General features: G+C 43.3%; 4 protein-coding genes across 17 annotated transcripts in view; 2 read left to right on the top strand and 2 right to left on the bottom strand.

The window, feature by feature from the left end:
- Nucleotides 1–1,241: 1,241 nt before the first annotated feature.
- Nucleotides 1,242–5,803, bottom strand: ZBTB26 (zinc finger and BTB domain containing 26). The gene is made up of 3 exons (XM_040083505.2): nt 5,786–5,803; nt 5,506–5,568; nt 1,242–3,649 (listed from the first exon to the last, which is right to left on the bottom strand). The coding sequence occupies exon 3, from the start codon at nt 3,637–3,639 to the stop codon at nt 2,323–2,325; it is 1,317 nt and encodes a 438-aa protein (XP_039939439.1). The 5' UTR covers nt 3,640–3,649; nt 5,506–5,568; nt 5,786–5,803; the 3' UTR covers nt 1,242–2,322.
- Nucleotides 5,804–5,895: 92 nt separating this feature from the next.
- On the top strand, nt 5,896–67,322 carry RABGAP1 (RAB GTPase activating protein 1). 2 transcript variants are annotated; one of them, XM_040082893.2, is made up of 26 exons: nt 5,896–5,949; nt 12,282–12,483; nt 17,652–17,886; nt 18,311–18,515; nt 19,121–19,295; nt 19,567–19,724; nt 20,582–20,692; nt 21,351–21,417; nt 22,372–22,474; nt 23,691–23,860; nt 26,424–26,598; nt 27,206–27,299; nt 30,078–30,228; nt 51,340–51,453; nt 52,164–52,238; nt 54,391–54,516; nt 54,962–55,105; nt 56,662–56,703; nt 57,033–57,161; nt 58,714–58,806; nt 59,765–59,875; nt 62,554–62,658; nt 63,138–63,221; nt 64,029–64,100; nt 64,582–64,779; nt 65,593–67,322. In XM_040082893.2, exons 2-26 carry the CDS (start codon nt 12,334–12,336, stop codon nt 65,713–65,715), a joined length of 3,210 nt encoding a protein of 1,069 aa, XP_039938827.1. In that variant the 5' UTR covers nt 5,896–5,949; nt 12,282–12,333; the 3' UTR covers nt 65,716–67,322. The 2 variants fall into 2 exon arrangements, with proteins under 2 accessions (XP_039938827.1, XP_058279045.1); XM_058423062.1 differs by lacking the exon at nt 5,896–5,949 and adding an exon at nt 6,413–6,431.
- Nucleotides 36,344–39,066, top strand: GPR21 (G protein-coupled receptor 21). The gene is made up of 2 exons (XM_040082895.2): nt 36,344–36,442; nt 36,789–39,066. The coding sequence occupies exon 2, from the start codon at nt 37,157–37,159 to the stop codon at nt 38,201–38,203; it is 1,047 nt and encodes a 348-aa protein (XP_039938829.1). The 5' UTR covers nt 36,344–36,442; nt 36,789–37,156; the 3' UTR covers nt 38,204–39,066.
- A 7,424-nt stretch (nt 67,323–74,746) lies between the features above and the next one.
- The window catches only part of STRBP (spermatid perinuclear RNA binding protein), a 58,878-nt gene continuing 11,728 nt past the window's right edge, over nt 74,747–121,896 (bottom strand). For 3 of the 13 annotated variants that reach the window (XM_040083555.2, XM_040083558.2, XM_040083557.2), the window contains exons 2-18: nt 111,401–111,576; nt 109,502–109,591; nt 109,023–109,240; nt 108,143–108,308; nt 106,283–106,427; nt 100,945–101,039; nt 100,435–100,530; nt 99,628–99,739; nt 98,960–99,057; nt 98,385–98,496; nt 97,591–97,683; nt 96,536–96,735; nt 94,414–94,575; nt 93,497–93,631; nt 92,835–92,975; nt 92,240–92,363; nt 89,392–90,344 (exon numbers count right to left, since the gene is read on the bottom strand). In XM_040083555.2, the coding sequence (XP_039939489.1) occupies nt 90,163–90,344; nt 92,240–92,363; nt 92,835–92,975; nt 93,497–93,631; nt 94,414–94,575; nt 96,536–96,735; nt 97,591–97,683; nt 98,385–98,496; nt 98,960–99,057; nt 99,628–99,739; nt 100,435–100,530; nt 100,945–101,039; nt 106,283–106,427; nt 108,143–108,308; nt 109,023–109,240; nt 109,502–109,591; nt 111,401–111,403 (2,172 nt within the window). In that variant the 5' untranslated portion in view covers nt 111,404–111,576 and the 3' untranslated portion in view covers nt 89,392–90,162. Of the gene's footprint in view, nt 83,823–84,102; nt 84,168–84,215; nt 85,168–87,342; nt 87,787–89,391; nt 90,345–92,239; nt 92,364–92,834; nt 92,976–93,496; nt 93,632–94,413; nt 94,576–96,535; nt 96,736–97,590; nt 97,684–98,384; nt 98,497–98,959; nt 99,058–99,627; nt 99,740–100,434; nt 100,531–100,944; nt 101,040–106,282; nt 106,428–108,142; nt 108,309–109,022; nt 109,241–109,501; nt 109,592–111,400; nt 111,577–121,896 lie in introns of those variants that run through there. The other 10 variants (XM_058423180.1, XM_058423182.1, XM_058423175.1 and 7 more) reach the window with 10 other exon arrangements.

Genomic DNA, 121,896 nt, shown 5'->3' with positions numbered 1-121,896 from the left:
TATTCCTTTCTGTGGCAGAAGATCATTTTCTTTTTTGTGTCCATATTCATATTGCCTTGGATTGTTCACTAGCACCTTACAGCACGTTGACCTGGCTCTGCAAGCTCTTGTTCTCCACATCTATCTTCATTTTGACATAGCACTATAACTTATTTCCATTCAGTGAATAATGGATTATCAAAATGTTTGAACAATAGAGAGGATTCTGCCTGAAGACAGAATGCAAGTGTCAGATGCAACTGTCACGGTCAAATTAGTTCAAAACAACTCTGAAAGTGGGTGGCTTCAAGAGGAAAAACAGTTCTTCCCACGCAAACCTATCTTCTACCCCAGCAACCTGAACAATAATTTAAAAAGTTTCAAATAGTTAGACTTTAGGCCTAAATATATTTGCTACAACTTGCAAGATGAATGCCCTGATGTGATTTCCATTGCTTACTTCATAGCTGTCCATGTAAGAGTTCATGTAACAGTCAAGTACAGTAGTTCAAGAACTCAATTGCAAAAACTGATTCACAGAATCACCTTCTTTTTCTACTTCAAAGTACGTGGATTTCTGAAAACATTCTGCAACATTAACATGTTTTATCGTCCATCAGTGTAACGTCTGCGTAAGGAAATCCTGACTTCTACACACACAGAACCGAAGAGCAAGACCAACTTTTGATAATGACATACACAACACTTTTTGCTCTAACACACCTTTGGTCATACCTGTTTAACATTTTTAACCATACAATAGCAGCCTTTCACCCCCAGCCCTCATTCAAACACACCAACAGTACTACGTTTAGGTAGGAAGCATAATCTCAGCCTCACGGCAAACCTTGTGGAAAAGAGCTGCATTGGAAGAAATCCTTACTCCAAACACAAACAGCAGTCCTCTGCCAAAGATCAGCCATTTGATTATTTGTCTTTGCTACACTTCAGTACTAAGAGTGCTGTTCTACTGGGAATGGTGTGCCTCAGATAAATTAAGCTTCCTTCAGCCTGCCTGGGATGCGGGTAATTCCACAGCACTTTTGAGAAGCAGTGTGGTATAATCCCAGAATCCCAATTAACATGCCATTCCCGCTACATTTGATGTTTAAGGCGGTATACAAGAGGTATTGCTGAGTACAGTCAATAGCTGATATATTAACCTATAGAAATTGTGCTACCTATACCTCATCCTAGGATCTGTAAAACACTAATGGTCACTTCAAAAAAGTTCAGGAAATCAAAAAAAGTTTATGTTAAGCTCTTATAGCAGGTATTTTTGTTTAAAGTTAAGTGACATGTGGCCCTTATTAGACATCAAGGAGAGACATACAAGAACTAAGGGGGGGGAAAAAGTAAAAAAAAAAAAAAAAAAAAAAAAAAAAAGGTAATGGAGTTGTTACACATTGCAGCTTTAAAAAGATTCTTTTCACAGTGTCAAAAAGCAGTATTTCTCCACTCCAGCTTTGCTCTAAACCCAACAACTGTTGTGGTGTGTAATGCAAAACTTATGGAAGATGGAGGATAACTTTTAGCTTTGAAGTGTTTAGCTTGTCTCAGTACGTGCACTGGTAAGTGCCCTTTAAAAATCCCAGGTATGCCAGCGTAAGAACAGGTCACATTTGCACTCCAGGCACCAGCCTCTCACATTCCAGAGCTGCAATTTATCCTCAGTTTGAACAGCTCTGTGCAATGATCAGCTAACCCTGCCAAATCATTTAGGGTTTCATCTTTTCATAATGCATGTTGAGGTTAAAAACCCTGAGAATTTTTAAGAGAGCATTGATTGGCAACAGAAGTTTCTTGAAATAAGTTTAAAAAGGGCAAAAAAGTGACACAAAAATACTTCATTTGAACTGCAGGAGTCTAGGGGTAAGATCAGAGAAAGGTAATTTAAAGAGGTAAGTTTAAACTTAAGTATATGGAGTGTTTTCAGTTATCCAGTGCTTTTAAAAAAAAATACCGGGTTATCTCACACACTTGTCCTCTTTGCTTTCCTCCATCTGCCCAGACACAGAGAGGCCTCTAACTGCACAGCAGATGGTTTACTTGCAGCCCACAGCAACAGTCTTTCAAAAGGTGTTAGTCTAGAGTCTCCTAATCAGAGAGAAATGAAACAATTAACCCCTTAATCCACAGTAGAGACATAGACAGAAACCTGAAGGAGGATTGCTATTCACAGAAAATATCAAGTAAGACTAACAGCGATGGCTGAAGACCTGCCAGGTTTTGCAATCCAACCATCTGTAGCCTTTCGGGGTACACCACTAGTTTAGGGAAGAAGCCAACTCAACGGTTTGCTCCTCTCAGTCACGATCCCTACACAGGGTGAGTTTTAATTGCTTAATTGACGCAGGTACTATCATTTCTTAAACTGAGCACAGCCTGAGGCAGCTTCCCTGCATCCAGTACCTGGCTGGCATCAGCCTGCTGGCAGACCTTACTGTCTGTAGCAGCGCTACACGTGAACGAATCGAAGTCCACTGTTATGTCTTGCACGTTTCTTTCATTGGCATTGTCAAAGCTATTTTTACCGTGCAGCTGTTTCAGATGTTTCCTCAGAACGGGCTTATGCGCAAAGACCATGTCACAGTAGTTACACTTGTGGGGCTTGTCCCCACTGTGCAGGTTGAGGTGGTCCTGTAGGGAACATTTCTGAGAGAACGTTTTCCCACAGATCTTACATTGGAATGGTTTGATGCCTGCGTGCACTCTCATGTGCCGGTGGAGATTGCCCTTCTGAGTGAACGTCTTGCCACAGAGCAGACACATAAATAGTTTATGCATCTTTAAGTGGTTAGCATAGTTTTCCAGATGCCGAAATACTCTTGTGCATTTTGGGCACTGATGGTGCCACTGGAGGCCTTTGTCTATCCCTCTGTTGTTAGGCCCAAACATATCTTTAGAGGCCAGAATGATGTTATCGCTGCCGGCGTATGAAAGGGCATAGTTGTGGAGGTGGTTTTGTTCTATTTCACTTGCTCTGTTCTCAACAGTGGAGTTGATAAGAAAGTGTTGAGGCTCTGAGGAATGCAGTGCAGTTTGCTCAGAAGAAATAAACTGGTTCTGATCCTTCTTGTTCCTAACTTCTGTTACCTCCCCAATGGACTCCACCTTGATGATCTGAATATCACTATCCTCCATGTCCATGCTGTCTTCTGAAGGCTGAATACAAGGCGAGTCTTGCTGCAGAGAGTCATCGTCTCCCTGATGTTCCTTCAGCTCAGAAGAGTCGCTTTGCTGTTCACATTCTTTGCTCTCCAGCGGCTGCTTGGGTTTGATGAACTTCCACAGGGCCTGAGTGCACCGTTCCACGATGTGGCTCATCTGCAGAAAGCTCGCAGCAGTCAGGTAGTTCACCAGCTCCATTTCAGGGAACTCCAGAGTGCCACTGTAACAGGAGAGAAGCAGCTGCCTCCCCACTTCCGAACTCTGCAGGATCGAGATTTTTACATCCCTGGAGTCATTCAGTAAGAACTGATCTCTTAAAAAAGGAGAGCCAGCAGCAAAGACAATTTTATGCCCGTGAACTTCAACATCATCTATATGGACCACGACATCACAAAATTTGTTTTCTTCCCTCAGTTTGTTCATTTTCTGTAACATGGAATCTCCATAGTTGTCAAACTTGAAATGAAGAATATCTGATCTTTCTGACATTTTGGCACACCTAAGGAAAAGCAGCAGGAAAAAAAAACAAACAATGAGTACTTTTTGTTTTCTAAAAGGCAGGTTAGAAAGATTTAAAGTAATAATGTAAAATGGATGTTTATCAGTCGTTACGCTTTTTATCCTAGGTACACATTGAAGTCCATTACAAGTAAAAACAAATTCAAGTTTACATCTCACATTCCAATAACTTTTATATTAATTTTAATGTAATGAAGCCTGAATATTAAGTAGAGGTGCTATGACAGAAATCCTCCTGAAGCAATATCCTGAAGAGTTAGGATGTAAAAGGAAAGTGCATTTTTAGCAAGCTTTGGGTTTTGCAGCACTGGCTTTAATGCATTAGATCGTCTCTCAAGTTTTTCTGCAGGAGTTGGTTTGCTGTGTGTTGTTTTGGCTTTTCGTAAGATTACAGAAAAAAAATCTTCATAATGGCCTCCACTAGGCTCCCTGTTTTGAATACCTGGGAAATGAAAGAAGCTTTGGTTCTTGTCTTGTTCTTTGGAAGATCACTTCTCTAGGAAGTTTGTTCTTGTTTTGATAGGATTTGGAATGAAGAACAGTGGATCTTCCATAAACCAAGTACCATTCTTTTGTCTTTCAACAGTTGCTTTAAGAATTTATAAGACTACACTGATTCTGGATGAAATACAGCTCACACCATCATGACAAAGCACTGGGATTGCAGGAAGTGAAGAAATAACAGGAGACTAAATGATGCAAGATTTGGTTAGATAAAATTACAAAATAAAGCAAAACTTACACCTCCCAACTATTACAAACACCACATAAAGCTCGAAAGGAAGCTTTGAAGTTTACAGATAAAAGCAGATACTGCTCTCTTGGGGCACGAAGTGTCAGCTGGGTGTACACACAGGAATGGCATCGTGCCCAGTGAAACGAATGAACACACAAGTCAACAGTTCAAAGCATATTTTTGGAAGCATCTGTCAATAATCAGGGTGTTTTCAGTTTGCAGTTCAGACAGCATTTGGAGACATGACCTCCTCACTGATCACACTCATCTTCCAGTGTATGGCATGCAAAAACTAGGAAAGGATTTCAGAAGCCCTCAAAAACCAGGCACCGGGGAAAGTTTGGAAGCAGGGTGGGCATCATTCTGCAGTACAACCAGTTCTGCTGAATCTGCAGATCATCTGTCACCTTTCAGCCTGACTAACCCCGTTTCTAAGGCTGAAAGTTTAGTTTTAAGAGGCAACAGCCTTTGGCAAATATAAACAACAGGAACAGCTCATCCTGATATATCTTCTGAATTACAGACATTATCGAACTGTTTCTTTTTGTGTTTTCACTGGACAGTGATGAGAGAAGTCCAGTAGTGAGTCTGTTTTTTCCACCTCGGAAATTGATACAATATGAATGCAGTTAAAGCACTCACTCTAAAGTTACATTGTTAGCCACAGCTATTCCAGCCATTCAGCCTGTCTCTGGCGGACTACAAGAGCCACACCGTGAGAAACTGTAGACTGAAAAGTTGTGACTTGCCTCGGCACACCTTCAGTCTCAACTACTACTGATCCCCAAGAGAAAAGAGCATCAAATGAACCCCAAACCCTCTATCTCGGGAGGGTGGCAAACCAAGGCAAGCTCCCTTCGGACGTGCAGGGCTCCCCGCTGGAAACACGTGCTTCCTCGGCCTTTACCGACCGCGAGTCGCCCCGGCCCCTCACATCTACTTCCCGGGATCCGGGAAAAGAATATTCCAGCACAGCTCAGCGGGGAGCCCGCGCGGCATCCCAAAACAATGTACACGCGGAGCCCTTTGCGAGAGCGGGGGAAGCCGCTGTCCGCGCCAGGCCCGGCCCCGCGGGAGGGAGAGAGAGAAGGGGCAGGTACCTGTAGCGTCGGGCCGCGTCCCCGCGCTGGCACCCGCGGCCGCTCCTGCCACCGGCTACGGACCTAGAGAGGGGAGGAGACCCGCCGTGAGCCGCCGCCCCGGCGCCGGGCCGGGCCCGGCCGCCCGCCGCGCCCCCCGGGCGGCCCCGCGCCCCGCCGCGCCCCCGGCCGGGCCGGGCCGCCCTCCGAGCGCGGCCCGCGGGGGCAGCGGGAGCCGCGGGCCGCTCCGCGCCGCGCTCCGGGGCCGCCGCCCGCGCCCCGCCGGCCCGCCGGGACCTACAGGCGCCACCGCAGCCCAGCACCGCGACTCGGAACCGCATTGTCCGCCCGCCGGAAGAGCCGCGCCCGGAAGGACCGGCGGGGCCGCCCCTCCGCCCGGTCACGTGGGGCGGCGGCGGCGGCGGCCCAGGCCCGGCACCGGGAGCGGCGGCGGCGGCGGCCGGGGTAGGTGCGGCTCGCGCTGCCGCGGGGGCGCGCCCGCCCCGTCCCCGCCGCGCTCCCTCCCGGTGTGCGGGAGCTGGGGGCCGTCCTGCGCTCCGCCACCGCCGGGTCCCTCCCTCGCCCCCGGGGCCGTGTCTCCCACCCGGCGCGGTGCCTCCCCGTCCCCTCTGCCCGCGAGGGCCGCGGGACTCGGCTGGAGCGGGGCCGCGAGACCGCCCCGGGTCCCGCAGGGCCGGGCCGAGTCCTGGGACAGGCGGGGGGCGCCGGGCCGGGCCCGTCCTCTCCAGCTGCGGGTGTAGGGGACGGGGACGACCCGCTTCGAGCCGCGTCAGTGTTCCCGGGACCCCTCCGAGCGCGTTCCGGAGCCGCCGGCTTTACCCCCGCTTCCCATCCCGGGCGGTGCGGGACTGACGCGGAGGGACCGGTCGGGCACCCGCTTTCCTTCTCCGTGTCGCGGGGTGTCGGTTGTTGCCTGTCGCTTCCAGGTGGATCCTAAAATGTGGCATTTCGTTGTGTGCAGGCATCTTTTCTTGGTTCATGTACCGTAGTCGCTGTGGGTTTTGCGGGTTTTATCGTTCTTGTTGTCAGGGAGGTATTCCTTTCAGTTAAAACGTCCCCAGCAGGCAATTTTTAAGGACTGGTTGTGTGTGTTGGGGATAAAAATGAAGTATAAACAGGTTGTGCTAAGTTGGTTTAAAATCACTTTTCAGCAAAAATTAAGTGGAAATCGAGCTGCTGGAAGTAAACTTGGTGGTTTATCTCTGTGTAGATTTGCCTGATCATTTTGGGGGAGAGAAGGAGAAGTAGAAAAGTATTCAGGAGGGGTTTGGAGAGAAGGAAAGGGTCATGAGAGGCTTGCAGAGGAAAAAGGTTGTGTTTATTTCTTGAATACAGGTTGCAGAACAGGTAGGGCATACAGGTAGGGCTTGATTTGTATTCCAATTTTGTTTTACTTGCAGGTTTTGTTAAAGCCCAACTCAGTAGAATTTCTGAGACTTTTGGCTGCTTAGAAAATGTGTTATTACAGGAGCTGCCCGCTGCTGATTAACTTGTAGAAATACTGTATTCTTTTTAAAGGCCTCTACTTAAAAGGTCAAGGACCTGAGCAAACTTACTTTTGTGTACACAGTAAACAAATTAACAAGTGGAGCTTGCCATAGGGGCTACCTTCCAATTTCCAGCCCTAAGTGCAGACAATGTTTAGTAGCACACACCAAATGTAACTCGTTTTTTCTCGGTTCTTCCACAGCGTATTTTTAAAGCGCTCTGGTTGTCTGGTGAGCGTGGCTCCCTCTTTGTGTTTGAATCCTAATGAGAGAGCAGCTCCAGCAGCATGCAGAGCATCATCCCCAGAGTTTGTTTAGCTGCTGGCTGCACTGCCTTCTTCCCAGGCTCCAGCCCGTGCTGTGTCCTGCCCGTCCTGGCTGCACGGCGCTGAGCTGGGGCTGGTGCTGGGGGAGCGTCAGCTGCGGCGCGTGGATCAACCAACTGTTCATAGTTAATTCATCCAGCAGCATTCCTGTGCTGGGCTGGCTAAGGCAGCGTCAGCATTTCTTTTATAAACTGCAGTTTCCCAGGACGGGCTGCTTGTTTCTGGGATGGGGAATTTACTGATTACAAGAGCCTAAAATTAAAGTTTTGTTCTCTGAGCAGATTCAAATTCGGATTAAAAGCAAAATGATGTTGACAATAGCTATCTACCTGTTAAGGATTGTTAACAAAGATTACATTAGCTTAACTCTTATGTTTTGTCTGATGCCTGGGTTTGCATACAGTGTCTCGTGATTCACTCCTCTTCCCGAGGGCTGTGAGGAGAGGGGTGGAATTAGAGACACCATTATCTCCCAATAACAATATCTTTTTTCTTTCTGGCTCTTGAAATTAGTGGGAACATCTGTGGCTGTCAACGTGTTGTGAAATGAACAGAAAAGTTAGACTTGTGAATGTTATTTTTTATCAATTACTCTTTAGTCATCCTAAATCTGTATTTTCACATGCAGTATTCCTCTGGCTTTCCTGCTTCATTTTGAGTGCCAAGGACTTCTTGTTGCATTTGAAAGTATGTGTTGCACAGGGAAGGTGGGTAAAGATCAGACATGATTAAGCAGACTAATCATGTGATACGTGAGAAGAAAAAAGATTGCTACTGATTGCTTGTATGCTGTTTGGTGTTTTATTCCCAGAGCTGTGATAAAACACAGGCATTGACCTGGAGCATTTTCCAGGCTTCTTTCAGGACTTGCAATGTATTTTAAAACAAGTGTACTCTAGGTGAATTGTACAGGTAGAAAGCCCCACAGCTGTCCAAGGCTGTGGGAGCTCAGAATCTTACAGAATGCTGTGTTCTTTGTCATCACACAGCTCTGCAAAGTGCACTGAACTCTGCCACAAATTCCACTCTTCACCCACACTAAGATGCTAATGATGAATACTCGGAAAGCAGAATTTGTATCTTTAAATTGAGCCATACTGGATCTGTTGTTAAGCTGTGCATAGAGCCAGAGGAATAGAAACAGAAAATACATTATATTTAGGTATTTCAGCCACCTCAGTGTCTTTTCTGCATGTCACCTTCTCGTTTTCCATGTTTTTTAACCTTGTACTTAGTGGTTTCATATTTTGGACGGTAGAGGATATAAGTTCATTTTGCATGCCAAGCTCTCTGACTTTGCTTTTTAAAGGCAAATGAATTACTGTTTTTCAGTAATTTAGTTAACACTGCTGTATTGTTCTTTATCTGGTGCAGTATGCACCAAATATATTGGAACTTTGTGGCATCACTTTAGGAGCTGCAGCTGAGGTACAAAAGCTGGGAAGGGTATGAGTGTGGAAAAATGTCTCTTTTCCTCTCTGGCTTGCATACCTTTCTCATGCTTATTCTCTTTTCTGCCCTGGAAACCCTGAACTTATTTTTGTGTAGTATTTCTCTGTAAATTCCATGCTAAGGATGCTACATCTGCTGTTGACTCTCAGGTTGAAGAAGTTCATGCCTGAAATATTGATTTTTCCATTCACCCTCTGTCTTTTTGTGTGGTTATGGATGTTCTAAGCACCAGAAAATGGGTATTGCTTGGAAATGGAGTGAGAGCAGCCATAGTTATGAGTGCCTTGCTTCACTTGTTGCACGTGTCTCAAGGTGGCATTCAAGCCTCAGCCTCTTCCAGTAATGTAAAATGGAAGGTTTTCTGGTTTTCTTTTTTCTATATACTGTTTGCTTTAAGCTCTTTTAAATTCATTCTGGCAGAACTTAGAAGGAAAACTTTGATCACAGGTTGCGGGTCAGGTGTCAAATATTTGGGAAAGGGAGGGAAAGTTAAAGATAAATGTTTTATGAGTGTGTGTAATTAAGCTGAACTTTTGGTAGGTTTGCTTTGCAGTTGTTTAAGATTTTAGCGTGGTGATTGGGGTCTCTGCTGTTCGTCTGCACATTATCTTGAGTAGAGAGTAAGGTGTAACAGCAATGAAGGGGACTTTAACAAAGAACCAGAATTTTTAGTAAAATTGAAAGCAGTGATCCAAGAGCCAGCCACACTGACTTTCTCATTTTGCAACTTTCTCCAGTAGTTTGTTGTGTGAGGAGAGGCCAGAACACCGATTTAATTACACAGATGAGCAAGGAAAGAGGTTGGTAGAAATTTGCCTCTTCGTATGTGTTTTACCCAGACACTCTGGCTCCCGTGGAGGTGTAAAGACACCTTCAGGCAAACACTACATTATTGTGGTGTAGTTTTGTGTCAGGAGCTAAACTGCTGAATTCAAAAGTTTGTATCTTATTTATGCTGAAACAAACTAAAGCCTCTTTTCCTGTAAGGGATGAGACACTGGCTTTCTGAGGAACATCAAAACTTGAGCTCCGTGCTTGGCTGAGGTCTTTGGTCCTCAGCTGTGAGAGCAGAAAGCTTTGGGTCTGAGACCAGCTGCAGGTATTGCTAAAGAGCACTGTCACTGCTGCTCTTTGTTCTTGGGGTTTGATTCCAGAGCAGTCCTAAGCCACATGTAATTGCTCTGCTGGTCTTTGATGTATGCCCTTCTAGGCTGGCCCATATTTTAACGGGCTTGGAGGCTTTCTGGTGGTGATTCTGCCACTGTGAGCTTTCTGATTTGGGTAAAAGGATCCATGTGGTAGCTATATGGAACAAAGTGATAGCAAGGAACGGAGGAAATTAAATCCATGCAATGCAAAGTGTGGGGATATAGAAATTTCTGTTAACTTCAGGCAATATTTTAATATTTGAAGACTACTTTTGCACCTCAGTGTTTGAGCATTAATCCAACAAAACTGTGGCTGATTCCAGCACATTTGGGTATCTGAGCTTTGCTTGCTGCTACATCAAAAGCTTCTCTCAATTGCCTGCTCCACTGTCCCCTTTCCTGTGCTCTCCTATCTTGTGTAATTTCATGAGGCTTCTGCTCACTGTTAGACTGGCAAAGTTGGGCTGGTTGGGATGTCCTGGTGTTGCAATCCTGTGTTGTGACACTGCTGTGGGGTTAGGCTGGGCTGGCTGTGTCCCACGATCCGCGTGGGGTTTGTTTACACCACACCAAGCCAGACACGGGGCGTGGAAAAGCACAGGAAGCTTGTTACTGAATTGAAGGTAATGCTGGGGAAAGGTGTCGGATTGAAACACTTGTGAAATAGGAGAAATTAGCACTTCAAGACACACACACTATACCAAAATAAAGTGCTAAACTGATCCTTGCCTGGATGATCTTTACAGCTGCTTGTGATCAAAGCCTGCTCCTCTACTCCTGCTGTCAGTGTGGAAGATGGGTTTGCTCTGTTTAAATGAAAACAGTAAAGCCAAAGGGGTATTTAGTGTTTGATGCTTATTTTTAGTCTGTGTTTCAAGATCTTTGATTTAGGTATTTTCAGAGATCTGTGTGTTATATAGATGGTACAATACAGAACTTCTATAGAAATGTTTTAATGTGAATACTTAAAACAAAAGCATCTTTAATAATAAGAACTCTGCCCTACCTTTAAGACACGTGAGTAATACCAGATAGACACATACAGTGTGCAGAACTTCTCAAAATGCCTACATTTCCCAGCCAGTAATTCCCACTGAAAGTCAGTGGATCTTAAAATGGTTTTGAAAAGGGTATGTAAGTACCACAGATGATTTTGAAAATGAAATCAAATAACCACAGGCGTGTTGTCATTCATGAACAAACCACAGCCATTCTTCCTCTTACACTGTGCTTCGGTTGTTCTCTGAAGCATGTTCCAGGACCATGAAGTGACTTGATGGGTAATTGGTTAGAAGTTGTCGTCCTGGCAGACTTCATGTTGTATTGGTGGCTGTGGGGAGGGCATTGATAGGAATGACAGCAGGCTTTGCTGTTTCTGGTGCTTTGTTCCTGGTTCAGGCAGGAATGCTGTGAGCTGTGCCTGTGGCTGTGCCAGGGCTCTGTTGTTTGGCTGCACTGTTGGAAGCCAGGTTGGGATGGTGCTTCCAGCTTGGAAGGCAGAACTGGAGGCTGAAAAAGCATTTGAGTTTGGTTATGCTTGGGAGTTTGTAAAGACCCAAGCCTTTGAGATAAGGGTATATTTGGATTTCTGGGAAATTTAATCGCCCATATTTGTCGTGGCACTCTGTTTTGAGCCATGAATTCGGGGAATCTGTGCTGTAGAGTTCAAGGTGTGCAGCTGAACTTCACCTTTTGTTCCTTTCTTCAAATGCCTCTCAGTGCCAGTTCCAGCTTTTTAAAATCCTCTGTTGGCTCTGCTTCTCAGTACTGATCCAGCCTACGCTGTTCTTCCTGCTTCTTGGGAGTCTTTGCTTTTACTGCTCCTTATAGTACAGAAGATTCAGCACAGATTCATAAAATGCTCTGTTGTCCCAAGGTTTCAGAGCAAAATATCAAGAATTAGGTCAAACTCTTGTTTGGGGGAAAAGAATGTGACTGCAGGACACAGTGAGCTCTGATAGATAAAAATAATTTTTGCATCAACATAGGTGAAGGCAGGTATTAACTGAAGGAAGTAAATAGACTTTATTGTGCTGGCCTTAATTGTCAGCAAGTGGAGTGTATGTTCCAGGGCCCTGTTTTGTGTGATGTGTAGAAAGTGGTGACTGACATAACCATGAAACACTGCGCAGAGTTTTATTAACTTCCCTTTTGTGGGCTGTGGAAATCAGTGCTGTAATAGCATGTGCTGCTTAGCAAAATGAAGGCAGGACTTTGAGTGTGCACTGTGAGAGGAGTTGGAGCTTGGTTGTGCTGTCAGATGAGTTAGTTTTTATAATTAGTCAGCAGGTTTCTGAGAAGAAACGTTTGAGCATTTTAGCATGAAGTTTTATATAAGTATTTTTATGATTTTTGTTTTTCAGGAGTTTATAACATATTTAATCTCATTCATGAATCGAACTTCCTTTTTAAGTCATGGATGACAAGGCTTCTGTTGGAAAAATCAGTGTCTCTTCAGACTCGGTATCCACTCTTAACAGTGAAGATTTTGTCTTGGTTTCCAGGCAAGGGGATGAAACACCATCTACAAATAATGGTAGTGATGATGAAAAAACAGGACTGAAGGTAAGAACCAATAACCTGAGTTTGTTCCCTGTTCTTCTAAATCAAACTAACCATAGATAGCTTAAAGAGGGACTTCTTTATTGTGGAAAACTTGACAGAAGGGAGAACTTATTCGAGAACCAGTTTTGTCAGTAGTTTCTTCACTGCTGATGTCTGAGATGGTAATTAGGTTTTGAGTAAGAGTTCTCTCCATCACTACCTGTGGGGTTTTTCCCACTTTGCAGAATCCTTCCTGAAGTGCTTAGGGTAAAACAGACTGATTGTCAAGAACGTGGAACTGTGATTTTATCACAGCTTTCAGCTGGAAAGCAATGTTAGCATACGTGGATTTGACCGTATCTGTTAATTCAGAGATACGTTGAAGTTTTCCCCAATGTGAAATGTTCTCTTTAAGAAACGTAGAAGAGTAGTTATAACTAACAACTTGGCATGAATCAGAGAACACGAGCTCTGTGTGAAAGGCTTGTGAGAGCTGGGAGGGCACTGACATCTTCTCACTTGTAAAAGTGCTGTTCTGAAAAGAGACTCTTGTCACCCTCTATTTTTTTGTTTTTGGCTACTTAAAGCAACATTCATCCCAATTTGTATTTCAGCAGATTTTAACAAAAGTGGCACAAATAAGGTAATCACTCCAAATTCCATCACTTATTGTGTTGAAAACTGGATCTTCCCTAGAGTGAGTTGAGTTACTGTGTTCTTTGTGGGAGATGGAAAGAGATATTCCACCATTGGAAGAAACTGATGTCTGTCTACAGCTGCATCTATGTCTTCAAAGATGATAAGAAATCCTGTATTCTGCCTGTTGGACTGGATGCTCCTCTTTTCCTTTGAAGTAGTTGTAACATAGACTTTATTGAACATTTCTTGATGCTTTTGCTCCTCTTGCTTTTACCTCCCAACTGCTTTGTTTGTTTTTCTTGTGTTCCTTTGAGTCCTGGGCAAGACATGCTGTTGTAGTGGCCCTTTTCTTTTACACAAGACTTCAAATAAATTCTGTCAGTTAAGAGTCTCAAGACTGATCTTTTGCTTAATCTGGCAAAAAAGTTCACTTATGTTTTATGGTCGTTGCAGAAGATGTCACTTCTCATCACAGACTAGTCTAAAAAACGTGAACACTTCTTGAGCAGGGAGCCTGGTGATCTGTGAAACCTGCTGAAAGGCTGTAGCCTCATGCTTGTCTTTCTCGATACTGCAGATCGCAGCAAGCTTCGAGATCAGTATCAGCATCAATACGTAGGAATTCAGAGTAGTCTCATAGTGGTGCTTACCTTGAGGATGCCTTTGTGGCAGTGTCTAATTAGCTCCTGAAGCATCATTTGAGATCCCAGGAGACAGACACTGTCAGCCAGATTCTCCGTTCCATCCTGTTATCTCCAACAAAAATTTTGAGGCATGAAATGTCATAGTCTGCAACACTTCTTGCTCCACATGGGAGCTATTTGTATCACTGTTTGCTTCCAAAGTGGTTTATGAGATGCTGGCTACAGGTGTGCTGTTTCTCTTGATGAGGAAGGAAGAACACGAGCTCTGCTGCCTCCTGATCATCAGCTGTAAAATAGTTACAGCTGTTCTGTGATTTGGCTCTGAATGCCACAGAGCTTTGCAGCTCTTAAGCTTCTTTATGAGTTTGGTGCCAGGACTGAGCACAAGCCTTGAACTAAGTGATTCACCTTGAGCTTTTCAGTGTTCCAGCATGGAGAGCATGTGCTGTTGGTTACTGGCTGCAGTCTGAGTGATTAATGGGAATTTTCTACCTTAAACAAGCACTCAGTGTGCAGTCTAAATTCTCCCATAGAGGGACCTGCCTGTTAACCTTCCTTCTGCTTAAGGAGGAGACTTTTAGCAGAGGAAATGGGAAGACTTTCTAGCTGTTCGTAGGGAAAAAAATTGGGGTATTTTGGTATTGTTCTACAAGAAAACAGACATTCTGTCATAGCCTATGGCTTTGTTCTTGGCATTTTTTTCCTCAGCTTGTAATAGCCATTCAGTTGCCAGTGAAATGGAGTACTGGAGGTTGTCAGAGGTGTGTTAAAAGTGTTGTCACTGTGATATCTGCAGTGTTACAGTAGCGCATGAAAAATTAATGTTAACAGTACATCATGAGAGCTGAGGTTATGTATTTCATAGAAAAAAAAGAGATTATTTTTTCAAACAGAAGCAATTGCTTTGGTACTTTTAACTCAGTTAATCAGTATGTGTCAAATCCCATTTTCTTTCACGTGCCCCATAAGAAAAGCAAAAACTGTGTTCAGGTTTTTGTTGGAGCAGGTGTCTCTCTCTGGTGTTCTGTTTCTTTAGGAAAGCAGTTTGAGGATATTTCATTTGCTAATCCACAGTCTGAGGATGGTGCTGAAAGTTCAGGTTTGTGTTTGCTGAATGTGGCAGGCTCTGAAATTTGTACGTCGGGCCTAAGGCTCTCTTTTCAAATTTACTGGTAATGCTGTAGCTCTAAGTAATAGTGCTGTGGACTGAGTTAATGTATGTTTTTGTCTGGCAATTCTTTTCTTCCTCAAGTCCAGACAGAGAAATATCTCTTTTGAATATAATTAGGAATCATATTTTTCTTCAGGTGATTGTAATTCATTAATGTGTTTTTGCTTTTTGTCAGTGCTGACTTGGTTCAGTTTAAAATTCTTGGTTCAGGTTGTCAGTGAATGTTTTCCTGAAACACACTTTGCCAGCTGTCTCTGCTCTCCAGCATTGTTCCTGTGTCTGCTCGTGCCCACTGGCAATGGGGCAGGACTGGATTTAGGAGAGCTTTGCTCCTGGAGCAGAGTGTGGAGCAGGAGTTCTGAACTCCCCAGCACAGGGAGACCTCTCCCAGCAGAGGCTGGCAGCACATGCGTCAGGAGAAGGGAATAAATCACAGCTCTGATAATCCCCTGGTGTGCTAAAGGAAGTTTGCTACCTCCTAGTTAAAGGTTAAGTAAAATCAGTTTGGAGTTTTGTGAGAAATGGAGAAAGCCGTGATTAGGGTAATGGTTCCTTTGCTCAGCCTCCAGCGTTTATCGGGTGCACCTGTTTATTGTTCCCTCCTGCCCTTGGTTGTGCCCCGTGCCGGCAGGCTGGCTCTGCTCTTGGGGCTGCAGCAGGGTTTCAGGCACGTTTACACCTTCGTGTGCCCTGTTCCCATGATGTGTGGAATCCATACGGTTGTGTAAGAAACTTTGGGTGACGTGAAATTAACCTTGGGTTGTGTTTTAGGCCTGGGTTTGCAGGCAGCTGGTTTGTTGCACTTGATTTTTGGGGCTACGAGAACGGCAGGGCTCCTCTAGCCCAGAAGTGTGGTTATTGTGCCTTTTAAAATTCTTTTTGAGGGTAGTCTGGGTTGAAGGAAAGCTTTCTTGGAGAAATAAGTTTAAATTGCTTTTTAAATAGGGTTTTTATCGTGATGTTTTAGAATATCTATGAGATGGGGGTTTTTTAATTTATTTTTACATGCTTATTTTCTGTAAACAACTTGAATTTGTATTTTACCTGTCACTACTATTTTTGGGAGATTTTATTTTCAAGATCATGTTTTATAGATGTAACATCTAGATATGTTATTCATACTGATGATTTTACCAAATAGAGTAGATCAACGTTGAGATTTTGTTTGCTTTTAATCTTGATAGAATAGAACCTTTTTCATGTGCATTTTATATTAATACCATTACAACATGTGCTTCACACTGGATATGAATTTTCCACCTTCCTTCTCCAAACCAAAGTCTGCTGACTATGAGGAAAGGTGTATCAGATACAGTTTTTTAGCAGAATGTATTATAATTTCAAGTTTCATAGAGAACAGGTTCTGTAAACTAGAAGTTACTCTAGGTTTTAATATATGGCCTTTAAAGGGGCTGACAGGACATTATAATTAATTTATTTATTTTGTTGCAAAACATATAAACTCCATACAGTAGAGGAATATGGTGCATCTTCCATCATCATCATCTTTCTGATGAACGCCTGCAAAGACCTGAATAATAAACTTGATGCTTGAAAGCCTTCTGCCTTTGACCCCGTGCTTGTGCAAGATTTTTCCACAATAAATCATGCAAATTAAAACTAAAATTGTTGGGAGGAAAATGGAAATCTGTGGATTTCTGTAACTAGTTGCAGCTTACAGATGCCTCTGTCTGTGGGTGTACAGCTGAGTAAGGCACTTGCCCTGTCCTGCTCCTGGCAGGTGATCACAGCACAGGAGTGTATTTTAATCTGTACAAAAAGTGACATTCTGTTTGTGTCGATTTCAAGAGCATAAATGTCTCTTCTTGTTGGTTAGATTCTGTAGCAAAACAGTCACTAGGTTATTACTTTTTGGGGTAGTTGCGTGATTTGGATTTTATTAGCTGGGGTGTAACATCTTAAATCAGTGGGTTTACAGAGAGGTTAGAATATGGAAGTGCTCCTAGGGTTGAGTTTTGGTGTCAGCAGGAATAACCAGCAGCAGCTGGAGTGATAGAAGCAAGTACCTTATGCCGATTGGTAAATAGTCTGTAAACTGTCACTTCCCTATTAACTGCAGAGGAATGGACAAAGAGTTTCCTTAGAAGCAGTATCTGGGAGTTTCCTGAAATGAGTGCCTTCATTCCTTTTCCACTTTAGGACCTTATTTCACCCTGTTGAGGTGGATTCATGCTTTCATGTTGACTGCAATGAGCTCAAAGTCAGGCTGCAGCTGAGCGTTAGGAAACAAAGCAATGCTGTTACCTCTCCTCAGCACAATGGCATAATCTTGTTCCAGATGCTTCCCTTCCTGTGAAACCTTGCTGTCTTGCCCGTGAACCATGTAACATATTTAATTTTATTTGTCCCTTTCTGGTACTCATCTGAGAATTGTTATAGCCCTTACTGTGGGCATCTGTAAGTTACTCTGTCAAAGGTAGTCTTTGTAGTTGGTGATTAAAGACTAGTTTGAAAGCAATCTCCTCGCTTTTTCTAGTGCTAGAAAATTCCTGCCTTGAGCTTGTAGTTTTGTTAGAGCAGGGAGGATATAATCCAAGCTGGTGAGCATTTGCACCCTGCAGTTTGTGTTTATGGTTGTAAGTGGGTTAAATTTGTTGACTGCTGCTTTGGTTGGTGAATAAAAAGCCATATGAATGACCCCGTGCCTGAGGGGTGGTTTTTGTTGTTTGAACAGTCTTTTCTTCTTTTCTGTGTCCCAACTCTGTGGCTCTCAGATTGTGGGGAATGGAAGCGAACAGCAGCTGCAGCGGGAGCTCGAAGACGTGCTGATGGATCCACCCATGGAAGATCAGTCCAGTGACCGGGACCATGGAGAAGAAGTCAGAACTGATGGAGACGGGGAGGAACCTGTTGTCCTTGAAGCATCAGCATCCTCTACCATTAACCCAGTGTCGGTGGCAGGACTCCAGAAACCAGAAATGAGCTTGCCAGTGAAACCATCGCAAGGAGGTTAGAGGAAAAAAAGGGTGGAAATGCCTGGTAATATCTTATGAACTTGTTTTTTGTGGGGAAAGTGAAGAGAATTTAGGTACAGGTGTGGCCACCAGCCTTTCCCCGTGTCTCACATTATAATCACTTAGTGCAGTAAATTCCATGTTACGTATGTAATGCAAGAGTTAATATCTGCTGACCTGTCCTGTCTTCTGAAAACACTGCTATACCAGCCAGAGATGTGTGCACAAATATTAAGCTTACTTGCCTGGCTGTATAAAGTATAAGTACAGGGCTCTCCTACAGGCCAGTGTTTTGTCCTGGCCTGACTTTTCTCTTCTTAGCCCCTCTTATCTTCTGTTCAGTGGGGAGTCAGTGTCTGACGCTCCCCTTGCGGGTGCCTTGCCTCGTTTCTCACGTTCCCCCTGGTGCGGTGCCCTAGGCTGTGAGGATCTGAGCCCCTTCACGCCCGTGACGGACGAGGACAGCGTGGTGTTCAGCAAGCTGACGTACCTGGGCTGTGCCTCGGTGAACGCCCCGCGCAGCGAGGTGGAGGCGCTGCGCATGATGTCCATCCTGCGCGGCCAGTGCCAGATCCCCCTGGACGTCACCCTGTCGGTGCCCAACGTCTCTGAAGGCACCGTGAGGTACTCTGGGGCTCGGCCTTCGTCTTGGCTCCTTTGGAAAGCAAACGAGCTGATGGTTTACCTGGCAGGAGGCTTGAGCAGCTTGGATTTTCTTTAGTGGGAGAAGGGGGTTTTATAGACGTCTGGGAAAACTGGAACTTTGAATTTGTTTACCAAACACTCTACCAAGAGTGATTATTCAAGATTATCAAGTACCCTGATGATCCAAGCTGTCCCCAAAGCCATAGTGAGATTGGTTAGTGATGAACACTTTAGAAATAGCCTGGAAAGTAGTTTGTAGAGCTAGGAAACGTTTGATACACGAGGCTTAACAGAGGTGGCTCTGTCCACTTCCAGATATTAGTGTAACTTTCTGAAGACTAATCCCTGAAAACCATGGGGAAATGATTGGTGGAAATGTGTGTGGCGTTGTACTTTTTTGTGCTGTTCAATTTAAATATCATTACTGTGAGCATGCTTTGCAGTAAATGACAGGAGCTAGTTTTTGTGGTGTACTTTCTCTAAGGAGGTATGAAATTGTTAAAGCTTGCAAGTTATGTCTGGCTGAAATAATTCTTCTAAAGGTGCAAGCTTGCTTTTTTTCCCCCCCCTCTCTATTTTAACAGACTTTTAGATCCTCAGACAAACACAGAAATAGCAAATTATCCAATCTATAAAATCCTTTTCTGTGTACGAGGGCATGATGGGACCCCTGAAAGTGATTGCTTTGCTTTCACTGAAAGCCACTACAATGCAGAACTCTTCAGGATTCATGTCTTCCGATGTGAAATCCAAGAGGCTGTAAGTGCAAGCTTTTTGTCAAATGGTAATTATGTACATGTAAATGTTATTACTGAAATATAAGTGGAGTTTTTCAGGCACTTCGGAGGCAATGTAATTCATCCATCAACAAACTTAGTTATGGAATAAGAACGCACGGTTAAAGATTACCCTAAAAAGCATAGAAAAACAGTTAATTAGATGCTAAAACTGAATTATTTTCACACAATTTGTTGTGAATTAGTGAAAATCCAGGAAGGTTTCAGCTGATGTTTGTGCACTCTGGCTGCAGGTGAGCCGAATCCTGTACAGCTTTGCCACTGCCTTCCGGCGCTCTGCCAAGCAGACCCCTCTCTCAGCCACTGCCACCCCCCCGACCCCGGACAGTGACATCTTCACCTTCTCCGTGTCCCTGGAAATCAAAGAAGATGATGGGAAAGGTTATTTCAGGTAGAGATTCTTCTTTTGTGCAGCCTGTGGTTCTGTTGGAAAGTGAGTGAATAGAGAGTGTGAGGCTGAGGTGCTCCCTAAATTCCCTTTTTGAAAGTTTCCTATTCTAGTTTAAATGAATCCCAAACATAAATATTTTTGGGAGATAATACAGTGATAACCCTCTGGACTAGGTATTCTTGGTCGTTGAACTGAACATTGGTGCTACCTGCAATGTGCTTTTTCTATTTTGTTTTTTGCTATTGTCTTTAAGTTCTTTGAAATGCCTTTTAAATTGTGCTCAGCAAAATTGCTGCTGAAGCTGAAAGTGCAGCATTGTCACCGTGCTGCTGGGAATATTGTTGCTGAGACTTCAGTGTGTGATTGGCACTGAAGTGTAGTTATATATTTCCCCCTTCTTTTTGCAGCATTTAGAAGGGAAAAAAGAAAGGGAATGAAAATGAAAAAGAAGGGAAATAGTCTGAGGGTTGGTCACTCCTTGGCTGGTTGGTGTTGTGTGCCCCAGCAGCCACACCCCTTGTGATAGTAAGCAACATGCAGTTTCTTATAGGTAATACTGTATGTTACCATAGGAATCAATATTTAAAAACTGTTGAAATTAGCTGGAGGTCTTCCAATACTGACTGCCACAGTGTAAGTCCCCAGTTTGTATTTTGTAAACCATGTTCTTGGTTTTCACCTAAATCTTTTGCTATTTCTTTCATGTTACTGATCATAGCATGCAAGGAAGAAAGATTTTTGAGTGCTTTGGTGTAAGGAGCTGCGCCAGTGTCTGATGCTGAGTTTGGTATATGCAATGAATGCAGATAAATGATCCCCTGAGATTTTTTTTTTTTTCCTTTCCTGATGAATAACAGTGCAGTTCCCAAAGACAAGGACAGGCAATGCTTCAAACTCCGCCAGGGGATTGATAAGAAGATAGTGATTTATGTGCAACAGACAACCAATAAAGAGCTTGCTATTGAAAGGTAATGTCATCAATTTTTAAAAGGTTCCTTATCTGTTTAATATTGGTATTTTGCCTCTGAGGGAGTGGGTTAGTAATTATTCTGTGGATGCTCCATTTGTGTGATTTAGTGCCACACTTCTCTTGAGTGTGGTAAACCAGAGGATGAAGTGGGACATACCTGTGTGGGCCAGAAGTCCTTGTGAAAAGGCCAAAATGAAATCATAAAAGAGGTCCTTGCATTTCATCTGATCCTTGTCTCTATTGAAGGGTAAATTCTATGCAAATATGTCTAAAAAAATTTAAAAAATCCACCAAAGGCAGGGCAGAAGACAGCAGGCCAAGTGTTGTGGTGTAAGGAACCCTTGTTAGCAGTGACTTTATTACACTGTTCTTTAAAACAAAGGTAATGGAACAATTTCCAGGCTGCTGTGAACAGGGTAAAACCATATTATAAATATGCTTCTGAAATCTTGCTCGACATTTTTGATGTTGGCTTGACATTGTTTTGCTGGACATGTTTGATGCTGCTTTCAAATGTCAGGATTTGTTGATGTTTGTCAGTGGATTCATGGGCTGTTTGTGATGTATGACAGCAAATACTTAGATAAGAAATGTTAATGGTTTGTTTATGAGCATGTCTAATTTTTGCAGTTACATTTTTTTGCCTGGCTTTGCAGATGTTTTGGCCTTCTCCTTAGCCGTGGGAAGGACGTTCGGAGTGGCGACATGCACCTTTTGGATTTGGTAAGGATCCTTCCGAACAGAACTCAGTCAGGAGTTTGGTGATGATTGTGCACGATCTCAGGATGGACAGAGGGCACTTCTGCAGTGGTTGATGGGAATTGATGCTGGAGGTTCCACTGTTGAGGGTGAGGCTCTGGGCAGTTGGGTTGAACCCCTGCCTCTGCTGCTCAGAACATGACCTGGTGCCTGGTCAAGGGACTTGCCCAGTTTTACAGTCAGTCATGACAGTTCTCATTCAGGGGCCTGAAATAAGAAACATGGAACCTTATTTTTAGACATGCTGAATATTAAAGTGCTGTGCTTGGAACATGGAAGGTTTTACAGCATAGTTATCAGTGTGAGAATCGGGGCCTGAGTGGCTTCAGATGTAACACTGAGAACTAGTGGGCGCTTTGTTCTCGTGACTCACTTTTCTCTATAGGGTAATGATAGAGATCACTTGACTTCACAAGTGTGAAGTGACAACAAATTTGCTAGTGTTTATGCAGTACAAAGTGAGTACTCAAAAAGGTTTAATACTACATGAATAATTTTGCTTTCTACCAGGCTTTGGATTGCCCAGAAAATAAGATTGTTGGGAAGACAGAAAAGCTGAACGTTAAATAAAATATTGGTTTGGTTCTTTATGACTGAATAATGTGTTGTGTTCTCATCTACACCTCTGTGAGCTGAAAGATGCTGTCAAACGGTCACCTCCAAAACTACTGGTCATGCCATGTACTAATAGCATAATTAGTATTAATTGGCCTTTCTGTGTTACCAGCAGGGACACCAGGGGTTGCAGGGGAACTCTGTTGTTTCCTTCAGAGGTCATCTCTGCTACAGACTCTGTCACAGGGATTTGCTCTTTCCTTGCCCATGCAGTTGCTCTTCATGGGGCTGGCACTACATAATGTAGAAGCTTTTTTAATTAAAAAAAAAAAAAATACCAACATAAACTTACCTTGTTTCCAGGAGTCCATGGGTAAAAGTTCTGATGGGAAATCATACGTGATCACTGGGAGCTGGAATCAAAAGTCTCCACACTTCCAGTTTGTAAATGAAGAAACACCAAAAGGTATGAATGTTGCCAGGTGTTATCCTTAGGGAGGGAAATGACTTCTATAGTGGGCATTGGATCAATTCTCTTTTCTCTTCAGAAGAATCCCACAGACGACTTTCACAGGATGGGATATAGACTCAGAAAGTAGGGTGCTAAATGCCACATAAAATTAAAAAAAAAAAAAAAAAAAGACCAATACAAGCAAACTGTGTTCAGTTTGAGAGTATTTCAATATTGAAATAGTTGTAGGAACTGTGTCCTAGTAGGAGGCTCTGCAGGTGTGGGACAGGATGCAGGTGCTCTGTGCACCACTGAAGCTTTTTAAGAATCCTGTTGAGAATTGCATTAAATGACTTTTGCAGGCACTTGCTTTGCTCAGAGTCCTGTGGTCATTTCAGATTTTTCCAAACCCAAGTTTTTAATTAAACAGAAGGATTCCTGTACCTGTGAAAATGAAAGTAAACACTCCAACTGTCATCCAAAAATAGCTGATATTGCATTGCTCTCTGGGGTCATGAAAGAAGCTGTCATTACTTCTTTTAAGATGTCAGCTGAATTATCATCTTTTCAATCTCTTGTCGCTGTTGTGTGCCAAAGGTTGGGAAGTTAATGGGAATTGACTGGGCAAAGTCATAAAAGTCAGCTGCTGGGCACAGTCTGGTGCTGGAGTGGATGCCATCCTGCCTGAAGGACACAATTTATCATTCCCTGCCAGAGAGATCTCATAGGTCTCTGAGCCCTGTTACCTCCTGTTGGAGCTTCAGAGTGTGTAGTCAATGTTTGGAATGTCACGGCTGAGATGGTCTTAAATGCCTTTAATATCATGGTATCAAACACTTAAATAACTTCTAAACCCAAAAAGAATTGAAGTGTAATTAGGCTGGATGGCAAGAGATCTGCACTGTGCAGTTAAGTGCACAGATCTCCGTAATGTTTAATGAAGGCTTTGGGTAGATTTCAGTGGGATTTGAAAAAGCAGAATTTTTATTCTCTTTAACAGGATCATTTTCTTGGCTGGAGGCTGCAGTTTCCTTACTCTCTAGTGGATAGTACATAGTGATCCAATTTCCCTATTTTGAAACTTGGAGGGTTTTGAGTTGTTAAATTAGGGGGAAAATCGATTCTGAAAAGGGAAGTTTCCTTTGCTCTTCCGTCTCACTGGGAAAGGGGCTGTGGAATATTTTATTTGAAATATTTATTTTCATATTGTGGCTTCATTTCCTCTCTCTAGATAAAGTGTTGTTCATGACCACTGCTGTGGATTTGGTGATAACTGAGGTGCAGGAGCCCGTTCGATTCATTCTGGAGACTAAAGTCAGAGTTTGCTCACCTAATGAGAGGCTGTTCTGGCCCTTCAGCAAACGGAGCTCAACTGAAAATTTTTTCTTAAAATTGAAACAGGTAATGTGTTAAAAAAAATAAAGGAAATAAAATTGACAATTAATAGGCTGTTTCTCCCTATGATGCCTAAAACCTGTACTAATATAATGTTCGTAATGCAACATTTTCCTCCTGAATCAAAGAGGTAAAATAAATGCTCTTCACTTTTAGAAAAGCTCCCCTTTATTGTGCTGATTGTTGCTGGCCATCTGCAGTTCCCATAAAGAGCCTGAAATAGCTTTTTTGATAGCTTTGAGTCTGTGAAGTTACAGAGAAGCTTATGGATTTTCCAGCCAAACCACAGCAAGAAAAGGAACAGAGGATTTATCTGCAAACTGAGGCTGTGCTGAGACTTGCTGTCATAAGGGAATAGAGGTGTAATTGTGTAAAATTAAGGGTTAAGAGAAAAAAAAAAAAGTCCTTACTGTAATCCTGGTGACATGGTATCTGATATATCACTAAACTTACTTTGTCATACAAATTGAGCATTTACATGAAATTCCAAAGGAAATTATTTTTTGTCAAAGTCTGTTTTCCCCTTCTGCACGGTTGGAAACAGATTTCACACATACCCCAAATTTGCCCTCGGGGAAAAAAATCCAAGCAACCACCAAAAATCCCTAGAACTTGTTAAAAAATGTTACTGTTTTTTCCAAATTACTTTTTTACCCATCTCCTAAAAATGGAAGCATTATTTCTGTCCAGAATATTCCTAATAACAGTAGAAGGCAATAACTTAGTCTCAAAATAAGGCTGGTAAGTTGGAGGTCCAAGTCACTGAAGAGATCATGCACTTGAAGTAGCTGCTGTTCTTCTGCTCTAGAAATTAATTGTTCTGAAATGAAAGTCCTTTTTAAAGAACTGGAAATGTATAAAAGCAAATAGCAATGCGGATGTACGTGCTCTCTTGAGGCTGAGCAATTCTGGGTGCAGCCCAAAAAGAAAGCAATGTTGGAGTCCTGATTTCTTGATAAGTGTTCTTATTTAAACAGGTTTTGAATTAAGCAAGAGGCTTTTCTTCATTCTTTTTGCCTTGCCTTTAAGTGCTAACAAAGAATGGCATCTGGGTAGTAACAAAGATGAAGTTTACTAAGGATTCTTTTTCTATCTTAAAGAAAAACGCTTTCCTTCAAAATATGAGGTGGAAAAATTCTTCATGGTTGAGCTCAGCCTTTTTATATAGAATATTTTTGAGGTAGAACATGGAGATGTTGAAGAGTAGAGGCTGTTGGGCTATAAATATTCCACAGCCTCCAAAAGGTGCCTTTTCTCTTTGGCAGTTTAAAGGAAGCTTATCTTACTGAGCTAAATCTGGATCTTTTGTCTTACCCAATTCACAGACATTGTGACTTATCTTGGCCAATTCTCTTTTTCCACAGACACTGTCGGGTTATCCAGCTTCCAGTGTTTACTAATGGGAGATTATCAAAACTCGTAGTGGAAGCAACAAATATAGAATGTACTGCCTGATAAGGCTGGAAGGGAAACCTGTTTCTGTGGAGTCATGATTAGCCTATTAAAAATACAGCTGTGTAGAATTGGCTTATCTTACTTTGGCAGTGTTTCTTTATTCGGAAGTAGTGAAAGCAGAGGGATTTTATGTGCTCCGATTACATTTAGTGATTTAGTCATTTCTAGTTTTGATTCATTTCTCTTCATTTTTAATGCTCCAAAGAATAAAATTCAGCACTGGGAGCTTAATGTAGAATATAATTATAAATCTTATTTCCCTCTTTTCTTCACCTGCTCGTATCTGCTCTCTATTTTTATTCATTTAGGAAAAAGGATTCTAAGTCCTTAAAATGTATTAGAATTTTAGAACCACTTTGCAAAGAAAATCCTTCTTTAAAGGGAAGGAAGATACCAAAGCATTGAAAATTATGGAGAAACAGGGCCAGAATAGACTTTGGGGCTCAGCAGTTTGTGTTTCTGCAGCAATGTGTACACAGAGTTGGAAGCTTTGTCAAAGCCCATTGCTGTGGAAAATCATGGAATCCCAGAGTGGTTTGGTTTGGAAGGGACCATAAAGCTCATCTCATCTCGTTCAAATAAATATGAACAAAATTTTTAAGACTACTTTTGCCACCATCATTATCCCCAAAAGCCTTTTCTGTTTTGGCTCATTTTATAAATTCTCTTTGAAGAATAATTTGACCTAATTTTAAAGGTTTTGCTTTCAATTTTCCACTACTGTTTAAATAAAGGCAAAGTTGCTGCATGTTGAGGAACCTTCATCTCTTAGACCACAGATGCATTTATAGCTTTAAAATCAGTGCATTTGTGTCCAGTTCTTTTATGGTTGGAAAGATGAGCTGCCCATGGATGGCAGATCCAAGTGCCACTTCTGCCTGGGACAGACACCTCGTGCCCTTGGGTGCAGCACGCTCCCAGCACATTTCATGGCATCAGAAGCACTGACAGCCTGCACCTTGCATTAAGTGTGTTCCAGCGATGAACATTGCTCACTGTAGGATGGGATGGAAGTTGTTCCTCGGCTCTCCTATTCCAGAAAGAGAAGGCAGAGCCTTAGGAAGTGATCTGGCATTTGTGTAGCGTCCTCAGTAAAATGAACCTCGTTTCCTAGATCAAGCAGAAGGACAGGAAGAACAACTCTGACACGTTGTATGAGGTTGTGTGCCTGGAAAGCGAGTCAGAGAGGGAGAGGAGGAAAACCACAGCCAGCCCCTCTCTCCGCCTGCCCCAGTCAGGGTCACAGGGCTCCATGATCCCATCGCCTCCCGAGGATGACGAAGAGGAAGGTAAGAAGCTCCTGTGCTTTGTGGCCTTTGAGAAAGGGCAGGTGGTGAATAACGTGGTTATAGAAGATGTAGTATCCTTTCCAGTCAGAATCTGCCTGACTGATGGGTTCTTTCTTGCTGGAATACTGCAAGATTCAACACCAGTGTCCTGGTCAGCCTCCCCCTCGTCTGGCACTTCAGTGTCCCTGCTTTTCTCAGCCCAGGCCTCCTGTGTGGTGTGTTTGGGACAATGTGAAAAAGTGCTCCTATAAGCGGGATTGTCTGTAGCTTCTGCCCCGCCCCGAGCAGCTGTGAACAGGTTTGAGAGCAGAAAGGAGAAGCAGGTGTTATTTGGAAATGTCAGCAGTGTTTTAGTGGAGAGTCAGAGAGCTGTGAGAGATGAAACTGTACTAGGACCTGCCCAGCTTGAAACTTAATGTGTTTTCAAGAACTTCTTCTTCTTTTAAAAATTTCTTTTAAAGTAAACCATGACCACTTCTGAGTATAGAAACATCTGGCCTTATGGCTCTGAGCTGAAATGGAGATAAATTGGGTTTCTGCTTTTCCACTTTTCCTGCTGGCCTTCCATGTGACCTTGGCTGAAGTGTCCCTTCTGTTCTCTTGGCAGACAATGATGAACCACTCTTGAGTGGTTCTGGAGATGTTTCCAAAGAGTGTGCAGAAAAAATTCTTGAAACGTGGGGAGAGCTGCTGTCCAAGTGGTAAGTGGCAAAATCACATTCCCAAAATTACAATTCTGAATATTCTCATTCTCTTTGCTCCTTCTGCTTGGAGTTTTTATTTCCAGAGGCCATTTGGTATAAGATTCGTTTGGATTTAGTTCTCTATACGTCCCCACAACACCCCTTATTCTCTGGCTTGATGTTTTCTGATTTCTTTAGAGGGTGTTCTAAATATTTTAATTTTTGTGTGCATGCTTAACGTATAGAAATTCACTTGTGCTGTGTCTTTAGTTGGTTCTGTCTTAAAATGATTATTCTACTGATCTTCATGTTCCTTGAGATTTTGTTAAAAGGAAAACCTAAACTAAGTAGTATAAAGGAAATGCAGCTCTTGCTTTGTCTGTTTTGCACAGATCACTTCCATTCCTCTTTGTAATTCTGACTGGGTTCACAGCCAATTTTTCCTGCAGCTGTCACATCTTAGTGACTGTAGCTTAAGAAATGGGAGATTTGGACTTGGATAGAGAAGATGTTTTTCCTCCCTTATCTAAAGGAAGGCTCCAGAGCCTGCCAAGAAGGAAGTACATGAGCTCTGCTGTTTTTTCCCTGGAAAATGTCAGCGTACAAAAAGAGTGTTTCTTGACAGTCCAATTGCTAATGCACCGCAGTCCTCCCTTGATGAGGGGTTTTTAATTCGTCTTGGAGTAGCCTGAGCAGTTCCAAAGTTGATGCTGATTGTTGTAAAATTCAGGGCTTTTGTTAGGTTTACTTTTTTCCCCACAAAGGGGGAGGATGGGCAGCGTGAGCTCGAGCTCAAACAGGCTTCATTTTGACTCTGACTTTAGTTGTGGCCTTTTGCTTCCTGAAGCCAACGAGAGCAGGGCAAGGGCTGTACATACAGCAAGAGGCTGGCTGGGGTATTGGATCTAAGGAGTAGGGCAGCAGAGATTGGAGTCAACTGTGCAGCTTAGATGAGAAAAAGTATTGATGTGACCACTTTGACAGGAATCTCTTTAAATTTAGATTATAACTATTTAGTGTTTCCTGCAGTTATTGTTTATTTGAATAAGTAGCTTTCCTTCCAGTTCGGTTTTGCACTAAGTGGGCACATTTGTAAGAGGGGGAGGCTGTGGTAAAATGATACATGATCCCTTTTCCCTCTCCTAGCTTTGGAGAAGCATCTTTCCCAGATGAGCTCTCTGCATCTGCTGCTGTGAGAAAGTTTCTTTCAACTTGAATTTTTTTGTAACTCTTCCAAGGGCTCAGAGATAATTAAGCCACCTGACTCCCATTGGAAATGTTTTGGCAGCTCTAAGAGGATATGAAATGCTTCTGTGCTAATGCTGGCAACAACTTTAATATGTGTTAAAGGGCTTTCCTTCTTAACTAAAAACGTGTATTTGGAAGCAATGATCCTCCAGCTTTTAACATAAGAGGATTGAAAAATCATAAAAACCAGACTTCAGGTAGTTTCATGCTAGTTTTTTAGAATTGTGTAATTAGATTTGTACAGTAATTAAATATTTGTATAGTAATTAAATATTTGGTATTTTGTGATACCAAAGAATATTTAGCTGATGTTTCATAACTGCTGAGTCACGCAATTTTCTCATTTCAAAAATAGTTTGGAGTAATCCAGTAGTGTGTTGCCTTTAGTCTATGGCCTTCATAACTGTGTTCATTGTACTGTTGTACTTCCTCTCATCTGAGATTAAGGCAAAGCAGTTTTATTGGCCTTTACAAAAACATTATTTTGTATATAGGAAGTATTTAATATAAAAATACTTACATATTATAAAAACATAATAAATGCTCTATAAATATGTCTATAGGTGTGACTATATATTGATATAAATGTTAACTACTACATAAATATTTTTATTTTAGTTGATTTCTTTTAGAGAAAGCACGGTGAAGGAGGACATGATGGTCCTGGGTTCTGTGCAGTAAATACTGATTTCGTTGTCTGCCTTGTTAGTCTCTAGATTGTTGTGTCAGAACACTGTAGACTTGAGAAAGGTGATAGGGAGTCCCAGTCTGTGTAAAATTATCATCCACATATCTGTTAGACTGTTACAAACATTAATAAATGCCAGTTTATCAAGAACATAATGCAGTTGATGTGACACAAGTTCATTTTTCAGCTTGGCTTTGTCTGTCAGTTCTCTTCATCATTTTATCCAGAATTTGTTTTTTAGTAACTGCAGAAAAGTCGTAATTTCTATGATTTAAGGCATGTGTCTTTTGGGGATTTTTATATATGAACCACAAATGAGCTGTTCTGCTTAACGTGCTCCAAGTGCATGAATTATAGGTAGGTTTAGTTTTTACAACTGGCAGTGCTGTAATTTATGAGCTGTCGGTGGTCTCTGGCTGGAAGGAGCTGTTCACTCGGGGCTGCCTGGTGCAGTGGAGGCTGCTCTGATGCAGGGATGCAGTCAGAGAACCAGGAGAGCTGATGTTCAGAGCTCTGTCCCTTCCTCCCTGAGGTCACCTCCTGCTGGGCCGCGGGCAGCTGAGCAGTGCAGGCTTCTGCAAACTACGAATTTTGGGGTGGTTTGAACTTGGAATTTACACACTGTGACCTCTGTCCTTTAGTATTTAATGGAGTGCTTTGGTTTGTTGAATGTTTTATATATATATGTACATTTAATGGGAATCGAGAGAAGAACTGGGCGGTAGCTCTCCTGGTTTTATTTCTTTTTCACGACTTGAATTGGACTGGGGGGCCTGGAGCGCCTGGCGGCGGTGCCGTGTGTGATGTCCCGGGGGTGTTCGTGGCTGGCTGGGGCAGTGACTGAGCGCTCCCCTCTGCAGGCACCTGAACCTGAGCGTGCGGCCCAAGACGCTGTCGGCGCTGGTGCGGAGCGGCGTCCCCGAGGCGCTGCGGGGCGAGGTGTGGCAGCTGCTGGCAGGGTGTCACAACAACGACCACCTCGTGGAGAAGTACAGGATCCTCATCACAAAGGTACCGTGCCTTTTGCAGCTCTTTTTCCTCTCCGTTTCTTAAAGAATACAGTGGCTTCGAGTGTTCTCTTGCCTCAGGGTCCCCGAGTGTTCCTGAATGTATCAAGGAGTGACTGTGATTCAATCCTGCAACAAAAACCCTGACTGAGAGCTGCTGGTGGCATTACACTGCTTTCCTTTTATAGTCCTGTTTCACTCGGCTGAATTCTGAGTTTGTAAAAAAATAAGTGTCCTATTAATTGCTTTCATAATGGACAAATTAATTTTTTTGCTTGTTTTGCTTTTCCGAATGGAAGCTGAATTTTGTTGTGTTGTCTCAGTGTTTATGCTAAAAATCCAGCACTAGTAGAAATTGCAGCTTTTTTCAGTAGAAAGAAAACGGCACGATGTGGGTGTTTTTGCATTAGACAGCAGTTTTGTGACTTCTCATCTTGAATGCTGACCTCAGTAAGGTAGGAAAAGGATATAAGAATTGTACATACAGACATCACTCAGTGGTTCTCAAAGTTCAAGTAACAGATGGGTCACAGAATAAAATGTCACTTTCTTATCCAGAAAGCTGATGTGTTAATTCAGGTTTGACCATTATCTGTATAGCTACATTGGTTTTTATTGCTTTCATCAAACATGCAAGTCTAAAAGGACTGTATTTGAAATTATTAATGATGCAGCTTTAGTACAAATATAACAGAAATTAATTATTCACCAGTTAAAAAGCAAAACAAGTGAAGCAGACTTTGTGTATCTATATTCTGATGGCACAGATTCACAAGGAGCAATTAAAGACCTTATTCTGAGGGCAGGAGGGCTTCTGAAATTAAACTCAATTTCTGCTGGAGTCATGCAGGAAGGATCCTACACCATGTGAATGAATCATGTTAGATCAGCTAAAAATGTTCTGCCATAAGTATTTCCATATACCTGGTGAATATGGAAAAAACTTGATCCAAATTCCTTAATACTGGTTTATGCATTGTAGAGCCGTAACTTGGATTTTATGGTGAATAAATCATATAAGTAACGTGGAGGTTGAGTGCTCTGGCAAGGAGTGATCACAGCTCTCCTGTTGTGTTATTTTAATTGCCTGGTGAGTAGTTGTCAGCCTCACTTGTTTCTCTGTTTCAGTGTTTTGGTATCAAAATGCAAAAGATGATGTCTTTGTGGCACAGTTGGTGACACGTTTTGCTACTATCTTTGTCAGCTGGAAGGGGATAGTGTAACATTTCATTTTTAAACCTGTGAAACCTTTCCACTCCTTTGCTTTTGGCTGAGACAAAGAAAGCAACCTGCATCTGGTGTGCTGGAAGCATCGCAGGAGTCCAGGCAGAGGGACAGTAGGCTGCTCGTGCACTGTGTTCTGCTCAGAAGCACTGGCCATACCTGCAGGGCTCATTCAGCATGGAAACTAATTAAGGAATTAGAAGGAGGGACAGAGGTTGGTGTTTGAGAACAGAAATGAGTGCTTGGTTCACAGGGGAATTGGGATTTCTTCAGTCTGCAGGCAGTGGAAGAAATGCAAGGTTTTAAATAGGGTTATCTCTCAGTGGCTGTGTGGAGGTACTGAAGAGTAAAACAGGCAAAAAATGCAAGGATTGTTTGGGAGGCTGAGGAGAACATGAATTTAAGGCCCAGCAATATAACATTTGCAGACCCTTTGCATGTAGTCTATGCCAAGAATATAGTAATGCTGGGCTGCACTTTGGCCTTAAATTTTTGTTTTCATGCCTTTCTTAGGCAAGAAATGTGATAATTTTGGAGTCCTAATGTGACTAATTCTTACTGCTCTTTAAATAGCAGCTCAATTACAGTCAATATGCAGCAATGCATAGGAGTAAATGTTCCTGGGAAAAAAAAATTGTTAATTATATGAAGATGAGAGTCCATTATATTACATTGCTTTCCCATCTTTGTAATGCTTTGCCATGTTTTGCATGTCACTAATGCCAATTCTTCTCTGGCAACCCTTCAGTTATTTGCATTACCATGCCTTGAAGGGGTTTATGTGAGAATAGCTGCTGTGGAGTAGTGCAGGAGCACAAGGAGTCCATGGAAAACCTGTACCCTGGAATGTGGGCAGGAGATGCAGGGAACCTGTGTGAGTGCTCGTAATGCTCATAATCCCTTCTCTCTTCATGTTGCCTCTATTCCTGTAGCTGCATTTGATTTCTGCCAGGTTCCTCATGACCCCATGCAGCAGCACAGTCCCAAATGAATAAGGATCTGTGTTGGCAGCTGCTTCTGGCCCGTTTCAGGGGCTTTTTCTCTTGTGCACAGGATGTTGGATGCAGCGCCCCAGAATTTCTTCTGGTGGTTGCTTTCCTGGGCAGGCTCAGGTAGTCTCTGGTTTTTGCTTTCCTTTGCAAATTAATTGCTGCAAGGACAGTTTGTTTACTGTTGAGTTGAAGGATTGAAATGTTCCCTCTTGTGCTCTACCACGCAGGAGAGCTGTGTCTAGCTCTCTTCTTGAATATGACTTAAAAATGGCATTGAAACTGTGTTTCAAGGTGTGCTCATTTTGCTTTAGTCATCATGACAGCGTATATTAATTGTTTGTTCTGGTTTTCCTTGCCACACGCTGGCAGGGGTTTCGTTCTCTGTGCTTTTGTTATTGCGGGAAGGTTGAAGTTTCACCATCATGGTGCTTCCACGAATTACTTTTGAGAATTTGCACACCATCTGTGTGCAATAATAAAGCTTTTAGCAGCTCCAGATTGCCACGCTCGTGGTGGGGAGTGTGGATGAAAGCCAGCCCAGTGAATTAAGGTCATGTCCCTACTGGGGACAGAAAGCAAGCTCTAGGTAAAACGATCTAGACAATCCCTGGGAGAGGCATCTGGTCCTGGTAGCGCTTTGGCAATCGCAGTTATGGCTGTAAATCTTCAGCCACTGAAAGTAGCAGAAGACACATGGGGACTCACTCCAGGTATTAAGGACACCTGCAGGAAAAATACTGCATGTTCTTGACAGGCATAGGTGGATGGGAAGTGGTGTTGGGTAGAAAATGTGTAAAGTGAGCCAGACAGGCTAAAAAAAGTAAATTATCATGGTACAAAGCGAAGGAAACAACAGCCACTTCTCAGACCAATTTTAGAAAGGTTTAATACAAATACTGAATCTGTCAGTGGAGAAGTTCTTCATCATATCAACATTAAAAACCTGACATTTACAATATTGAGGAGAAAATAAAAAGCTTGTGGATATAGGTCTGTGTGGGAGGAAGTAATGTTGAAAGGAAAAAACCATGAACTGTTGTACCAGATAAATACACTATATTAAGAAAATTACAACGTGAGAGGGACATCTTGTGGCACAAATAAAATAAAAAATAATAGTCCAGTGTCAGGAGGAGTAACCTGGAATGTTACCCTGGGGTCACCATTTCTGGGAGAAATCCCAGGCCTGGTAAGAGATTAATTTGTTCCAGTCTTTCTTATAGCAGGACTCCTGCTACCCACTTTCTCATCTTCCCACCTCTTTGTCTCCATGAGACGAGGATTATAGAACACAGACGTTCTACCAAATATACTTGTCTGTCTTGGTGCAAATGATGCTAGTTTTTAATGAAGAAATAGATTAAAATGTCACTACCATTATTTGACTGAATGTGTTGTCATCGGTAGCATAAAATGTGACAGAACCTTAGCTGTGGGTGGTTAACACTTATTTTCCACTTGTATCACAATCATATTTCCATATGTTCCTATAAATTAAAGAGAATACATCAAATTTTCAGGAGGACAGAGAGCCACGACTGTGTACAGTCAACTGCAATGGAACTACCCTTCATCTGTGCATCGCAGTGTACGATGGCATAGCCTTGTCGGTGTGCCTGAACCTTGAGATTCCTCGTTTGATTAGTTTTGATCACATGGTGATAAAAGCTTAATTATCTTTTACAAGCAGCAGTTTTCCCAGGAGTTGTCATTGTAACTTTGAATAATTCCTGGAGTACTTTTCATTGCCTCGGACGAGGTGGTGCTGTACCAAGGTGGAGTGGGGGAAGTCTCTGCACCACAGCAGTACTTTCAGACTCACGTTTTGGTGTCTTTAGGAGAGGTTCTCGTGCTGGGCTGGTGGTGCACCCCACCAGAGAGCTGGGGAGCAGGCACTCTACCCCAGGTACCTTCCAGGTGCAGTTTGCTTCGCCTTCTGGGCTGGCTTCTGGTGCAGGGGCAGGAGGAGGTGGAGCTCTTGCTGGTTTGGGTGTTTTTAGCAAGCAGGAGTGAGCTGGCAAGAGCACTGAGTGGAGTCATTGCTCTCAGCTTCGGAGAAACAATAGAATGTCAGTTAAAGGGGAAAACAGATGTGGCTCTTCTACAGAAATACCTCAACTCTAAGGGCGTTAAGCTTTTCATAAAAACCTGAACACTGGGGAGTTTTTGATTTCATGGTGCATCTTCTGTTTAAAAATTTCAGCAACCAGATGTTGTTTTGGTTGGGCTCAGTATTTTCATTGCTACCTTGATTTTATGTATCTGACGTAGAAAGTTCAATGTATCAACATACGTTTTCTTGGGGCTGTTTATAATGTGTCTATTCATGCCCAAGGATCCAAAAATACTATTTGAATCAATCGGTATGTAAATCATTCTCTGCTTTGGAAAGATAGGAGACCATTTCTCCAGCAGTAATTCAATCATAGCTTGTTTTTTGTAAATCCACAATACCCTGGCCTAAATTTAATTCAAAGTTTATGTTTCCTAGCTACAGTTCTAGTACTTCAGTTGCCATGAGTAGAAGCACCATAAATTAAAAAAAAAAAAAAAAAAAAAAAAAAGTGGACAATAGTAAAGGGATCTATTTTGGGTTAAAGATAGGGCAGAACCCCCAATTTTTTCTTTTCAGGCATTTGTACGAGACTAACTAAAAATCTGCCAAGTCATGCTGTTGTCCAGCACAGATTTTTGGCCAACCCAAGTGTATAATGAAATGTTTTTTGTACTTAACTGGTCAGCTAAAAAACCTGAGAGTTGCAGCTCAATTGCTTTGACATCTCTCCCTTTGGCCTCAATTCATTTCCCATTAGGTACTCTGCAGAATGACCAACGTTTAGCTCAGGTTAACCAAAAACCTTGGGTTTGTTGGTGTTGGTTGAATTCAGAGTGTGGACTTAAGCTTGCAGGGATCCCAGTTGTGCACTTTCATGTCTGACTAAATGATTCTGATTGCCAGAGAGCTTCACTCCAGTTTTTACTGGTTTGTTCCGTTCAAATACAAATTCCTGTAGCAAGTGCCTGTCCTAAGTGGTGGCAGTGGAGCAGTCAGGTGTCAGGGTCAGAGAATGAGCTCTCACATACCCAGGAACACGTTTTCCAGCCTGTCAGTTGAAGCTCTTGACAAACAATAAACAAGAGCTGTACCTTGCTATGCCTCTCTGCCTTCAAAGAGGTTTTTCTGGTTAAATAGTGAGATGGTATTAATTTAGGGTGTGAATACAAGTTGAAGTGCTATGCTGTGAATCTCTCGCGTGTTTGCTGGCTGGAATGTCGCTGGGTTTTCTGTTTTGGTGTCCGATGTCCCAGGGACCGTCAGGGGTAGCGATTCCTTTGCGTTTTGTGCCTCTGTGTGTGGAGGGAGGTGCCTGCCTATCTGGAGCAGCATCTGGATCAATGGTGGGACATCGTTCTCGGCTTTGCCCTTGGTTTCAGGAGTCTCCTGAGCAACACACACTACACCTAGGAAAGGCACGTTTATTTCAGAATAGGTATTTCCCCAAAAGGGCTGGGATGGAGAAGCCTTTAAGTGACGAGGAAGCGCGTGAATTCGGGGCGGTGATGGACGGCCGGCGCTCGCCGTGCAGGGTGCAGGAGGAGGAGCGGGCTGCGCTGGGTGTGCGTCCCTGCGGCACCGGCGGCAGGGCAGGGCAGGGCCGGGACCCGCGTGCGCTGCCGGCGGCGGCGGGGTCGCTCCGGGTGAGGCTCCCAGCGCCCCTGGCCGCCCGCGGATCCGCCTCGCCGAGCGCCCCCGGAGCGCGGGGCCGCTTCGCCGAGGCCGCGGCCGGCGCTGCCCGGCTCCCTGCGCGCCGGGGCGGGCGGATGGGGGCCGGGGCTGCGGCCCCGCTCCCCGCCGGGTCCCCGGCGCGCCGCGCCCTCCCCCGCGCTCCCGCCGCCTCCCTCCCCTTCCTCCCGCCTCCCCGCCCCCGGCTCCGCATCGCCGCGGCCGGAGCGCACGCCGCCCGCCCGAGGATGCTCCGCGCTTTTGTTCCCCCGCCGCAGGTAGGGCCGGGGCGGCGGGGCCGGGCCGGGCGAGGGGCGGCGGCGGGGCCGGGGCGGCGGCGGCGGGGCCGGGAGAGGCGGCGAACAAAAGCGCCGTGCAAAATGGAGCCAGCGGAGAAGGGCTGGACCCCCGCCCTCCTCGCCGCGCATCCCCCCGCCCGGCTGCCGGGGCTCCGGGCAGGCGGCATCGCCTCCCGCTGCCGCCGGCGGGGCGTGGGGACGGAGCGGGGCTGGAGCCGGGGCCGGCGGGGAACGCCGAGCAGGGCGTGGGGAAGGAGGGGAGCGGCGGAGGTGGCAGCGCGGGGGAGAGACGGTTCTGTAAAACACTTTCCCTTCTCTCTGTCAGCCTTTGGGAGGACTCTCGTCCTGACTCGGTGGAGGTTCCTCTCCCTCTTCCCCCAGCCCCTCATCCCTCCTCGGCGCGGCAGCCCACCCGGGAGGGCATCGGTATCAGCCCTCTCCGGTGCGCCGGGGAAGTTGGTGACATGCCTGCCGCTGGGTCCCGGTGCACAGGCAGCGGCTGGGAGCCGGATTTAAAGGGGAATTGTGCTGCAGACAATGCACAGCAGCAGCATCTGGAGCAGCCCTGGGGACTGGAACTCCGGTTTTGACATTGCTGCACGCACAGCACCAGCCGCAATGACAGCAGCTGCCTGGAGTGGCTGCAGGCAGCAGGCAGGAGCATGAAGTAGAGAGATCACTGCAGTGCTCAAGATGAACTCCTCTTTGGTTGGCAACCAGAGTGGCCGGCCCTTCTGTCTCCTGGCCATTAGCTATTTGGAGACCATCAATTTTTGCCTCCTGGAAGTGGTTATTATCGTGTTCCTCATGGTGCTGATTATTTCGGGCAACATTATTGTGATATTTGTCTTTCACTGTGCACCTCTGCTGAACCACCACACCACCAGCTACTTCATCCAGACTATGGCGTATGCTGACCTCCTGGTGGGCGTGAGCTGTCTGGTGCCTTCTTTGTCTCTGCTGCACTATCCTATTGTTTTAAGCGAGTCCTTGGTTTGCCAAATCTTTGGTTACGTGGTATCGGTGCTGAAGAGCGTCTCCATGGCCTCCCTGGCCTGCATCAGCATTGACAGATACATCGCCATCACGAAGCCCCTGACCTACAACACGCTGGTCACCCCGTGGAGGCTGCGCATCTGCATATTGACCATTTGGCTCTACTCCTGCCTGGTCTTCTTGCCCTCCTTTCACTGGGGAAAGCCCGGATATCACGGGGACGTGTTCCAGTGGTGCGCCAATTCCTGGAACACCGATCCCTATTTCACCCTCTTCATCGTGGTGATGCTCTACGCCCCGGCCGCCTTCATCGTCTGCTTCACCTACTTCAACATCTTCCGCATCTGCCAGCAGCACACCAAGGAGATCAACGAGCGGCGCGTGCGCTTCAGCTCGCAGGACGGGGAGGCCGGGGACGCGCAGCCCTGCCCGGACAAGCGCTACGCCATGGTCCTCTTCCGCATCACCAGCGTCTTCTACATCCTGTGGCTGCCCTACATCATCTATTTCCTGCTGGAGAGCTCCGATGTCTATAGTAACCGCGTCGCGTCCTTCTTGACCACTTGGCTTGCCATTAGCAACAGTTTCTGCAACTGTGTCATTTACAGTCTCTCCAACAGTGTCTTTCAGAAGGGGCTGAAGCGTCTCTCGGGGGCCATCTGTGCCTCGTGTGCTAGACAGAGGGTAGCTAAGGACTCCTCTACCTCTAGGAGCAAAAGATCTTCCAATGGATGTCATGTCTAGGACGCCCGTCAGCGGGTCTGGGAAGTGCAGGGACAATTGCGCAGATTGCAAAATAACTTAGATACGATTTTAAGATATCCAGATTTGCAAAAAGGTTTCTGAGAAATGCTGCTGACGTAGAAGGATCAGGAGCACATATCGTTGTGGTTTCACTTTAAAAAATGATTGCTGTGGAGGAGGCTGTGGAGTTTCACCTCCACATTCATTTTAAAGAATAAAGCTGTATCTTGACACTTACCTCTCCAGCTGGTGTGACTGAATGGAGTGGGTGTCTGAGAGCTTCAGCAAAATGTAGTCTTTCTTACAGCTTTACTGGGTTCTTTGGAGATTCGTGCTTCACATGTAAATGATAGATCTGAAGTGGAAATGTCACAGTCTATGGTATATTACAGGGATTTTTTTAATATATGCCAAAGTATATTGACACAACGTTCCAGCGTCAGAACAGAAGGGGCCAAACAATTTGTTTTTCAGTGCTACCTAGACAGGACTTGTAGAACAGGAGTGCACAATGTGAACATTTCAGTGTGAACTCTGTCAATGAGCCGTGAGTGCAGCGGTGTGGTCTGGGCAGTCGCACTCTTAGGGCTGATCTGGCCTCCGTGCCCCGTTTCCCTGGCAGGATGCATGTTTGGATCAGAGTGCGGCATCTGTGTTTTCCTGTTTGTTGTGAAGTAAGAAGAAAAACTTGGATCAGACCAAATTTAGCAGTTAAATAAAATGTGTTTTGATAAGCTAAGAGATAATACGTGTTGCTTTATGATACCAGAGTTGTGGCAGCCACTCAAGGATGATGCCAACATGTGAAAATTGTTCTCAAACCAGTGGAGAAATGCCGCGGGTTTGTATGTGGAAATTTTCTCAAGAACAACTTTAAAAATAACATGTCTTTTTTTTTTTTTTTTTTTAATCTAAATTCTTCTGATATTTTACATACTGGAACTTAAGGGGAAAGGAAAGAAAACAATTGTCTTCTAAACAGCTAAGGGAACTATGTTGTAAATTTAACTGTAGTATTTGAGTTATTCATAAGTGCACAGAGCTAAATCAGAGACATTTTTCTTTAGCCTTCAAGGGATTAAAGATGGTTCAAATATAGCAGGAACTAAATCCTGTTGGCAAAAGCATATCTAACTGGTCAGACAAAGGCAATATCTGAGGAACCAAATCTCATTGACCACAGCTTGTTCAAGCTAGCCTAGATTAAATGTTTTGAGTACTGTCATGCTGTTAAGAAGGCAGAATGGCCCTCGAATTGTTGAGTTTTTCCTAAAGAATATCCTTGTCTTTTTACTGATGCCATTTTGGAAATGAAAGTGAAGCAAGTATTCCTGTGGTGGTGGATTGCAGTGGTGCAGGGCTGTCCCTCTGTCTCTCGTGCTCTGAGAGCAGGTTGTGCCCCCGACCATCCCCTCCGTGCTCCTCCTTGTGCTTCCCGTCACTGCCTTGGGCTGCTGACTGGGGAATTCCCTGAGCTCCTCTGGTACAGCTGGTGTGCTCTTAGTCACAGTAGGAATGAAAAGAGGATAGGGAATATAATGTGATATTTTTAGAATTGGGGTAATTCTCTTGGCCAAAGGGAAGGCTCTGTTTTGGTAAATGGTTTCAAGTCTATGTTGTTCTAGATCAAGATCATATTTTTAATACTCTGCCCTATCCCTCCTGCAAACTCCCCCCTCCTCTCTGCTGAGCTGTGAGCCCTGGCCTCTCCTCTCTATGCCTTGCCCTGGAGGATACCAGCTTGTCTGTGCCCCATCACATGCCACGATTGCTACAGCCCGGCCCTGCTGCCCATCCACATTTGCTCCAGTGCAGTCTCCAGTCTCATGGGGCTGCCAGTGAGGAAACGGGGAAGGAGAGAGAGCAGCAGGGTGAAGCATTCCTGGCATGGCGTGTGTTTGTCAGCACTCAGTGCTGGCACACTTGAGTTGCTCTCCTGGGTGTGCGTGTACCTGTTCAGGGGAGGATGGGGCAGAACCCCCTGCTGCTGCTGCCTCCTTCTGTTGGAGGGCCCTCGGGCAAAGCGTTTAAGTGGCATCTTGGTCAGCTTCCAGCGTATTGCATCCACAGCCAGTCCAAACCTCTCAAGATAAACATCCTCTTCGGTTCATCTGAAATTTTATGGGCATGGGTTGTCTAAACCCTGCTGCCTTCACGCCACCATTTCTTGCTCTCGTTGTAGTAAAGAGCAGAGAGGGGCTTGTGCTGGATGCTCGCAGGCAGCCCGGGGTGCTTTGCTCCGGGAGCCCTCGCAGTCGGAGTTTTGGTTAGACACAGACACGGGGGAGCACAGGGCTGCAGTGACTCACTTGGGACAGAGGTGGGATAATAAGCTCGCAGCACATCGTGCCGGAGTGTCTCAGGCGCTCCGTGGGTATGATGGCAAAGGTGGGCTTTGGGGAACAATTCAAGGGCTTTAGTCACTAATATCAAAGCGTGTGTGCGTGGTATTTTTGGAACAGCCTCTCAGGTAAATTCCCCGTAGCCTTTCTCTGATTCTTCACCTTATCTAACGTTTCCAAGTCTTTGAAATGATGCAGTGTATCATTGAAATAGCATTTGATTAAACTTAATAGAAGAGAAGAATCTGCTGGGGCCTAAAACCCCAGAAATGGCAGTTTCAGGTTTAAGTGGAAGCTGGAAAGCAAAGGTTGTTGCTTTTGGGGTTTTTTTATGGCTAAATAGAGGGTTTGAATAGGAGCATTATGTGCTAGTTTTTGAGAATTTTGAAAGTTTTTTAAACTGGTAGGGGTTCTAAATCATAGCATAGCGATTTAACTAGAGCTGAAGCAGTTGCTCCAGCCCTGAGCCTGGAATTGCACTTGGAGCGTGGTGGCTGATCCAGATGCAGATGCATTCTTGCAGCTGTTGCTGCTTCGCAGCAAAGGTTCAGTTCTAACATTCCTGACAGCCAGGCTGTTTTCAGTTGCCTTACTCATCTCCAAGTCTTCCTCAGCTCAGACATTTTCTGTAAGAGGTGAAAATCAGAATTTAGAAGTCTCCAGGAGATAAGGATGGAGAGGACTTGCAGCCAATTGATGCATTCAAGTTTCATCCACTGTACAGACACTTCTGGTGTTGCCTCAGTAGCTTAGTTTTAGTGTCAAATATTTCTCTTTTTGTCTGTGTTAATTTATTGATATTTTAAAAGTTTAAATTACATTTTTTCCGTCTTAATTTAATGTTGATGTCGTATGTGTAGTATGTGTTTAGACGTTTTAAATATTTATAACGTTGGAGTCTGTTGTCCGCAGTGAAATTGCAGGGGGTGAATTCTGTTCACTGTGCCCATGGTGGGAAAAATAATTTTGGCAAACGTGACTTTGTTTCTCAGCAGTGCATTGAACACCTTTTGTCATGCACCCGGCACAGGCACAGGATCCTTCCCGTCGCCATCCGTGCTAGGAGTGGTCGGGCAGTAACATTTCCAGCTGGAGCATTTTCATCCTCCACACGTGAAGTGAATCCACTTCTGGCTCTCTTTGTGTCTGGGTGCTTTGGGAATCAGCGGTGAGAGCACTGCACAGATAAATGCCACACTGAGGAGAGGACAGAAATCAAATTGCATCTTCATAACAATGAGGTGGTGATGTGATTAAATGAACTAATTTTGAAGTTCCATCTCAGACTATAAATTTATTTTTTATTAGAGTTATCTGCCTCACTTTCAAATTAAGCTGCTGGAAGGTTCAATTTGCGAGATGCAATTCGGTGGCTTTTTTTAATGCCATGGGAAGGATTTCTATACTCACAGCTTCTCAGATGATGATCATTTGCTTCATGTAGAAGTCCTTTAATTTTTTTTTTTTTTTTTTAGAGATTACTGGAAGTTTAGGTTGTGATTATGTTGTCATTTTCCAAATATACTGGGAAAATAGCTGTGAAATATTATTTTTTTATGACCTCAATCAAGGGACAGTATTTTTAAACTCAACAGAAATCTTTTGTGTCAAACAAAAGTTTTGCTATTATTTACTGTTAATTTTATTTTATTAAATGTTACCAGTTTCTGTAGTCTTCATTTGTTGTTGGGGAGTTTGTACTTGTTTTTAAGCTTCTTATCACTCAGAAATATGTTTCTACTACTTGGAATTCTGACATGGTTCAGTGTCAGAGTGCCAAGGGGCAGTTTTGGGTATTTGTCACGAGTCTTTGACAGGAGGAAAGGGGTACAAAGTACTGAGGCACAGAGAATTGCAAGAGGCAGAGAATTCCCAACAGCGTTGTCCCTCCTGCTCATATAATGGCTTTATGTGTGAGAACCCTCAATTTCAGTTTGTCTGTTCTGAAAAAAGACACTTCCAAGGCCTGGATGTGATAGGAGGTGGAAACATTCAGTGTGCAAATTCAATATGCAGATTTTTTGCTGTTTATTGTGGTGTTCCCAAGTGCTGTGATGATCAAGGCAACAATTCCATGAGTCAGGAAGTCTGAAATATTTCAGTCTGATCTTACTTCACATCAGGGTTTGAAGTTGATAGAATTTCTAAGTCAGGTTGGTGCTTTAAAAAATATTTCTTAGGAACCAGAATGTGAGCACAGGAATCTGCCTTCAGATTTTAAAAACAAAAGTCCCTTCTAAAATTTTTCTGATTCATCTGATTTAGATATTTTAATAGGAGGAGGTGGAGGTTTTGGAAGGGGGTTTTTTGTTGTTGTTTGAGCACATTTGGTTCTGAGTTTTTGAAGCACTTGCTGAAACTTTTGCCTGACTTGGCCCTTATTTTATTGCTTGATTTAGAAATGTTTCTTCTTCCCTTCCATGACTTTGCAGAACACAACACATCCTTCCCATGGTGTCATTCAAGATAAACTCTGATTTTAATCCAAGTTTATCCAAATGTTATCTTTAATATTCCCTATCCAGCAAATGCTGTTGTGTGTATGTGGCTGTGGTCAGCCTGGGGAGGCTGCAGCTGCTCAGGTTTTCCAGACTGCCTCCATCAAAGCAAAGAGCCCCTCTTTTGGGATGCTCTGAGAATGTCCCGTGTGTTCTCCTGGCTTCTAGACCAATGTCTTACTTCCAGATGGTATTTCCATTATTGCCTGTGCTTTGCAGAGGTACTGCTTCCAAAGATGCTTCTGCATATAAGCAAATGCATTGAATACTAAAGTTACGTTCTTAGAAGGGGGTAGGTGTTCAAAATTAAAATTTAGTAAGTGTAGGACCAGGTGCAGTTGTGTCTAGAGAAAGAAACTGAAAGTTGTGGTGGATGGAAACAAAGAGAGGAAACCTGCTGGAGGGGGTCACAATGGAGTATTTAATGTGGGTCATTTTCTTTACAATACACACTTCTTTTAAGGGAGTTTAACCTTCTTGGTTTTGCCTTGCTCCTCCTTGGAGGCAGCTCCTCTGAGCCTGGGTTCTCCCACAGCCACCCCAGAAGGATTCCCTGCAGACCTGGGGTGACAATCAGCCCCTCGATTGAGTTCAGGTAATGTCAGTCCATGTCACATTTGCCTTTCTGAGGTGTTCCAGCCACTGGGAGTTAATCTGTTATATTTTGTTGGGCCAGCTTTTCAGGTTTTTTTCCTGTGACATTGTTTTCTAGACAGGTGAAATGTTTGTTTATAGAGGCAGCTTTGCTGATGGTTCTCCACACAAAATTGAGCTCTGTCATCTGTCAGTTCTTATCCCGTTGCAGAGTGGAAAACAAGCCCCAGTGTGCCTGCTCTGCAGGCTTTCAGTGGCTGCAGGTGGAGGTGTTTGTGGGTCTCACCCATATCCCACTGGCATCTCCTGAGCTTTAGCAGATAATGAAAACATTAACAGAACTGATGTTCCTGTGTCCTGGTCCACGTTGTTTCTTTACATCTCAGATGTCCTTCAGCAATCTGTGCAGTCAGAACTGATCCTCACGCTGGTGATTCCGTGGTTGTTTCAGCTGAGAAACAGAAGTTGTCAAAGTCATCTTTGTTTTGTCCTGAAGCTTTTTTGGGGGAGTGTTGCAATCCCTGAGCTGATCCCGGGATGTGCGGGCTCTGCTCCGGGGGAGCCCAGGAGGCACCAGGTCCCTGTTGGGGGGTCGGTAACCAGTGGCTTTATTGACTGAGAAGTTTTAAGAAGTGCTGGGTGGATGCACATTCATGAGCTAATATTTAGCGCAGGGGTTCGGGGAGACACCGGTGTTTGGAAGGAAGGGATTGGAAGGCTCCACCTGCCTGTGCCTGAGGCCTGAGGAGCAGCACAGGGGGTTGGAACAGAGCAGGCAGTCCTGGCTTCCTGTGCTGACTTCTAGTTATGAATTTGTGAGAGGACAGCGATTTTGTAATTCAAAGCTTTGGCTTCTTTCTGATGGTTATTACTGGAGATCCTTCCGTTGAAAGGTGAAATAAATTCGAGTGGCTCCTCCTAAAGATGAACTCAAAGCTTGCTGTGCATATGCGAGTCATTCTCAGTGTTACACACACCACCTGAACCAGGCAATCAAATGCTTAATAAACCAAGTCATTACTTTTATGGTAAATTGAAAAAAGTTCTTCTGGGATTTCAGCTGTAAATGAATCCTTGAAAATCAATAATTAGATTAGTAAAGGATGACGTTTTAATATGCTGGCAGGAATATAGAGGGATTTGTCAGGGGAAGCAAAACCAGACTTTGCACTAAAGTGGCTTAGGTATATTTATAGTGCTAGTGATTTTGTGTGTGTGTCGGTTCTTTGGACTATTTTAATATAATGTAAGGCTTTGAGCTTTAGCGAACTCAAGTTGCTCGTTTTATGAAGTTACATTAGTACCACACTGTGAAGTATTTTTAAATATTAGCGTTACTGAGTATTAAAAGTATTTCATAAAACCATTTTTTAAAACGTTTTCTGTAGATGCTGTCAAATGAATTGATGTTTAGTGTACAAAGAAATAAAACCTGAGGGCTGTAAGGTACCCGTATGTTTCTGATCACCTCAGTTTTTGAGGGGTTAGGTATTTCTTGAGGTTAAATTGTCATTAAAACTTACTAAAAATACTGGTGCAGTTAATCCTTTCAGAGAACAGAAAGCAGCATTACCTCCAGCCACGCTTTTGAACTGGCTGAAAGGATTTGCAATCATTGTATTGTCTTGACAGACTCATGTCTTTAGAAATGCTGTACAGCACAGTCTTTTGCAAGTTCCTATGCTGATACGTTTCTCTCCATATGTAACCTTTGAAATCTAGTTTCTATTGTAATTCTAGCATGTAAACACTAGATTCAATTTTGTATTCCTCTAATGAATGCAACAGGATGGAAACACGTTTGCAATTGCTAATGATGAGCTTTTTTACCGTTCTTAATACTCGTGGGTATGTCTTTTCTTCAGGGATTTCAGAATTGTATTCGTACCTTTTTTAATTGTTTTTTTCACATGCTGTTTACAATTAAACCACGAGCATGGGAGGCTGTGCGTGCATGTGCTTTTAGGTTGCTTTGCTGAATGAAATGCAGTGGAGTGATCTTTAAAACCTCTCTGTTGCCCAGAGCAGCTGAGATCCCCTGGATCCCTGGAAGTGCCCAGGGCCAGGCTGGACAGGGCTTGGAGCAACCTGGGAGAGCGGGAGAAGTCCCTGCCCATGGCAGGGGCTGGAACTGGATGATCTTTAAGGTCCATTCCAACCCAAACCACTCCGTGGCTCTGTGATGCTCATTCTTCCTCGTGTCCCGCCTGTCTCCTTGCACCTTTCCCAGTCCCTGGTACAGCAGAAGGCACCAGTGGGGTTATTCTGGTGTGTTCTGTGGAGATCTGACGTTGTCAGAGGTTGTTCTAAGGAGTTTTGTTTGGGAGACAATCCAGCTCCTTACACAAGTAGTGTTCCAACCGATAGTTTTTTCCTGAATGTCAGTGAAAAGGCCAAGAGTAGATGAAATCACGGGTGAGAATGTGTATGTGTGTGTTTGTAGGAACTTTGTGCACCTTTTAATGCTGGAAATTGTTTTGTATTAAAAGATGAGAAAGAGCTGTGAGTGTGGAACCCCTGCTAGGAGGAACTGTGGGGACACCTCCACCAAAGCAGATTAGAAAAGCAAAGAGGTGAGTTAGAGGCAGTCTGACCCTCGAGACTAATTCTGGTTTAGTTCTGACACAGTGGGGACTGTCTGGGTGGGCTCCTCGATGGTCCTTGGCTCTTTACGGGGTCTGCTCTGGCTCAAACAAGGGAAGGGTGTTCTCATGCACAAAGCAGCTGAGGAAGAGTTGATGTTGGGGCTCCAGAATTACCTGTTTTGTGCCAACTCAGAACTGTTGTTAAAATACAGGGGAGAGGGGTTCTTCCACCCCATGATTTTAATAGACACTTCTGTAGCTGATTTTTCAACTAAGACTAATAATGAGAAAAACTACAGTTGAGCCAAAAATGACAAATGTTACTGAGTTAAAATAATACTTGCATATTTTTAACTATTAAATGGAGCTAGAGAAATCGGAAGCATGTAAATATCTGATTCTAAATCTTTGCATAATTATTTCCAAGAGGTAATTTTGCTATGAGCTATTAAAACTCCAAGAAATGTATTATTCCCTTTTGACATGGTGTGTACCCCAGCTGTGTCATACATCTCTTGGCTTGTTTCCTTTTTGCTGTAGATGTACATACATACATATATATATATTCGTGTGCTGTGCAGTTGTACAGCCACTGCCATGTTAAATTGATTGCTCTCAAATTAGTATATCTGTGTCTTTTACATATGTGTGTACATGTATCCCCAAAAAAGCAGTTTAACAGGGCAGTGTTTGTACAGCCACAGAGTTTAGGGCTTTGTACAAAATGTGATTTTAAGAATGTCAATGTGGTTCTTAGCGGATTTTATAAACAATTCTCTGAATCTGTTATCAGCACTTCCCATCCTACCAGAAACTGCACATTTTTCAGTGATTGTTCCACTGGTTACTTTTTTGTCTGCCATTTGTTCTGGATTGATGTAATCTTGATACTACTAAAATTTCAAGGGCTGTTGACGCATTTCACATAGCCTGGGATTGCCTGTTCTCCAAATATATGGATCATGCATCAACAGTACTAAGTAGCCTTACTGTTTTGCCTAAAAGCCTAGCTAATTTATTGAATACTCTCTCTTTAAAGAGAGGTCTCTGGAAGGGGTGGCATATTTTAGGATGCCCCTTCTCTTTAAAGGGAAACTCGGAATTGACTAGCAGTACTTGTTGATCAGTGATATTATTGTAGCCAAAGGATGCATGGGTGGTTTAATAGGAAGTTTTTGCTTCAAGTTTCTTGATAAAATGTAGTGTTCTACAGAGCTGTGTGAAGAGTGTAGTTTTTTATTCTGAAATGCACTTGTACACTTTATTTGAAAGGTCTGAATGGATCATAAATACGTTTAAGAAATAAATGATACATCACATGTTTTCACGGCTTGTCTGGGATGACTTTTCTGTTACTGAGCTGCTGAAGGTGTGTTCCTTGGCGCTGGGTGGGGCTTTTTCCCTTTTCTGGATGGCTCTAAAGAGTCTTGCAGTGAGTGCAGGGGCAGGAGAACCTTCCAGCCTGCCTGGTGTTTATGCTTTATCCATACATGCTGCAGGGCACCGTGGGCAAACTCCTCGCTTTAATTTTCCTGTGGGAAACTTGAGCCCTAAAAGGAAACGAGCAGAGCGAAAGGGCTGCATATCACAAGGGATTCACTTTTATTTTTAGAATTGCACTATATTGCCATATTTGGCCTGAAACTATGCTGTATCAATGCACTATTGTATCCAATTGCAGTGTCTAACCAGTCCAAATTTGTCTAAATTATTCAGGTTTTTTCCACAAATACTCTTTTATCTGTGAATGTTCTAGGCTAGTGCTGACTCCAGGTAACACATTCTGCAGGCAGCGTTCCTTGTGGGAAGTTAACAAGTACATTACTCCGAAAGTGTGGTTTGTGTCACTTCCTTGGGGTCTCAGTAACAGGTGGAATTCCTCCTACCAAAACCTTCTTGTGGTTCGGGCAAAGACAAATGCAGGAAGTGCACTCCGTGTAAAAATGAATGTAAATATTGCTTAATAAAAGTAATTATGGGAATGCCATCAGCCTGCAAAATAGACCTGGCGGCACAGGATCCTACTAACACTGAAAATAGCTGTCAAAAAACCCCATTTAATGTATTTGAATGTACTTAAAATGTGCAGATCTGCTCAAAATAACTTCTCCCCATGATGTAATATTACCCTGCTGCTGCCCGTGAAAGCTGCACAGGATTTTGGCTCTCTCTGCGTGTTGGGTCTGCTGGAATCCGTCCCTGGCGTGGTGCACTCCGGGGTGGCTCATCCATGCCTTGCAGCAACACACCACGTGCTGCTCCCACCCTGGCAAAGCAAGGAAAATTCCAGTGGTGGACTGAGACTCCAGACCCTTCCCACAGTAGCCTCTGACCGTGTGGCAGAATTCTTGCAGTCAGTTATTCCTAAGGAATAACTGGAATGTGGAAATGGATCCATTGTGGCAAGAGTGAGAGTCAGGCGCAGTTTGGGTTGGGTTTGTGTCAGATAACTCACCAGAGAGCAAAATTCCACAGCTGGAACCATTCTGGGGGTTGGGGCAGGGGGTGTGGTGGTTCTGAAGTCAGCCTGGGTCCAGGTCGGGGTTTGTTTTATACCCCCGGGGGATTTTCTCCAGGAGCATGGCTGGACAAGAGCTGATCTTTGGGTGGTGAGCCATTTCCAGCAGGCAGCTTCCTCTGTTCTCTGGAGGTTTCTTACTTCATTCTTCTCATCACAAATCTTGTCCTTTAGCAGTTCTTTGCTGCAGCTTCTTCATCCCCTTGGGTTTATGTAGCAGATTAGGAGGAATAAACCTGAGCTGCTGAAAACTGCAAGTAGATCAGTCCCAGGAAGAGAGAACTCCATCTCTTCCATGTCTTTAATTGTGCCTTAAGCTACAGAAAAAGCTTCTAAAGTAAAACAGTCCCAGTTTGAATATATTGACTGAGGCTGTAACTTCATGGCATATTTTGCAGATCCTAGGATGCTCCCTGCAAGACCATGAAAATACATGGAAAGTATCTTTTAAATGTGTCAGGTTTAGGAAGTGGGAACCAATATGCTTTTATATGCAGCCTGACAGAATAAATGGGCTTTTCCCAGCTGGACTGCATCCCGGTTTCCATAACTGCACACGTAGTTTCTGTTTAAATCAACTGGAGAGGAAGGTTTCAATATAAGTCCTCTAATATTTTAAAGTGCATAAAAGAAGGGGAGGAAGGGCACATTCTGAGTCTGAGCATCTACATTTTCCTGCTTTCCTTCAGAGCAGCAAACTGTTATGAGAATTTTAATCTTCACTACACTTGCCTCAGTTCTCATGGCTAGTTTCCACTCTGTTTTCTTTATTACTTTCTTTTTCTTCCTGTCATTCTTAGCTTTCTATTTTTCAGTCCCAGTTTGTGAAGGGTGTGGGTTCAGAAGGGTTTCCTTCAGTTCCCAGTCCCCTGAAAGCATGAGAAATTGCCCATTGAGCCAATTCTCACAGCAAGGTATAAAAATAGGAGTAAAGAAAAGGTTACACAATGCTTGGATTGCAGCAGTTTGTACTAATGGGGAGATTTCAAAGCCATGGATTGAAAAACATTTTTTAAACCTTATCATTTCCGTTGATTTTTCTCTCCCCAAGCTGTGTTTCAGCTGCAGGAACTCGCATTGGATTGCTTGGGGAATTGTACTGAGACACAGGAGTCAAGAGCTGACCAAGTCACGCAAAGCCAGAGAGGCCACTAATTAGTTCTCTTTAGCCATAGTGAGTGATTTGTTTGAGAATCCTCTCTTAAGAGTTTCCAACCAGATGCTTTGGTCTCTGCTGTTAAATAAGTGGATTAAAAGGCAAGTGGATTTGAGATTATTTTGCCATTGCAGCAGAACACAGGTTCTCAGGAAGGGCACTTGTGAGGTACCACAGATGCTGCTGGCAGTGGCCAGAACCTGTGCTCCTGGGAGTGCTTCACTGGAATTCAGCCTTGCAAACTTGTAAGAAACTAAAAGTTATCACTAAGTCTGTATTCACATGTTTAAAGTTTGCAGAATTGTTTCTGAGCTTTGTCTTTCTTTCTCTGCTTGCAAAATCAGCTGAAGTTGACAGCCAGCCATTAGCATAATTGTCTCTGACTTACGAGGTGTTTATTTATATGAAATTTATTGAGCATTGAATTTTGTTTGTTTCTGATTCCGTTATAATGAGAAAGGGCTCTTTACCATGTTAAATTATTATCAAATTGGAATGCTGAACAGTACTTTTGATATAATTTCCAAAACAATCTGATCTTGATTCTAATAGCAGCATAATGCTTTCCTAATCAAATGTCTGTGTTAAGCCCCAGAGAGGAGCATTAACCTTGGATTAAAATCAGAAGAGAAAATGAAGCACACTGTGGTAATTTTGTTGTTGTTGTTGTTGTTTGAAAAATCATTTTTTGAAGAAAAATAACTACAAGCTGTATTGAATGTTCCTTACACTGATTACATTGTGTACTTTTTTGCCATCTTTCACTTCTAACCTTTTTCCATTTGCCTAGCAGAAACATGGGTTATTTGGGTAGATTAAACCCTTTTTGTTTTTACTGTTCAGCTTTCCAAATGTCCAAGGCATCTGAAACTGCTGGTGTCAGACTGGGGTAGAGAACGAAGCTCCATCTTCCTCACGCTGAAATCCCAGCTCATACAGGACCTGTCCCTGCATTCCCTCGTGTTTTCCTGAATGACACTCCCTAGGGCTCATACTCATCTATTTTGTCTGATTGAGTTCTGAGGAGGGGATGAGGAGTGGTTCCTCAAGCTGGCCCTCGGGGCCAGCATTTTGGACAGCTGCTGCTCACAGCTGACTCCTGCAGTTGTGAGATACCAGGAGTGTGCCTGGGCAGGGCTGGCATCCAGGAATCTCTGAGGGGTGGCTGCATCTGCACTGCCCTGGCCTGGAACACAAATGGGGTGTGTGGGGGTGTGTGAGCTCTCTCTGCCACTCCCTGACCTCCCCAGATGTGCTGAGGTATCCAAATCTATCCCAGTTGTAATCTGCAGCTGCCAGCTCTGCTGGGGTACACTGGGTTTTGTTAAATTTACAACAGTGCACAGAGCCCAGTGCTAATTTCCCAAGTCTCAATCCTAGCATATTGTAATTTATATTCTTTTGATGTGTTTTAATTTGCACGTTATTTTCATTTTCTGATAGGAGTCTCCACAGGACAGTGCCATCACCCGAGACATCAATCGAACGTTCCCTGCTCATGATTATTTTAAAGATACTGGGGGAGATGGCCAGGACTCCCTGTACAAAATATGCAAGGTATTCTTTAAATTCTTCTGGGCTGCTTTTGGTAATTTGTGTTCAACATCATCAGCAGTGTGAGTGCTGGCTGAGAAGAAGGGGGATGTGTTACCACTATGTGCCATGGAGAGACAGCCTCTGGCACCGGGCTCAGCTCTTGGGCTGCTTCTGGTTATTCACCCAGGAGACCTAAAGCCCTTCTGGATTCCTCCACACTGAAGTGCTTGGTGCAAAGGCTTCACATCATTCCTGACCTGTCAGCCTGCGTCAGGCTGGACAAATTATGTAACTGGAGATGACTAAGTACCTCCATAAGGGTTATAAAGCCATAGGCATGCACTGAAGCTGATTATTAGAAGGAAGAAATAAGAAAAATGAGCAGCTCAGTGTATTCAGGTATCTCAGCTGGAACGGTTTAAGCTTCAAGCACTTTCTTTCGAATTCCTAGTGTCTCTCCCTCTTCTAACATCCCTGTGGAACTTGTTTAGAGATAAAAGCACTCAGATAAGTGGTTTAACGGGCTGCAGCCACGTTAGTGCCTCACTGGGACCAGCCACTGCCTCTGTGTATCCCAGTTTGGTTGTCATACGGATTTTCCCTTTGGTAGAATGACAACGGCTGCACCCCGTCCATGGGAATTGTATGGAGCTGTGTTCAATGCGGTGTTTGTTTTATTTGTGGCTGTTAGCTTGAGACAGGTACCAGTAAAGTCTTGATTCCTCTTTTAGGCCTACTCTGTGTATGATGAAGAGATTGGCTACTGCCAAGGCCAGTCATTCCTCGCTGCTGTGCTGCTGTTACATGTAAGTGCTGCCTTCTCCCTCAGCTGTTTTAGACTTCGGAATAAATACTGCTCCACTTGCCTAGAACAGGCTTCTGAGCTAATAGGGGTACAGGGCACACATCCACTTATGTGTTGATCAGTAAGAAAGTGATTTTTGACAGGGAAGAGTACATTGCTTCAAACTTGCTGTGGTATTTGTAAGGACTCAGCGTTCATGCCCTCGTGTTCCTGTACCAGGACCCCTTCCATTCAGGCTTGCACTCAAGAGCAGTAGTAGGCATGGAATTTGTGCATAAGACAACACTGTAAATGTTTTTGTTACAGGGTTTCAAGGTCAGAATGAAGCTTTTTATGAGCTGTTTCTATTGGAATCAGTCAGAAATACAGATGGTGTTTGCCATGTCCTGTGTACACAGAGGAGTATTTAGGACACTGAAGGGATGTCAGTTCATTAGGTCTCAGTGCAGGCTGTGCTGCCTCTGGGCTGTTGTCCTGTAGGTCTTCGTGCTTCTTGGTTTGAGAGGTTAGGGAAGGATACAATAATACCTTTGTATTTTTAAAAGAAACTGTATTATGCTTTTTTAAACTTAATTGCTGTTGATAGAAGTGATCTCATCAGTGTAATATCCTTTAATTGCTGATGTGTTCAGAAGCTAGAGAGAGATTTATGGTTGTCAGGAGCAAAAGTTTCAGATTCGCTCACGCTTGGGAAATACAAGAGCATTAGAAACCTTTATTTGTATTTTTATAGACTCTTCTGTTTCAAAGTAACGTCTGCTTTTTGTCAGTGTTTCTGTTGCGAGGGTACTTGGAACTGCAGAGTTCCTGAGCCCAGCAGTGCTTTGAGGTTTCTTTTCCCCAGCTCTTGCTGCCGTAGAGGGCTGAGCACGAAGGGCTCTCTGCAGTTTCTGGTGGAAGAGGAAGTCTGGCCTTCAGGGGAGGATTTTCCATACTGTTGTAAAGCCAGGGGAGGATGCAGAAGAGATTGTAAACTCCATTCTCGTGAAACAAAAGCCAAGTGATTAATGATACCAACCTTTTAGTTCTTTGTAACTGCAATCTGAAATATTTCCTAGATGAGCAGTTAATTCTGTCTTTCCTCGCTGAATCAGATAGAGAAGGGCAATGTTTCCTGCTAGGAGAACTGAACGCTTTTACTGAAACAGATGTGCCTGCTTGTAGATTTTCATTGTCATGGGTCCCTTGCCTTAGAGAGATTCACTCTCATGACTGAGCCATGTGTTATTCCAGAGGCCTTTCTTTAACAATACTTGTGGCTACTGGGAATAATGTATGCATTTAAAGAAAAGCTAAATTTCAAAAAAGTTTCTTTTTTATTTGATTCTCTTTGAAGTCAGCCTTTGGAGTGTGGCTGCTAGGGAAAATAAATAATAAAAGCAAATGTTGCAGAAAAGGAAATTAAGTTTCTGTGAGTCCTTCACTGCCAGTTTGGAATGTTTCAGCAAAGTTTTCTGTTTTAATAAACTCCATCTGCAGATTAATAATAGAATACTTGAGATGGATGTTCTGTCCTTTATAGAAACCAGCAATTGACCTGAAGTCAAGACTTTTCTACAGAAATATTAAAGCTGAATTTTAAGGGCAGGGAAAAATGTCAAAACACTGATGGGCTTTGAGCTTTCCTTCAGTTTTTGGCAGGAAGAGAACATTGAACTTTCCCAAACCGGCGCTGAGTTGTGAGGTGTGGAAGTTCTGTTAGCAATCAACAGTCTCACTTATTCATGTCATCTAATAAATAAACATCAAATGTAATAATGTCATTGTTAAGAGTAAGGGAAATGTGCTGTTTAACATCCTCTGGTAACACTGACTCCGCCTTATTTTGCGTGGGTGACAAAGGGTTAGGCTGGTCAAAATCTCTAAGATTCAGAGTCTGATGAGTTCAGGAACAAAGACACTGGGAAACTGCTTTGGTCTTCATGTCTGGAAGGTGTATTTTTAGTTGAGTGATTGCAAGGTGGTTTATTCCACTGAAATGCCATTTGCAACACTAAACCTCATTTTGTGTGGTAGTACTCTTGTTTACATTTAAACTGGATTAAAAAGTCATGGCAATTCAGCCTTTCAGAGGGAGGAGGGAGGTTCAGGCAGATTGACCTGCTGTGAAAGGTTTTAATGGTTGGTGCTAAATCTACTTTCCTGTCTCACAGATGCCTGAGGAGCAAGCTTTCAGTGTTCTGGTCAAAATCATGTTTGATTATGGACTCAGGGAACTTTTCAAACAGAACTTTGAAGATTTGCACTGCAAGTTCTATCAGCTGGAGCGCCTCATGCAGGTGGGGCTCACACGGGGAGGGTGGAGAGACCCGAGCCTGCAATTCAGCTCTGGCTGTTTCTCCTGGGATGAATGGTGTTTGTCAGCTGTGAGGAAGGGTGGATGGTGTTTGTAAGCTGTGAGGAAGGGTGGAGAGCGAGGACTGTCCCAGGTGTTCCAGCAGAGCTCTCGGTGTGGTGCTGCTGAAGGCAGAGTGGCTCTGGCGTCAGCACAGCCACTGCTGGGCCCTGCTGAGGCAAATCCCAGGCTCCTGCTGGGCATCCACCCCAGGACAAGCTTTTGGCATCCTTAGGAGGCCCCCGGGCCCGTTCCTGTCACACCTGGTGGGTGCAGGACCCTGCACTGCTGGTCACTCTCCCCAACTTCCTTTTGTAGTTTGAGGGTTCAGCCACAGTTCCAAAATAGCCTGAATTAACTTGGAGTGCTTCTGTGTGTTTTACTCTTAGGAATGCATTCCTGATCTGTATAACCACTTTCTGGACATCAGCCTTGAAGCACACATGTATGCTTCCCAGTGGTTCCTGACCCTGTTCACTGCAAAATTCCCTCTCTACATGGTCTTCCATATTATTGACTTACTCCTGTGTGAGGTATGTGTTATAATTGGAGACTTGCACGGCTCCCAGCTTTTGACAGTTTGTCACTATCTTGGTTCGTGTCCTTGTTACTATCTGTTCTCTCAGAGCAAGGCGTGTGATATTTTTATGTAGAAGTGTTAAATTTCTGCAATGATAAAGGTTCTCAGCATTTTAAAGAAACAATTAAGAATCAATAGCTATATAAAAGATTATAATCTCCTGTTCCCTGTGGCACTGGTGAATCTATGTGAGAAGACTGTACAGTGTGATAAGAGCTGATTCACAAATATGTGGATTCCTCTCTTCTGAAGTCACGTTATACAAAATGTTGACTTTTTTTTCACCTATCATATTATTGCATGGAGGCCGTTGTGTATAAAATAGCCCAGCTAACTCTCATTCATGCTGGTAATCTAACAAGCTTGAAGCTCTTTCTCCTGGAAAACTTGAAGTCTCTCTATATTTCACAACTTATATTTAGAGAGCAAAATTCTTTATATTCAGACGTTGTCTGTAATCACGTTTAGAACAGTGTATGTAGTGGTATGTGGGTCAGCAGTGCAATTACAGTCAGCACTGTTACCATCAGTGAACAAATCCCATTTTGTACTGAAGCATCCTTGAGTTATTTAATGATTTGCTGGGTAACTTTATCCATCCATTCTTCTTGGATCTGCACTTGTTCCTGTGAAGTGGCTGATTTCCTGCCTTTCCTTTACTGAAGGCTTTCAGCATTCACAAACCTCCTGGTCAATGTTTTTGCCCTTTCCCTGTGTCTGCTGCTTGCTTTGTCCATGTGCCAGTGGAATAGAAAGCAGCAGATGGTATGGAGAAAATCACTTCTGTTTGTTTAGAAACACATTTTCAATTCAGAAATAGTAAATGTGCTCACAGAGAAGTTTTAAGGGATTTTTCATCATTTAAAAGTAATAGTGAAAGAATAACTTGGTGGGAAGAAGAAAAGCAGGATCTTGAAACAAGATGAGCAATGTGTCATGATTATGAGTGGGACCCCTGGAGAAGGTGTGAGCTACTCCTGACTACAGAACTGTTTGCATTTAATTTAATTGGACAATATGAATAGAACTCTTCTAAGGAGTAGAGGCAGAATAGATGCTGTGAGACTCTGTCCTAAAGTGAGTCACTTTCCTTTTCATTGCATGAATTATCCCAGTTTGTGAAGATCAGAATTTAATATGTTGGTGTATATATTACTGCATTTGAATCAGTGTTTTTAGAAGTTGCCGTATGAAAGTTAAATTATCTTGAGCTGACCAACTGCTCATTAATAAAATTAAGTGCACAACATCATTTTAGAGTTTCAGACTGCAGTAAAACCAGTGTTAAGTGCTTTGCTCTCTATAATGCCTCTCCAGTAAAGGTATTTTGCCAGTTGTTTGCAAAGTCATTCTTTGTGCCTTTCATTTATATAGCACCAGGTTACACGTGTGTCCTGGTTCTCCATTACACAAAAACTAGACAAACAACAAAACCCACCAAATAAATTCCTATCCAAGCTTCTAAATACCGAGGAATTAAAATATTTTGTCATTATCTTTTCTTTCCAGGGAATAAGCGTTATCTTCAATGTTGCACTGGGATTATTAAAAGTGAGTATAAATGTTACGCTGTGGTTTATGCATCTTCATGTGCCATGTAAAAATTAAGATGCCTGTTACAAAAATACATTGGTTTTTTTTTTGAGAAGCTAACAACTGCCTTGGCACACGTGCTGTAATCTGGCACGTCCCGTGCAGCACAGTGCTTTTTTGGGGGGGTGGAATAGAAGGTTGCAGAAATAGAAACAAACTCTCTTTGCAGAAGGTTAAGAAGCAGCAATGTTAATGCAGCTTTCCAAAGCTGCCGTGGCTTTATTGTCTGTGGGATTCAATAACTGTAAAAAATAGGCTTTTCCTGGTGTTTCTTTCCTTGTCTCCAGACTACCAAGGATGATTTGTTGCTGACTGACTTCGAAGGAGCTTTAAAGTTCTTCCGAGTGCAGCTGCCCAAGCGGTACCGCTCCGAGGAGAACGCCAAGAAGCTGATGGAGCTGGCCTGCAACATGAAGGTGAGCTGGGAGGGGCTGCTGCAGCCTCAGCCTGGGAGCAGCTCCTGGCTCCAGCTCCAAGGGCAAATGCAGGTTCATTGGCTGTGATCATGGAGATTAATATTGTGCCCAAGATTTATGACAAATATCACCCAAAAAAAGCAAAACTGGGTTAATGCACTTGAAAAATAGAAGGTGAAAATACAGTGGTGTGCCTGCCTTCCTTTCCTCTGGCATGGTGGATGCCTCACTTGTCAGGATCTAACTTTACATTGCAGGAGATTCGGCGTGTGAAACCCCAAAGTTTTGGCGCAGTGTTTGAGCAAGGGCAGAGCAGTGAAATAATCTCCTCAAGTCACTGAGCCCATTGTCAGGGAAGGGTTAATTCTCCAGGTGGGTGTCGGGGGTGCAGGAATAACTCCCGCAGTCGTGGTGTGGCTGGACCGGCTCCAGGTGGCGGTTGGCGTCTCCAGGGAAGTGTTCCCCCGAGTGCAGGGAGGTGTTTCTGGTCAGCTCTCACTAGAGGGAGCTTGGCCACCGCTTTCTGCGCCTCCTTCCGAGCAAGGTTGTTAGCGGGAAAACCAGACTGCAGGGAAAACAAACACATTGTCCATTCTGCCTGTCATTTATGCACGTAAAATTCAGCCTGTTTCTTGGAAGAGGGTTTTTAAAGAGGAAATCTTAGCCATAGCTTTTAAATTTGCTTGGTTTACTGGGACAATAATAAACGTTTAGGTGCAACTTCTAATGCTAGAGATTTCATTTAGATGCATAATGTCTTGCATGTGAAATGCTCACAGCGATCTTGGCATGGTCTGTGTTGCTAAACCGTTGTAACCTCTGGCACAGGTGACACCAGGAAAACGGTGGTCAGGATCTGTTACAGCTTCCCTTGTGTTCCCTGTCCCTGCAGGACTTGAACTCTGGGGACAAAATACTGAATTCAGCATCGCCTTCGTGTCCCTTCTCACAGAAGGGGAATCTGGGGGCTGTGAGAGTGGCTTTGCTGGTGCTGTGTGTGTCAGAGCCAGGGACAGAGCACTTGTGTCTCTGCGGTGCTGCTGCCTGCCCAGACACCTCAGCACGGGGCCGTTTTCTGCTGGGCTCGAGTGACACCGGCAGGAATGTCAGCTGAGCCTGCGCTTGCCCTTTCAGCATTTACAGTCTCATGTAAAGTAAACCAAGTGCTTCTGTGTGATGATAAATGTTACAGCTGAAAAAGCAGCTGAAGAAGGCTCAGCATCAGGCCAGTCCAAAAATGAACCGTGTCTGTTCTGCTGAAGCTGTGCAGTGTGTGCAGCACCAGGGAGCTGTGCAGCACCAGGGAGCTGGGGCAGGATGCTCTGGGTGCCTTCTGAAACCTTCCCTGTGTTCCACAGAGTGCTGCTGTCATTATATTGAGTGGAGCAGAGTTTTTGACCACACCTGAGGGTTTCACACTCAGGCCTGGGTGAAGCCATGAGCTGTGCTCTGTAGAAGGCAGGAGTTCCCTGAAGCTCGTTCCATAACCCTGTGTGTGTTGTGTTCTTTTATCAGTGTTCTGGGCAGGAACTAATGGGCTGCTTTAATTTAGATTAGCCAGAAGAAGCTGAAGAAATATGAGAAGGAGTATCATGCCATGAGAGAGCAGCAGGCTCAACAGGAGGATCCTATAGAAAGATTTGAGGTAATGCAGTCTGGTTTAACAAACAGCAAGTTGCTGCTTTGACTCTTTTTTGAGCTGTTTTTATTTTCTGACCAATTTGGATGCAACAAGGAAATCAGCTCCACGAACGTGAAGGGAATGTCTCTCTATTGGCAAGGTTGATCAGGATGGCGTTGTTGTGAGCCCAGCTGTGCAAGAAAAGGAATAGTATGAATTTTTATTTGGGCTTTTAGAACTGGTTCAGTAGAGCCTGTTTGACGTGCTGACTGCACCACAAGACATGAACAGAAAGGAAATGCCTGGCTGATTCTAACTCTACTGTCCATGGTTATGCTCCTGCTTTTACTCCTCTTCCTAATTTCAAGTGATGTATACTGCAGTAAGCATATAATTTTATAAATAGTTTATTTATCAGATAAATGTAATACGGGGTAAATTACACATGTAAAGTTACGTATGCATAATCATACCACAATAACACACACAGAGACATAGATACAACAAATTAATGTATTTTAATCAGAGAAGTTTTATGTAAACTTTCTTTAGTATCCATCTGTGTGCTGGGAGTTGTAACAGGAGAGAGAAAATAGAGTATTCTTCCCAGGATTCTCCTCTCTTATCTGTTTCTAGCATGCAAATTCAATTTTGAGCCAAGAAAAGCAGTACTTGTAGGAAACTCCTGGCAAGGTATCGATGGCACAATGATCTCCCTGCTATTGCAGACTTCAAAACCATTTCTGTAGCTCAACAAGGAATGGCTGAGCAGAGTTATTTATACCTGGTGTCTTCTCAAGGGTAATGGTGTATTTATTTTGCATTTACACTGTGGCTGCAGTTTTGTCCCGGGGATTTCCTGCAGGTAGAGTTGTCTTTGCATGCTGGAGATGCAGGGTGTGCCTTTGTGTGTAGCCCAGGAGCTGTGTGTGTGTGTCAGAGCCTCAGTGGCAGCCCCTGAGAGCCCCTCTGTGCCCCACAGCGTGAGAACCGGCGCCTGCAGGAAGCCAACATGAGGCTGGAGCAGGAGAACGACGACCTCGCCCACGAGCTGGTCACCAGCAAGATCGCACTGAGGAAGGACTTGGACAACGTAAGTCACGTCCTCAGCCCGTCCAGGGCAGACAAGGGCTAGCTCCTTGTTCCTGCTCTCACTGGAGAGCAGACACACGGAGTTCATTTTTGCGTGGGACAGGATTCCTTCCTCCACATCCGTATCACACACAGGCAATGTACAGGCCCGTGACAGAGGTCCGTGGGAAACGGGAGCGCTGACTGAAATACTCATTGCTCTGGAAAGCACTCGCAGTGACTGCAGGGAAAGGAGAGCCTATACTTGAGCAGTTAATTCTTTTCTCTAAGGAAGTCTAGCAGGAGGTGTGTCAAGCCTTTGAACCATCACAGAGATCATAACATGGATGCTGGCTTGTGTTTGGCTGGGGTTTTATGAATACAATTTCACAGCAGACAGGCTTTGCAAAGCACCTGCTAAACTTGAAAGTCTGAGTCTGTCTGGCTCTGCATGGATCAGGTTCTCAGGTACCTCAGGCAACTCTGAAAATGTTGTTGTGGTTTCCATTTGGCTTGTTGGAATCTGCCCATGTGAACTCTTCATCCTGGGCCGTTTCCAGATCAGTAGAGCTCTCAGGAGGAAACTTCAGGTTTGCTTTGTATTACAGGAGGTTTTTTTCAGCTTGCTGTCCCACTCCCTTCTTTACATATTCAATTGTGGGAGATTTTATTAGGATATGCTTTTGCTTTTTTTCCAGGACACGCAGAGACAGAAAGGTACTGGCATTTCTAGCACAGGGGAGGCTACAGCACATTTACTCTGTCTGCTTGGGGAGATGAGGGGAGGAGTTCAAGTGCTCATGTTTTACCATTCTTGTTCTGTACTAAGATAAGTGCATTTCTGAAATCTCAAAGGAAAATGACTTCTGAAAGTTGCACAGTGCAGGAGCTGACAGGCTTCAAAATGTTTCATTGGATCTGCCTCAGACAATTTAAGGTTTCCCACGGTCCCCTGGAAACTTGCTGTTGGAAAACTATTCATAGTAAATGTTGATGCCAGTGGGTGAATGTTGCTTTAATGAGGTTTGCTTCATGACTTTTGGGTTTATTACATCTCCTGTTAGGTGTTAAAATGTGCATCATAGAAGAATGTTCTAGAAGCAGGTTTTTCCCCACACATTGGTATGTTCACCTCCTCTTACCTGGGCTTTTTCCTTTCATTAGTGAAGCTTCCAGAAGCTTCACACTGGTGATAGCCCAGCACTCAGGAGGTGGACTCCAGCAAAATTTGTCCTGAAGAAGCTTTTTCTGTCAGTTTTTAACTGTTGTTTGTGGCTCCTTGAGCCTGCATGAGACATGGTTATACTTATACCTTTTTTTTTTTTTTAATGGAGAGCTGGGAGAGCAATAAAATTAGGCAAAATTGATGTGCTTAATATGATATATATATAATAGTCTTGTATGCAAAGAGGGCAAATGATGTTGGCAGCATTTGGGTTATCCCCTGGGAGGAGATAGGAAGGCTTGATCCTACTTTAGGACATGATTAATTCTTCTAATTGGATCCTGAAGTGATAAGTTTCATTCTGCCAGCCTGAGGTCCTGAAAGTACCAAAGGACATTGTTTAACACACCTTTTCTGATACCTGTGTGGCGGGTCTCAAATCTGCAACCTAAAAGATCAAAACAACGCATTTGGAAATACAAGAATTTCCTTAATATCCTTTCACTAAACCAGAAAATAGGCTTCATTTTTCTACTGTTGTTGGGCTCCTACACCCCAGTGTTCTTTGGCTTTAAAACAGCTTAAACCCCATCTGTATGAAAAGATGTTCTCTTTGCCTTTGCTGTCTGTTTTAAAGGATCAGCAGGACTTTAAGGGCCTGAAATTCACATTTTGATTTTCTTTCTTTGAAGGGAATTGGTACAGATACTTTCTGAAGATTTTATATATCAGTTGAGTTATTGATCTATTTTTATGTAGAATCCATACACCTATTAGGAAGTGCTGTGTTGTGTGTATGAGACAGGAAAAGATGTCTTAACTTTGCAGAGTTTTAGTGGCTTAGAAAGAGCTTGAAATTTTTCAACAGTATATTTTTATACTTTAAAAACTGCAGTAAAAAGGATTGTTAGTTTCTGGTGGGACATTTCTTTCCCTTAAGGAGGAAGCAGGGAGGGGCCTGACATGTATGCTTTGGCAGCTCAGTTTTTTTCATGCAATATTTTCTGGGAAGGTATCACATTCATTGGGAAGTTTCATAGAGTTCTGGGGGCTTTTTAAATGTTCTAGGGGCATTTTTCATTCATTCTGTTTTTATTGAATGTTTGCAAATTAAACTTAGGTCTGAGCTGGTTATAGTCTTTTATTGATCTTGCTCATTGTGAGCTGTTCTGTGCCTTTGGTTGTCTTCAGAATGTATCGATCAACTTCCAGACTAGACAAGAAAATGATACTTATTTCTGGTATTGGATTTCTTTGGAGCAATCCCAACTCCAGTTTTGCTAAAATTAATCACTGAATTCAAGGAGGCATTTGGGAGGGGTGGAGTATAGTGGTACATGTCATTAATTCTGATGTGTTGCTGCTTTGCTATTGCAGATGGGAAGTTTTAGAAAAATAATTTCCAGAATGAAGTTTTATTGTTTTTAATAGCAATGAAGCAAACCTTAGTAAGAGTGGAATGGCTGCACCCTTGGCTCTGTCCTGGTGGAGGCACAGCAGGGAAGCCTCTGCTCAGCCTCCACTCTGTGTTTCAGGCAGAGGAGAAGGCAGATGCCCTCAATAAGGAGCTGCTAATGACCAAACAGAAGCTGATTGATGCAGAAGAAGAAAAGAGGCGCCTAGAGGAAGAATCTGCTCAGGTTGGGGCATTTCTGTCATTCCCACTGTTCTGCACAGTACAGAAATGATAAAAATAAAAAGGGACAACTGTGGGAAGGGCTTAATGTTCTAAGTCATGTTTGTCCCTCTTCTGTGGTGTAAAGGACGTCAGCAAAGCAGAATTTGGCATTTTCCTGCCAGGTGCTTCATAGGGTGGGGAATTTTTAACTTGAAATCACAGAGTCACAGCCTGTGCCAGATGCTGCACCGAGAGGCAGTGCAGGACTTCAGCTGTCAGCGCTTTTTGAATGCTTCCTTTCCTTGGCTAGCCCACTGTTCTGTCAGTGATGGCCAGCAAAGCCTGGCTTTGCCCTGCCTGCATGGAGCTGAGCTGGACTCTGGGTCCCTGGGTAGAGCTGAGCAGTGAGGTTAAGGACAAGGAAGAAATACCACCTGGGTATATTTCAGGCTACAGCTATATAAATCCTTTCTTTTCTTTTTTTTTTTTTTTGCCTTACAGCTGAAGGAAATGTGTCGTAGAGAACTAGATAAGGCAGAGTCAGAGATCAAAAAGAACAGCTCTATTATTGGTGACTACAAACAGGTAAGTACAACTTCTGATGATGCGGTTTGCTATCAAAGTAACAGACTTTCAGGTGTTTTAGGAGATTTCTGGAAGTCAATGTCACCTGGGCCATGCATTTGAGGACACAGTTTAGCTGTTCCAAACGGGAAGCCTGTGGCTGGTTTTGCATTTTCTTTGGCTGAGGTCCTGAAGTGGTCAGTCCTGTTTGCCCCTGGTGTGGGTATTTGTAGATCAGCAGTCACCACAGCCTCAGTTACAGCCGAACCTTGTTCAAATGGGCTCCTGGATATCAAAGGTTCCCCTCATGCCAAAAAAAGCTTCTCTCTCACCTTCTCTTTGTCAATCAAATGCACCTCAGAAATAAAGAAAAAAAGATTCCTTTTTCCTATCAAGGCTTTGCTTTGGTATTCATGCTCCTGATCACAAGATATCAAGGGAGCAAATCCATGTGTCTCTTTAGTAGGCCCATTTCAGGTCTCAGGGAATGAATTAGGGTTTTTTACTACTCTGTCTTGCCTGGTTTTTTCTCCCAAAGGCAACAAAAGGGCCATGCTATTCCTAACCTTTTCTGGCTCCTTTAGCAAGGCCAAACTGTTAATAACTTATGTTGGAACTGCACCTTCTCCTGTGGGGATAGAAGAATATGTAGAGAATGGGAAAATGTACAATGAGAGAGCTTAATGCAGCGTCCTAATTTTTCTAGCTTTCTCAGTGTCCTTAGATTATCCATGTTAATATTGCAGCAGCATTTATTTGTGCTTTAGCATTCATTTGGGAGGGAATTTACATTTATAAATGGTCTGGTAACATAATTTTGCTTGTCAGATTTGTTCCCAGCTGAGTGAGCGACTGGAAAAGCAACAAACAGCAAATAAAGCTGAAATTGAGAAAATACGGGTAAGAGACCAGATAGATCCAGTCTACAATGTTTCAGTCTCTTAGCAAAATCGTAGCAGCAAACACACAATTTATTTCATTGCTAAAAGGGTGGCTGAGAGTCCCCATAGATAAAAGAGAAGATTATAAGGGGGAGATCTGGAAGAAAAGGTGAGCCCTCTCATGCCATAGTGGTTAAATGCTAATGTTCGTGCTGGGGGTTTTTTGAGGGGGTCTTTTTTTTTCTGGAAGAGATTCCCTGACTGTCTTTTGTCTTAAAGTAACAGGGGGGAGGGACAGAGCCCATTATTGTAGCAAAACAACACAGCAGTGTTTCCAAAGCCCTGAGTCTGGGGCTGGCAGGAGCTCCTGCTCGGCTGTGCCTCCCCACAAGTTCCCATTCGTGGTTCCTCTGGTGTTGAGCTGCTGTCCCAGAGCAGAGGCAGGAGCAGGCTTTGATCCTGTCCCCAGCACGTCGCTCACAGCCAGGTGTTTGCTTTAGCAAAAGGTGGATGACTGCGAGCACTGCCGCGAGTTCTTCAATAAGGAGGGCCGTGTGAAGGTCGCCAGCACTGCCAAGGATGGTTCAGACGAGGACACGGATGAGGAGAAGGAAACACTGAAGAACCAGCTGAGGGAAATGGAGCTTGAGCTGGCCCAGACCAAGCTGCAGCTTGTGGAGGCGGAATGTAAAATACAGGTAATGCTCTGGAAGTTTGTTTTGTAGTCTGTACAGCGCGTGTGCATTCCTAGAAAAATGTGTGTGTGAATCGTAGAGGAATTGGAACAGATCCTGTTGGTTGAAACCGTAACCTGCTATTTCCTGCATGGGTTATTTAACCAAACACTGCGTCTGAAACTCGCTGTATGCAGACGATATAATTGAAATTGCATGAACTGTATTTAGCAGCCACTACAGCTTCCAGACATCTGCCTGTCTGCAGTGCAGTGCTGGCTGCCTGATCTCCTGCAACTGCTTGGAAGGAGCCCAAGCTCTGACAGAGTACTGAATCATGCATGCCTTTATCTCACAATCAGTGCTAAATGAAGAAATAACATTGACAAATGTTAGACGTGTTTCTTAAAACACGATTGCAAAGCGCTCCAGTACCTGAGGTATTTCCGTAAAATGTGACGACATTGTGCTTTTAGCCTAAAACTGATATGTCAGTGTTTCTTGTTCACAGAAAGGTAAAAATTAGTTTGTAAAAAATCCATTTCCTGTGGGAGTAGCTCCTCCTCAGATGGAAGAGAATTAAAGAGTTTGGATGTACTGAAGAAAGCGGAATGTTTCACTAAGGGCAATGACACAAGTCTTGCTTTGCTTTTCAAAGCGCTTTTTTTTTTTTTTTCTCTCTTTGTCAGCTTATTGTGCTGCTTTTAATTTATGTAAGACTTAAACTTCTGAAGTGGCCAAGAGTTTGTAGATGTTCTAGAGCCGTCTGGGTTTAACTCCTATAACCTCGTGCTGTGAATATGTAACAAATTAATGAAATTACTCTTCTGTTTGCAGGATTTGGAGCACCATTTGGGTCTGGCACTGAATGAAGTGCAAGCTGCAAAGAAAACATGGTTCAACAGAACAATAAGCTCTATAAAAACAGTGACTGGAGTCCAAGGAAAAGAGACTTGTTGAAAAGCAGTTCTGTCAAACACACCTTCTTAACACAACACCTTTTGTTGCCTTCCTTGGCCAGATGTTTAATTCTGTGACATGAGAGGACCAGAATGTAAATATAATAGAAACACAGCATGTCAGGATTTCAATAGGTCAGTGATAAGGAGGATGGAAACACAAGAGAGGTTTTATTGCTAGACATGGGATGTTCATACTACTGATATTTAACAGGTGATGTAGCTAGATTGAAGCTCTTCAGAGAAACACTCCATTCTGCGTCTGGCTGGAGGCTTTTCACAGACTAGGTACGAGAACTTACCAAACCCTAATTGTTAAGTTTACATATGATAGGTTTTTTTACAGTTATAACCTTTTTTAATATTTTATTTGAAAGGAAAAGTGTCACTAACGAAGTAAAAAAAGAAAAAAGAAAAAAAAAAGGAAAAAATGCAACAAAAAATACAAGTTTATCAAGAACTACATCAGTGCCAGAAAGCAGTCCCCAGAGGTAGGAAATGGAGAGTAGGAGGTGACATGTTTTGCTTTATGAATGGGGATGATTTCAGCATTCCTGTCGAGCAACCCCACTTTGTTTTAGTAGATGCAGCATCCATCTCTCTGTGTTCGGCATTTCTTTCTGTTACTAATCAATTCTATGCAACTCTGGGCTTTTTTGGCATGGGCTGCCAAACAAATTCGCCACCGGAGGCTGGGAGACTTGTCGAAGTGCTAGACAAGAATAATCGAATTGTGGGCAAATTTCCGTTTCACTTGTGTCATATTGTTTGATCCACATATCGACAGCGTTCCAAGCCCCAGCACCAGGAGTGCTGATAATATGAATTATGTGGATGGTCTGACATTCAATGGAGTCTGTCTGGGTTTTGTCAGGTTTCTGTTTCGTTTTTGTTTGTTTGTTTTTACCCGGCTGTAGCAGGCCTTCTGCGGAGCTCGGACAGAGCTCCCAGGTTTTAGTTTTGCACATAGGTATGAATGGGACAAAGAAACAATAAACTGAGATATATATGAGGCAAAAATCACAGCGTGAGTGTAGCTGCGAGCATCTCTAGCTGTCCAACTCGCTTCCCTGGTAGCATTCTGAGGTGGTGTAGGTCATTTTCATGCTCGATGCAGTTGCACTAATAGGTGCTAAACGTGCTTGGAGTTCTCATTCCTCGGGTTGTATTGAGTTCTCACCAGAAAGCTGTAGAATGGAGTTTTGCACCTTGTAATTTTTTTTTTTTAATTTATAATGGTTTGTGTTATGCTGAAGTATCTATTGCATCAGTGGTTAAATTTTGTGTGCAGTGTGAGTATAAGCTGGTAACAATAAGAGGCACTGGTTTGTATATAAAGATATTTGGTTTATTTTGTATTTCTAACTTTTTCTTGTTTACTGTACTAATGCTAGCTAATGTACTCTGTAACTACAGGATAGAACATGCTATGTCCAAGCTTTTTTCCTTAACTGCATACATTATATCTATTGTTTAATACCAAAAAAAAAATTACTGTAACTCCATCAATATTAGATGCGTGGACATTGTGGTAGCATAGTTGCAGTGTGTATACTTTATGAATTGAAATATAAACTAGTAAAATTGTATAACTATTTTGTTGTTTCATTTCATTTGAACAGAAAATTATTAAATATTTTGCAATATAAAGCTAATTCTCTTCTTAAAGTAGAAGCAGTAGCATCCGCAGCCTTCTCCAAGACTGAAACCACAGTCATGCTGCAAAGGGCTTTGCTAAAAAAGACTGCATGTTCTGAGTGCTGCCAACACTGGTTTTATATAATAAAATCTAGGGTTTGCTTTGAAAAAAGAAACTGCAAGAATGACCTTGTGCAGCTTGAAACTTGTGACTCAGTATTTCTCAAACATGTCCAATTTAGAACACTTTTTTTTTCATGGCCCTCCAAATTCTGCTTGAATCTGCAAAATAAATATAGGCTATCGCTGCTTATCACCGTCAGTAACAAATTCTGTGGGGTCGAGTGTGGTTCATGTCATCTTCAGCAGGGTTTTGTAGCCGTGGCTGAGCCTGCACAACTTCAGGGGCTGCACTAATTGGGTCACGGGGCAGCTCCGCTCCCCAGCCCCAGCCAGAACACGGTTCTGCAGAGACAGCCAGGAGAAAAAAGGGATTCTTGTCACCAAAACCACCCAAGGTGGCTCGGAAAGCAGCCCTGCTCTAGGAGGCTGCTGTGGTGTCACTTTTCCAGCCACGTTTTGCTTTAAGAGAATGGCATTATGTGGTTGTGTGGTCTCTGCTGCTTTGTCTTCCCAGAGGTGCATCCCTTGGTAAGGTCAGCTCTGCAGTTTCCTGATGATTGCAACCTTTAGAGAAAGTTTAAAGGTAAGTAGGGGATGGGAGGAAGCAACACAAAAACGCTTCACCCACTTGTCTTCCTCAAAGGGACTGAGAAATAGTGTAATAGTGTACTTTCCTCCAAAAATGAGGTACTTAAAGGAGAGAAAAAGCTGCTTTATTGTTCAGATTTCTTCCACTCTCTAAATAAACATTACCTTCAAATTGCATGCAGCATATATTCCCCTGTTAGTATGAATGCAGAACCTGCATAATTGTTTCACAGTATTTCATCCAAAGCAGTCATGGATTATTTAGATGCCTACCTGAAGGTTTTTTGTGCTCGGAAATAAATATTAACAATGTATTTCACATCCAACTCCATCTAAAATATCCACGGCTAATAAGAATAATGGGTCCAGGGCTAAGATGTGAATCTTTCAAAGCAGAATTAACATGTGAAGACAAGGAAGCAGGTCAGTTTTAAGATGAGGAAATTGAATTTGCAGATGTTCAAAACTATGAATAAAGGAAGGTAGGAAACCACATTGAGTCAGAGCTGCTCTAAGCATCAGTATTTTACAGCCCTGTAAGAGAAAAGGAATGAGTGTGTTTGGTAGCATTTGGGGCATTAATGAGATGATTATTTTCTTGTAGTCAGTCACCTTTCTGTTCACATGTGCCTCAGCTGGGTTTGAGTATTGAACTCCAGCTCAGTGCCAGTCTGCTGATGCTGGGATTAATCTCCTGTGCCCCAGGCTCCAGCTTCCAAATGCTTTGCGTGTTTGTGCTGTATCATTAAGTTCCAATGGTCTCAGTGTGGCAGCTCGAGTGTCACAATCTCATTTGTGTTGCAGAACTTCTTGGCAGCTCAGGGTCCGCAGCTGGAAGTGGATATTCGGGATCTATCGGAAAGTTTTACCTTTAAGAATTGCTGGTAAGCCGACTTGAAATTTATATAACTACCTCCCTGACTTTTTTTAGCTGCCCTTCTTATCTGTGGCAGTGATATAAAGTTCCTGTTATCAAGAGGAGGATTTCACTCCATCTGTTCAACAGCTTGGCTCACATTCATCCAGCCTAACTTTAGACACTTTGGAAGTGCCTAACATAAGAGTTTAATCCAGGGAGGTTTTCCAGCCTCGGCGGGTGCGGGGGCAGCACTGCAGGCAGGCGGCTCACCCAGCCTCGTGCCCAGAGCCCTGGTGGATCAGGGGAGCTCCTGTGAGCCCACAAACTGAACTGAGAGTCCTTAATAAATTAAAAAAAAACAAAACCAAACCACAAAAACCAAAAAAAAAAAAAAAAACACAACAAAAACAGCAAACCCCCCCCCAACAAACTGGAAATGAGCCATCAGTGGACGCTCAGGGGGTTGCGTTCTATTCTAATTTTTCCTCCTTTCCTCATCACTTTATTTTGCAGTATTTTTCCTCTATTGCCAGAGACCATCAAGGTCTCTTCACAGGGATTTTGCTAGAATTTACCACTGCGCATCCTAATGCATTTGAGCAACACAGGCTTGGTTTTGCTGTGTTTTCTGATACTAACGAGCACGACAGTGTAATCTGGCGCTGAGGGCTTTCTCTTGGGATCATCTGGCCACAGGTACAGCAGCAAACTCGGGCTGAGACTAGCAGAGCCCTCCTGCTCGGGAGACGTGTTTGATAACGTTAAAGTCAAGTGTTCCCTCATGGTGGTGTAAGTTCCTACTGAATGGGGGATGAGTGGAGCCGAGCTAACTGAAGTAGAACCGGGCTGTTTGAGGTGGATTTAGCCGAGGAGAGGCTCGAAGAGCACCCCAAACCCTCCGGCTCCTCACACCCCGCCGAGCGCCTCCTCACCGCCCTCACGGTTTCCCGCGCTTTTTGTGGGGGCGGGGCCCCCGGGGCCCGAGTCGAGCTCTGATAGGCTGGCGGGTGATTGGCAGCAGGAGGAGCCCTGCGGGCTGTGGCGCCCGCGGCGCCATTTTGTTTGTTGTGAGGGCCGGGGAAGCCGAGGCGCGGTGCCGGGAGAAGGGGCTTCGGAGCGGGACCCGGGCAGGGGCTGTCCGGCGGAAAGAGGGTGTGGAGTGCGGGCACATCGCTGACCTTGTAGAGAAGGTGAAAATTTTTCGCCTTAATTTGCGTGGGGTTTAAATGGCCTCATCTGTTCTTTTCTCCTTGCGGCACCCCTCAGGCTGAGGCAGGCAGTGCGTTCTTCCTATGCAGCAGCAGCAGCCCTTGAGCAGGAGGTGGGTGATGTTCATAGCAGCCTGTCACAGGCAGGTCTCAGCTGAGGTCTCCTGAGGTAGAAACCTTTGAAATAGGCTGTGAGAGCTAATAAAGTGGAGCTGTTTGATCTGTAATGTGAGGAGTGGCTGCTGTGGGCTGTTCTCCCTCAAGAGAATCTGCATGAGAAGCCAATCACAGCACTGACTGCTGGTTAAGTAATTCATGGGTACCTGCTACAAATCTGATCAGAAAATTGTGTTACGTCCTTGTACAAAAATTATCTGCTAGGAGGAGGTGTAGTAAAATTAAATGTGTCTTGGAAGTAAATCTATGGGATGTGTTTCTAATATACCTTGAACTTAGGGGTAAATCATTCTGATCCTCTGATCCTTTTGCTATAAAGTTTATCACAGAAGTTTTTCAGAATACAAAAAACTTAAAATGTTTATTGGTTAAAAGGTTAGGGCAAAAGTGTTTTTTAATCAGCTTTAGTGGCTTGAGTTACAGCTGAAGGTGATGTGAGTTGGTCTCTCGAGATTTCACCTTATGGGCCCTTGATGTGTGGCTTAACGTGGTGGTCACTGGAGGGGATCAGGAGTCCAAGTAAAGTTGTCTTTAGCTTGTGTGACAAAAGTCATGATTTTTAGGAAAGCGCTGCAGCTTTTAAGATGGGAATCGCAGCCGCACTGGGCTCCTGAGGCTCCAGAAGGTGCAGAAGAGATGAGACTTGCAGGCTGCCAGCTCTGAGCAGAAGCCCTCCTCATGCTGAGCACAGTTAGCATGTGCCATGAAAACATCCAAGCTGTGTGTTTAAACTCCCTGCTGTGAGCGTCTGTTCATGCACAGAACTGGCGGTGTGGTGGGGAAAGGGGCCTTGGAGCCACATTTGAATGTCATTTGGGAGGTGACACTGGAATGACTCCTGATGCAGTTTTCTGATGTGACTGGTCAGTTTATGTCATACAGGGAAAAGAAAAGTGCTGTGCAGATTTTATTCAAGTGCTGTGCCTGAGAAAAGGTAGTAAAGGACTTGCTGAGATGGCAGTGCTGTGTCACTGTCAGCTGTCATGGTGTAAGTGAAACGGGTTTATCAGTTCTTTTAAGAACACCGCAGCAAACCACTGTGGTTTTGGCACAAATCTTGGCTGCCTGGAAGACAAGGGAGTGATCTAATATCTTCCGTGTCCTGGAGGCTCTGCTGGTTTAGAGAAGTGGTTTGATGGTAATTAATACTGGTGCACCAGAGAGAATGGGTGGGAAAGAGGAGGAGGATGAAGGGTGGTTGCTTGCAGAGCAATGTATATCTGAGCTTGCCACCTACTCAGGACATGGCAGAACTGCTGCATAATACCACAGGGAATCACTTGAGGAAGATCTCATCTAGCACAGAAGGGAAGGGATGGTGTTTCCCACGATGACGAGTGTGCGTCTCCCTGAGGTGGTTTATGTGTGGAACGAGGCAGACCCACAGCCAGAGGGGCTGTGGAGGCCTGTGCCAGACTGCTGTGAATTGTGGATGACATGGTTGCTGCTTGTAGACAGCAAACTAGAGCTCCTGTGTGCCCCCAGCTTCAGCATTACAGAGTAGCCTGAACTCTGAATGTCTCTAGAAGCTACAGGTGCTGCACATTCCCATGGTTAGGACAGAGTGAGGAGGCCAGTAATTACTGTAACTGAAAAGTTCTGAATTCTGTTCAAGTTTTTATTCATTTGATCTCAGAGAAAATAGTTTAATGTACAGGCAGAAGTTACATGTCTTCTACATGTAACAGCATCTTCCTCTAAACCGCATAGTGCTTTAAACCCAGGAGGACTGACCTGAGCAGCTCAAACCCCTGTCCATATGCTTGCTTTGTGCTGGATGCAGGAGCCCTGTGGCTACCTCAAGACTTACAGTATTGGCAGTATAGGAGTTTGTGTGGAACTGCTTTTCAGGGCAACATAATTGGAGTTACTGAGCTGTATTTTGTTATCCTGTCCTGGTTTAGCCTTCCCTCTTCTACTGTAATCCAAAGTTACCCAGATTTAAAAAAAAAAAGTCCCTTTGAATGAATCAGAACCAGCAGAGTGCTGAGCCTGCCTTTATTGCAGGCAGGAAATCCCACCTTTGGTGTGTGCCAGCACCTAAGCAAAGGGGAAGAGAAAAGCATTATTTGTGCTGGGTATGTGACCCTTTTTTGGGATCTAAAGGCCTTTTTAGGATTTTGCCTCGTGTTCATGCCTGGAGCAAGAAAGGGCCTTTTGTTGTAACTGTAACAAGAGTACACAGAGGCTTTTTACAGCATTACAAGTAAATGTGCTGGAATATATAGTCCAAAGTGAAGATGAATTTTGGGCCCTGAAAGCAGTGGCAGCTCCAGTTTCTTTCAGTTGATTGTACCAAGGATTGGGGTCACAAAAGAGAAGGATAATTTACAGCTTAGCAAATGGGAAAACCTCTTTCTAGCTGACTTGCTGGAACTCAACCCTGCAGCAAACCACCAAAGTCAGCATTATGTCGTGAGCAATTAAGTGAGGTGACACTTCTTGCAGGAAGAGGGGTGCTGCTTTGGGCAGGTTTATGGATGCAGCAGTTCTTTGCACATGGAAGTTACAGGCTGGCTTGTTAGTTGCTTTACATCAGTCAATCAATATTTTTTTCCTCCTTCCTCTGTAATCAAATACACTTTTCCAAGGTGATGCTGACTGCAGCAAGAGAAACTGGACATCTTGCTTGTTAAGCAGATGGTTCCTTCTGCATGGATCCCTCTTCACTGCTGTGCCAGCAGGGGATGGGGCAGTCAAGCAGTGCTGGGGAGGGCCTGAAATGAAGGAGCTTTCTGCTGCAGATTTCACTGTGCATTCAGCTGCAGATTCATAGTGAGAGGCACTGCAGGTTGCCGAGGAACAGTAGGTGGACTTGGGTATTTCTTGGTTTGCAGGGGGTGTGGGGAGGACAGGGGCCACAAATCACAGCTTCCCTGTTCTCCCAAGTAAGATACCCTGTAACTGCCTGGGCAAGGTTAGCTTAGCTACAGCAGGACGGGAGTGAAACCGAGCGGGAGATGCCAGGCATTTTCACAATGACAAAAGAAGGATGTGCCAACCTCCTTTACCAGTCTAGCCAGTGCTGTGTGGCTTGTCCCATGTCCCACTCCCATACGTGCCCCTCTGCCGTTCCTACAAGGCCACGGAATGCCCGCCAGCTCCTGGAGTGGGCCCAGCTCGCTTGGAGCTGTCACTGCCCAGCAGCTGCCAGGCTGCTGCCGAAGAGCTGTCAGCCTTCTCAGCACCTCAGAGATGATAATCCCGAGGGAGCTTTCGGAATGACTCTTAGTGAGCCAGCTAACATCAGGCATGAGCACAGACAGGCGTTATGCTAATGCGCTAGGTAGGACTGACTTCACTTTCAGTTAAGTGTTAATGATGTTTTCTTAAGCGACTGTTCAATTTTTTGTGGATCTTACTTGCTAAATATTTGATACAGCTCTAAATTTTAATTGATGCATGGTTTTCTTGGGTTTGGTACAGTTGTCCCTGGGGTAGCTCTTTGTGCGTAACTGCCTTGTTTGCAGTACACGAGCAGACTGGGCTGTCGAGGGCAAAGGTCTGACACCAAGTCCTGGTCCCGTTATCATACATTCTAAACTGTGGGATTTCATATATCTCGTTTCATTAAGAGCAGTCTCAATTACAGTCAGCTCCTAACAGTTTCTAATCCCTTTTCAAGTCTCATCTCCTCTGAATTTTATTAATCACCTCTGCACTCAGATTTCAATTCGGCATTTCAAGTTCTAAGAAAAGTAAGACTATGTGTTCACTGACTTTTCTTGTAACTCCAGGCAATTGGACATATGTGTATATTTCAGTAAATCTTAATATGAGTTGCAACCTCAAGCAAACAACACCAGCCATACGATTGTCATGGTGTCCCCAATTCCTGCCCTCAGTGGCTCCGGACAAGGAGATTGCTCAGATTTGCTTTGGACCTCAGAGGACAAACTGGGACCACAGAAATTTAATGTTTAAGAACCACAGTGAAATGAGAGGGGTGGAGAGAACTTGGAAAGAACCATACTTGTTCTTTATGTGTGTAATTTATCTTTTAAGAAAATAAACATCCAGTTTTTCTAATTAGCTAAATACTAGGAATTGTCCAGATTTCTTTTTGGAGTGAAACTTGCCTTCCTGGCTGATCACAGCCTTCTCTGGGCTTTTCTGGTACCGCTTCCAAGGCGAACTCCCGGAGATCCTTGCGTGCAGCAGCCCTCGTTAGTTGCAATCTGATAATGCTCTCTTCACTTTCACCTCTGTGAAGGAATGCATTCTGCTTGTTCCAGCATAAATGTGCTTTATGTTTGCATCTCCGAGTCGTCCCTGCTAACTCTGCAGCCTTCGGGAGCCTGGCTCTCCCTTGTGCTGAGCCTGTTACCTGACTCAGGCACAATGGACCTCTGTGCTTTGGCATCCCAGGCTTCAGGAATCCCGTGAAGGCAGTTTGCTCCCTGTAACCAACACCCCAAGAAATCATTAGGCCATGATTCCTATTTACAGACATAAGTCTTTATTGGAGCTATTGGAAGCAAATGGGACATGGTTCTGGTTTTATATACAGAGAAGTCTGTAGCGTTGGGTTACAACCAGTGGAAATGACCCGAGATTACAGTGCAGATCGTGTTGTGTACAGTCAGTAACAGTGGCTGGCGTACAAACCACAGCACAGAAGCCAAATGAAGCCAAGTGTACGGGGTACAGCAGCACAGGAGGAAGCAACTGAAGGTACAAAGAGCGTTCCCTTTGCATTTGCAGGCTTTTTTGGCCAGTGAGTAGATACAGCTCAGTTTAAAATTCACTGTGCAGTTATTTTTCTTCCCACTCAACTGCTACCAAATTAAGAAAATTTGAATGTTCAAATTACATTTTTAGTGCTATAAATAGCCATGGTTGTTGCCAAATTACTTTATTTGAAATTGCTTTATTTATAGTTGGGAATAGTTCAGTCATCATTGTTCTCTACTGATTACAAATTGGGAGAAAACGGAAGCATTTTGAAAGTAGTCTGTAATTAGACCACAAGAATCTCTTGTACTTCATTTGGAAGTTTAATTCTGGGTAACTTCTTTGAGAGAGATTTATTGGGAAGAAAGATCGAATCGTCCACCACATTACTCATTTGTGGGATTTGTTCACAGTATTTAAGGTTTAGATAGTTTATAGGTCTTACTTCTTTTTATTCAATTCCATATCCAATCTTAGTTCAGAAATAAAACACTCGGTCCTCTGTGGATAAATAAATCCATCTCTTGGCTGCAGGTCAGACCTCTATTGGTAAAAGAGATTTAGAAAAATAGACCTTTTCTTTAACGTTTAATACTCTGACTCACAAAGGAAAAGTGAAATTCATTCAAGTCTAGAAACAAATACAGTACAAGTGATTTATAGAATTGCATTCCTTCCCTCTGCAAACTTGCTGAGCATGAAACACTGCCCCAAAGCACTGCCTCTGTCTTTTCCTTGTCTTGGAGAAGTAATTATCATCAGAAAAGTCACATCAGACTGCACTGCCAGATTTCCTGTCAGAAGGGCTCTGCCTCCTGAGGAGTCTTTGCTTAGGATTTCTTTAGATGCATGGATGGTGGTGGTTTGGGTTACACAAAGGTGATATTTTACCCCAAATTAGCAGCAATTTTAATTGATTTGATTGATGGCGAGTTTTGGTGGGTGAAAATTCAACCAGTAAAAAAAGCCTGTGAGTTGGCCTTGGAAAGCACCAAGCCTTTCCTCAAAATCTCCATTTCTGAGACTTCTTCCCGTTGATGCCCTTCTCAGCAAGGGGCCGGTGCATTTGGCAGTACAGGTTTCATGCTCAGCTTTGTCACTAAGAACTGGACAGGGTTTATAAAAGCATACAGCCCACCGGGACTTGCTCTGCTGTAGTACTTCAGTGCTTTGGAGAGACCCACCCCCAGCAGTGTTGCTCTCTGAGAAGTGCAAGTGTCCCAGCCTGGCTCTGGGACAGCTGGAGGACGGTGACATTCCGCAGTGGAAGCAGTAGTTAAGCACCAGTTACTGGCCCCTGCAGAGGCTCAAGAGAACAGAATTGCTTCGTAGAGAGCTGGTCGGCCTAAAAAGCTTAGTCAGTTTGATCAATAAATATTGACATAGGGTTAGGATGAGAAATAAGACACTGCACCTTGGAACTGGAAGACAGAGTCAACTTCCTCCTTTTTCTGTCCAAAAGGAGACTGGCTCCACAAAACATATGTCCTTAAGGACCTCAGTGTTTCCTGACAGATAACTCATTTTGCGTGTATGAATGTACCTGTCCCCTTTTGCAGGGAGGGTAAGTGTATGACTGGACAAAGCTTGGAGGCTTTTTTCTGTGATTTTTTTTTTCCCACCATCTGCTCTGTGTCATGTTGTCCCTGAAGGCATGGTTACCCACTCCTAAATTATGCAGCATTGCCCAGAGAATGGCTCTGTAGTCGAATATGCTCTCTGCAGTACAGCCCCCCTTTTCTTCCAGTGTGTGTAGATTTCCACACGATAGCTGTTATTAGAAAACTACACTTGTCTTTGTCCTGTTATTTTGAGCAGGGAAACAGTGATACGAGTTTAAAAACACAGGAAAGAATCTGTACTGCAAATTGGAATTTTCATAATTAAATTCATAGGACCACTAGCTTTTCAAAAGCTGTACTGCTCTGCATGCTGTTCCCTAGCCCACCGTTATTCTCCTTGGAGCAGAATGGCTTTCCATCTGCTTAGAAACAGTTCTTTGTGAAAATAATGACAGAAGAATAAATACTGTCTCTCTTACCCTGACTTTGTTACTTTACAGGACACCCTTACAAGGCTCACATTCTGTTGGGAGTGCAGCAATACACACATTTTGGTATGCATAGATCATTAAATTGTAGCAGTGCCAGTAGTAAAGCAAAACTTGCCAAGATGTCCTGTTCCTCTTAATTAAGCTTGATTTATGTGTGCCTGTTGACTTAAGATGCAGTTAGTGTCCGATGCAGTACCCTGAGAAACCTTGTATTGATTACGCTTACGCAAGCTTGTGCTTTTGCAAGAACACAGAAATTAAACTTGAAGAAAATAAAGAAGTACATCAGGTTGTTTCCATGGAACACTGTTAATCTATTCATAGCAGCTTCAAAGTATGAAGTTAAAACTTACCTTCTGCTCTACTCCCTTCGAAACAGATGAGTGCTATGATTAACTCCCCTTTAGCTTAAAGTGGATAGAATGTCAAAATACACTTTGCTGGTAAGATGAACCTACTTTGTCATAAGGAGTTACACTGATATTGGTGACCTGAACTGTGTACATTACACAGGTCATTGTGGGAGCAGTATCTGCTTTCCCTTGTTGCCGTGCTCCTCTGTGCAAAGGCAGCTTGTCTAGAATACTGTGGGCATTGCAGTAATAACTACTGTTCCTTCTGAGGAAATTACTATTATTGCTTTCCCTCCCAAAATTCAACTGCATGCTCTGTACAGTGCCTGAAACTCTCCCTGTTTTGGGTAGGGCTGCATCAGGAAACAAAATGAATCCATTGGATTTCTCACATTCCTCCTCTGGAAAACCAACAATCCTGGACCTGTTTACTGAACAGAAAAAATAAATTCATCTCCTGTAGCAACATCATTAGCAGCTTTTAGCCAGCTGCATGGATAGCTTAAACCTAATAGCTATATTAGAAATCAGCTTATACCTAATTTCTCACTAACTATTGAAAAAGCAGTCCCAGCTCCTCCTGCTCACAAGGCTGCTGCTCTCCCCAGCACATGTAGTTTTACCACAGACTCTCTTAATGGACTTGGAAATGCAACCTTCCCTCCTTCTTCTTCTATCTACGATGCTCTACCTGTAAAACTGGAGAAGGACATTCTATTTCCATTGTTACTTTTTCTCTCTCTTGCCTCAGTGTATCCTGCCAGAACCAGATGCATTCAGAGATCCTGTGTTGAAGCTGTTGCTGCACTACACCTCATGAACTGCAAAGCAGCACAAGGCAGCTGGAGCTTCTAGATCCTAGTTAGAGGTATGAATGAGGCTTAAGTTTCATTAATTAGAAATTAACTGCAGCTTTTACTCATTCCAACTCTCTCGTACTAACCAATGCAGGATTGCCAGTTACATTCAATTAATGCCTTTTAAAATTAAGTGTTATTTAGTCTAGTAGAGATAACAGTCCAGAGGTTTTCACAAACATGCAGTTCTGGCTGGTGAGAAAACATTTTGAAGTTGTTTACTTACACAGCATAGAAGAGACTGCAGCTTTAATTATCCTACTGCCCCAAACCTTTGAAGTTAGAAATCAGATAAATTCAGTCTCAGATAAATTCAGTCTCTGCAGTCAAAATTTTAAATGCTCTTTACATTCTCATAACTCTCACTTCTTGGTGAATTATTAATTAAACATGGAAGAGTACTCCCCCTGAGAAGGCTTCAGTCTGTACAAGAGTTCCTATAGACTAGGCTTAATGGGTTCTTTTCAAGTACACAACTACTAAACTACCTGTGGTACAGTATATATGACCTTAAATTGTACAGAGTTAAGGCACCAAATACGAGATAAAACAACGTCCAAAATAAGAGATATGCTTTAGAACTGCATATCTCCACACACCACTTTTGGACATTCAGCTCCTCAAAAACTTCAAGGTAAACATTGTGGTCTGAATGTTTCATGCAATCTCAGGAACTGGAGAAAAAGCTCCACTTTACTGAATTTAAACCTTACTGTTGATGAACTTTTCTCTCACCTAACTCACAGCACTCACAGTAAAGCATTGCCTTGCCTACACAGACAGGTGCGTGAGGAAGAGCCCCCTTCCTCCTAGGAAACCCCAGAGAGAGGAGTAGACGGAGGAGCAGGCAGATGTGTCCTACTTGTGCTTTTGTATTATCTCACATACCAGTTACAAACCAACAAGTGAATCTCATACCTATGTGCAGAAAAAGCAAGCACCAGAATACCAGGACATAAATAGGTATGGATTCAGATGACACAAATAAAGCTAAGGAGACATAATTCTGGGGTTAAGCAATAAAACAGTTAAGTGATGACAATTCTCTTAATGCTAAATACTTAGCCACTAGTTTAAATGGTTTATGTTCAAAAGAAAGTGCATGTGAAACTGCTGCTGTGGTCCACAGGCACAGGACCTCTGTGCTGGGTTTCTCTGGTGAAGTGCTCTAAAATGACTTTCGCAGAATTTCCACTTCCAGTGGAATGAAACCAACAAGCCATTAGACAAGCTGTCTTCTGTACTAAGACAGCGGATTCAGCTACCCAGTCTCTCTGCTTTGCCTTAAACAAGTCAATAAAATATCTCATTTTACACTGGATTATTCAGCAGGAAGCCCAAGAGGGTCTCTGTGCTGAACATTCGAGCTGAGTTACTGTTTTTTGAGACAGAACAGCCGTTCCTAACAGAGCTCCTCAGTGTGCCCAGCACAGAGCTCATTTTCATTCTTTTGATGCCAGAGAGGCGAGGTCCTAGTCAGCTTCATGACTGAGAACAACAACCTGAATTTCATGTTTACACATCTCATCACGTATCCAAAGGAATCCACAGCAGCAGAGCTCCTGTGCTGTTTTCCCAGAGCCACCGGAAATAGGAGCTGTTTTTGTAAGCTGCTTTGTGACTTGGAACTCAGTGAGGCTGTGACACAGTTTTCCCTTCATTCAGTGACAGGCAACTGTCTTAGAATTTAGCTAAAGGCAAGAAGTCCTAATACTGAGTGAGCATATCTTGGTATACCAAGCACAAGAGGCAGCAGGAAACTTTGTAATTTTGTCTGAGGAAAGACTGAAATACTGTCTTCTTGTTTATACAGATTCGGAGAGATCTTCAGCAATCCCACCTCTAGACTGGCTCAGAAGTACAGATGCAGAATTACAAATGAAGCAAGGGATTTAATTCAGGGAGTTGGTGGCAGGAAAAACAGGGAGTGCCAGGCTCACTCTCCAAGGGACATTGCCAGGACTGGATCAGAGATGGTACGTTAAAGCTGCTCACATTTATTGGGGTCTTGGAGATAAAGAACCGACAAGAGAATGATGTCCCATAGCTGAACAGCCAACAAACAAGATTTTCTTCCTAGACTGCTTGAAAAATCTTCGTGCCCCTCCTCCTGCATTTTCTACATCCTAATAATCTGAGGAACTTGTTGCCAGGGAAATTGTTCTCAACAGCTCAATGAAAGCATAAAGCCTCAAATAATTCTAGATTTGTGCACTTTTCCCCAATTAAGTTCTTCCAGGGCCTTGAGGGCACAGTCTTTATTTAAGACACACTTTAAATCTTTTTTTCCTACCAGAAGGCAAGTGTTCACAAAGAAAGAATCCTTGTCTCCAGAGATGTGAGATACTGGAGCAGTTTTCAGATCTATGTTAATGAGTAGAAATAGTCCTCTGGTGCATGAATAAGTTGAAATATTTGTAGGAAAACTAGTTTCTCTGAAGTGCTTCACAGTCTGATTAAAAGTTTTTAAGAATCTAGATACTTCTATGTAACAGTTTCATAATTTGAGAGAATCAGCTATTTACTGAGATACTAGAAGTTGATCAGAAAAGTCAGGGCAGGAGAACAGAATTCACAGAAGCAAAGGTATTTAATATCAGTGAAAGTCCTGGCAGCAGCATTTACAGCACATTAAGTGGGGAGCCATGACAATTGCTGAATCATCTAATTAGCTCACACTGGCTACAAGACAGCAAATTAGACAGATTAGGAACCACCTACCCAGGCACTAAATTGCCTTTGTGAGGGTTGGATTGTGCACCGTGTCCAACAGAAATTGCTTGGGCAACCGAGGCCTCGTGTTACACGTTCCCTTCAGGAGCATAGGCTGGCCTCCCTCCATCCAACTGGCGAAACGCCCAGGAATAAGGTCACCGTGTTCCAGCTCCTGAATGTGTGCTTAAGGGAGACAGCAAGCACTGGCAGAGAGAGAACACGATGGCAGCAAGCACCACATAGCATGCTTTGAGCTAGCCAAGCCCTCCTAACCAGCTAGGTACTCTGAACCCTTCTCTAGGCAGAGCATGCCTGCAGGAATCTCGTGTGGCTGGCAGAGTAGGACTGAAGCAGACCCCTAAAGCTCACGGGTGTTATTCCAAAGTCACTGGGGATGCCAGTCATTTCCAGTATAGAGAACACATTAAACAGGTCGGTTCTTTATTGTAAATCTCTGGCTTTTAATCCTTTAAGTGCCAGACACCATCTCCCAAAATACCCATGATCATCTGGTTAGCTAAAACTAGCGTTAAGGTGGGTAGTGGATGGGCACAGACTTTCCCTGGTCTGCTATTTATAGTTGTACTAATCGAAAGGAACTTTTTCAGAATTCTTTTCCATGAACCAGAAATTCAAACTGTAAAATACCATTTCTGATCCACTGAAAAGGTACTCCAGAATTGGTAACGCTACTGGCAGCTGCACAGAGCATACAGAACCAGATTTACGTGTTTGGCTCTTAGGTACATGCAGAAGTACAAAGCTCAGAAGCTGTAACACAGACCTCCAACCTCACAGAAAAGGCAAATCAGACCATGCTCTTGTGAGGAGGCTTTTGAAAGGAAACCTGCAACTATTATGCAGAAATGAAATGAGTTTCTAGTTCTGCCTTAGCAAAACCATGCTTGTTGCAACATTGATGAAGCAGATGTTACCCAAATTAGTCATCAGATAATATCCTGATATTAGGTTAAAACCTACTGCTAGAATTGGCTGCTCTCTCGAACACAAATACATCAGGCACTTCAGAGCCTACTCGGTGACCCTTCAATACCATGGGCCTTTTTGCTCAAGTTCCATATCAATGAGAGGGGTTCCCAGGCAATCATGCACCTTATGCTCTTATCTCTGATTCCCACTGGCTGCAGAATCCAGGATTTAAGGGTCTTAGTGTGTTTCACATATCGGAAGATGGTTCTCTCCTACTGAAAAGGGAGGTAGCAAAGGCAAGGGGCCATCTCAGACATAAACACTGCAATGCTTTACTGCATTACAAACAGGGTATTAGAGAAATCCAGAGACAAAAAGACGAAACATAGTTGGGATCATTTTAAAAAACCAGCAGGAGAGTGGAAAGCGTAGGATTTTAAGAGTTAAAAGAGCGATGACATAAAAATAGAGGAAGTCACAGTTAAAGCAATTCTGATGGGAAGAAATACAGATGGATTAAGCTGCCAAGCGCAGTCCGCAAAGAAGCCGATTGAATGAGAGTCAGCAAGATGTTTTACTATCAGTTCTGGAAGTGGACAGTGCTCGTCAGGCTGACAGCAGTTGAGCTTAGGAAAGGAATATTCAGGAGAAGTTCATTATAATGCACCTTGGTGCATATAATACTCTATCTGAAGGAGCAGAGCAGCCTGCTGCTCCAGGATCAGCACTGCCGGGCCTGCCTGGCTTGGAAAGGGACTGAACTGCAGGTGAGCCGCAGATCCAGCCATGAGTTTGCACCTCAGAGATAACAGCAGATGGAAACCTGCCACCTGAACAGGAAGGACATTCTGATTGCTCATCAGTTGTCCTGCAGATATCATGGAAGGGTTATGGGCTTCCAGGGCCAGCCTCTGGAGCACTTCCTCAGTTCATTTCCCAGGTGCAAGTTCCTGCCCACAGGAGCAAAGCTGACACTACTGAACAGCTCTTTTTCTCTTACCGGTCTATGAACTATGTCCAGAAATATCCTGAGGAATGGATAACCTATACTTGCAGTTACTTAGTGAAATTGATGAGTCAGTATTAAAATCAAATATAGTTTATATTTGCTGTTAGTGTTTTGATGCAGACCTTTGGGCTTGATACACCACTACGTATTCTGTACAAGATGGTTTTCTGTTTGACACCAGTGTCAGCTGTTACCAATCAGGGGTTATTCATGTTTTCATCTCCGAATTGAGACCCTAAAATGCTAATAGATCATCATCAGCTTGCTCCCTTTTGCTTTTTTATTTTTTAACCATTTTTCTATAAAAAGAGTTGTTTCCAGCAACTTCAAGTACTGCAAGTACTGCACTTCTGGAGTACAGTACTATGCAACTTTGCATAACGCAAGGTTTAAAAGACAAATAAAAAAATAGTATTTTAAAACTACACAGATCATGTGCACCAATAGGTCATAATCCAAACCCATTTTAATCTAAGTAAAATACTGTTAAAACATTTACTACAGAACTGAAAACAATTATTTATGGATGGCTGTTTCCTAACTGGCAGCTGTAGAAAACCACAGCTAAGCAAAGGATTCACGCAGAGATAAATCCCTGCCTGCCTGCCCTCCTGTCCTGCACTGCACCCGCAGGAGGGAAGCAAACCTGGCTGCTTCCTGAATTCATTTGGCCTAATGTCATTTGATCTCTGCAGATTTGAACTGCAATATCATCAGTGTTTTTCATTCTTCATTTGGAGTTTAGGTTTAATAGCTTAGGGAAATAATTCCTCTCATGATCAGTGTCACCCATCGCACATAGAAATAAGGTGTGGCATGCATTCAGAGCAGGCCATGGCCTGGCTTTGGTACCTACCCAAACGTGTCCACAGGGATGCAAGGAATGCAGTGCCTGACACAGCAGTATCAACACAGCTTTTTATGCTACACAGGAGAAAAATATTTGAAGGAGAACAGTCTGTTGATAAAACCAAACAATTTCTTAAGTGTTAGTTAATATTTTCTTTTTTAACTGAAACTGGAGTATTTGAATTGGCCTTGAGAAATACAAAGTTGGGATTCAGACCTATGTATTACCTCTTTAAACACTGAGTTAACAAGACATAATAAAAACGTGCCATATACAAGATAGTCACAGGTATATGAGATTTTTTAGAAAAAAAGCAATAAAAATATTCTTTAAGCTGAAAATAAAATCTCTTACCTTTTATATCACGATCTCAGCTTACAGTCACTACATTTCTGCTTATTTTATACAAGTGCATATGGCTATGAAGGTCCGGAGAAAATGAGAATAAAGTGGAATTAACCTGCTGAAAACTGCTTAGAAGTCTTAAGCTGCAACATATAGATGTTCCAATACCATTTAAAAAAACATTCACCTTTCAGTTATTGCTGATTGACAATCTCAAAATATCAACATACAAATATTAAAGAGGGAAAAAAACCTCAGTAAATTTAGAGCAGCAAAGGTTTTTGAACCGGGTATTTCCCAAATACTGTGTTTTTCTATGAATTGGTGATGATTTTAAGAGACACAAAAGCAATCCACTTGATTTTCCAGTTCAGGCCTACCAGTTTTGTGCCTCATGTCAATGATGTGGAGAAGAGAGAATATATCATTCAGTTACATTTTGGAAAAAAAAATATACGTTCTGGTTTTTTTTTTCCTTCTGCCATTTTGCTACATTTCATGTCTGCTGACATGCACAATGGTACAAAGCATTGCTGCTTCAGGAGTGACCATTGCACAGCTCTGTAGCAACTTTTATAGGAAACACGCAAATACAGTGTAGTATTAAAATTCTGAAGGACTTCAATATTGAAAGTAAAGGCAGATTTCACTGCTTGAAGCAGCACTCGACCCGGGTTGTGCCTTGGTTTGGCGTTTGGTTTCCCCCCTCAACACACCAGTCCTTCCCCTTCTAGTGTAAAATAACCAGGAGTATATACACATCTATTGCTATGTGCTCAAAGAGAGGACTGTGGCTTGGACTAAGTATTGCTTTTCATTACATGGAGCAAAGTTCAAGAAGTGAGAAAAACACTTTAAAAAAAAAGGAAAAAAAGCTCAGATTCCATGTCTGAAGTTGAGAAACCTCAAAACGAGCCACGTTTTTCTTGCTTTTAAGACATGTACAAAATGCCATTTGGAGCCACACAACCTGATGGTTCTAGAAGTCAGAGAAGAAATCTTGAGGGCCCAAGTGAATAATAAAAGGTGCGATGCTGAGAGGCTGGCAATAGGGACTGTCAATGAAAAAACCACCTACAGTGGGAGAAGAGCAGAGAAGCAAAAACCTCACGTTAATTTCTGAGACTGGCTGAAGCTAAAGCTCCATTTAAATTTCTCTGCTCTTTCAGCTGCAAGTGGAGTTTTCATTGTAAAATGGGCACTTTGAATTCTTTGAAGGTATTGAAACATCTAACACTTCCAAGGTTACCACTTTCTAAACAAAGAACTGACAGGTCATTCATATTTTCAGTAAAGCAGAGAAATGTAAAATATGCAGCAAGGGGGCAAGTTTACAATGTGGTTAGTAACTCCCAACAAATGAAAAAAAAAAAAAATAAAAATGACTTCTATAAATCATCTGAAATGACTGCCATCATGTTGGAAAAGAGCATAGCGCCCTTCTTGTCTTTGAAATAAGAACAAGGTTTTGGCTTACAAGTGTTGATTATACAGAATTGGTTCACAGAATATTTTGTTTGGAATTTTAGAAAACTGGGGGTTCAGGAAAAACAAAAAAAAAGGAAACTACAAACAGTTGCCAATCAGAGGAACTCCAAAAGAGAGGGGGGAAAAAAAAATTGTGTGTGGAGGAAAGATTCCTTTAATGAATATTTGATTAACAAAAATGGGCTCTGATCAGCCATGCTTTTTCTGCTCCGTGATGGCTTCCTTTCATCCATAGGCCAGCAAAACAGATCAGTGATTTCTGAGCACCTCTCAGTTTGGCTCCAGCCCCTGCTCTGTGTTCCGTGGGTGACACCGGGCTCACCCTCCCGGGCCATCATCTACATTTCATTAAAGTACCACCGACACCAAACGGAAGAGAGAGCTACGGCAGAAGGAGAACCATGGAAATGTAAACACATTCCAAAGCACAAATACTTAGCTTAAGAATAACAGCTGCAATTAATTCCAGGGAAAGCAGCTTGTTCTATAAGCCACCCCTTAATTCAGCATTTCTAATATTTCTCTCCCTGTAAGGGGGCTGTGGGGAAGAGGAACTTTATGTTGCTTTAAGCACCCCTCTTTCAACACCCTCAACACAGATACAGCTCCCCTTGCCTCAGCAGCAGCATCTGTTAAGAGAACGGGGGATAAAGGCAAAACTTTGGAAGAGCAGGAACTGAAGCCAGCCTATGGAAAAGCAACGGACAGGGGCTGAGGAGAGAGTGCAACCAACAGTGCTGCTTATTTGCGGGGTGATACCTTAATAAAGACCACTGGAATCCCTTGTTAGAACCCACAGCAGTGCACAATCCATGGAGACTCCAATGCTGGAGCTGGGGCCTGTCCTGGAATTTCAGAGAGGTGCGCACACTCCTCAGCAAAAAGAGGACTCTGGGTTTGAGCACCAGCTCTTGAAAAAGTACTGGCCTATGGCTGAAGTGTGTCACTTTTCACAGCAGCACTCAACAAGAACTGGGACAATTAAATAGCAAGTTTTCATGGGGACCGTGTTGCTGCTTTAGATTCTTATAAATGTAAGGGGGAAAAGGAGAACCTTTGGTTTAATATACAATTGACAAATAAAATGCTTTCTGTAGAAATGGTGGATGGAAAATCAAGGGTGGGCAGACAATCTTAAAAGAAGAAGGCCACAAGAACAAGTGGAATTTTTTTTTCTTTTTTTCTTTTTTTTTTTTTTTTTTTTTTTTGGTAAGAACAAAAGAAAGGAAAACATGTAGCTTTTGAGCTCTAAAGAACCTGATTATAACATTATTGTTGTCCTTTCTCTGGGCAATACGGGTGTAAGGTGTATCCCTGGAATTGTATCCTTCTGTGGGAACTTCCTTTAATATTTGTTTAATACTTGTTTCACAGAATGCAGCCTTATACAGAGACAGACTAATTCCCTTGGTTTCATTTGTTTTTCAGCATTTTCCTCATGGGTGAAAAGTCTTCTCGGATAATTAAGACTGTGTCTAAAATCACAGTTACAGTATGCTGATCTATAAGGAAACTCAGGTACTGATGCTTAACTATAAAAAATAAGATAAAACAATATTTTAACCCATATTTTACTAAGTTTATTACACACCATAATATTTACAAAGTTAAATGTTAACTGTAAAGTTTCTATCATGTGGTTTGTGGGTTTAATTTTTATTTCTGTTTTTTAAAGAACTATGCCCTGCGTTTAATAACCCTACAGCAAATACAGGTCATTAACTGAGTCTGTGTGACTGCATTAGGAAACAGGCAGTACTCTTGTGTTACAACAAAACAGTTTATTTGTGATCAGTGTTTATATTCTATACATCCTTCACAAATTTAATTTTACATAATCGGATACTTCATTTAAAACGTAAGATTTAAGCTTCTAGTTCTTCCCTATAACAGAAGGCTGGTATAAGTTATTTGAAAATGAGGTAACATTTCACAGAACATTTTTTTCAAGTTTTAGAGAACTAAATTTGCATTTTGTTAAAATCAAAAAGTAGGAAAAAGATGTTTCTTTACAAATGACTTTGCTCAAGTATGTGTTCAAAGAAAACAGGATAAAAAGGCTTTTTTCTTCTAACATTCTGTACTGTACTGTGTTGTTCAATCAATAGGAATTAGCTTCTGCCATTTGCTAAAAGAATGAGTAGTGGGGAACGGGGTAAGTTGGGAATTTCATAACTGGTAACAGAACCATTCTCTTGGGTAAACCTACAGAGAGAAGAAAGGGAGAGGACTCCAAATAAGTTCAGCAATCCAATAAAGTCAAATAAGAGCTTACAGCAGTGTTCTCATTAACCTTTTCCAGATCAGTCAGTCAATGTGATATCAGGGTGCAGAGTCCCATAAACAGTAACGCTTCACCACTTTGCACTATTTCAGACAGATGGTTATAGCTTAAAGTCTGCTTTATTTTTGTCCTGGTGTTTGATAAAATTAAAGGAAGTGATATTCTCAAAAGCAGAGTTGTATTTGGTCTTGAAGCTCTATTTCATAATCTTTATGGTAATTAATCTCTACTAGCTTATTCTACGTTGAGGTAATTTCACAGGCCAGTTGCAATTGCATATATTCTAGACAGGCACTGCTGTGCATAAAACACAACTCACAGGGAAACTGTTCAGCAGTTTTGATCAGCATCCAGGTAGGTCAGCCAGAAATCAAGCACCTACAGTAAATTCTGCATCTGCTTTCTTATTCTGCACTTCCTCTCCTGTGTTGAAGTAGTAAATCTGGAAAGATTGACATCTGCCTGATTTCATTATTATTTTAGAGTTCTTGTGGCCTCACAAACTTCTGCACAATTAAACGTTTGTTTGGTTTTTTTAATCTTGCCTATTTAAATTCTAGTATTTAACCTATGTATCCATTTAGAAATCACAAAGCAGCAACAGCAGGTATTCCAGAGCACCAGATGATCAAAGTGAAGTTTCCCAACATGCAACAGCTTACAAAGGCAAAGAGACATGTTTACCTTACAGCCAAAAAGCATTATCCCAGAATTTCGCATCACAATCATAAGACATTAAGAACAGAAACTCTTTATGTGAAAAATGGGGGCATCCAATTCCACAATGCTTTGAAGTCAGTGATATGTCACATATATACAGCTAAGTGCTTAAAATCCAGCTCCCAAAATAGGCATAATGAGAAAAAACCCCCACAAAACAGAAGGAATGAATGAAAAAAGCAAGAAAAGCTGCAAGGATACTTGGTAACAGTAATGTTCCTGCCTTCAGCAGGGAAAAGATTCCTCATGTCACAGTGCGTCACTGCTTGTAAAAACACAGACATGCGGATACCACTAATCCTAGTTATACTCTCGGACTGTTGCTTGAAAAGAACCAAGGGGGAGTTTTTAAAAAATCCATACCCCAAACTAAATTTCCTTTCATTTTTCTCTGAGAAAACATGCTGCTGTTCCTTGCGTGATGCACCACGAAGGACAACACTCCATGGGACAGCCCTGCTGCCAGCTGCCCTTCTGTCAGAGCACAGGGCCAGTCAGCAGGTGTAAAACTAGAGAGGCTTGCTCCAGTTCTGCAGGCAGAATTCCACACTGAGCACAGCCTGTGGGCCCATTCTCCCTCTCAGTACAGAACCGGACCAGCTGGCCCCAGTCAGGCAAAGCAAACATTTGCCATAAAGCAGCAGCATTTTTGCCCTGTTAGAGCTCATACTTCTAGAAAAGTCATGTTATTGACATTTCAAAATATTTTTAACTTTTATAACGATATCAGGGGAGTTGGTATTTCCCAAGTTAGACAGATTTGGGAGGAATGGCTTATCACAAATGCTAAAAAGCAGAAATTTACCATATGAACAACTCCAGGCCTTGAAACATGCCAGTCATTTGAGCAGCAAACTGTGACCAGTCCCTGCCACAGGAGAGGCTGCTGGGACTGGTCCTGGTGGGCTCACGTTGTGTGTGCCAGGACATATCACTGACTCCAAACTGCCCTGCTCCCATTGCCACATAAACCTCATTCAAAGTAACCAAAAGGGCCGGTTAGAGGAATGCATTGTTAGTCCAGCGTAAAACAAGCCAGTGGGGAGGGAGAAGCCGAGTTAAGAAAAACTCTTCCATCACAGCTCTCTGGTTTATCAGCTCATTTTACAATCTCCATGAAACCAGTGCTTTGCCAGCCTAATTGAATATGTTTCATAGTGAAAAGCATTGTGGCAAATGACCGTGTCCTGGCTGCCTCACAGACTGATTGCTACCAGTACCAACTACCCAAAACCCATCCTGGTGTCCCAAGCAGTGTTGTTTTAGCCTGCAGGGGTGGGGGGTATTTGTCAAAGAGTTGACAGCATTAAGGGACCTTTGTCCACAAGTCACTTGCACTTGGGGACAAACATTTCACCAATGTTACTGTAATGCCATTTAGCTAAATCTGGGTCAGAGATGCTGAAATAGGCCCTTCGGTAGTCTTTGAATGGAGCACAGACTGGCTGTAAAAAGTAAGGGAACTACTTTGACTGGGTTCCAGTATGAAGGGAACAGGCAGTTAGAACAAGCAGTCCTTCCACAGACCAGGCAAAGCAGAGGCAAAAAGCTACTCCAACCAAAAAAGAACCACAAGGTTATGGCATAAAAGTGGTGGTGTTGTCATGGTTTAAGAGCTTAAATCTCTTTGAATTTCTCCTTGGACTGCCACATTTGAACTGCCACAACAGTTTCTGCATAATTTCTAAGGTGTTAATTAGAGGGCTGTACGTACCGTAGGCTGGTGCTGCTGTGCTGTATCCGTATGGTGCTCCATAGCCTGCAGGGAAACAGGGGGGAGGGGGTCATTCTCTGCACTGCCTGTCAGTGTTTGCACACCTGCACATGGGCAGGGACCTGTGCCTGAAGCAGGAGCACAGCAAAACCAAACTCACACCAATACATACAAATATTGCTGAAAACTGAAATTTCTATGTGGTGGCCTGAAGAACAAGCTACCAGGGGCTTTCTCAAGCCTCAGCATCAAAGAGTTAAATTCCCTATTTTGTTTCCTTATCATTTTCTTTTCCACCAAATCCCTCAAGTCTGCGCTGTCAGAGCATAGATTTAGCATGACACAGACATCCCTTACTTGCTTATGTTCTTCTTAAAACACAAATACAGTCTATGCAGAGAACAGTCATTTTCCTAAATTTCCTTTAAAAAGAGAATGCTGGATGCCCGTGGCAGGCAGATGTCACGTCCCCCTCAGTAAAGCTCCTGTGAATTCTGCTTTCTCTGCCATTTCTAACAGGCTGAGTTCCATAGAAGACATGTGAACACCTCCACACAAACAGATCCTTTTTCTCCAGAGAGCAGAGTTTGACTCTGAAGTACTTGAGAGAAAAAGCAACACAGGTAACACCAGTATTGGTTTCTACGTGTCAGTAGTTCATGAAGGCTTTATAGGTTTGGTTTTGGTTTTTTGTTTTTTTTTTTTTTCTGGTGAGACTGCTAGTGTCACTCCAAAAAGTAAGAGATTTCTGAGGAGAATAGGGGATGGAGAGAAATAATCTGTGAAGGCCAAAGCCAATAAAAGCTTAACTATGGCAACTGGGAAATTAAACGTATTTCTGGAATAATTCCACACTGGCAAGAAGCATGCCCTTGGCAGGTTAAAGTGTCTCTTAAATGACTCCTCAGGCAGACAGACAGTTCCAAAAACAATGTTAACAGCCATTAAAAATGAATTACTAGGTTTTAATATTTAAAACGACATGACCATACAGGAACAATGAAGATGACGTGCCAGGCAGGAAGGCTCCCAAACAACAGGCCTGTGCTATTGGCACATGTGAGCTGCTGGAGGGTGTAATTAGAGCTCATGCTGTAATCTGAAAACCTGAGCATGAGGACTAGAAGTGTTATATTTTGGAAGCTACAACTGGATTTGCTTTGACTAAGGCATCTTCAGCATCTCATTCTTACAAATCTGTTGTTCTTATAACAAGTGAAAAAACAATGTCTGGATTCCTTTCACATGTTACCCACAAACCTCAGACATGCTGTAGCATCACAAAGGAAATGCACTTTGAACAGTAATTTGAGGATGGTGAAAGTGACCATTTCATGAACATTTTCTTGTGAAAATGTGAAATGGGAACCAGAAGCCCTTGGACTTCAGAAGCTGTTTCTGCTAATCAGAACAATGCAGTGCAGATGATGACATCCCATCAGCCAGAGTATGAAAAGAAATTTTCTTCATTTCTGGCCACCACAGAAGCTACTAATAGATGCTTCCAGGTGGAATTCATGTAGAGGGTTTTTAGGAGCTCAGGGACTCTTGAGCCTGCTGACTTCATGTTCACAAAGGATTCTTGGAAAAGGCAATCCTAATGCTAACCAGCACATGATCCAGAAGGTTCTTAGGTAGGAAGAGAGTTTTGGGAATTGTGCCATGGCAATGAACTATGAAGACAAATCATAAAATAATAAAGCCAGGAAAGCCATTATGTCCATAACTGTATGCTCTGTGCACACAGAGCTTTGAGCTGCACACTCAAAGGATACACTCTGCCAGCTTTCCAGCTCTTTGATTTTTTTTTTAGCCTCATGAAGCCTTCTGCTCCATCTCAGATGGTTAAAGAAATCACTTGTACAGGTGAATAACACACATGAAAAAGAACACCCCAGCAGACAAATACTAAACTATCAGCTACAAGTGTGGTGCCTTACCTGGTGTTATGTATCCAGTAGCGGCAGCTGCCCCAACAAATGCCCCTCGCGTTAAAGCACCTCGTCCTCTGCCTCGAACAGCTTGGACTGCTGCAGAAACAGCTGTATTGACAACGCCTTTAGTCTGCCCAGAGTGACAAAAAATAGCAGTTCAGAGAGTGCTGCTGGAATACACGGCCATCTGCATTAAATCGCCCCCTTTGAGAGGGCTCTGTAAACATGCCTGATGTGCCAGGCTGGCTGAGCGCAGACTGGAGAGTGCTGTGCCAAAGGATGTGAGTGACAGGGACACAGCGGGTCCCTGGCCCTGTCACCGCCTGCAGAGCCCAGCACGTTCCCCGTGCTCAGCCCTGGCAGTCCCTTCCCTCAGACTGTGCCTTATTTACCTCAGATTTGGGCATGATTGAACACTGCTGGCTTCTGAGCCTCTCTCTGCTGCTCCTCCTTGCTGTCTTTCCTTACAACTTTCCTCTCCCCAACCTACAGCACTGGTTTTACATCTCCCTTACCCTCCTGAACCCACAGCAAGAGCCAGGATTTCACCCCCAACCAACCAGCTCACGACACCATCCAAAAAGCAAGTGGCAGTTCTTACCTGAGGAAGAATCTTCTTTTTCTTGTTATTTGCTGCATTAGGCCCAGAAAACAGTTTTTCAAGTGCTGCTAATGCAGCACTTGCTTTTGCTACTTTCTTGTTTGGGCCTGCACCTCTGAACTTCTGCCCATCTACTTCTACCTGAAAATTAAGACATGAGTTCATGTGTAGTATTGATCCACAGGAATACCATGCTGTACCCACTCAGCTGATGTGCCACCCTTAAAGAACTTCAGTAGGAAAAAACATCCTTAGTGTTTTATGTGACAAATTTCTATTGATTCTAGATTTGAAGCTGCTAAAGGATACCAAGGTGATCCTGGGAACCAGTGTGTCAGATACTGGGAATCCGGAAACTACAAGCGCAACTCAAAAAGGACCAGCATATCTTTTGGATACTGGATTTAGCCTATACCCTGGAGTCTTCCTTGTCATGAAGTTTGGGGCTGTCAGAATCCAGTTTTATTTCTCACTGTATTTTCCTAAAGTAGAAAAGCTATTCCTTTCCCCAGCTGAATCATCACAGCAGCAATGAGATACATAATCTGAGAAATGACCACTACAGATGCGCATTGCAAAAGGCAGAATAAAAAACTGAGCTGCAGCAGCAAGTGACTCTGCTACACCATTAGTAACCCCTCAGCAGCTGCACCTCCGCTCACCTCCATGACAAAGCGCTTGTCGTGGCTTCCCCCTGTCTCGGAAATGAGCTCGTACTTCAGACCTCTTCTCTTTTCATTGAGTTCCATCACTGGGTTTTTGCCACTTGCTGTGAGAATGGGACCCTGAGTTCTTACCTAGAGAGATATGCAGGCTGTTACTTCAGAGCCTTTCTCTCTTCAAAAGGCAGCCAAACCTCTGCACACCAGTATCACAGGTAACACTGCCCCGGCTGCAGCACAACCTGCAATGCTGGCACAGCAAAGGGCAAGTCTCTAAAGAAGGGCAGGAGGACAAACAGTGGTGTCACACCCATTTATTTCTGCTGGTGAGGGCTACTGTCCTCATTGCCTGGTCTGGTGCCTGCACAAACTAAACGTGACACCAGCTGCACTTGGAATTGCAGCCCTGAGAGAATCCACAGCTGAAGGTGGGGCCGTGGTGTCAAGTTCCTTGAAATTGAAGGCTTTCACACCAAAAGGAGAGACTGGCCTTCCCAGCCCTGCACGTCTCTGCTGTTCCAACTCATTATGTCTGGGCACTACCAAGCTCAGACTGAAGAAATCTCATGCCCTGAGTCACGTGTTTCAGGAGAAATGTCTGTAACTGCTTGGAAAGCAAGCTAAAGCTGAGACCTCAGCACACCAGATCAGTCTGCAATAAAATTCTCTCAGCTATGGATAAAAACAGGGCAGTTCCATTAAAAATACTCCATTTCCATAGCATTTTCTCAGCGGACTAAACATGTATGTGGGTCTGAGATATTCGTAATTACACACTGTCTGGAAATTGTCTCCCAACTGAAGAAATTTATGTTTCACCATTCTGACAAGTAGGACAGGAAAAAAAACCCAAAAAACCAATGAAAAGTGAAGCCCCAAACCCCACACCTCTTTTGTACTTTAAATGCAGTCCTCACCTCTAGGGTAGAAGAGGTGTCAGCTGTGGAATTTCCAGTATTATTATTGCTTGAGATTGAAGATGTTGTTTCATTTTTACCTTCAGTATCTGATTTTTCATCAGAACTTACACACTCCACATCTGCATCAAAACCTGTTGGATACCCCATCGCTTGTAAAACCTACAACAAAGCCCCATGAAATGAACTGTGACAGAGGCAGGAGAACAGGAAAAATACAAAGCTGATCACAACACAACAAACAATCCACCATACACTTTAAAAAGGCAGATTGCTTAGAATATTAGTTTTCTCCTAACTGAAATGGAGATATCCATTTCAGTAGTTATCAGTAGGGAATACAGTATCAATGGGGAAAATAATTTCAGGTTTCCAAAAGTGGAATCAACACAAAGCAGAATTTTAGTCTCAAAGATACTCATGAGCATCATTCATCATCTCAGGAATTCCTTGTAAAGTAAGAAATTAAAGACACTGGTTAATGGCCTTATAAGGAAATAATTTCATGCACGATTTCCCCCCTCCCTGTGTCTGTGGACAGATCAAGAGATGGACTGTGGGGCAAACATGACAAACAGTCTAGTGAGAATTAAAGCCTTGTACAAGATGGTACTTCTGGAGCTCAGTTCCTTCAAAAACATCCTCCACGAGCAAGGCCAGCCTCTCCCTTACCCAGCTTCCTGATCCAGCTGCACAGAGCTACCACACATAGGGCAAAGGAAACTGAAAGGAACCTGAAGCTCTCCTGAAAATTTAGGGCCAAGAACAAAGTCTGCAAAAATAACTGTTTGAACCCTGAGCTGAGAACTGCCTGGGTAACCCCCAGCTCAGCTCCCATGCAGTTGGGGTACATTTGGCTGTGTTTTCAGGGCTTCTGCATTTTGAAAAGGTCAGATTAGAAAGTGAAATCTCACATTGTTCCCTCTTACAAGACTAGGAAGGCAGGGTCTGAGTCTGCTGAGAAGGGAAAGAAAGAAAGAAAAAAAAGCAAGCCTCGACCACACCACCCATTTCCTCTTGGCTTGAATCGCGGATGTTTTGATGTGTGAATTTAGAGAAAACATAGCTGGGTCGGCACCAGCACAGATCTGGCTGACGCAGAGAGGTTCAAGGGCAGAGCAGTCACAGTTTTTCAGGGCAAGTGGGTTTTTCGGGCTCTTTTTTGTTGTTGTGTTTTAAACTGCAGGGAGGAAGGCAAAATAAAATGAGGCAGAAGGTCTGGAAGGACGCACATGCAGAGAGCTACTTTTCCTGGAGGAATAACACATGCCCTCAGATACTTCTGGAGACTTTGAACTTGAAAGCACACGGGACAATGGGATTTTCAAAACTGAAATAAAAGGAAAGCAGAAAGTTGCCAGATGAAGATTCTAAAAAGGAAGTTCTTGTTCAAAACAAAATGAGGCAGAGAATGACAGATGGGCCTGTTTCTATCAGAAGAGCAGTTCTATTAACAGATGTTCTTTCACAGACTGGCTTAGGTTGGGAAAGACCTTTAAGATCATTTAGTCCAATGGTCCATTACCCCAGCCCTGCCCACCACTAAGCCATGTCCCCAAGCACCACATCTGGTGGATGCTCTCTGGGCATTCCAGGCTGTCCTGCTGTCATGTAGAGCACCTACAGGGAGCAACCACAGCTTGACCAGTCTCTGAAGGATACCAGTGTCCCACTGGAAATTTGACTGGATAAATCATTGGCATGGTTTAGCCAGTACACAGAGGTACTCTTCAGGCACCAAGGACACGATTCTGTTTCCAGCAGCAGACACAGAGAAGGAGAGGGAGAAAGAAGCAGCCACCAACATGCCATTTCCAAACCAACAGGAGGAAGGAGTAGAACAGAACACAACTAAACCCTCCCATCTAGAATTTGACCACCACATTCAGTCCACTGCAACATGAGCTGACCTGTAGAGCCCTGGGAAATTCTTCCCCCCTGCTAGCACAAAACCAGTGATGCTCTTTGAACCATGCCCAGCTGTCTTTAGAGCACACAGCGAGCAGCTCAGCTTAATGAATTTTATTTTTTTATATTTTGAGCTTACATATTACTAGTTCTAAGCACATTTCATACTCCATCCCAAGATCTGGGGTTAGCAGATTACTTCAGGCTGCCTTACCTTCACTGCCACATGGAGCTTGGCTGTTTTCTTAGAAGGTCCTGATGCTTCATAAGTCGTACCATCAACATCTACAGACATTGTGAAGACTGGGGCATGGACTGGACCAGACTGTGACAGCAGCTTATACTGAAGCCCTGGCCTGATTTGGTTCAGCCTCATCAGAGCATTCATGAGATCTATTGCTTTACTATCTAGTACTAGTACAAGATAGTAGAAGGGGTAGGGGAAGGAGGGGAAAGGAAAATGAACAAAACAAGATGAACAGAAAAATGAAACAGTTTGCATTTCAGTGCCTTCTGTCTGTATCAAGGAGCAAAACCACCCCTCAGCCTCTCACAAGGGTGAGAAGAGCAATAACCCTGTTAAGTCTTTAATAAGCCATTCTAATTTGGGGAAACAACTATAATGACCTAGCTTTATATTAACACCATTCTGTTGCAGCTAGCTGTATTCCTCCTGGCTGCTGTAAAAGGAGTAATAAGTTTTATAGCTACTGAGGAACCAGATCCAGAGCTGGCATCCAAGTAGCACAATGACAGTAGCCCCCAGAATGACTGCATCCCACAATGATTTGATCTCAGCAATGCCAAGAGACTTCTAGTCTTGTGCATATGTGCAACATTAATGTTTTGCAGATCACACATTTTATTTTCCTTGTGGGAGATCTTGAGACCAACACCTAACTCAGGAAGGGGAAGAGTGAAGAGAGTGTAATCTTCACTCAGCAAAGTCACTGCAGTACTCTAAAAAGACCCCACAATACAGGGGTGTTACCAATAAAATACCTCAGCTGCTTGGGCAACTTCAGTTCTAGTGTAACTTGATAGGTAATCCCATTTAAAAATGCAAATCATTCAGTTAGTAAAGCATGTCAGGGGAATTTCAGATGCACAGAGATGTGTTTGACATTCCAAATGCAGGGTGATAGAGACAACAGTTTTGTTCCAAAGACTTTTTCACATGCTCTACCACACCAACACAGAGAAGCTTTTAAAGCAGCTCCACCTGTACAACAGATCTTTGAAAACAGAATGGAGAAGTGCTGCGCTTACTTTTCCTCAGATTACGCTTCATCTTTTTATTTGGATCTTTATCATCTCCAACACTGTCTTCAAATGGTCTCTTCAGAGCAGATGAGCCTGTACCTAGGGTATAAAGTTCCTTGTAATACGGATATGCCACTAGGAAAACACGATCCCACAGCAGGAATCTGATTAGTCCCACACTGTTCCTTGCTTGTTTATAGAGAAAAGAACTCAGCCATCAGTCACAGCTTTCTTATTGCTACATGAAAGCCAATACTGGTTTACAGCTCACTCTACCACAGAGATCAGGCAGGATCTCTGTGTCCAATACCAGGTGTGGGATAAGGACTGCAAACCTGCAGTGCTGTTTTCCACATTTAGTCTAAGCAAGTCCTCCAACAGTATTGTTTTTACAAAACAATACACATGGCATTTTTTTATTAGATGTATATTGTTTTCTAGGAAGACTTTTTGAGTAATTGTTATTATGGACACATATGCTGTTCGACATGTCTACAGTCTCTCCTTGCCAGCATAAGAATCAAACACTACTTCTACTGTTTGGATGCCAAGGGACTTTGTGTTTAAAGATAATCATCAGCTATGTTATGGCTGTTCTGCCTCTTGTCTCTTGGTATTTCTAGAGAACAGAAAGTCCAGATTTTATTCTCACAATGAAATATTTTTTAAAAATCACCCCACATATAACAAAGAAAAGCTTCTACTTCACATTCACAGCGCATAATTAAGAACTTCACCCATTCTAAATCAACTCCTAGTTTACTGCCCAATTAGTGACTTTTGGAACAAATAATACCTACCTTCTTTATCAGTTACTGACCAGGAATATTTCTGAAATGACTTATTTGATGGGAGGGGATCCATTTCCAAAACTTTATAGATCTGCCCAAAGGCTGATAATCTGAGTGCATGCTGAAAGGGACAGCAGAAACACAAATTAATCACAGCAGGATTTCTCCTCAGTTGCCCAAGTTTTTTAGTAAGCCTTTAGACACAAAGCTACTTCTGTGGTTTTGACAGACAAGAAGAGAGCTTTTATAGCTAGCCTCAGCAATAGCTGCGGAAAATGCTAATGTCTAAAAACACAAAACTCATGAATTTCTGTAACACTGAGTGCAGGGCACACTGACAGGGAGCCCAGCCAGGGGCTCCATGCTGAGAGCAGAGGTGGGTACACAGACATCCCACTGCCTCTGCAAGGATAAGATTTCACACGTTTAACTCTTGCTCTCCTGAACTCTGGTTTAACCTTTCCGGGACAGCGCAGCGTAAGACCTGTCAGGACTGCCATGAAAACAATATTCTTTCATAGCAGAGAATAATGGTGCTAATGAGCTAAATTCCTCACTGTTGCAGCACACACAGAGTTCCCTACCTGAGCACTGTGTGTGATGGCTTCTTTTTGCTGAACTGTCATGTAAGACAAAGCATCCGTGGGCTCACGCTCGCAGGGGTCGTACAGCCCCGGGCCCCCTGGCAGGGAGAGGAACGGGGATTACTGAGGGGAACAGTGTGCAAACAGGGACTGACAGAGCAGCTGAGCCCAGCTGCCGCAGAGCTGGCAGCACCCCTTCTCCAGCAGGGAGTCAGGCCTCACACAACACAGACTGACCTGAGGTTTTACACCCTTGCAGTGGCCACAGACCTTATCGGGGTAAATACTGCACATGGGTGATAACACTAACTGAAATCATTAGGTCTGGAAAAAACCACATCATTTGGGCAGATACATAGATTTCAAGAAATCTGTAGAAACCAGATAATCATTAAGTCTATTTACCTGCAACCCCTTAATGAGGCAGGGGTTCATTTATAACAAATCTAACATTCCCCATTAACTTCTTCTTCAGTGGCAGTATCATTCACACAGTGACCGCTGTGCAAAATCCTCTCTTTTAATTTTAAAGGAAAAAACATTAATTTCCCTCCACGGCAGGTTCAGAGTTCACGGCAGGCATTTCTCATATAATCCTAGAGCAACAGCTGAACGTTAAGGTGGGCTGCCCATCCCCTTGTGTTCCTGGAGTTCCTTTGGGCCCTTACCAGGAAGCAGAATTCCAGACGCCAAACACTCCATCACTCGTCGCAAGGCTTCCCCAGCACCCAAAGGTCTATTACAAGTACCTATAGATTTTTCACATATAAGCTCGAGTGGCTAGAAGACATTAAATTATGATTAGTATGGACACAAGGGTAACTGTGACTGCAGTTAAAAATGGGGGAGCAGAGGGGATGAACATTCACATCAGGTCACCTGTAAACAGGTCTAAGGACAGAGACGTGCCCCAGAGGAGGCCACGTCCTCGTGCAGGGCACATCTTTGTACTCCTGCTCTGAGTCACCTTCTGAGGACACCAGCTGCCCTCCAGTGTCTGCCCAAAAAGGAGGGGGTCTCTAAAGGCAAGCCAGATGAATGTTCTCAGGGGGTTTTCAGTTCCACACAAGAGAAGCACCACCTCTGCTGCCCTACAGCGTGTTCCTCTCCAGGCACTCAGAGCAAACCTGCCCCAGGAAAGGGAAACAGCCGCTGGCAGGAGTGGCATTGTCACGGGAGCAGGATAGTTTCGGAAGACTAAACAAGAGGGATGGAAGGCAACAAGCCTATTGCCAATCCTCCAGGATGTACCAGGCCCACAGCAGCGTGTCCCTTTCCATGGGATCAGTGTGTCACAGACTCAAGGACTACTTGCCTTCTCTCCCCTACACAGCGAGCAGTTAATGGGGAGCAAAGGAACAGGGGTGGAAGGAGGAGTCTCATACAAGACTCTGCTTTCTCCAGTCCAGACACTGCTACAGTTCTCAGGAGATCTGAGATACGACCTCGTGGCCTTCAGCTCTTTCTGTACTTACCCAGCCTTTCAGCGGTGCCCATGTGGGGACTCTGTTGCACAAATCCCGCAGAATACGAAGGACAATTACACATGATTTTAGTCCATTTGCCCTGGCCTAAAACAAACAAAATGATTCCAATACACCTGCAAAAGCCTGGTCTTCAATTTTGCTTTTCTTTTTAAATGCACAGAGTCCTGGGATAGACTTTGTTTAAAATTATTATTACTTAATACTTAATCAGCTTCATGCAAAATAAAAACACTTATATAAAAGTAACCTTGAATTTAGAGAGACGTATAAAAAAGGCAGCGAAATGTCAAGATTGCTTTTGTAGCCTCATGACAACTCTGGACCAGCTGACTGTCTCCCTGTCACGTTTGCCCTCGCACAGTAAGGCACCGGGTTGGAATTCTAGACCTTCGCTCTAGGAGGGACTAGTCAGAAATTAAAGAGGCATTAAGATTAAAACTGTCTCAAATTAAACCTCGCAAGGCTACAATAACAACAAGGTAAGAACAAAGAGCCAACCTGAAACCATTTGGCGTGCCGCAGAGACGCCAAGGCCTCCAGGCATTTCTGCCTGTCCAATAAGTCCGGAGGATCTTTCATCGCAACATTATCTACTGGTAAAAATGGGATAAAAAGAGACAGATACAATTTGACCAAGGGGTTTCTGTCACAATACAAAAAGAGCGGCAGCATCTCATTGAGATAATAAGACTCCCAGAATTTAAGTGCACGGTGTTATTTAATTTAAACAAGCCATTAAAGGTAGTAAATGTGCACGTGTGCAACAGAAGCAAAGGCATTCACTCCTTGTAAAATAATAGTAATAATAAAGATGGCCACTGCTACAGACAATCTGGGATCTTATTAAAAATGTAGAACACATTTCAGGGCAGAAAATAGCTCTATAGCACTTTTCCTTTTTTTTTTTTTTTTTTCTGTTGGGATGTATTGGGCTTTTTTTTCCTCTTCTTTGTGACTTTTATTCCACAAAGGTGGCACAGAATTTCAAAGCTGCTTTCGACAAGAGGAAGATATTCTCAGGGGATAATAAAAAAAAAAAAAATGTAATAGGTAGAAAGTGAAATTACATCCATGCAATTGTTGAGAATTCCAAAGAAAAACATCGAATATATTTGAAATGTTATTGCATGAACAGTACTAGCCAGTATAATTCAATGAAAGAAATATACAGGAAATGCTAGTACAATACTTTAGTTTGATTAGTCTTTCATATAACCAGAGCATATGAAAGAGTGGGTTTGGTAACTTCCAGGTCATTCATGTATTTGAGAGGAAGTGCCCTCATGTAAAAGCTTCCCAACAGCAACTGAAACCAACAGAGGAAATTCAAAGATGGATTTGAGAGACAAGACACTGATTTCTGTCCAGGTTTACACTTTTTTGCCTTCCCCCCCTTTATCAACCAACCTGTAACAACTGCTTTTAGCAGCCACATCCAATTCTACATTAAGGGGAATTCTCTATCACTCCTTTCTTCTGTATTTATTTTACTTTAATCCAAAGGAGTTTATAAAATCCAGACTCTCTGGAAACTCTATATAAATGACATTCTACATTTTTGTGAAATCATACTGCAATACTAGTTTTAGCTGACATTGAGAACAACTGGAATAACAAAATTAATCCATGGTTTAGGATTGAATATGACATTTTCCTATGAATACGTAGTTACTCTTGACTTAAAAATAAGTAAATTGGAAATATATTTTTTTAATTTTTCATAGTGGTTAATTCTCCAGGTCTTTAGAGACCTTTGCAGAGCTGAATGAAATACTAAATCCATTTCAAACTAAAGACTCTGCTAGATAGGCAAAATCCAACAAGACCTCTAAAACACCAGGACAAGTTAGGAGGAAAAAGTCCCATCAGTTTGTTAGTGCCATCTCCAAGGATATTTTCATGGGTTCCTTTGAATGGGATTGGCTGCATAAGCAATTGCATCTTTAATGTTAAGGCTGCCTCTCCTAAGCCATTTCCTGGGAAGGTTACTCTGGTAAAAGCACTTGATGTTATGGTGAATAAAAGAGCCCAAAGCAAAAAACCCCCACCAGTGTAAAACCGAACAGGACCAGTATCTTGTCTGACAGGTGATGGTTGCAGTTCACTGCTGCTGACTCAAGTGCTATAAGCTTAGTTTCTAACCCCTGGGAACTTCACAGCAGATATTTGCATTGTTTGTCATTGCCCTCATCAACAGCATTCCAGGATTGGGATTAATCACTCCTCTTGTCTGTTTTCCAAATGAAAGCTGCAAAGTCTCAAAACTCTGGCTTTCTTTGAGCACAAAAGGTCACTTTGGAACACAAGATGTGCTTCTAAATTTCCTTTGCAGTTTTGTTGTTTTCAGGAGTGACATTTGTGGCACAGGATTACTCAACATCCATCTCAGTAGTTCTCTGAGAAAACTTCACTGCAGACAATATAAACATCTGCTTAAAGCTCAAGTACTGCATCAAACAAGTACTGTCAATGAATGATCAGAATCTTATTTTAAAACGTTAGAAATGGAAAAGGTGACTGACTGCAAAATCATTTATTTTTTGTAATGAACTGGGGCTCACTGTTGTATAAGGCTTTGCTAAAGAGTGTTGCAGCCAGTGATAAAGTAAATTAATTTTTCCTTCAAACTACAAAACAAACAGAATACATGTCACCTCTCATTCAGGTGAACCAAAAACCTCCTAAGATTTGTTTTAAGGATTTAGAACCGTACTTTTTCCTTACAAGATTAAGACCATTTTCCAAGGCCTAATTTACAAATATCTTGGAGAATTTTGCCAATTGCTTGTTCAGCCCCAGCGTCCTGATGTTGCAGTCTGCCAACTTTCGGGTGCAAGATTCTATTAAACAGAAAGATGAAGAGAACAGGCAGTGAAGAGGGCGAGCGGCTTGCAGCGGGCTCCCTTCAGACCCCCTCGGGAGAATGGCATGTTTCTTCATGCTCTGCCAGTCAGGAAAGTGAGACCAAATCAAAATTTTCAAACGGGATTGCAAAGCTTTCCTTTTTTCCTTGTAGTTTTAACAAGGGCAGTGATCCAAGGAGTTCAGTAAAGAGTAAATCCTAAAGCCCTGACGTTAGCTCACACTATGCAACGCAGAACCAATCCCTCAGGAATTCTCTCCCCACTGCTGTAGCACTCTCTTCACACAGGAGCTGCCAGCTCCATTCATTTGAGCCATAGGACAGCCTTGTCTTCTCCAGAGAGGGGAGGGCAGTCAGGGGCCTGCTGCCCTTCAGAGGCACTTGGCCCTCGGGAGCATCACTGGCCATGTCCTGCTCCAGGAGCAACAGGACTTCAGCCCCACTTTGGTGAACCAGCTTCTTTGTAATTATATAATTTGTTGTTTCTGTATGCTCAGGAACAGCAACTGGTTTTCAGGATATAAGGTTCTGGTCTGGAAAGCCAATTTATATTTGATGCTGTGACTAAAAATTCAGTTTCTTAAGAAGTTTAAAATTTAAACTGATGCAAAATGCAGGCAAATTTGGGTGCTTGACTTCTCAACATGAGAAAGCAGAGCTTTATAGGTAGCTATTTGTGAGAAACACCAAAATGCACACACACACTGGGCCGCTATTTATTTTTGCTAAGGAGCAGCAAAAACAAATAGGACAAACATCACATCTTAAACATGAACACTTTTCCAAAGAGGTGGGGACTGAAGAGAAATCCAGGAATGTTTTTCGATACATTCTGACATCAGGGCATGAAGGCACACACAGCATTCCTACAGAACAATGGGAGCACTGGTAACGAGGGCCATTGGCCTGACCTGGGTTGTTAGAGGACAGATTAGTGCTAATCCCACCACAGAAACCTTGGTCAGTTTTCCGAAGGCTCAGGAAAGCCTGGGCCTATCTTACATGGAAGATGAAAGGCAAGTTCAGCAGTACTTTGAGTTCCTTCAGTCAAAAGAATGCATGGAGCCAACTGAGAGGTTTTTAAAACTGCATAGGAAGTGTATTTACATTTGGTTGATACTGGTCAGTGGTAGCGAAAAAATAAGGCAATGCTTTGGAGATCAAGGTGTTTTCACCGGTTTGTCCAGTTATTCTCCCTTGATACTAGACATGAAACTTTTTTAGTGTGAATCTAAGTGATTCCAATCTAAATGGTTGGAAAGATTACAAAAGAAAAAAATTATCCTCCCCTCTCAACTTACTTAGTGACAGCTGCGTAATGCTCCATATTCCTTGAAAAGGAATGTGATAAATGTCTCAGTTCTTTATGATGAATCAATGCCAAGGAACCTGAACTTTAAAATGAGATCCACGACCCTATTCCCTGTCCTCAGCAGCTGCACAGAATGACAGTGTATAACCACTTCAGGGGAGGTGGTAAAACCATTTTAAACATAAAAAATATGTAGAGACCTTTGGAAATATTTTAAGATACTGAAAAAAAAAAATAGCTTTAGGCATAAGAAAGCATAAAAATTCCAATCCTCCTTTAGTTTGAGATTAATTCAGAAATTCCTGGACTTCGCTGGCATAACAGCATCAATTTTTACAAGAAAATACTCGGGCAGAAGCCTTTGTGTAAAACTATATCCCCTTATGGGAATCTCACAAATCCTTCACCATCGGGATTTGTCTTGCACTTTGTGCTCTCTCATGAACATGGATGAGCTGCAGCAGCTCTGGGGCTGGTCTCAGCATCTTGTGGGAAGCTGAACAACTAAAGCAATATGCAGTTCATTTTTAATGGTCTTGGAAACAACATTGTTGCTAATTTGAGAATAAACAGCCAGTGTAATTAAGGGATCTTTGCCATTCATCTGTTCTGTAAGATTTTTCTGCATTCAACTGCTGCCAAAGTGTTACATGTCACTTGGAAAGGGATCCTTCCTGCCATCGCCTCCAACAAAACGAGGAGAAACTGACCAACATTTCTCATCCCGTCGGTATTCCATGTGGGAGAGGGAGGAAGCAAAGGACTTGTGGCAAGTCTAGAAATGGGAAGAGAGCGACAGGGAGTTCCCTAGCCCACACGGGCCCAGCTGCCTCAGTTGTCATGACAGAGAGTGGCCAGTTGGTCAAAGGTCTGACATCATCCAGTGGCAAAGTTTCTAGGGATAGGTTTGGGAAGCGGAAGCAGAAATTACTGAAAAGATTTAAAAATACAACAAAGTATGGCTACATTTGCTCTTCTCTATTGCTCACAGTCTGTTTCCAGCCTCACTGGTACCACAGGCACCGTTCCTGCGTAGGACACCGCGGTGAGGGAGAAGGAACAGAAAGGACTAAGTGACAGTTTTCTAGAACTATTTTACTCTAAGGACATGAGGTACAACGTTCAATTCAGAAGCGAAAGTGCTGTATCACAGCACCGTAACTTCAATTGTATCCCAGTTAGGAAATTCTTAAAGCCAGAAACATACACATCATCAATCAATAAAAACTGCGGGCCAGGATGACACACTGGCGAGCTTTGCAGGAAAGGGCTTTTACATAAAGAGAAACATTTTAATGAGATTTTCAAGAAACTATGAACCAATCCCACTTGACTGACTTAATTTGCAAACAAGACTGTGCAGCGCCAGGTGCTCAAGAATTAAATAGCAAGTCGGAAAGAAAGGAGAACTAAGATCTAATTGTATGTCAAAGTTAACGCTGTAGGAATATTGCTTGCAAAGGAAAACTACACATATTTGAATGAAAATTAAGTGACTGCTGTCTTTTTAAGTTACAAATGATGTAACTCATGGTGGCAATAGCCAGTCTAGTCAGTACACGATGCACAATTAAAAACCTACTTCCCAATTAACCCTGTGCTGCACAGTCAGGACATTTAGCTAGAACAGTCTTAAAACCAAGTTAAAACGCTCTGTGTACCTCCTTCCTTCTTCTCTGCTTCATCTCGGATGAGAGGGGATGTGAGTATCACCTTCAAAGTGAGCTTGGGCTCCTTTGTGTTATGGATAACAATAGCTGCCTCATTTACATGCTCCTCCACCAGATACTTCTCTTCTGTAAGTTTCTGAAAGTCACCAAGAAAGATTTCAAGACTCTCCCAATCGACTGAAAAAGTGAAGAATCTGTGTATGTGCCTCAGCTAATGAGAAGGCTACAGGGCATTGCAATAATAAAGGCAGCCTTGCCTCCCTCATTAAAAACAATTTAAAACATTTCTTTTGTAGCCGGTGCTACAACTGCCTTACAGTTTTCAGCATTAACGTGCACTGTAAGGGGGCTCTCTGCAGTGATCTCTCTGCAGGTCTCTCAGCAGCCCTTTGGGAGCTGTCTCACCCTCCAGAAGCACAAGGGCAGCCACAGATGGTTCAGAGGCCTCCAGCCACTCCTGGTGTCTGTAGTCTGGTTCAGCAGACCGGTGGGTAGGATGTCTATTCTGACCCCTTTCCTACTACAATCTGCTCTGCAGCTCCTTTATTGTTGGGATCAAAATGGCTGAGCATCTGCTCACCATGAGCCTTCAAAGCAGAAGCTCCCGAGTCTCTGTGCATCACTTGCTCCTTTTGTCCACTAATGGGCCTAAACCCTCCTTCGCCTCCAGTGTCTGATCCCTCTGCAGAGCCTCTCCTTGTCTTCCATGCCCACAACACTCGGAGCATTTCACCAGTCAGAGTCCTCTTCCCTCATCTTTTCTGTAATCCCTGACAGTCCTTCCCCACAGGATCTTACAGGCCTCTCCCTTGAATTTATTCAGTCTTCACATATTTTAGTTATGTCTATTCTCTTATTTTATCTCATGTTTTTTGAGGCACATACTAACTTTTCTGCTCACTTTTAACCCTCCTCATTTCATGCCTCACTACAAGGTTTATTCTTAATAGTCAATACATCCCTATCATTTTCAAAGTAAAATTTACTGCTCAAGAGATCCTTTGCATTTTTAGCTATGGATAGGGCCACATCTCTAGGAACAACATTAGCTCACTAAAACAAGCCCTTTGTGTGAGAAAAAGAATGGTGAGAACTAACAGCTGTCAAGAATACTAAAACAAGGGGAGAAAAGCAGATCAGGAGAAAAGCAGATTGAATTTGGTTGTGGTTTGGAGAGGGGCACTTGCAGTGGAACATTTGAGGCAGTTCCTTGGCACCAGTGTTGGTGAGTCTGGAAGCTGGATGGATTCCTCAGAGCTCTGTCACAGAGGTGATATCCCTAAACAAGCTGCAACTGCTGCCCACTGGATGCCACCATCAGGATTAAGTAGCCATAAATAAAAATAATGTGAGCTCATGATTAACGTGAGCACAAATGAGTGACCACCTAAAGTGACATGTTCTCACCTTGGCAGCACAGAGGGGTTTATGTGGGAACAGCCCAAGCAAAGCAGCTGCAATGGGGAACTGCAGGTTCAGGCAGGGGACAACAACAGGGACTGAGTGACACACTTGAGCAGGGAAGATTTCTGCAGTTCAGCTCATGTTGGGTGGAGCAGAGCGCCCAAACCCACCCTGGGTTAGTTACACGCACACAGGCCAGCTGCCCTCCCAGGGAACTGACAGCACAAACAGGAGTAGGGCAACAACAGCAGAAAGAGGTTACATTTTGTGAGTAAGGGCTTCATGTCACCACATTAAACATGTCACAGGCCCCAGATGCCGTCCTAGATTCAGAGTATATTCCTTTATACCACTTGTCTTTCTTGTTGGAACAAATTCCAGCCTTTCCCCAAATAGCCCTTGCAGTGCTATCAGCCTTTGTGGGAGGACGGCTCCAAATGAACTCACCTGAATTTGAGCTGGGAGATTGTCTTTAACGATACTTAACAAGGTCTTTGTGGGTTTTTCTTTGCACATGAGAACCAGCTCCAGATCCATATCATCTTTGATCAGCAAGCCCTTTGCAACCAAGCCAATTCTCATAACGCCACATAACGTCCGACCACCTTGATCCCTGGAAATGAAACAATTTGGGGTAATCAAAATGGGATTTTACTCTCCAGCTACAGTTTAGGGGAACTGAGCCACAGTAAAGAATTTTAAGAGCCACTGTAAAGAGTTATCAAAGCAATATAGGGACACTATGACAAAAGCTAGTTTTGTAGACTAGAATTGTTAAAAAGCTTGGAGTAAAATGCAAGAAATGCTTCTCTGACAGGCCAACACCAGCTCTTGTCTCATCCAGTTGTCTCCAACTGGAGCTTATTTTGGATTTTTTTTAAATAAAAAATCGGTGTCTATGTGGGGCTGACTTGCCAGCTGGGGTTAAACTATGGCAATAATGGAAAATAATGGAGGCTTAGGAAACTTTGCTGGATTATAAAAACTTCTTTTGCCTATCAGACTGCAGGAGCCTGCAAGCACATGGCTGTCGATTTGCACTGGTGTCTTCCAGGGAATTTGCTTCAAACTGCTGAAAAGTTTGTGTGCTAAATGCAACTTCACAACATCACAGTAAAAAAAGCAAAGAAACGGAGAGCAGCTGCTACCCACACTGGGCTTATTGCCATTCCCTGCACAGCCCCCACCTCAAGAAGTCCAAATATATCCCCCTCCTTCTATTAACATTCATCTGCAGCAGACCCAGGTAACACTACAACCCTTATTTGGAGGAAAGGAGCCACTGAGAGCAGCACAGGGACACGTTGTAAGCTGAGGCTTCACTCACTTGGCAGTGCCTTCTGCAGCTTCCTCCTTGGCTTCCACATCACCTTCACACTTTGCAGACTTGTTCTTTTCATCCAGCCAGTCAGAGACATGCTTAAGGGCACATTCTACTGTTGACACCATGTTCTGGACAGCTTCAAGCTCCTCTGGAGATGGGTAAATGGTTGAATGTTTCACCATTACGTGGCGGTCATCGTTAGCAAAAGATCGGATCGATCTCTGTGGCGGAGTGGGAAACAGGAAGAAAAGAGAACAAAGTTACTGGTGTATTAGCAGGATGTAGGACATTGTCTGAATGGGAATCCTGCCTGGCAGGAGGGTGCAGACTGGGCACGGCATGTGGAAAGGAGAGGGCAGGCAAGGAGAGATGATTCCGATTCTGTAAAAGGCATTGATACTCTCCAAATACAATTTTGCATTTCTGAAGTGCTGAGTGCAGCCATCTTTCCTCTCTTCGTGCCAGGGACAAGAGCTGCACACCTTGGAACAGGCAAAGGGCCAATCGCTCACGGCTTTGCTGCTGCTGCAGATGAAGTCACAGGCAGTACAGAACTGTGAGAGGCTCAGCCACTGTGCAGGGATTTACAAAGGCATGAATGAAGATGAGAATAAAGATAAATGGTAAGAGACTGAAACTTCTCTTTTAAAAACATTCAAATGAATAGGAAGATATTAGAGTGCTAATTAAAAAAGCCTGCAGTGAAACTCGGAGTCCTGAGTGCTGAGGGAGGTAAACTTCACTAGTTGGGTAACCTGAGCTAGGAAGTTTTGAGTTTGCTGCAGACTACTCAGGTGAGACTTTTTTGATCTAAACAGTGCCTCAGACCAGCTGTGATCACAGCACAGGCCTGTGGCAAGGGTAGCAGTAAGGCTTGGTCTCTCCAGACACATCAGTCACTGCTGAAAGCCTCCCAGAGCGAATCACCAAGCAAATCCCTCTGTTCCTCCTACAGGTTAAGCACCTTAATTAGGTGTCATTTCCACCCCCACTTCATGTGTTTGGAGGTGTACCCACTCCTAAGGACACAAAGGGCCTTTGAAAAACCTCAGAGGCCTCTAGCTGGATCCTTATTAAGGAACTGTCCATGATTTCCTGGTTTATTGCACTCCCTGTGTCTCTTTCATTGAAGGTCATGACATGATTTCCTTCTTAATTTTTGTGTTCCCACCCAGATGGATCATTTGGGCAGTAACAATTCATCCGTCAGGGGCTGGTTTTATCCCCTGCAGTTTGATAGGCTGCAAAATGCTTCCAGGAGGTCCCTCTTGTGGTTATCCACAACATGGATACAGCTGGGCTGCAGGGAAACGGCCGAACTGCATTTAACAATTCACCCACCATCTTCTACCTTATGAAACCTCAATTACAACAGTGGAACAGAAACAAATTGGTAATTCCTAATTATGAGACACATCTTCTTTTCTAATGAAGAGGGGCTGATAAGATCAACCCCTCGTTACAAGTCAGGCCAAAAAGAATGACAGAGTGGGACACTTTAAAATATAATATATTAATAACTCTGCTTTGCCAAGTGTTCTTTCTTCCTTTCACTCTGTAACTGGTAAAACTCTTGGTTTAGGTTTTTTTTTTTTTAATACAAGTAGAAACACACAGCCTACCTGCAGCAACCAGTCACACAAATGTTAGCAATTGTATTTAAAATTTAGTTAATTTATTCTCATTTCCATTCTCACAGTTAATAACCTTAGAGAGCTTAAAAATATATAAATATGTTTGAACTGCTCTCCACTCATATTTTTCAGGAACTGAGTAGGTTTATTGCCTTTTTGTGAACACATTTCAGAATCTCACCATCACAATACTTTATACTTGCACATTTTTACAAATCCCACATCTCAGGCATTTCTATTTGCAGCCAAACCCAGGCAAATGAGAAGTGACTCCTCACTTAAACCACACACACCAGGTATATTTAGCTACACACATTTCATCTACACTGTCACGAAGTGTGCACAGAGGCACCTTCAATCACACACACGGATGTCAATAATCAAAACTTGCTTTTGTGAGGTCGAGGTGGAAGGGGATTGGAGCATTTGGTAATGAAATCTGCAAGTTCAAGGTCACTGACGCTGTTTGCTACAGCCTGCTAATGCCAGTTTTATTAGAAAACCTTATAAGCATCCCCTTCGTTGGTATTTAATAATTCATGTACTGCAGGCTCACAAGAACACTCTCTGGCTTTAAGAGGCTGACAATACATCAGACCTCACTTGCTTTGCTCAAAGCACACAGTACCACCCCTCAGTTAGTGCAAGGTCAGAAAATCCCTTCTCTCAGGTTTGATCAGGCCCCATGCAAGCCTGGCAGCAGAAAACACTTTTAATGCACCCCTGTGAAAGACAACAAATACCTACCATGGTTTGTTAGTGTTTCAGCTCTCTCTCCCTCCCTTTCTCCTTTTCCCTCCTCCTTGGTGTCTTTGCTAAGCACTGTTTTGCCTGACAGAACCTCTTCATAAGCCTCTCAGTCCCCTGACAGCTCAAGAGTTCATACAGCCAAGGTGCTCTGGGAGTCACTTTCTCTAATTCACCTGCAAAAAGAGAGAAACAACTTGAGATCAGCAGTGATGGCATGTTGATTCCAGAAGTGCTGGATGCAGCACATGAGGCAAACCACTGATCAGAGCACCCCAGCTTCCAGATAGGACGGTCACTGAGCCATTTATATCTGAGCAAACAGATGTCACTCTGGAAAGCAACTTTTTGTCATGTGCCCACACACGTAACGACTTTCCCACGCCAGTTAGAGCTGATCCCAGGGAGGTTGGCAGCCACCTGGCAATCCCAACTTCTGGGATGAGGAAGACAGGAAATCCAACATGGCAAACATGCTCTGTGTGAAACCAGCTCGCAAAGTCTCTATTTTTGTGTCACATGCAGGCTAGGAATCAAACACACTACATTTATTTAATTTAATTACCAAAAAGTAATTCTCTGTGGAAATTCTAAGTGCAGCCCTCGATCCTGTGTCAGATGCTGCACAAGAACCAAGGCTTCAGGTTGCAATAACTGCAGGTTGTTATTTAAAGACAAGCACATTCTAACAAACTGCAGACGTCAGACTTGCGAGGAGCTGAAATCACCCACACCGCCTGTGCTGCCCATGCACTGCCTCTCCCAGCACACAGCACGGAAAAGATCCTGCAAGAGCAGCCTTCTTGTACTAAACTGGGAAACAACACCAGCACTGGCAGCATCAAGCTGCAAAGAAATGCTCTGTGAGAGAGAAGAGCAGAATAACAGAGCAGGTAATGGGAGAGAGGGAAGCATAAGCTCACTGCACAGCAAGACACTCCACTCCTTGCAGAAAATTCCTCTTTTCCTTTCACGACACATATTGTTGCATCAGCTCTCCAGCAACGATTTGAAGCAATTGGAAACCCAGTCAGTAAATTTCTGCAGATTGACACATGCACAAAATGTTTTCATTTTCTCCTGTATCTGACCCCCCTTCTCCAGCAATGCTTTGCATATTGTGTGTCAGAGAAGCCTGACATTGTTTGAGATTGAAAGCATGTTTGGCAACAGCAGAGGGATAGGTGAGATGACTTGAAAGCTGAGGAGATACTTAAACCTGTGATGTGACAGGGAATAATTAAAATGTTGCATCCCACAGAGATTTGAATGTGACAGGGGAAAAGGTAACAGCAGATCCTGCTTCCCTATTTCCCTGGCTAGGAACAAATTAAGCAGGTTTACAGGGCCAGTAGCTTTGGCAGCAAGGGCCTGACAGTTGCTTGTATGTCACACCACTGAATTGAGGATGTAGAACAGGGTAAAACAAAAAGCCAGACAAGAACACTGTGCAGGGACCTGTCTGCTCCAGCAGCTGAAAACTGCCAAGGAAGAAACCCCAGGGGAGTTCAGTGCAGTCATACTAAAAATACTTGGGAAAAGCAAGCTAATGAAAACCCTGACTGACCCCACTTCTCATCACAGAGGCTCTGTGCCCACCAAGGTGTATTAACACTCGACCAACTGTTTCCCAGAAGCAATCAATGAAGGGGATGTTCTTTCTCTTAAGAGATTCTGGAAGTCAGGCAGGGGCAGCTGGGAGGAAAACTAAGCAAAGATCACTGCTTTGGCAGTATTTATTTTGTGAACTAGTCATAAGCTCCTCCACATTCAGCAGCCTTTCACCATCTCCAGAACCAGCCAGACTCTACAAGGTCATTTTGCTTTGTAATAATATTAATAATAACTTGAGTCAGCAGATAGCAAACAAGAGAGACTTTTATGAGACACATTTCTAGATAATCTATTTTAAATTATTTCTCTCTCCCAACTGAATTCCAGCTATCTTCACCTACTCTTCTTCCCCGTCACTCCCACATTTCACTTTTTTGGTTTGTTATCTTCTGTGGTAGCTGTAACTTGGCAATTCCAGGCAGAGAGAAGGGCACTGGAATGTGTTGCTGACTTCAGCATATGCCCAGTACAACGTCTCCAGACTGCAGCAACACTCCAGCCCTGCCTCCCTCCCAAGACTACTGCAAGGTGTTGCTTATCAGCTCCCCCAGGCTGTGGCGAGCAGATGGACAGAGAAAGCTGGCTGAGCATTCTGGTGCTCAGTAAGTGCTGAGCAGGCTGCTGCTCAGAGGGCAGATCTGTGAGAGCCCCCCGGGCCCTGCAAACACTCTCTCACTCTCTCACTCCCTCACTCCTCGGGGGCAGCCCTGCCCGTGCCGGGAGCTTCTCAGCTTCTTGGAAAATCCAGAACAGGCTGGAAACGAATGTGTCACAGCCACAGTGGGGGTTAATCTCTGCTGGGCTGGTGAAGTGAAAACGCCAGCACCTCTCCTTAGCAGCGTATGGAGCAGTGCCCTGTTTTCTTGTTTTCGAGACAGGTTCAGTTTCCAGTGACAAGTAAAGGCTGTTGGATAAGGGTATTTATGAGTTCTTTACCTGCCCTTTTTATTCAGCAGTGCATGGCTGAAGTCAGGGCACAGATAGATGAACTACAAAGGGATCTTTATTATAAAATTCAGAAAGCTGGAAAAAAATCCTGAAAATTGAGTTGAAGCTGATACATGATGTCTTCCAAGTCATTAACATCCTACGAATATTTCAGAAACATGCTTAGGAGTGAAACCCTAATTTAGTTCAGACTTTGAGAGAACATTTTCAACAAAAGCACTAAGCAGGAGGGAGTTTACTATAAAAGTGTAGACACAATATACAGAATAAAGTACATTTGACAGCACGCAGAATTAAATTAAGGAAAACCAAAATCAAATCTGCTCCAACCATATGGACTAAAGCAGCATAACATAGCTCAGCACCAAATACATCAGAAAGCATTATGTGAAGTGAGCAGCAATTCCATAAATCCAGCAGCCTCATTCCACTACCAGACTATAGCAGGATATTTGCTCCTGCATCCTCAGGGCAGTAACAGTTGATGCTCAGACTAAAAAGCACAATATTTAAACGTGTGTCTTTCTTACCTAGGGGCAGCCACCCACACTTGGCAAGAAAACTTGTAGAGGAAGCTCCTTGCACCACTGAGACCTTGGTGACCTTGAAAAAGTCACTTCTGCTCTGCATCATGTGCCTCTAAAGTATAAAACAAGAGTAAATAATCTCTGTCTCCAAACCAGGTCACAGTGGAGCTGTGCGGAGCCTGCAGTGTGGTTTAAAATCACTGGGGATTTGACACATTAGAAATGTTATTAAAACACCATGACAGTGTAGCAACGTTTCCATTAAACATTCCATCCTTCACAGAGGAAGTTTAGCTTTGGCTCAAGACAGACAAAAAGAATTTCAGACGAGGCTTTTGTAGTAGGAGATATTCCTGCATCTGCAGCTGCATTCCCAAGGGACAGACAGTTAAACAGCCAGGGCTGATGAATCCGCTCAGCTACCTCTGAGTGCCTGTGAACAGGGAGGTGAAAAGGCAGGAGAAACAGGTACTTGCATCCCATGGGGACTGAAATACCAGAATCAGGGTGCTCCGAGCCTCTAGAAAGGAGATACGAAGTGTGCCTGGCACCCCAGTGTCCCCTTGCAGCAGCACATTGCACAGAAGCGTTACTGGTGCAACACAGAAGAAACTGGGCTCACTGGACACCAGAGCTCCAACCCCCTCACTTCAGTGAGCTGCTCTCCAGGCTCCTGGCCAGGCCAAGTAGAACACCATGAAAATTGGTTTTAAATGCCCCATCAAGAAGGCACACGCTAACAAAATTCAGCTGAAGCATTAAAAACACCCTCCACCTTCTGAATTCTACCCCGACACCAATATCTGCCCAGGAGAACTGCAGCTTGCAGTGTGCAACACCCCAAGAGCAGACAGAGTTTCTACTGACAGGGCAGCAACAACAACAGAGGTTGCTAATAACAAAGCAATGAACATCTAACACAGCCCAAGGTGTATCACACACAGTAACAGAAAATAACTGAAATTTATACCGGTTTTTGTTACCTTCAAAAGTCAGAATGAGAGGCTTGCAACTTCAGATTGGAAGTTTATTTTTGCCTCTGCTTACCATTCAAGAGACAGGTAATTTTTCATCACACCACACAAAGTGCTGCTGAAAATATGTTGTGTTTTTCTGCAGTAGAATTTTATTGCTGGCCTTCTGCCAAGAGTCTTTCTGGCAGCATCTCCCACAGTTGGAAACTGTGTATCTGGGTCAGAAAAGACAAGCCGCTTTTCAGAACAGCTCAATACATTTGGCAGAGATGCTGATATTGTAATTGAACTCTTTCAGCAACTCTCTTTATGATGTACCCAGACACCAAACAAAACAAGATCTGCAGTGTTGATTAATGTCAAAATAACTGACAGAGGAATATCAAAATAGTTTTCCCTCATGTTAAAAGTATCAACAAACCGGGGGGAACAGATAAGAAATACAATTCATGAGGATTCAGAGACGAGCACAGGGCAAAGAAATCTGCAAAATATGACTGACCTGTGCCTTGTGCAGATATTCACTATTTAAAATAACCAGCTCCTTGTATGGAACTTCCTCCTTCCCCACCACACAAAGAGAAATCCCGGCCACTCAGAGCCCCAGCAGCATCGTGGAGAGCAGTGCCCTGTAACACTGGGACACATTTAACAAGGCTCAGACTGCTTCCAACAGTATGCTCAGCATCCAGTTTCACCTGGAGACTGTATTCATAGGAGTTTTTTTATTTTCCATGTAATGCATTTCCTGGCAAAGATGCATCTGGGATAACCTTTAGAAGGTTGGAATTTTCCATCCAAATGAATAATTACAAAGCAACACTATAGTTAGAAGCTGAAAAGGTACTTCCTCTGGCAACCTCTAACACTTTATACAGCAAATCCTGGAGTCTGGGAATACTTCTGCCTGTTCAGTTCTCATAATATTTCTACCAAAGGCTCCTGTGCTCGGAGGTCTCTTGGGAGCAGCCCCCACACCCAGCTTTAAGTGCCAGAGACAGGGTAGGCACAAACTTGATAACCAGATCTGGAACCACAGCACATGTAACCATCCAGGAGAGAGAAATCAAAGTCACCTTCCAGGGTCCAGAGCTCTGAGAACGCTCACAGTGCAAGGAGCACAGCTGCCCACTTGTCAGCGTGCAGAGCTCCTGGAGAGAATCCATCTGTGCCAAGGCACGACCCTCGGGTCAGAGATGCGACTGAAAGTCAGTGAACGCGTGGATTCCCCTCCGCTGTGGAGCAAGGAGTGAAAAAAGAGCCAGAAGAAATCACACTGGTACAGTAATTAAAGTTGAAGAAGCAAAGGCAAGCAATTGCTTAATCTAAATTAATGCATTAAGGTAAAGGAAACAGGGATGCGCAGAGTGTAGCTCATATTTTTAGCTCCTGGAAAGAAGGTGAAAAGATGGTCTAAGGGGAAATCATTACCAGCCTAACAGGAAGGTTTAAAAAGGAACAACAGAGGCACTGTGTGAGCACATCTGCAATCATCTGAGGAAAAAAAATGCTCTATTTTAGATAGAATCACACCATCCCCTCTCAGAAAGAAATAGACATTAGTAGAAATAACTGCAGCTACTGAATTGTAATGTATAAGAAAGATAACAGTTTTGGAAAGAATATAAATCCTCCTGGGGTTGAACCTACTACAGACTCCTGAGGACAGGAAGGTATTCACCACGCTCACCAGGTGGTCTTCAGCACACCAGCTGCACACCTCAAGGTATTTTTTACATAGATTTTTTTACATCTTCCTCTAGATTTTTTGGGTTTCACATTCCCTGAAACCTGCACAACCCCCAGCAGAGCCAGGGCTACACAGGGTCTCTAATTACAGGGTCTCTAATGAAATCATTTTGAAATTGCCTTCATCTCCTGGTATATGGGTGTCACGATGCAAGGCTGACTAGAGACACACCAAGTGCAAAGAGTTTTAAAACCGGCTGCTGACACTTAAATAACAAATTGACACATGAACAGTTTAATGTTTTTCCTGTTCAAACAGTAAGAAATATGCAAAACTAAATTGCCTGTAAAAGCAATGCAGGAGACAAAATATCTTAAGGGGTGCATTTCTTGGCAGGTGTCTTAAATAAAAAGTCACAGATTAGATAGTACATAAATAATGGATAGCAAAGTATTCATTTGAGATGAGGCAGAAATCACCACTGGATTCTCAGTGTCTGTGAAACACTGAACTGATTTGTGACTTGAGACACCCTAATGTTGTATTCTTGCTTTCCTGGCTAAACTGGTCAAAGGAGACATGAAGGTACTTTGCAGTCACGGTGTGACATCCAAAATCAAAATCATCTGGAATTCTTAACTCAGACTGCATTCATTTACAGTTGAAAAATTAACTAAATTAATAACAGGATTGCATTACACTGAAATGACACTCACCATCTGCAATGTCATTTTCCCAGAGACAGAGCTGGTTTAAGCAAAACTCTGGAACTATGCCTGAAATGACATCACATTCTCCAAAAGAGAATCACAGTTCTACCTCCTCCACCCAGTTTGTGCCATGCTGGTCCTCACCACACCAGCCCTGTCCTGCAGCACACCCCAGCACTAAAGCCTTGCACATCTCCAAACTCCCAGAGATTCCCCACATCCCTGGATTTGTGAGCTCTGCCTTTACCTGCAAGGCTTTCGCTGGTCCAGAAACCACCACAGGAAGCAGCCACGATGTTGAGGAGATTGAGAACAGGGACATTCCTTCCCCAGCACCCTTCAGCCTCACTGAAATAGCTGCAGTGCCCCAGTTTCTTTGCTGCTGTGATTCATATCCCATAGAATATGGGATTCTGCGGGTGGACCCGAGCTGCAGCCCAGCGACTCAGCCAGGATGGGGGAACTGCCACCAAGGAGGCAAAGGCTCACACATGGAAAAGGCTGGAAAGCATGGCATTCCCTCTGTGCTGGCAATAAATAAAATACAATTTCAACAAAAAGAAGGAGGCTGGAGCCCAAGCTGTCCTACAGTAACACTGGATCTGCTTGTGCTGGTGGTTTGCACTTTTCATCAGTTCCATGAGGCAACAGCCAAATGCTTGGCTCTGCTATCTGTCCCCTGCTCTACAGCCCAGGCATATCTGGGAATTAGTAAGAGGAAAGAGGAAAGCAACATGGATTCTAAAGCTCTGGTTATAAGCAAAGCAAATTTAGTCATTCTTACAAATAACAGAATGCAAATATGTCTTTGAGAGTTGCGTTTTCCCAGTGTTTAATATGAAGTGTCAAAGCATTAAGAGGTTTTTAAGAATAAATGCTCTCCTTCTGACTAAAACTTCAGCAACCCTCAACAGTGAAGTTTAATGAAGTTTCTCCCCAGAATTTCTTCCCTGATGTCAATTATCCAGACCCTGTGTTTTGGGTGTTGCAAACCCCCCTGGTTACTGTGCCTGCCTGCCTTTCAGCCAGTTTAAACATTCATGACTCTCCCCTGAAATGCATTTTCTAGTACGTCAGTCTTGCTGCCTCAGTGACTTCCTTTTTTTTTTTTTTTTTTTTTTTTTTAATTAAAGAGAGAAGATTTTAAAGGGTTGGGAATGGAAGATCACTAGACTCTGTGAGTACTGTGTAAAAAGCTCTTGTGCTCCCAGTCAGTGCACATCCTCCATCAGACTTTTCCCATGTTTTAGTTCCACTCCAACTCCTGAACAAGTTCAGGTTAATTTTTTACTTCCTGACTAATTGACTGCTTTGTCAAAGAACACATTGACAACGTTTCTGGGTTACTAAAAGCTTAAGATTTTAAGTGTTTTCTCTTGCCATCTCTTGCCCATCCAACCACATTATTTTAAGTTTGATTCAATTGTACCTCATGCAATGCCAGAGAGAGGTCTGAAACAGAATTTGTAACTAAAATCTTGGGCTGTTTAGGGAACAAAATTGGCTCTTTTGAAACCCTTCAGAACCCAGCACCAGCACCCTTTCAACAGAGAACACTGGGGTTTCTCTCTGGGGAAGGGTACCCCGGCCTGCCGTCCATTTTCAGCTTCAGAACACAATTATTTACTTCAAATGCACTATAACCCTACCAAAAGTTTTGAATTAGGTTACTTAGGCATAAAATCTAGCAACAATATCCATCAAAGTAAAACACCACACCAGCCTAAAATGGCAGAGAAAGAACTGCCATTTGTGACCCAAGTCCACCATCTGCCTCAGACAAGATCTTCAAGTAGAAAGTCCCAGCTTGACTAAGAGGAAGAAGAAGAGCCACAAACATATTTAGAAATGTACAGAATTAGTAAATAAAAACAAAAGTCCTATTTCCCTGGATAACCACGATTCTAAAAATATTTTAGATGGGCTCAATCCAGCATCCTCTTGCCTCAGCAGATCTCCACTGCACGCATGTGCTGTCAGATCTGCCAACTTCACTTACAAAACTCATCTATTATTCCTCTCTCCAGTTCACACAGCACAGTACAGCCGTGGAAATGAAAAAAAGGATGACTTCAGCAGGGACCATCACTGGTGGAAATGCTCAGTTTGTAGACCACAAGCTAGGTTACAAAATTATTTTCTCAGCCTAAGTTCTATCTATTAATTTTATCCTTGGGAACATCCTGAGACGATTAATGAATTCCACAGCCTTTTTTTGTTTGCTTATTTTTAATAGGTCATTGAAATTAAAAAGAAAAAGAATAGTTAAATTAGGCATCTGTAACACTGTATTCTCCAGTATCTTAGGAGAACAGAACCGTGCTAAGTAATTGATCTCCAGCTTGAGAAGCTACAGTTAATGTTTTTTTATCTTTTGAATTTCAGATAAAATCTGGGGGGAGGAAAAGGACCTCTCAGGATAAATGCACCAGTCCCGGGTGGATGGGGTTTTTAAACCACAGACACAACTTCGCTGGTTTGGCCTCTTTCTTTACATTTCCTACAGGGCTATGAATTAGTTTAATTTCTCTTTATAGATAATGATGTCATCTCCATCGTGCCACTCACAAGAGCACCAAAGACACTTCCAGCTCTTCATTTGCTAAAGAAACTTCCTCAGCCTTCGCACTCTCCACCAGCAGCATCAAATCTCTGAACAGCAAAACAGGATCAACTCTTGGGGGGCACCACACTTGCCAGGAGCCCCAGAAAACCCCTTGGGCAGGTCAGTGACACTCGGGCCAGGCACGGGAGCGTGGCACAGCTGCTGCAGCTCCTCCTTTCTCCGGGAGGAACAAACGGCCTGGCCAATCAATAGCAGCATTCCAAGTGCTCTCAGCCTTGCAGGAACATCAGCTCACAACAAAACTCTCTCTCCCCAAAGCTCCCTCCATATACTAGAGTTGCCAAAAGTAACACTTGGAATTACTGTCCAGGGAAAGACTAGAGGAAAACAATCAAGGTTAGTTTATTTGGCTGCAGTTTGTGTCTGGCCACTTGAGTTCCCCCGATAACAGGAAACCTGCTGTGCCTAAATGCACCACGGATGGGGTTTATTTCATTTCTCAAAAGGAGTTGCACTTGGGAAGCCACAACCTGCCAGGGTAGGAGAGCAGGATCAGGGCAGGATCAAAACCAGGATTAGAAACCAGCTGCCACAGACTGAGGGTGTTCTCCTCAGGTGGGCAGTGGGATAGAAACCCTTTCATCCCTCAGTCCAGATTAGACTGTAAATGTTTCTATTGCCTGCTTAGCCACTGTGTCCATGTCAAGACCATCATTATACTGAACTCAGCTCTTGTGCACACATAAAACCTGCCTGGTTTTCAGTCCAGAACTACACTTTGAGCGATATAAGAATGTCAGATTATAATGCCATCAATCTATCTTACTCCACAGTTAAACAAAATTCCTGTCTATAACCTGACACTTCTGTGTTGGAGGAAAAAAAGATCCTTTTTTAAAAAAAAACCTACATTAATACTTTGTGCACTGAAAGAGTACTTGGTTCTGCTGGTTCTTCACTTTGCACAGCTCCTCTGTTATGGAAACAAAAGTCCTTGTACTGGGCTTTCTCAGTGATATTTGCAAACTCCTACACTTGGTGTAACAGGGTGTTCAGAAACAGTTCTTACTGGCCAGGGAAAGTTAGGTCATTATTTATTATTGATGAAAACAGTAACACGGTAAAAGAACATTCTTGGGAAAGCTTTTTGTTTCATTACAAAAAGTAATTAAACCTAACTAACACCTTTTCACTGAACATTTTACTTTAAAGAATTTAAAATTCACACACTGCAGGACCAGGAACAGGATAGCAGAACCACCAGTGACACACTGTCAACACAAGGAAAGGCTGTCCCTGAAATCCAGTGGACAAATATTTCCAGGCAATTTCATGCTTAACCAACACAAAATCCAGAAGTTAAATTTAGAAGCATGATTTCTGCAGACAGTCAGATGTTTCTGTTCTAAATTTTCTAGAAATTGCAAATTGGAACTTGGCAGACTCTAAAGTAACCCAGCACGTGTC

The sequence above is a fragment of the Hirundo rustica genome, chromosome 20 (genome assembly GCF_015227805.2).
Source record: "Hirundo rustica isolate bHirRus1 chromosome 20, bHirRus1.pri.v3, whole genome shotgun sequence".
Lineage (NCBI taxonomy): Eukaryota > Metazoa > Chordata > Aves > Passeriformes > Hirundinidae > Hirundo > Hirundo rustica.
Note: the sequence above shows the minus strand (reverse complement) of the source record. Positions and strands in the feature narration are given on the sequence as shown.

Coding starts and splice junctions, on each gene's coding strand:
- ZBTB26 (XM_040083505.2), bottom strand. CDS start 3,639: ATGTCAGAAAGATCAGATATTCTTCATTTCAAGTTTGACAACTATGGA.
- GPR21 (XM_040082895.2), top strand. CDS start 37,157: ATGAACTCCTCTTTGGTTGGCAACCAGAGTGGCCGGCCCTTCTGTCTC.
- RABGAP1 (XM_040082893.2), top strand. CDS start 12,334: ATGGATGACAAGGCTTCTGTTGGAAAAATCAGTGTCTCTTCAGACTCG. Junction 23,861..26,423: donor TTTTCTTAAAATTGAAACAG/GTAATGTGTTAA, acceptor CTCGTTTCCTAG/ATCAAGCAGAAGGACAGGAA. Junction 51,454..52,163: donor CCCTGTACAAAATATGCAAG/GTATTCTTTAAA, acceptor TTCCTCTTTTAG/GCCTACTCTGTGTATGATGA.